This window comes from Bactrocera dorsalis, chromosome 1, assembly GCF_023373825.1.
Source record: "Bactrocera dorsalis isolate Fly_Bdor chromosome 1, ASM2337382v1, whole genome shotgun sequence".
In the NCBI taxonomy this organism is placed as follows: Eukaryota; Metazoa; Arthropoda; class Insecta; order Diptera; family Tephritidae; genus Bactrocera; species Bactrocera dorsalis.
In genome coordinates, this window is record NC_064303.1 from 46161250 (window position 1) to 46305428 (window position 144179).

Genomic DNA, 144179 nt, shown 5'->3' on the forward strand with positions numbered 1-144179 from the left:
CATCGAGCTCGTCAATGGCTGATTCCTCCAGCAGTTCAAGTAAATGTGCTATCCATTTCGATCGCATCTCAAGTCCAGTCATAATCCGGAACGGTGATTTCTTGGTGCTTGTCGACGGAGCGCTGCTGATTATTTGCTGCACACAATCTACGTGCTTGTATTAGTTACTGTGCTATCGGGCCTACTCTCATTTTCCAACTGAGCTATCATCGAAATGATGATCTGGTGCTTTACTTGCCCGTGGCACTCCCGTGGCAATTAATAAATGCTGAATTTCCTCATTCTCGCAGTAGTGTTTAATTAAATTCGATGTAAAGTTGCTCATCTGTCTGTTATCTGGATTTCCGAAAACGGCTGCTCTCTTCTTCAAGTATTCGACAACTGCTTCCGCTCATGTGTTATCAGTTGGATATAGCCAAACGAACTTGGAGAATGCGTCCACCATCACAAGGATGTAATTGTATGCTTTTCGTCTACTCCATCGGTCCAACATGATGTAATGTTCCTAAAGGCTTGTCCTCTTTGTAATTGAGATTTAGGAACCCTTCTTCCTTGCCTGACTTCGTATCATTTGCCATAAACTCTACGCAACTTCTTACAACTACTCAACGCATCGACATGTCGAATTTTTGAACCGTTTCTTCTATCTCGTAGCAGAAATCTTGGAGGAACATTGCCTAACGAGATACTCTTAATGGCTCATCTAGCTTCCGTATCGTTATCGCAAATACATTACAACATTCTATTATCTTAAAACTTATCCCTAACAGATATACTCTCCATTCCTTAAGTGCTTCTATGATCGCTTGTACCTCGAGTTCGGACGAATGGTACTTTTCCTCTGTTGGTTTTGTTTTCTGACTCATGTATTGAACTGGATGGATTTTCCTTCATTTTGAAGTATCCACGCTCCATTCCCGGACATAAATGCGTCTGTATGTACTTCAGTCACAGCTTTTGGATTGTATAGCATGAGAACTGGTGCGCAGATCAATGCTGATTCCAACTTCTGGAATGCATCCAACTGCTTGTCGCGTCACTCGAACTTAGTTAGCCTCTTTTCTGAGTAGATCCGACAGCGGTTTTGACGATTATAGCATATCCATCGACAAATCTTCTAAAGTATGATGTCAATCCCAAGAATCTCTGCAAAAGCCTTCTCGTCATGTGGCAATGGGAAATTCCTAACCGTCTTCTATGACGTATCCTAAAAAGTTTATCTTACTTAGAAGAAACTGATATTTGTCCCACTTCATCAGCAAACCATATTCCTCAACCCTCCGTAGATCTCGTTCTAAACTGTGTACGCCTTCAGTGTAATCCCTGGAGGGAATGACTAAGTCGTCCATGTAAGCTGCCACGGTATCGTCTTGTATAAGATCTCTAAATACTGCTGAAATAAATCTTGAAAAGACTGGTAAAATTCTTGAGCGGATTATACTTATGGTGACTGTCAACAGCAAAAAAGAGTTAGTACCAGCCACTAACCGCCAAAGATGTTAAGAACCCTGAATGGAAAAATCCGTAGAAATCACCAAAATTTGAGCTATGACCAAATAGAACATGTAGATTTTACCTAACCCAACCTTGGTAAATGTGGTGATCTCGCTAGTTCACTGTCCAAAATATATTCAATGAAGCCGATATTTAAAAAAAAATATGTTTGGTACAGATGCAACTCCAGAAATCCTAGTATACCAAGTGTTTGAATGACTAGAAAAGTGGAAACCGGTGCACAAAATAACCGCTAAAAATATAAAAACATAAAGTGTCAAGGTGCAACAGCGTATCGACTAAACGACTAGGACATATGAAAAGAATTTGGCGGCAAGGCAGTCAGCACGGTGCTGCAAGTATTCGGACTATTACTAAATCAAAAGCGTTGCTAACTATCCTCCAAATATCGGTAAACGAAAGTAAGTTTAGTTGGGATTACAGTTCCGCGCTGTACAGTTTTAATCCTTTATAGTATCCAACCCAAGTATACCACCAACTATAATCTAAATAAGGTCGCCGTCCACCTTTGCAGTTTAAAATAAAAAAAACATATTTTTTTACTTTACTTAGCTTACTTGCACCGGCGAAGAGGTGGCTGCACTTCAAGTGCTCTGCCCATCTCGTCCGCTTAAGCTTATCTACCAGTTGTCGAATATCTAAATTAAGACCTCTTATGCGAGCCGTAGCAGTAGAAATCACGTTGTGAAATTGACGTTCGCCAATGATTAGATCCGTAGGATACAGTACTTCGGTGAAGGTATTCGCCGAGATAGTGTGAAAATATTATGCCAAAAAAGATTCTTACAATTAAAAATCTCCAGAGGATTGCGATATTTCTTTTGCACAGAGCTTTCGCGAACCCAATTGTTCATAAAAATTTTTTTTTAATTTTTTTAAAATGCCCACAATATCCATTTATTGTATTTTCTCAACTTTTTAACTCTTAGAAAGTTATCACTTTGAAATTTTATTAATTGATAAGAGACCCATTTCCTGTTACAATATACATTTAAATAACATTCTTGTTATTTCGAATTGTAGTCGATATATTAAATTCGTTTACTATATTTCAAACACTAGCGCAATTTTTGCTACGAGAAAGTAATTGTTAAAAACAGCAATTATTTGGGAAAACTTTTTTGCCTCTAGAATAGTAACTAAAGTAATTACGATTAAACGACACATATACGTAGTATACCATGTATAACTACATACAAATCTATCAACATTTTCCGAGTCAGTTAACATTATAACTCTTTGCTGGCAATAAAATGGTAAATATTAATTTTTAAAACAGGTCAATAATGTCTTATGAGATTGAAAGTATGTACCAAATATAACAAAATGGGTTTTGTTTATTCTACAATTTTATACAATTAGGTACTGTAATAACGAATTTGAACTCGAAATCTAAAAAAAAAAAACAAATAAAAACTATAATAATATCACTGAATAATAAACTGCATTTAAAAGTCATGCAAATGAAGTGATGGTTTCACATGCTAAGTCGCGATCGTTGTTAACTCAAGGTTCAAAACGAGACACAAATTTTAATTTTAAAAAAGTATAGACAAATAATCTTTTCTGACTGGACATGCTGTTATAATAAAGGATGGTACCAATTTTGATGGAATTTGGATAAATTCATTAAAAATATAACTTTTAAAGGTTATCTTTCACAATGACATATTTCGTCAGCTCGATTGAAGTTAAAGCAATTTTTAAACGAAACATCAAAACAATTTAATTCAGTTATTGCTCTCGAAAGTGTGAATAATTATTAAAATTTATACTATAACGATGAAAATATTGGAGACCACAGCTGATGTACTGTACCTACGAACAAGTAAGGAAGGGCTAAGTTCGGGTGTCACCTAACATTTTATACTCTCGCATGATAAAGTGATAATCGAGATTTCATTATCCGTCATTTACATATTTTTTTATTTTGCTGTAAAATTAATTAGAATTAAATTCTGAGAGATTTACCGATATTTTCGGTGAAAAATTAGGTTAGGTTAGGTTAGGTTAGGCACTGAGTTCTTCGTGTTCGATATAAGGGACCTTGAAAAGTTATATATACATATATATATGTGTAAAGTTTTATTCCGCTATCATCATTTGTTCCTAATGTGTATATTATAAAAAGAAGGCATCAAATGGAATTCAAAATAGCGTTATATTGGAAGAAGGCGTGGTTGTGAACCGATTTTACCCATATTTCGTACATGGCATCAGGGTGTTAAGGAAATATTATATACCGAATTTCATTGAAATCGGTGGAGTAGTTCCTGAGATATGGTTTTTGGTCCATAAGTGGGCAACGCCACGCCCATTTTCAATTTTTAAAAAAATCCTGGCTGCAGCTTCCTTCTGCCATTTCTTCCGTAAAATTTTGTGTTTCTGACGTTTTTTGTTAGTCGGTTAACGCACTTTTGGTGATTTTCAACATAACCTTTGTATGGGAGGTGGGCGTGGTTATTATCCGATTTCTTCCATTTTTGAACTGTATATGGAGATGCCTGAAGGAAACGATTCTGTAGAGTTTGGTTGACATAGATATAGTAGTTTCCGAGATATATACAAACAACTTTTTAGGGGGCGGGGCCACGCCCACATTTCCAAAAAAATTACGTCCAAATATGCCCCTCCCTAATGTGATCGTTTGTGCCAAATTTCATTTTAATATCTTTATTTATGGCTTAGTTATGACACTTTATAAGTTTTCGGTTTCCGCCATTTTGTAGGCGTGGCAGGGGGCCGATTTTGCCCATCTTCGAACTTAACCTTCTTTTGGAGCCAAGAAATACGTGTTCTAAGTTTCATCATGATATCTCAATTTTTACTCAAGTTACAGCTTGCACGGACGGACGGACAGACGGACAGACAGACATCCGGATTTCAACTCTACTCGTCACCCTGATCACTTTGGTATATATAACCCTATATCTGACTCTTTTAGTTTTAGGACTTATAAACAACCGTTATGTGAACAAAACTATAATACTCTCTTTAGCAACTTTGTTGCGAGAGTATAAAAAGTCAATTCATTGGAAATATCTAACACCAATTATTATTATTATATTATTGACAATTAAATTAACTTTAAATGTTTGTTGCAGATTCAAAGATATTTTCGTGTAAGTAAGGAATTATTTTATTGTTGACGGTAGTATAAAAAAGCAGTTGAAATGATTGTAATTTTGGTCTGAAGTAACTCACGGTTTTTTATGGTTGTTATGAAAACAGTATTTGCGCGAAGTGGATAAAAAAAAATTAAAGAAAAGGGGCAAAACATTGTCAAATTTCCCGATTTTTCTTCACGAGCTGAAAAATGTTTCACCTCTCCACATATTTATACAAAATAACTGGTGAAAACAGTTTAAAATTGTATAGAAAATAGTTTATTTACCCTTATTCCATTTTTATTAATATTTTTCAAGTAAACGCAGTAATGTTCAACTACAACTGCTTAGTCACTTGTGAAGTTTGACAGCACTTATCTATAATGCCGAAATACAAAATATCAACCACAGTTGAGTTGAAAACTTCTGACTGCAGGTATACATACTTATAAGTGAAGTGCAACGCGAAGAGATGTTTTTGTAAACATAAAGCGACCGTCTAAGTGTGAAATTTTCGAAAAAAAAAAATAGATTTTTTTGTTGCATTATCGGTTGTATACACTGTAATAAACATTCTCTCAAATTTTGAACACGAAATTCAAATTATTCTGGTCACTACAGCGTTTCTTGTAGAAAGAGAACGGAGTATGGAACGCCACAACTCCAACCTTTAAACACGTTTTTCTCAGAATGGTGTTTTTCAAAACGGTTTCCACTCTCAAGGAAACGTTTTGAAGATTTAAAGACATCGTACAGGACCTTTTTCCTTTATGTGTATTTTCCACAATTTATTTAACTATTCTACATCCAATAAATACAACGTAAAAAAACATTTTGTATTTCTCATGATTGTATTTATTAAAAAAAAAAACCCAAGTAGTTAATTTCAACATTAAAAAAAGTCGCGAAAATCAGTGATTTTCGGAGGGTCACACTGAAACGATCCCTTAAATAATAAATGCTAATCCTATTTAGAAAAGGTAACTACATAACAAAATAAATAAATAAAAAAAATATACGCAACTTATATCATCCAAAAACATTCGTAACTTTATTTATTTGGTTCATAGCATACAAATACAGTATGTCAACTATTTGATCACATACATTTCCAAAAACATTATATTTTGTTCTTTTTTATTTAAACAAACTTTTGAATAAAAGGGATAAGTTCACTAAGTAGGCCTATGCAAGAACAGTTAGTAAGTGCGAAATTACCCAAAATGTGCCGTTACTTTTTAGAGAATATTTACAAATGTAGGCAAAGGCATGTGATCAATTAGTAGACTTTGTGAAGTAAATGGGTATTGATCGCCGTAATATTGCTCTGAGATTCAAGAATTTCTTTTGATTCTTTCAATAATAGTTGTGGAATCGTTATATTCTTGTTTCTAGTAAAAGGTGAGTTTTTTTATTGTTTTTCTTTTCATTTTCTTAAGTTTGGCTTGACTATAGATGAAAAAACTGAGTGCAACAAAAATGGACGAAATCAAAAGGCTTATTCATTTAAACACAACGCATAGAGAAATTGCAAGACTCGTTGGTGTTTCTGTAGGCGTGATTTCAAAAATAAGACAATCAATGAGCCCATTATGTGTAAAAAAACACTCCTGGACGAAAGCCAATTTTGAATGCCACCCTGGAAAGACGCATTGTTAGGCAGATAAAGTTTGGTGTGCATGAGAATGCCAGCCAAATCAGACGTGATCTCTCCCATAGGGATGGAGTAAATGTAACAACTGAAGCTATAAGGAAGAAATTGCGGAAAAACGGATTCCACGGACGTGTCAAAGTTAAAAAAAACCACTCTTGACAAAACGACACCGTAAATTGAGACTCCAATTTGCAAAAAAATATAAAACTTACACCCAAAATGACTGGATGCGAGTCATATGGTCCGACGAGACAAAAATAAACCGTCTGGGAAAAGATGGGCGCCAATGGATTTGGAGGAAACCCCGAGAACCTTTGACAAGCCGTATTGTTCAACCAACGGTCAAGTTTGGAGGCGGTAATGTGATGATGTGGGGGTGTATGAGGATGGAGGGGGTAGGAGAGTGCGTAAGAGTTGCCGGACGAATGGATGCCAACCAATATGTCGATATCCTTCAACAAGGTTTGTGCAAGAGTCTGGAAGTGTGGGGCAAGAATGTGTCGGACGTCATCTTCCAGCAAGATAATGATCCGAAACACACTTCTCGTGTAGCTAAAGCTTGGCTCCAAAACAACGGTTTTGAAGTACTCGACTGGCCCCCTCAATCGCCAGACCTCAACCCAATCGAACATGCTTGGGTTGAGGTCAAGCGTGCGATTTCTGATGACCAAAGTGAGTGTCAAAATCTAGACGATTTATGGCAGAAGGCTAAAAATTCCTGGCAAAATATTAGCGGAGATTTTTGTAGAAAGGTGGTCGAGTCCATGCCCAAACGAATTGAGGCAGTAATCAAAGCAAAAGGGGGTCATATTAAGTATTAAGTAAAAAAAATCGTTTATGTCAACCAATTGATCAAATGTGCAGCGGAGACATTTTTTAAAATTCTGTAAAATCTAGCAAGTGTTTGAAAAACAAATGTGTTAATTTTATTTTATTACTTTTAATTGTTTTGTATATAAAATGAAATTGGATTGTCATTATAAATAAAAAAGTTGCAAACAAAAACCTTTTTCTGATACCCAGGTGTGATCAAATAGTTGACATACTGTATGTACATATACATCATATATTCATACTTCATATTCAATAAAGAAAATTTATTTACATATACATACGTAGATTAACAAATTTTATTTTTAAACGGTTTTTAAAAATGGCCTCTTAGTTTATGCTTATAGAATTAATAGAGTTTGTGTCTTATTACATTTAAGTAGAATCATTCTACGTTTAAATAGGATGCAAATATTTGGTATTCATTTAATTTAGATAATTCTATATTTTAAAAATGACAAATTATTTGATGCAACAAAAAATATTTTACAGCAATATTTGTTCTAAATTGCAATATATTAAAATACTTAATAAAAATAATACGTCGAAGGTTAATACCATTTTACGAACTAGTTCAGTTTGCCTTGTTCTAAAAACACAAATTTTATACCAACGAATGCACATAAAATAAATGACGTTGTTTTCATTATTTCATGTAAATAGAGGATTATTTTCAATATGTTGTAAATATATGCAAAATTGTTCTTTAAATTTTTGTAAAATTAGGTTTTATGTTTTGAGTCCTCGCTGATGACGTTTGACACGAGCGTATGGACCTACAGCAGGATCGGTAACAAAATCATAAAGTACTCGTGACCAGCTCGTATGTTGGGGCATTGTATCGTAAAATTCGGGAGCGATGCGTTTTACATCAGGCAGCCTCGAACCTGGAACAGCAGGAAAATCGTGATGTTCGTTATGATATCCCACGTTAAATGTTATCCAATTCAGAGGTCCATAATATGAGTATGTTTCGAAACCTTTTGCGAACATATAGTGCTCCGAAATAAAATGTCCGGCCACAGGATGTAAACCCATTGCCAGTATAGAACCGATCACTAAATAAGCTAGTGCTTTCCATCCGAAGAAATAAACGACAAATGTGTTAAAAATAAGCTGAATAATAGTGTTGATAATTTCAAGTCCGGTGGGTGGTTTTGGATTTATGACTAATGGTCGAAATATGTAGAAAAATGGTTGTAAACAAACCCAAACAAACTTTCCAAAAGTTGTATCAAACAGCTTAGCCTCCAATAAAGTAGGAATATCGGTATCTATACCCTCGTCTCCTTGGTATCTGTAAATAATAAAGATAATTAATTTATAATAAATGAAAGTGTCCTAACACATGTTTTAAAAATTATGTTTTTTGACCAAATATCATTCATTTTAAAAGCAAGATATATTATTGTTGTATAGTATCAACCGTATGAAAATTAATCCCTGGCAAATTACATTAAAGTAGACATGTTTACAGTAAATCAATGAAGACGAGAATGCCAGTCTTGCTTGATTTACTGTAAAAATGCCTACTTTAATGTAAGTTGTCAGGGATTATTTTTCACAGCGCTAAATTCAACGGAAACATTTAATTGATTGAATGACAGATTCAGGCTGTTGAGTAGATTATATCACTTATCTGCTAGATTTCGCATACAAAAATGTCACTTGCTAATGTCGTAACCGATATATTTTTATGCTAATCTACTCGAAAACTCCCTGTGCGACTCTGATTTAGAGCCACATTATGCACATTATCACAATTGATTTAGGCAATAAGACAAAAATGTTAACAAATATATAATGCAAACATAGCAATGCATCTGAATTCACCTAGCCATCGACTTGCAGAGTTAAAATAATTCGGGGTGTATGTGACAGGTGTAAAAAAAAAAATGGCGCATGCTGGTGGCATTGATCCTGACTCTCCTGGTGGTCTGAAAAAAAATCAAAAGAAATTCTTAATCAGTAAGGATGCTGTTATAGTCCCTACCTCAGGGAACACGAAAAATGCCGACTGCCTTTTTTTGAAATTCCTGAATTTTTTTTAAATATTAAAAACAAAGGATTAAGGATTATATAAAGATAAAGGATTATATAAAGAAGGTTCACACAAAATTTTAAGTAAATCGGTTGTATAGAACTTGAGATAATGCCGGTACTGTGTGGAAAAAAGTAGTTTCGAGAAAAACGCGTTTAAAAAAGTGAGTCTATCTACCTACCGGGCTAGGTACTGCGTCACTAAAGTAACTGTAGCTCTTAAAATAATTTTAATTTTTAAAAATCCTTCTTAAGGGTCTAAACTTAAAAAATATGACAAAAACAAATCGAATTTTTAAAAATGCTAGAGTAGAATACCACCTTAATTCTTAGCACAGACAACATCATGAAAATTCAGTTTAGAACTTAGGCTTCTAGTCTTTAAGTCTTTTAAAAACTTTTTTTTGTTTTTTTCTCTTAAACCATGATTTACATAAGGTCATAAAAATTGTTAGTTTAAAGTTGTTTTGTCGCGAGGAAAATTTTTTCAAATAACTTTAAGCATAAATCCACCACCGCTATAGTTATATGAAAATTTAAATGGGTTTTTCTCAAAAGTACTTTTTTCAATTGGCGAGGCAATAACTTTGGCAATTTTTTGTGCTTCTTTTTAGAATTGGATTTTGCATAGAAGTACAGTAGGAAATTTCAATTGATTCAAAATTATTGCCTCAAATATTTATTTTTCTGTTGAAATACCTACAATATTGAAGGAATCAATATTTTCGAATTTCTCCATGCACTTCTATGAGTTTGCTCCAGGACGAAAATTGGGAATGCTAAAACCGACCTAGGAGACATCGTACAATTTGGTAATTATACTCAACAACATTAATCGAAAAAAGGCGTTTTCATCAGTTTCAGGCTCAAACTTGATAAAGGTTTCATGAGTTCTGTGAATCAATGATTATGTCACGTAAAAAATAATAATGAATTTGATCATGATTTTATGTTACTCCTCGTCGTACCAGCCGTTCTTTCGCATTTTCCAAAAACCAAAGGTTTCAGTTGCAGCTGTTCGCTTATACCGAGTTGTTCCCGAGTGCTCTCAGAGAGCAGTAGTGCAGTCTAGTAGAAAATCGTTCGGCTGTCTGTTGTGATTGCAGCTTCTCGACGTCGAACCTTCCCTGTTTGATGTATTTTCTTATGCTGGAATGTAGTACTAGGGATAATCATATTTCGGGCCCCAGCGAAGTCGATCAACCATTTGGGGATGTTTCATTGTGGAGGCTGAATTTACCGACCGTAGTGCCAAAGATACCTTCGTTGGTTTTTTTCTTGTCACATGTTGGCCATAATTGTTTAGTTATGACGGCTTTATAAATTTTTAACCTGGAGAATCTCCTCTATTAGATTCACTTCTCTAATTCGTTTCTATCCATTTATTTTATGTTAAATAGTGCAAAAACTACTTTTATACAATATTGAAAATTTGTTCAATTCTTTTTGTTTATACAGGAGCAGCATTCTAACAAACATATAATCATTCTTACTTTATATACATATTGTATAAAAGAACTCAAAAAAATAAAGAAAACAAGTAATAACCCAATGGCAGAAAATAATTAAAACATTACTAATTTTGTGCGCTTAACGCTGTTCGGACCAATGCGTCTTCAGTTCGACTGGGATTTAGATAGTCTCCCACGATTTCGGAATTAAAATTGCTATGTACGGATAGAGGAGGTTCTGCAGATTAAGAGTATATATATATATATATAGCTGCCGCAGGCTTATTATTATACTCTTGCAACCTGTTGCTACAGAGTATTGGTTGTCAAAAAAGTCTTGCGGTATTTTCGCTAGTTGGCGCTGAAAGCGCTTAGTTCTAGTTTTATTCGTCGCATCGGGTCATGCTATACCTTTTTAGAAAGCTCATTTCACGCGCTAACACGTGTTTGATTGATTGTCGTTTCTTTTAAGTCGTTCGTGAGTTATAGCGTCGCAAACATGGAGTAAAATAAAGAGAAAATATACAAAAATGCATCTCAAGCCGCCAATAAAATTTGTGCAGTTTATGGGCCCGGTACAGTTTCCATTTCCACCGCACAACGATGGTTTCAACGTTTTCGTTCTGGTGTAGAGGTGGTCAAATATGCGCCCCGCTCCGGAAGGCCTGTCGTCGAAAATTGCGATAAAATCGCTGAATTGGTCGAAAGAGACCGGCATAGTAGCAGCCGTAGCATCGGTCAAGAGCTGGGCATGAGTCATCAAAAATTCATTTCAATTTCAATAAAAAAAAAAAATCAATAAAAATACCGCAAGATTTTTTTGACAACATAATATTATAGTTTTGTTTACCTAACGGTTGTATGTAGCACCTAAAACTAAGCTAATCAGATAACTGCCTCGTCATTAACTGATAACCTATAAAGTGCCACAGCTAAGCACTAAATTAGGCACGATTCCAATTTCTTTGACGCTTGATTAAAAAAAAAATAGGTGATAGGTCCATTTCAGCAAGCTATTTCGCAACATTCAACACACTTTATGCACATTTGTCAATTCAATTATGTACTCATATAATTAAACTGTAAACATTTAAACAAATTCACAATTTACATTTTTCGCCGGTTTTATAAGTAAGAAATCTATATTTTAAAAATCACTTTTTACACCCGTATGTTCTAACAATTATGAGAAAATAGAGCCGCTAAAATTTCTCATTATGAAAAATGTCCGAACGCCTCCACCTGGTGGTGGCAATACATATGAAAACCCAGAAACTACGGCAAATAAACTAAATCATTATGAAACAATCATAAAACAACAATCCAAGCTGTTGGAAACAATATAGCAATTATGCGCCGAATTAAAGAAAGAGACGGCGTTTCTCAAAGCCGAAAATCAAAACCTAAAAACAAAGAATTTAACTCCTACAAATATCGAAATAAATGCTGTATTGTATGCAACAGATGAGGAAGAGCTTGAATTTTGAAAAAAAGGCCCGGTAAAAAAAGGAAAGCTGAACTATCTCCTCAGCTTGTGGTTCCAGCGACATCAAATACCATAAGAGAAGTCGAAAGAAATCAAACAGAAACGAAAATCTCACGAGCTCCTCCAGTAATGATATCGGGTGACTGTGAATACCAATAAATATATAAAATTACGAATTATGAGGCAAAAAAAACATTTACTATTAAGCTTCTAAATAATAATACATACAAAATCAATGCATCAGACTCTGATGATTATAGAAAGTTAACCAAAACTCTGCCTACCAAAACTCTGCCTACGTTGCGAAAGAACTGCAAAAGATTCGTGACCAAAGAACTGGTACAAAGGAAAACGTTTGTAAAAGATACCAAAAGCCTCCCAAAAAACGCAATACGCCAACCAAAGGCTGAAAATCAAGTTTCAACAGCAAATGAGCTAACTTATTTGCAAGTTGTAAAAGAGAACACTTGTTCAAATGTTGCTAGCAAAGCAGTACAAAAAAATTAATAAATATGACAAAACTCTTAAAAATTATGCTATGAAACGCAAACGGCCTTACTAAAAACCAAAATGAGCTAGAAACAATACTCACTACTGAAAAAATTTACGTATGCTTAATATCTGACACCCATGTTAGCAAACAAACTTACATTAAATTCATAAACTTCGAAATGTATCATGCAATACATCCGAACAATTGTGCACGCGGAGGAGCTGCTATTATAATAAGAAGCAACATAAAACACCACGAAGAAAACAGCATATCTACAGATGAATTTCAAGCAATAATGGTCACGATAGATAGTGACAACAACTTGTCCCTCACAGCAGTTTACAGTCCCCCACGACATCAAAAAATGCCATAGCTATCTAGAACTGATCAATAGCCATAAAAACCGATTTATAATGGGTGGTGATTATAATGCATACTCACGGGGGCTCGAGGCTTATAACCACAAAGGCCAGAGAGTTATTGAAAGCTCTTCAATTGTCTGGGTGCAGTATCATTTCTACTGGAACACCAACTTATTGGTCAACAGATCCACTTAAAACACTAGATCTTATTGATTTCTTCATTACAAAACATATCTCCTCAAATTATATGTGCTGGAAATACTTTAAGCAAATGCTATCCAATGTTGATAGTCACGTAAAATTAAGTTGTAATTCCGAGTTAGATAACGAAATTATGAATTTGACAAAAGAAAAGAAACGTCACAGCAGGTCATAAGTGTATCAAAGAAATTAAAGAAATGGTAGCAGAAAAACGACGATTACGCCGAAAGTAGCAACAAACAAGATCTCCATATGACAAAAGTTGTCTTAACAAATTGTGTAAAAAACTTACCAATAAGATAAAGGCATTTAAAAATATAACTCTCAGCTATTATCTGAAAAGTTTATCTAACGACCATAGGAATGATTATTCACTTTGATATAATTGAGTACCAAAAAATTTTCTCGACCCGTAACTCAGCATCATTCAATTAGAAAAGCAGCCCAGACATGGCCAGGAGCGATATAGAGAAAGAAATGTTTTTTTTGGCATACCTTGAAGGTGTCTTCAAACCATATGACACATCCAATGCAGCAGAAATGGAACCTCATACTTACGAAAATTATACCGAAATACCTCTGATAACTTACGATGAGGTATGTGCAGAAATAAAAAAATTACCTGGGTTTGACCTTATTACCAGTGAAATACTAAAACAGCTTCATCACAACGTTATATGTAAAATTACTGCTATAATGAATGCTACTATAAATCTTCAATACATACGTATCTATTTATTGGAAAACTGCAGAGGTTATTATGTTCAATAAACCTGGTGGAAGCGCATGAAAATACTTCGTATCGGCCCATATCTCTCCTGCCAATACTCTCAAAACTTTTGGAAAGACTGCTTGCTGTGGGTATTAACATAATTGATAGCTGATACCGGCGCATCAGTTTGGCTTTCGAAAAAATCACTCCACTATTGACCAAATACATAGAATAACTCGAGTCATTGAAAATTTAAAGGAAATATAGGCTGGTGTTCCTCAGGGTAGTGTGTTAGGATCCTTCCTTTACCTACTCTTTACGGGCGATCTACCACATGACGACAATTGTATTACAGCAACGTTTGCAGATGATACTGCGGTTCTGTCTGTCGGCAAAACACAAACTGCATCAATTGCAAGATTGCAGGAACATTTAAACAAAATATTTGAATGGACAGCTAAATGGCGATCTTGAACACGATCTCGGAATTGAATCAGTTGCTGCATCAATTAAAAAATGTGCAAAGTCTCATATGGAAAGACTTTCTGACCATGTGAACACTGAAGCCAGGGCTCTTGTCACTCGAAGTGAATGGAAAGAAAGGCTTAAGCGCAAAAAACCGTATCACCTTATACAGCCTCTGCAATTTATACGCAGAGCACCACTGTTGCACTGGGCACTTTTGTAGAGTGAATAATTCTGAGAAATATGCGTCTAAAGTCAAAGCGATGCCATAAAATACCTCTGATCTGAAGGAATTTAAAGATAAAAACTCACGATTGTAGTGTATTTTCTATGGAAAATTTTTACAGGACTTTGTCCAGTTCTTAATGTTAATATTAAAGGCTAAAATTTTCAGGAAATTTTATTTAGAGTACTTTCAAGGAAATTTCGTGACGGGACTGAAAAAATTAATAGTTCAAACGAAAAAAACACCCTAACATACATATATGGAAAAGTGTTCACAACTCAATTATAGCTTGAAAAATGTTGGAAATAAGTTTTTATTATAGTTAATATACAAAAATCAAAAGAAAAAAACATTGAGAAATACCATGTGTTATTAATATGTACTAATTTTTGAATTTTTAATCAGGAATATATTAAAAAATATAAATTTAGCAATATTATTTTTGCATAATTTTCTCTGGAGAAGCTCCCCTATGCCCAAATACCCCATTTATAAGGAAATTTGTTTTTTTTATCCGATCGCCAAAGTAATCGGAATCGCGCCCTAAATTAAGATATAAAACTGTAATTTGGTACAAGCAATCGCAGTAGCAAAGGAAAAACTTTAGTACACCGTCCAAGGATTTCGGGAATAAAATAGGTATGGTCGGACAGAAAAAGTTCTCCAGATCAAGAATATATATAATTATAAGCACAGGAAACATAGTTTTCGAGATATTTGCGTTTAAATTTGAAAATTACGCCGTATTTTTTCTATTTAAAATTAATTCATTAATTTAAAATTAATTAATTATTAATCTATCTTTTTGTTCAAATCTATTTATTTAACAACAACTAAAGGGTTGCAGTCTGCCAAATAATCAGTGTTACCTTACCGACATCTTTTGTAAATGAACTAAAAGAAATAAAGAAAATAAATTATACCCAAAAAAAAGTGTTTGCAGTAGTCCATCGCACAATATTTTTTATTAATATCAATGGGATGAGTCAAGTTTTTTTTGGGTTGGCGGCCTTCAGCTCCGCCTAAAAAAAGGGCCGTCTTTAGTGTACCATCCCACGATTTCAGGGTTAAAAGTGGTATGGTGGGATAGAGCTGATGCTCCAGACTAAGAGTATATATAATTATAACTTTTAGTTTTCAAGATATTTGCATTCAAATTTGAAAATTTTGCAAATTTTATTATTTTCATTATAGCCCTGATAGATGACCGCGTTAATTTGCAGTAGCGGGCTTAATTTGTATTAACTTGCACATTTGATCCATGTTAAAGCGAATTAATAATGCACAAAAATTTCGTGCATTTAACTGATTTTACCAAATTTGTGTAGGCAATACTGCTTAAAAATGGCTGATTTTTGCTATTGTTTGACAGACAGATGTCGCTCGAAGTCTGCCGCCTCCTTTGTGTTTACAGCTTCGGAGCTAACGGTTTTTATATTGCTAATTAAATTATGTGCAAGTATATTAACAAAAACAAATTTGACAAATTAGATGGCAAAAAAATAAACAACGCACGGTTTGCTGTTCATTTTTTCAATTTCAATTTCATTCTTAATTTTTTCGCACACTTTTTTCGAGTTACAATCAAGTATTGCTTTTAATTGCACTTTATTATATTTTAATGCATTTAATAGGCGTATTTTATTTGACCAGCAAATTAAGCTATTAGCTTATTTTGTATGGAAGACTTAGCCAACATAATTATGTTGGATTGTCATAAGCTATCGTAGCTTGTATATTGATCTAAAGGAATTGCCAGTTAATCGCTTTTTTCATTCACAATAGCAAGGTTTGTCAAAAAAAAAATGTAGTTGGCAAAGCGAGAAATCTCATTTTGACAGATGAAAATGTAAACAAACCAAAATTACAGATTTTTTGGATAAGTCTTCTTCTTCTTAATTGGCGTAGACACCGCTTACGCGATTATAGCCGAGCTAACAACCGCGCACCAGTCGTTTCTTCTTTTCGCAACGTGGCGCCAATTGGATATTCCAAGCGAAGCCAGGTCCTTCTCCACTTGGTCCTTCCAACGGAGTGGAGGTCTTCCTCTTCCTCTGCTTCCCCCGGTGGGTATTGCGTCTAATACTTTCAGAGCTGGAGTGTTTTCGTCCATCCGGACAACATGACCTAGCCAGCGTAGCCGCTGTCTTTTAATTCGCTGAACTGTGTCAATGTCGTCGTATATCTCGTACAGCTCATCGTTCCATCGAATGCGATATTCGCCGTGGCAAACGCAAAGGACCAATAATCTTTCGCAGAACCTTTCTCTCAAAAACTCGTAACGTCGACTCATCGGTTGTTGTCATCGTCCAAGCCTCTGCAGCAGAGACCTGTATTGAGTATGATCAATCCGGTTTGATCAGCCACGCTCAAAACGGTCAAACGCAGCACAGCTGTTCGCTACAAAATTGTTCGATCGAGTTTCATGCTCAAAACGAAGGAGTTCGATCAGTTGATTTGATTGCTCTGTTTACTGATTGAAACTGATTGGTTGGTTCCGGTATGATGATTGGAAATGATTGTACAGAAAAGGACGATCAAGTCCAACGATGCACGAAAACTCAGGCATCGATCAACTATGCGTTTGAATTGATTGTGATTGAACCAATCACATCGAGAATTGCCCTGCGAATATGTATGTATGTATGTGCATAATTTGTATGTACATATTTGTGTGTTTTAACGGAAACAAGTTGCGATGCATAAAATTAACCAAAACATTACTGCATATATGTATTTCTTCAGTTTTAACTAAAATTCAATTAATGCTTAAAATTAATAAACAAAGGTAATGCTTAAAATATTAGGGAACACAAATTTCAAATTTTTATCACTTCTTCATTGAGATCAACAAAAATTTAAAATTAAAAGAAGGTAATAAACTTGGTTTCTTAATCGCTAAAACTTTTAAAAAATGAATTTAAAAACAATAAATTATCAACTGAACATGGTCCGAGCCTATTTCTTTTTTCAGTTATAATATTTCCAGCTAAAGAAAAAGAACGCTCAACGACTGCGCTGCTGGCAGTAACCACCCGGTATGACCAAACGGTATGATTGTGGTCGATCGGAATGCAAGCAGCATTCTCGAACATTCTTTGCTGCTCACACAAGGCGTTCGATCGAGAAAAATCATTACGAAACAAGCAACAGTGATTGAAACTGATTGTTCGCTTTGATCACGCTCGCTTACGATCATTCATTTCTGTTGAAGCAAAGTTTTCCATCACAACAAATCTGAGTCAATGATCGGGTATGATTGAAAAAATTGTGATCGTTGCAGCTCTCTGCTCTGCACCATATAGCAGGACGGGAATTATGAGTGACTTATAGAGTTTGGTTTTGTTTGTCGAGAGAGGACTTTGCTTCTCAATTGCCTACTCAGTCCGAAGTAGCACCTGTTGGCAAGTTATCCTGCGTTGGATTTCTAGGCTGACATTGTTGTTGGTGTTTACGCTGGTTCCATGATAGACGAAATTATCTACAACTTCAAAGTTATGACTGTCAACAGTGACGTGAGTGCCACGTAGCGAGTGCGACGAATGTTTGTTTGATGACAGGAGATATTTCGTCTTGCCCTCGTTCACTGCCAGACCCATTTGTTTTGCTTCCTTGTCCAGTCTGAAGAAAGCAGAACTAACAGCGCGGGTGTTGAGGCCGATAATATCAATATCATCGGCATACGCCAGCAGTTATACACTCTTATAGAAGATGGTACCTTCTCTGTTTAGATCTGCAACTCGAATTATTTTCTCCAGAAGCAGGTTGAAAAAGTCGCACGATAGGGAATCGCCTTGTCAGAAACCTCGTTTGATATCGGAGAGGTCCTTCCCGATTCTGACGGAGCTTTTGGTGTTGCTCAACGGCAGTTTACACAGCCGTATTAGTTTTGTGGGGATACCAAATTCAGACATCGCGGCATAAAGGCAGCTCCTTTTCGTGCTGTCGAAAGCAGCTTTGAAATCGACGAAGAGCTGGTGTGTGTCGATTCTCCTTTCACGGGTCTTTTCCAAGATTTGGCGCATGATGAATATCTGGTCAGTTGTTGATTTGCCAGGTCTAAAGCCACACTGATAAGGTCCCATCAGTTTGTTGACGGTGGGCTTTAATCTTTCACACAATACGCTCGATAGAGTGCAAGCATTGAAAACGATAGCATTATTTTTTTCTCAAGCTTATAAATTTTTTTTTGGAGAATAATTCTGTAAAAAAATTAAATTGAAAATCTATAATTTTGTGAAGAAAATGTTCTTTTCTCAAACGTCGATTTTACAAGTACATATCTTATAGTGATCTCTCGCTCGCAGTTATGGCCGAAGGGCCGCCTCCTGGAGGAGGATATTATGGGATTCTTGATATGGATCCCCCAGCCAAAAAAAAAGAAAAGCTCAATGAAAAAAGACTTAAATTTAAACAACCCGAAGATTTTTCCTACTCTAACCTCAATTACGGAAAATCTCTACATTAATAAAAACATTGACTCTCAAAAATTTGTAACCATTAAAAGTACAAATAATGAAAAGCCGCTAAATACATAAAATATTTTTCTCTTAACAAAAGCGCTAAATGGTATCGTTAGTGAGAATAATAGAAAACTAACGAAATTTACACGTGATGGAAATTTACTCGTTTAAGTTAACAACAAAAAAAACCGCAGACTTTTTAATAAAAACAAAAAATCTCTCAAATATATGCCAAATTACTTGTGAATATCATACAAAACTTAATACGGTGAAAGGTGTGATTTTTTCTCTAGCATTAACAAACCTTTCAGAAAAAGAAATATCAACTGGCCTTACGGGTCAAAATGAAATCGAAGTTAATAAAACTAAAAAAATAACAAATAACGGATATGTAAATACTCCTTTACATATTCTATCATTTGATTTATACCAGCTTCCTAAAGACCTAAAAGTTGGTTTCGAAACTATTCAAATCAAACCTTATATTCCTAAACCCATGCAATGCAAAATATGTTACGTGATCGGTCATACAAAAAACAGGTGTACCAACACTCCTGTTTGTGTCACATGTGCCTTACCAGAGCATTCAGAGGTAATAAAGTGCACTAAAATTAAATGTATTAACTGTAATTCTCAGCATAAATCAACAAAAAAAAATGCCCAACTTATCTTAAAAAGCAGGAAATCCTTAAATATTCTACAATAAACCGAACATTAAAGAAGCAGTAACTTATGTGAATAACAACTTTTCACCAGATTATTTCACAAAAGAAAACCCAATAGAATCACTGGACTTAACCAAAGCAAAACCAACAACGACCAAAAACAATGAAAATTTACAAAACAAAACCAATAATTATACAAAACTTAATGCTGACAACACAACTACAAATCAAAAATCTTATATAAATCAATTAAAATACTCAGATTTTACACTACCAACAACTCATCTCAACAATCAAAATAAAGAAAATCCACCTGATAATAACTTAAGTGTAACTCCTATTGGCTCAATAAGCATACCCACATCATCAAATTGTCAGGAAGAAACCGAATAATCTATAATGCAGGTAAACGAATTTAAATATAATTACATTCCCAACACCAGCAATTTTACCGAAAACAATTATGACTCACAGAATAATATGGATACAAACATCAATGAGATTCTTTCTCAACTTCATTACAATAATCAGGAAAATAAAATAACAGATTCTAATTCTGAATAACTGTACTCATATCTCCGTGCATATTTTATAATGAAAGTTCTTCAGTGGAATATCAAAGGCTATTGGAACAATTACAATAATTTGGAGATATTAATAGCAGAATTCCAACCTCATATTATAGCATTACAAGAAACGCATGTCAATGCGGCTTTGAAAACAACCAAATGCCCAAAAGGGTATAATATTTATCTTCACAATACGAACATGTCAAATAAACAAGGTATTGCATTTCTCATCCGCAAAAATATTCAACATGTCTACGGTGCAAATGGCACTAGTTCGAATTTTCAAATTGCTTCAATCCAAGTGAAAACTAGTATAGAAATTAAAATACAAAATATTTACCTACCACCAAACATAAACATTTCTTTCAATGAGTTGAACAATTCAATTGATACTAATTTTGCGAACATTATTATATTGGGTGATATAAATGGGTGGCATCCACTATGGGGCTCTCACAATATCAACTTCAGAGGAATAAAGTTTTAAAGTTTTATACTACAAAATAATCTGTGTATTCTTAACAACGGCAAATATACTCACTATTCCACTCATCATACTTTCACTGCGATTGACATCTCAGCATGTAGCCCCAATTTATCGAACGAGATAAATTGGGACACGTGGACGATATGTCCGGTAGTGATCATAGTCCAATAATACTCAGTTATAGAGAAAAGTATGCGAATTCTGTCCATAACCCTAGATACAAAACGGCAAATGCAAACTGGCCTCTTTTTTCTAAGAGATTACAAATAGAAGTAGACCGATACCCGTATACTGATAACATTAATAAAGAGGCAGCTAACATAACGAAAGCTATTAGGCGAGCAGCCAATGTAAGTATTCCGCAATCTAAACCATATAAGAAGAGACGTAATATCTGTTGGTGGACAAAAGAGCTGCAAGAACTTAGAAACGAGAAAATGAAGTACTGGCATGCTCTAAAAAAACAACTTAACCTTACAGAATTTGCTCAGTTATAAGAAATGTAATGCTCTTTTTCGCAAAAAAGTAAGAGACAAAAACTAGCTCTTTTGAACAATTTACGGCTCATATCAGCCCAAACACTCCAACACAAAAGGTTTGGCGAACAGTAAGAGCTTTTAAAGACAATCCCACCTCTTGTTACATTCACTCACTTAAATCTTATACTGGAGTTATAACAGATGTACTTCAAATTACAGAAATATTTGCCACTTATTTTGCATCGGCTTCTGCAGATGAACAATTTTCAAATGAATACATTTCTGAAAAAATCGTGTCCTCAAATCGGTATACAAGGTGAATAAAATTTCAAAGTCTGATAGAAGTCTTGAAGAAGAAATTACACTGTTTGAACTGGAAAATAATCTTAAAAATACTAAAGCGAATTGTCCTGGCCCGGACAGAATCACCTACGCAATGATTAAAAATGCTCCTCTGGTACTAAAAATTCGTTTAATTAATTTATATAATTTGATCGTCATGACTGGTGTGTTTCCCCTCTCTTGGAAAAAATCAAACGTCATTTGTATTCCAAAGAATATGAATAAGAAAGATGACTACAAAAATTACCGTCCTATCTCGCTTTTATCATGTTTAAGCAAACTGTTGTAAAAAATAATATCGAAACGTATACAATTTTTTTTTATTTCAAAACAATCTGATAAGTAAAAAAACAAACTGCTTTTAAACCTAGGTCAGGCACGTTAGAGGCAATAATCTACTTAGACCACTTCCTAGCGAGTAATTTGTCAACTCGAAATCACTGCTCTGTTATAAGTGTTGATTTTACAAAAGCCTTTGATCGTATAGGTGTTCACTCTATACTCAATCAACTTGATCAGTGGAAAGTTGGTCCAAAAATCTATAACTATACAAAAGCTTTTTTATCAAATAGAACATTTATGGTCAACGTAAACGGTTATAAATCAAATTAAAAAAAAATATAAAATGGAGTACCACAGGGTTCTCCTCTATCGGTGACGTTATTTCTAATTGCATTTGAAAAAATAAATGCTTTAATGGAAAAAGTTAATAACATATCCCACTATTTATACGCAGATGACCTTTATTTTGTTTCGAGGATTAATGATGTAAACACTTACATTAATGATTTGGAAAAACTAAAACTAGGGGTATGCGAATCCAGTTCGATTCGAGTCGAATCGAATCCTTAGACCTTAAATAGATTATTCTATTGCAGTAATAGAACAAAATTAAAGAAAATAAAACTATTATTTAATTCAAATTGATTTAGACATTTATTAACAACAACATAATAAAAAATAACCAAGGTTTGATTTTTTGAATATGAAACGAGAATGACAGATGTACGTCAGATGCATGAACGAGATTCAGATACTACTGGCGCTAATTAAAAAATCATGCAAATAGTCAAATATTAAAATTATTCAAATAATGCGAATATACGGGTCGAATCTCGGATCGAATAATTCGGTTCGATTCGCGTCGAATAATTCGAAATTTCGAATATTCGCATGCCCCTACTAAAAACTTACAAGGTATTCAGTCCTCCCTGGAAATCTGCAGAATATCTTTTCATCTCCAGTGGCTTTACCAAAAATAGCACGAACCCACTTACTTTAAGGCAACTAAATACAAGCTGAGGAAGTGCGAAAATGGAAGCAAAAGAACTGGCTAATTTGGTATTGTGATGGTTCAAAAAAAGTTGAAAACACTTTTGCTATTACAACAGAATCTAAGGAACTAATCAAAAATGGACTTTTGCCTAGCTACACTGCTATATTCACCTTGGAAAATACAGCAATTGAAGAAGGCTGTAAACTAATAATATGTACCGATAGTCTCTCATCAATAAACGCTTTAAAATCGGCAAAAATTAGCGATATTCTCACACGTAGGGTTAAAGAGACTCTCATACGAGGCAAAAATATAAAAGTTTTATATACGCCAGCGCATTTAATTATAACGGGTAATGAAAATGCCTATCAATCAGCAAAAGACGCACATACTCATCCTACTTTTTTAATAAACAACTACACTGAAAAAGATATTAAAAGGTGCCTCGCAAACTTCATTAAAAATCAACGTGTCTCTAATTATGAAAACAAAATTAATGCTCATTATAAAACCATGCATCAGTTATCTCAACAACATGGCAGCAAATCGAATTTTAAGACAAAACACCAGCAACTTGTTTTGATGAGACTTAAACTCGGCCATACAAAACTAACGCATGGATATTTGCTTTCAAAAGAATCACCACCACTTTGCATGAACTGTAATGATACCCTGACCATGCACCTAATAAACTGTTACAATGACACATCGCAAAATATTGATTTGCATACCGCTATAGCAACACTAGACTATGAAAATATAAGAAAACATCTACCTCTTATACTATTAAAATTAATTTAGAATTGAAATGTTCATATAAGTAAATTTATATGTATCTATACAAAATGGGACGAAGGCCTAAGCAGCCAGTTTCTTTTTTTTTCCTAGTATGCCTGTAAATTTATTTACAAGTCATATTAAAGATAAATAAATAAATCAATAATACGCTCGATAGAACCTTATTCGCGATGTTGAGGAGGCTTATCCCACGGTAGTTGGCGCAGATTGTGGGGTCTCCCTTTTTATGGATTGGGCATAGCACACTTAGATTCCAATCGTTGGGCATGCATTCGTCCGACCAAATTTTACAAAGAAGCTGATGCATGCTCCTTTTCAGCTCTTCGCTGCCGTGTTTTAATAGCTCGGCCGGCAATCCGTCGACCCTTGCCGCTTTGTAGTTCTTCAGGCGGGCAATTGCTATTCGAACTTCTTCATGGTCGGGTAATGGAACGTCTGCTCCATCGTCATCGATTGGGGAATCGGGTTCGCCCTATCCTGGTGTTAAGCGTTCACTGCCATTTAGCAGGCTGGAGAAGTGTTCCCTCCATAATGTAAGTATGCTCTGGGCATCGATAGCTAGATCACCTTTGGGGGTTCTACAGGAGTACACTCAGTCCTTTTTTACGCGATCTCTTTTTACGCTATTTCACTTTAACGCGATTATTTTTGCAGCGCAAATTCCTTTTTTTACGCGAATTTCTCATTTTAACGCGATTGCTTTTTTTCGTTTTTTGCTTGTTTACATATTTTTACGCGTAATAATTTTTGAATATGTCGGCGCACCCTAATAGTGTGTGGATATTGGATATTGACACCGAGGTAGACGAATTTTTCAAAAAGAATTGAGTCTCTGTATGTTAAGATATAAAGAACTACATCGGAACTTATTGGGTCCAAAAAGAAGCATTCAAACAAAATAAACTGAATTTATGGTGCAAACTCAGTCAGAGATGCTAAGTCAATCAGAACATCAATCCATAGTTCTTACTATTGATTCTGATACAAATTCTAGTGATATCAGTGCCGGCCATCAAAGTAAGCGGCAAAGAATAATTTCCACTACGGATAATGACAGTGATTAAACAGCATTCAACGGTGTTTTTCAATAAATGTACCTATTTTCTATTTTCTTCTCTTTTATATATGGTTTTTGTTTTGTGTTTTTTATTTTGTTATGAATGAATAAATTATAAGTATGAAATTTGAAACTTATTGTATTGTTTTTGAATATTTTTTTGCGCGTATATTTTGTTATACGCGATATTTTTTATATTCGGAACCAATTCGTCAGTTAATATTGGAAAACTAACAATTTTTACGCGATTTTTTTTTTACGCGATTAGTGGCAGAACCAATAATCGCGTAAAAAAAGGACTGAGTGTATTCTCCAGTCTTGAAACCTTCTGTAACCCACCGCATTTTTTCGCAGAATTTTCGAGCATTACCCCTGTCGGCCAGCTTATCAAGCTCTTCGTACTCCCTCCTCGCTTCCCTCCTCAACTCTCGGTATCTATCCCATCCCGCACGTGTTGTGGTCGATCGTAACGTTGCGAGGTAGGCAGCCTGTTTTCTCTCCGCTGCGACACGGCACTCCTCATCGTACCCGCTGTTCTTTTGCACTTTCCGAAAACCTATGGTTTCGGTTGCAGCTGTACGTAAGGAATTTGAAATGCCGTTCCACAGTTCCCTTATACCGAGTTGTTGACGAGTGCTCTCAGAGAGCAGGAGTGCAAGCCGAGTAGAAAATCGTTCGGCTGTCTGTTGTGATTGCAGCTTCTCGACGTCGAACCTTCCTTGTGTTTGTTGACGTGCGTTTTTTACTGCACAGAGGCGGGTGCGGGCACGCACATCTAAAACACTGGAGACGTGTCTTCCGTCTATCACAACATGATCGATCTGGTTGGTAGTTTTTCGATCCGGAGACAGCCAGGTAGCTTGAAGAATCTTCTTATGCTGGAATCTAGTACTACAGATAACCATATTTCGGGCCCCAGCGAAGTCGATCAGCCTCAACCCATTTGGGGATGTTTCCTCTTGGAGGCTGAATTTACCGACCGTAGTGCCAAAGATACCTTCTTTGCCCACCCTGGCGTTAAAGTCGCCAAGCACGATTTTGACATCGTGGCGGGGGCATCTCTCATAAGTGCGCTCCAAGCACTCATAAAAGGCATCTTTGGTCACATCGTCCTTCTCTTCCGTCGGGGCATGGGCGCAAATCAGCGATATGTTGAAGAACCTCGCTTTGATGCGGATTGTGGCTAGAAGTTCATTCACCGCAGTGAATGATAGTAGTCGGCGACGGAGTCTCTCTCCCACCACGAATCCCACACCAAACATGCGCTCCTTTATATGGCCACTGTAGTAAATGTCACAAGGACCTACTCGTCTCTGTCCTTGTCCCGCCCATTGCATTTCTTGGACGGCGGTGATGTCAGCCTTTGTTTTCACGAGGACATCAACCAGCTGGGCAGCGGCACCTTCCCAATTAAGGGACCGGACATTCCAGGTGCATGCCCTCAATTCGTAGTCCTTATTTCGTTTGCCATGGTCGTCATCAAAAGGGGGTCTCTCATCCGAGGCTGTTGTCGCTTTTTTATTGGTATGTTTTTTTACCTGGCGGGTCCCAAACCCAGCGCACAACCCTATGCAGGGGATGTTTCGCCTTCTCACTTTAGCTCGACTTCAAATGTATACACATATACCCTTCTCAGACTTATAGTTTACGAGATATTTGTATTTAAAGTTCCACAAAGTCGCACACAGATTTGAAATATAAGTTAAGAAATCAAGTTATTTTATTGTTACGAATTGATTTATTTTTATTTCTATAAGAGAAAACTCAAGAATAAAATGAAACGAAATGTCTTAATTATTGAGTTTTGGAAAAAAATGCGGATATTTAAGGAGGGAGCATGCTTTAGAGGCTTAAAACATCGATTTTTTATGTTTTTTTTTTGGAGGGAAAGAAATAATTGATTAAAGCGAAATTTCTAGGGTTTATAGTTATCACCAAAAAAATGTTACTTTATGTTGTTTAAACATATGTTCAAACTTAACATTTCTTAGTTTGTTTAAGTTTAAATAGAAGATAATTTAATGCCAAAGATATAAACTTTGCCACAATTCTATACGTTTAGTTTTTTTCAATCCTGCCCGCCAATTAAAAAAAATCGTAAAAATGAAAAACCGAGTCAAAGTTTTCGCTTTCTGCTCAAGCGCTCATATTTGTATCTGCCAGACGCTCGGTCAATATTTCCCTTCTAGCTTCGAGAATATTATGAATTCCCACCTATAACTTTAGGGACATATTCTTAGATAATTTTTAAAGAGATGAATTGCTTTTTGAATAATTTTTTGAAGCTTCTAAAGCAGGCTCCCCCCTTAAAGAAGATTTACAAAACGTAATAAACGTAACTTAACACCCAAATGCCTCTTTATTCATACGATAAATATCATCTCTTAAAATCTTTCTTTAATTCGAAACTCATTAAAAACTTTAATAGGATTGCTTCCAAATGTATGCATTTGCAAGCTTTGTCACACTAGTAAACAGCTGGTTCGAATATTGGTTTTCCGTATGTTCGAAAAGACGAAAATCCAATCAGATTCTGTGACACCATTGACAATCAGAATTGGTTTGCAATTCTAACAGCTAAGCAATGCAAATTGAATTTTGTATGATGTTCGATTGGACGGCGAACAGAGCTGAAAAACTTGTAGTACGGAATTCACCATTTTCGCTGCTATTTAGCAGACGTTTTCTGGCGGAAATATATATAAAACGACTGACTTTTTTACAAAATCGGGAAAAATTAGATAAAGAACTTCTTTATTTTTGTATTTTTTATAAATTTATTTATATCTATCAATTAAAAATTATTTCTATATTTCTTTTTTTAACTATTTAAAAATACATACATAGCATATGTATCTCAGATTCATTTTATTTTCAATAAAATTTTTAAAATTTATTTCTTGCGGATAAACCGACAAGCAAAATAAGCAAGTGCTTACACAGGACATACAAATGTACATATACTATTTCTTTGGCACGTTTGTCTGTATGTTTACGAAAGCAAATACGAGCCACATTCATATGAACATATGTAAAGGGTGATTTTTTAAGAGCTTGATAACTTTTAAAAAAAAAAAAACGCATAAAATTTGCAAAATCTCATCGGTTCTTTATTTGAAACGTTAGATTGGTTCATGACATTTACTTTTTGAAGATAATTTCATTTAAATGTTGACCGCGGCTGCGTCTTAGGTGGTCCATTCGGAAAGTCCAATTTTGGGCAACTTTTTCGAGCATTTCGGCCGGAATAGCCCGAATTTCTTCGGAAATGTTGTCTTCCAAAGCTGGAATAGTTGCTGGCTTATTTCTGTAGACTTTAGACTTGACGTAGCCCCACAAAAAATAGTCTAAAGGCGTTAAATCGCATGATCTTGGTGGCCAACTTACGGGTCCATTTCTTGAGATGAATTGTTGTCCGAAGTTTTCCCTCAAAATGGCCATAGAATCGCGAGCTGTGTGGCATGTAGCGCCATCTTGTTGAAACCACATGTCAACCAAGTTCAGTTCTTCCATTTTTGGCAACAAAAAGTTTGTTAGCATCGAACGATAGCGATCGCCATTCACCGTAACGTTGCGTCCAACAGCATCTTTGAAAAAATACGGTCCAATGATTCCACCAGCGTACAAACCACACCAAACAGTGCATTTTTCGGGATGCATGGGCAGTTCTTGAACGGCTTCTGGTTGCTCTTCACCCCAAATGCGGCAATTTTGCTTATTTACGTAGCCATTCAACCAGAAATGAGCCTCATCGCTGAACAAAATTTGTCCGAAAAAAAAAAAAACCGAACACTGATTTTGGTAATAAAATTCAATGATTTGCAAGCGTTGCTCGTTAGTAAGTCTATTCATGATGAAATGTCAAAGCATACTGAGCATCTTTCTCTTTGACACCATGTCTGAAATCCCACGTGATCTGTCAAATACTAATGCATGAAAATCCTAACCTCAAAAAAATCACCCGTTACAAGCATTCATAATAACAAGTGCGGCACGCATCTTTCGCATCTCCGTTGTCATGGGCAACCAATCGCTGAAGCTCTCGTTTTGTCAAGAGTTAATGTGTCGAAGCACTGACGTGACGACAAAGCGTCATAACATAGTGTTGTTGGTAGAAAGTCGGAGCTGTGCCGAAAAACTCAAACGAAGGAACGCCGTTGAAAGTGCGCTTGCGTTTATGAAATTGTTTTTGTTGCAAGATTTACTACAATTGGGCTTCGGCATTATTTGTTTGACAATGTATACAAATATATGTACATATCTATATATATAAAAGAAAGTTGTGTTAGTTACACCATTTATAACTCAAGAACGGCTGAATCGATTTGGCTGAAAATTGGTGGGGAGGTAGCTTAGAACCAGTGTAAGGACATAGGATACTTTTTATCTCGTTAGGTTAAAATTCATAAATAAAAAAATTATATTTCAAATAATAAGTATTTGTTCAAAAATCATGTTTGTAGTAATCATTTGAATATATGCGTACAATTTTAAACAGATTCTAAAAATAATACAATTGCTATGGATGTGGAATAGAAGAAAAGAACTGCAACCAAATACGCAATGAAATAGATTATAACTGGCTCATTAATCAGTCGTTGAGTATGTTATATTCCACATGCATTCAAAAAGCCTGAAGTCATAACTTTTCCAGCCGAGTTTTTCGTCTTTCCCCGCCTGAGAAGCGGTTCATCATGCGCAGTCCACTAGAATGACTGTCGATTAGATTTCAGTGGGAAATGATGGAGCTATGTTTCTATCACCGACGCAAAAATTCGGCTTTATTCCGATTAGAGAGCAGTTAAACACTTCTCAGAATCAGTTATTCGTTGGATTATGAACTTGCGAGGCACCTGCTTTGCTTATTTCGCCTGTTTCCAGCTTAGCAAATATTTTTGAAGTGAAACTTCTTTACGCGCGCTTGGCTTGAGGAGTAAGCTGACGAACGCGTAACGAAAAGTGTGATCAGGCGAGGCGAACGGTAATTGGTGGGGCATATAGGCAAGCGTCAGCAGTGCGCGCGTACATTTTTCTTTCTTTCTCCTACAGCTGGGAAATGAAATATGTGTATACTTCAGTCAGTAGTTCGTTTGCGAGTTTACTAGCGTTACGCGAACGGTGATAGTTTGGTTATTTTATTGTAATTTACTGTAATTTTATTGCGTTTTGAACAATTTTATGAATTAATATTGTTCAATACATTCAATATTTTACGTTTAAAGTGAATAAAATTGTAAATTTATTTTAAAGTTTATGTTATGTGAATTTTCGGGTAAATAATAACAAATTATGGAGAAAAGTGGCACAGACTCCGAGTATCAAAGCGGTGCTTTAGGACCACCAACTAAGAAGAAATTACGTACGGAAATTGTGCATAAAAAGTGTGTGACAACAGATTCAAGACAAGATTTTAAACCTAGTGAGACCCAATCAATTGATAATGAATCACGAAGGTGAGTACGCATCTCAAACCAGTTACTAGCGTCGTAGTGTCATATGCATTGTTGCTTTGTCCTTGACTTTTTTCTCCCTCTACTAATATGCGGCATTCTACTCTCGACATTGGAACGCGTTTGATTCTCTGTCCTTTTCTTGCCTCTATTTCTCTTTTTCTCTCGCTTTTTCCTTGTTACTCTTCCGTATTTTAGCCTCACGTTTCTACAATTTACTTCAGCAAAGTTTTAAAATAGAATAACATAAAATTTAACTAATCCGTAAATTATAAAATACTTATTAATTGTAGAGGTTTACCATTACAAATAATTGGTGACATCGTGATTGAACATGACAATAATTAAATGGAAGTTAATGATGGAAATCTCACTATGGATCATGTACAAAAACCGAGACAAATGATTGAAGTTAGGTACATTAATTTCGATTTTATTTTATGATCATTCATGACTCTAATAATAATTTACTACATTTACACAACTGAAATTATGGAATTATAGGTTAAATAAAGCGCCAAAAACTTCTTCAGAACGTGGTCGAGAATTCAGAGCACGAAAAGCACTGCTTAAACAACAATGTAAGCAACAACAGGAACCAGATGCAATAGTTGAAATTGCTACAGATGATATTCAAAGTGCTGGTCCATCAGAAAACAATCAAGTCCCTGAACCCTCTGAAATAACGACAACAGAAAGGAGAGCAAAGTCTGCAGAGGCAACACGGCGATGGAGAGAAAAAAAAGGCGTTAGTGAGTCATCAAAAAAACAGGCGAAAACTGCAGCTCAACGCATGCGAGAATACCGAGAGAGAAAGAAATTATAAATATTTATTTATATATAAAACTTATGTCATTGAAGGCTCGTATAATTCTTATTTGCATTTCTTTACTTAGAGCAAAGAAAGTACTGTTAGAGCAGCAAAGTAATCCAGATTTAGATGCTATAGTCAGTACATCATCATCACAAGTGAATCAAAGGTCCATCAACAATAAACAGCATATCCGCAGAGCTAACTAAAAGAGGGAATTTACAATCACAGCAACAAATTGAAAGATCAGAACGTACACGAAAATATCGTGAGAGAAGAAATGATAATGTCAACATGGAATCGTAATTATCATTGAAATTATATATGTTGTGTTTTTGATAAAAAAATTTTAGGCTATATTTTATTTTAATATATATCTTTTTCTGTTCATTGCAATAATCCATGGGGAAATAATGAAGAACAATCAGACCTCTGTGATTTAACTTTGAAGTACGACGACATTCTTCTTCTTCTTCTTTACTGGCGTAGACACCGCTTACGCGATTATAGCCGGGTCAACAACAGCGCACCAGTCGTTTCTTCTCTTCGCTACGTGGCGCCAATTGGATATTCCAAGCGAGGCCAGGTCCTTCTCCACTTGGTCCTTCCACCGGAGTGGAGGTCTTCCTCTTCCTCTGCTTCCCGCGGCGGGTACTGCGTCGAATACTTTCAGAGCTGGAGTGTTTTCATCCATCCGGACAACATGACCTAGCCAGCGTAGCCGCTGTCTTTTAATTCGCTGAACTATGACAATGTCGTCGTATATCTCGTACAGCTCATCGTTCCATCGAATGCGATATTCGCCGTGGCCAACGCGCAAAGGACCATAAATCTTTCGCAGAACTTTTCTCTCGAAAACTCGCAACGTCGACTCATCGGTTGTTGTCATTGTCCAAGCCTCTGCACCATATAGCAGGACGGGAATTATGAGCGACTTATAGAGTTTGGTTTTTGTTCGTCGAGAGAGGACTTTGCTTTTCAATTGCCTACTCAGTCCGAAGTAGCACCTGTTGGCAAGAGTAATCCTGCGTTGGATTTCCAGGCTGACATTGTGGTGGTGTTTACGCTTTTTCCAAGATAGACGAAATTATCTACAACTTCAAAGTTATGACTGTCAACAGTGACGTGAGAGCCAAGTCGCGAGTGCGACGACTGTTTGTTTGATGACAGGAGATATTTCGTCTTGCCCTCGTTCACTGCCAGACCCATTTGCGTTGCTTCCTTGTTCAGTCTGGAGAAAGCAGAACTAACGGCGCGGGTGTTGAGACTAAAGAGCTGCAAAAATACATTTGCCACTAACATGCCTGCAAGCACATGTACTAGTATTGTACTCTACTCAAAAGAGAATGCGAACCTTTAACAGCACAAAGCCGCTACTCTCCATTGAGAGTGCAATTACTAATTATACTCTTTCTGTTGAACCAAATGTAGTAAACTACTAGCCACGATCGTGAACAAAAGTTAACCGAAGCTACAGCAACAAGTAGAGAAAATATTTCGTGCTGCTTGTATTACTCCCAAATACTTTTAAATCCGAAATTAGTTTTTGCTTGTTTGTGACTTGGCTGGTATTGCTTGCTCTGAAATTTTGTCATCATTTAATTACGGATATGGAACTTGATAGCGAGTCGTATCCCACGCCGTCTTGTTCTACCGAAAATAGTATATTGTTTACGGATTTTGTACAACCAAGACAAACGCTTAATGTTGAAAATAAAATCGATAAAGAAATGCATAAGTATGAAAACACTGACGTCGATTTTTATGATGATTTCGACATTATTCAGTGGTGGGACGGTCACAAAGAGGATTTTCCAATTTTATATAAACTGAGGTGTCGAATTTTAGCAACTCCAGCATCCTCAGCTCCTTCTGAAAGAGTGTTTTCCGTCGCCCGGAATATTATAACCGAGAAACGCTGCAGCATTAGTTGTAATGAAAGCGCAATAAATAAGATAATGTTCCTGCATTCAAGTATAGACTAAAAGCGTATTTAAAAGTGTATTCTTGTGTCTCTGTCTTTGAAAAAAGTTTTTTTTTTGTTAATTTTGTATTTTCTTTCCTTCCGTGTTTTTTCTGAAAGATTATATCCATCTTTGTTTATCAAATAAACTACATATAAAAATTTATGTTTCATTAACGAGTTTTCATTATCTTAATGCAGCAAAGCAAATTGAGTGTACCAATAATCAACAGCTCCATAGATATCCGCAAGTACTCCAAGCACAGTTCACTACTTTAGCATACTTCTCACTCTATGTAATTGTAGCTTGCAAAGCAAATACAATTTGTATTGCTTATGATCGGCTTTTTACTTACACATACACCAACTGGTTTGTGTTTGCCGGCACTCTACAGGAGAACGGAGAGACAAAGAGTTTCAGTAATTGCGCTGCTGGCAAATGTCTTGTTGGGCGGTTTAAATGTATTCATGCAGCGCTTTAGTTGAGACCGATGATATCAATATCAATATCATCGGCATACGCCAGCAGCTATACACTCTTATAAAAGATTGTACCTGTTCGATTCAGTTCTGCAGCTCTAATAATTTTCTCCAGCAGCAGATTGAAAAAGTCGCACGATAGGGAGTCGCCTTGTCTGAAACCTCGTTTGGTATCGAACGGCTCGGAGAGGTCCTTCCCGATCCTGACGGAGCTTTTCGTGTTGCTCAACGTCAGTTTACACAGCCGTATTAGTTTTGCGGGGATACCAAATTCAAACATCGCGGCATAAAGGCAGCTCCTTTTCGTGCTGTCGAAAGAAGCTTTGAAATCGACGAATAGGTGGTGAGTGTCGATTCTCCTTTCACGGGTCTTTTCCAAGATTTGGCGCATGGTGAATATCTGGTCGTTTGTTGATTTACCAGGTCTGAAGCCACTTTGATAAGGTCCAATCAGTTTATTGACGGTGGGCTTTAATCTTTCACACAATACGCTCGATAGAACCTTGTACGCGATGTTGAGGAGGCTTATCCCACGGTAGTTGGCGCAGATTGTGAAGTCTCCTTTTTTATGGATTGGGCATAGCACACTTAAATTTCAATCGTTGGGCATGCTTTCATCCGACCATATTTTGCAAAGAAGCTGATGCATGCTCCTTATCAGTTCTTCGCCGCCGTGTTTGAATAGTTTGGCCGGCAATCCGTCGGCCCCTGCCACTTTGTTGTTCTTCAGGCGGGCAACTGCTATTCGAATTTCTTCATGGTCGGGTAATGGAACGTCTGCTCCATCGTCATCGATTGCGGAATCGGGTTCGCCTTCTCCTGGTGTTATGTGTTCACTGCCATTCAGCAGGCTGGAGAAGTGTTCCCTCCATAATCTAAGTATGCTCTGGGCATCGGTGGCTAAATCACCTTTGGGGGATCTACAGGAGTATACTCCGGTCTTGAAACCTTCTGCAAGCCGCCGCATTTTTTCGTAGAATTTTCGAGCATTACCCCTGTCGGCCAGCTTATCAAGCTGTTAGTACTCACGCATTTCGGCCTCTTTCTTTTTCTGTCTGCAAATGCGTCTCGCTTCCCTCTTCAACTCTCGGTATCTATCCCATCCCTCACGTGTTGTGGTCGATCGTAACATTGCGAGGTAGGCAGCCTGTTTTCTCTCCGCTGCGACACGGCACTCCTCGTCGTACCAGCTGTTCTTTTGCTCTTTCCGAAAACCAATGGTTTCGGTTGCAGCTGTACGTAAGGAGTTTGAAATGCCGTCCCACAGTTCCCTTATACCCAGTTGTTGACGAGTGCTCTCAGAGAGCAGGAGTGTAGAAAATCGTTCGGCTGTCTGTTCGAGTCGATGTTAGGACCTCGGAGCGCACGCACATCTAAAACACTGGAGACGTGTCTTCCGTCTATCACAACATGATCGATCTGGTTGGTAGTTTTTCGATCCGGAGACAGCCAGGTACCTTGAAGAATCTTCTTATGCTGGAATCTAGTACTACAGATAACCATATTTCGGGCCCCAGCGAAGTCGATCAGCCTCAACCCATTTGGGGATGTTTCCTCGTGGAGGCTGAATTTACCGACCGTAGTGCCAAAGATACCTTCTTTGCCCACCCTGGCGTTAAAGTCGCCAAGCACGATTTTGACATCGTGGCGGGGGCATCTCTCATAAGTGCGCTCCAAGCACTCATAAAAGGCATCTTTGGTCACATCGTCCTTCTCTTCCGTCGGGGCATGGGCGCAAATCAGCGATATGTTGAAGAACCTCGCTTTGATGCGGATTGTGGCTAGAAGTTCATTCACCGCAGTGAATGATAGTAGTCGGCGACGGAGTCTCTCTCCCACCACGAATCCCACACCAAACATGCGCTCCTTTATATGGCCACTGTAGTAAATGTCACAAGGACCTACTCGTCTCTGTCCTTGTCCCGCCCATTGCATTTCTTGGACGGCGGTGATGTCAGCCTTTGTTTTCACGAGGACATCTACCAGCTGGGCAGCGGCACCTTCCCAATTAAGGGACCGGACATTCCAGGTGCATGCCCTCAAATCATAGTCCTTATTTCGTTTGCCATGGTCGTCATCCGAGGCTGTTGGTGTTTTTCATTGGGGGTGTTTTTTACGTGGCGGGTACCAAACCCAGCGCACAACCCTATGCAGGGGGATTTTTCGCCTTCTCACTTTAGCTCGCCTTCAAACTGATGTTCTTAGGCTACCCAGAGGATACTTGGTCAAAGACCGGAAGTCGTAAGCTGCTTGAGTCATATGTAAAAGAATCGTTTCTGGCCACTCCCAAGTGAACGCGACGACATTGCAAAACATAAAAAGGCTCATGAACATTTCGATCGAAAATTTCGGTAAAATCCATTTGGTTTTTCATGTACAGTCTGTGATAGATTATGGTTTAAAAATAACTTAAAATATGCATCTGAGAATTATAAAGATCTATTGAAGAAAATAACGGTAAGAAATATTATTTTGAAATAATATCGAAGTATGCACATACTTGATCACTATGAAGAAATTAACAAATGTGAATTTTATAATTTCCAGAATATCAACAACATTAAAGATGCAATGATTTGTTCGACATGTAAAGTTGCTCTTGACAAGCAAAATATTCCAATATTGTCAACGTACAATGGATTTAAATGTCCAGAAAATCCTGCACATTTACCGAAACTTGACCTAGTTACGGAAAGATTAATTTCTCCTCGTCTCCCACTTATGCAGATACGAAGACTACGGCATGTGCATGCAATTTGGTATATACGGAAAGAAGTTTCACTTCAGTCGTGCGGTCATAAGCACACTCACTTTTTTCATGGGTGGATTTCTATGAGCACAAATTCGGCAATATTTTCCCCCAAAAAGAAACGCTTTATTAACACAAGAAATGCTTTATGATCAATTTTGTTATAAACTAACACAAATTGCTTCACAAAAATGCTGCATCTCATTAAGTAATAGTTATAATCCAACTAATAGAAATCATATAACTAGATGATAGTAGTAGCATTATCTATGTATCAGCCACAGTGAAGAATGGATAGGTCCGCTAGTGAAAGTATAAATATGCAAATCAATGCGCGCACATATCATATCATAATTATTTTTACATGTTAATATGGATTAAAGAATTATGCTGAGAGCAAAACGCAAAAGCATACATACATACTCGTACATATGTATTTGCATACATTACACATACAAGCGATTTCGTTGTTGAAAGCAAAACAATGTTAACATTTCACAGCGTGAATTCCATGGTCGTGAGGTGAATTCCGTGGTTCTAATTTTTCAAATGTTCGATATGGAACTGCACCTTCTCTATGTCTTTACATTCTCTGGTTTGACAACGTTGAAATACCACTTCCTCAAGTGTTTTATTTAGTGTATACGTATGCATCCCACTGGACGCAACGCGAGGTGAAGGAGAACAGTTTTTTCAGGGAGCCAGTTTTAAACTGTTCAAATAGATGAGAGCAAATTTGGAATGAGGAAATATAACAAAGGTAATAATAAATACATTGTTTTTTTACGTAAATAATGTGTGAATTGTACCCACGCACTTACAAGTTAATTACCTTTTGTTTAAATCAAATTCAAGTATTGCGATTTCATATTGTTTTACAATTTAAAAAGTACAAATTTTATTTAATAATGAAAAACATTATTACAAAAAACGAAACGATTGACAATTAATTTTTTTTATAAAAAGGCAAAAAGGTTTAGCAGTTACTTTTGAAAAAAATACACTCCGATTATAGATCAATTCTTCACATGCGCACGGCTACGCCTTTCCTCGTCAAGTCGTCGTCTAGCATTGGCATTTTCTGGTTCGGAGTCTGTTGTTCGAAACTTCTTGCGAAAAACGGTTTCCGTGTTGCTCAAACCCCACATTAATATATGTATATCATTTTTTTTTAGGGCGGAGAGTCGAAGGCCACTGGGTTCTTGGGATGGGAGTGACGACCTTAGGCTGGAAGTATGTCCCGGCAATGCGAGGTCTGCTGAGGTCCTCATATCTTTGGTAGCACGTGGCAAAAGGTACTGTTATATGTACCTATTTTTGGAAACGTACGACTGTCTGTCCAGTCACGTGTATGAGCACCGACGAGTAAATCACAGCGACCCGGATAATCCGTTCGTTGCAGAGGACGGAACCCAAACTCAATGCATAGAGTCCCAGTGGCGGGTAATTAAACGTTTTTTTTTTAACAAAGATAAGTATAATAATAATAAAGATTTTTCAAATTTAATATATGAGTATATTTGGAGAAAGAATATAGCGAATAACCTTTATGATCCCTTTGTAAAACTAATAGATGCAATAAAACATACCTATAAGCCCTAAAACCTTTTTTTATTACAATGGAAGGGAAAACTTTAAAATACCGCCCCAGGATTTCGGATATGAACTGGGTATGGTCCGATAGAGGAGGTTATCTACATGAAAAGTATATATTGTTATAGCCGCAGGAAACCAACTGAAAATATCGAGCAGTACGTTGGTAAGATTCCGACGGTTATGTGTGGGTGTGGGTGTCTGATTTGGATCCGTCGGTGTATATTAATTTCCACTCCGGGTTGTACTTTACTACTGCGTCATTGAATAGGTGGATATATTGCTCTGCATTGGTGGTTGTTTTTTGAAATTCGAATAGCGTACTTATTACAGGCGATTTCAGCGTTAGCCAGTGCGGGTGAGTGTTAACTTTTAAAAGTTGCGGTGTCGAAGTCATATGAAACTGATTGATAATATTCAAGCATTTTATGATCGTAGATGGCTTGTTGGTTTTTGGATTTGTTTTCAGTAGATTAAACAAGATCGAATTTTTACATTACATGCATGAACTTTGGTATGAGCATCATTGTGTCAAATTTTGTTCTATGATGAATGTTTGGAAGACCTGCTTCGGTTAGTATTACTTTGGTTGGTGAGGTGGGGAATGCGCGAATACTTCTTCTTGCCGATAAGCTGTTTCAATGAGAGTGAGGTGCTTTTTTGCACAATGTCCATAAATTGCGAGTCCAAAATCTATTTTTGACAACATCGGTGCTTTTGTGATATTTACAAGTGTTGAGATGTGTATGTGACAGTGTTTTGATGAAAGAAAATAATGTTTAATCTATTGAGTAAGCTTAATCTAACATATTTACAATATTCCTTAAATGTTAGCTTTTTATCAAATAATATACCAAGTATTTTTAAGATATTAGTATGTGGGATTTGAATATTTTCAAGGGAAAGGTTAGGGAAGGTGCAATTTCTTTTTCTGCAGATGTGAAATTTTGAACTTTTGCTTGCAGAAACTTTGGTTCCTGTCGCTTTAGACCATTCCATTATGTCGGTCAGAATATTAGTAAAAATGATTTTGACTTCGTTCAAGTTTTTTAAAGCCGAGAATATTAATACATCATCAGCGTAGATAAGGTGGTCAACGTTGCGGTTTGAGGCTATTAAGTTACTGAGTTGATTAAAGGCTATAATAAATAACGTTGCAGAGAGAGGAGATCCTTGTGTTATGCCGTTATGAAGGGGGAAAATATTGGAGTTGAAGTTGCTAACACTTACCGAAAATTTACGAATTGAAAGAAATGTCTTTATAAAATAATACATTTTGTTGCCAATGTCCCATTTTTGTAGTTCTTGTAGAACTGTATGGGCTCCGATTCTATCAAAAGTTTTTTCAAAGTCTAGGCTGAGGACGGATAAATGGTTTTTCGCAGATATTGTGAAGAGGCGCAATGCTCTAAGTTAAATAGGGCGTCAATGACACCAAGACCACTTTGAAAAGCGAACTGATTGGGGCTTATTAAATTCTTTTGTTTGGCATACCACATTATTCTCTTTGAAATGATTTTTTCCAGAACTTTTGCCATACAAGGAATCAAAGAAATTGGTCTGAAGTCAGCGATTGAGGTATTTGATTTGTTAGGTTTGTGGATATCAATCTGACTTTTAAGGAGTGTGGGAGGTTTTTTAATAGGGGGTAAGCAATTTTGTCTGATCCAGGTGTTTTTCCGGACATTTTACTGATAGTAAAATCAAATTGGGAGATTCTATCAAGGTAGCTTCAACACACGGTGATCAGTTGTAGTAATTTTGTGAAATTACTTCATTTGAAAGAGTAATAAAATTAGAGTGAAAGATTGAACTTTTGGCATTAATTGACCATAATTTGGCAAAATTTTCAGCGATTTTTTGTGGATCATAAATAGGACCTAACGGTGATTGGATAAAGTCGATTTTGTTTTGATAGTATCCACCTGAAAGAGTTTTTATGTCATTTTTTTAGGGCTTGAAGTGGGTTTTATACTAGCTGTTAATTTTTCAAAAGTTTTCCTTTTTGCGGATTTAAGTTCTCTCCTGAAATTGGAATTTGCTTTTTTATATCTAATTAAATTTTCTGTTGTTCTATTTAAATGTAGTCCAAAGTGATTGCTTTGTGCTCCTTAGAGCAGTTAATAGCTTGGACCAATACGGGAGTTTAGTGGTAAATTTTCTTGTGTTTGTTTGAGGAATGGCTAAATGGGCAGCGGAGCGTATAATTGTTTTTATACTCAACGCTTCTGCATTTATATTCTTTGACGTTATTCTAGTGTTTGTAATTGTGTTAATCAGGGAACAGTATTTCAGTCAATCGGCTTTTTCTATAAGAAATTTTGATCGCGGTTTAATCGTATATTGCATCGGCGTAACGAAAGAAGTTATGAGCGGAAAATGGTCGCTATTGTGAAGATCTTCTAAAGTGAAAGAACATGAGTGAACGATTTGTGTGTAGAGAAGTGGGTTGGTGATGTATCGTTAAGAACTACGAGATTTCTTGCTAGTATAACGTCTTCTATTATTTGACCTCTTACGTTAAAGGAAGTGGATCCCCTTAGTGGACTCCAAGCATTGAAATCTCCAATGATTATAGTGGGTGGAGAAACTGCGGTTGTGATGTTTATAAGATCATTTTGATGCGGAGGGATATAACATGAGATTATAGAAAATTTGAAACCGATGTTAACTTCTATCGCAATGACGGAGATGTTTGATAATATTGGGATAATTTTATGTTTGATTTGTTTTTTAATAAATAAGGCAATGCTTTGTTTTGTGGTAAATTATGAAAATGACCGATGATGGGAGGTGAGTTTCCTGTAATGCAATGATTTCTGGTGAGAATTCATTTATGAGTAAATTTAATAGTATACTGTATAGTAGTATACTGTATCTGCCAGAATACCAAAAGGAGACTCCTGACTAACAGAGTCACTAAACTAATATCGGTATTCTGCGTGAGACGATTGTCTGATGTCTCTAATTGTCACAATCTTTGTTGAATATATAATATAAACTCTGGCAACACTCGTATGTTCGAATATTCTAAGTCAGTACTTTTCTATTTTATTGAATACCGAAACTCTGTCTATACAAATCAATTGCTAATAAACTGTCGTTGAATAAACGTCGTTGAACAAACATCGTCGGCTTTCAATTTATTTCGTCAACAGGTTATGGGCCCAGGCCAAACGCAGGCTGGGCAGTAACAACGCGGATAATTGTAAAACGTTACAAATAGTGCCGCGAAATAAATTAAGCAAACCGTGAACAGTTTTTTGCGAAAAATCGTAAGTGTAGTAATGACTGAAAAAATGAATTTCAACATCGAAAAACTAGACGCAAGCAATTATGACACTTGGTGTCTGCAAATGCGTAGTGTTCTTGTGCATCAAGATTTGTGGCCAGTGGTTTCCGAAGAGTTAAAGGAAACAGCGGAGAATAGGGCAGAATGGTTGGTAAAAAACAATAAAGCGATCGCAACTATAATGTTGTGTGTAAAAGCAACCAGCCTTAATCACATAAAAAAGTGTACAACAGCGCCACAAGTGTGGAGAGCGCTAAAAGATTTAAACAAATCAAGTGGTCCCGTACGAAAAGTCTCACTGTTTAAGAGGCTGATTGGTCTACGAATGTCTGAGGGCGAAGATGTGCGCGAGCATATGAATACATTTTCAAAAATTGTCGACGAGTTGGCAGAAGTAACCATCGAATTACAAGAAGAGCTATTGGTAATCATGCTGTTGGCAAGCTTACCTGGAAGTTACGAGAACTTTGTAGTAGCATTGGAAGCAAGGGATAATTTGCCAAAATTGGACGCGTTGAAAATAAAAGTAACGGAAGAAGGCGAGCGTCGCAGAGACAACTGTACAGACGCGAGCCATAACGGTTTCGAAAACACACAAGCATGCGCTGCACGCGCAAATTCAAAGAAATACAACGAAACCAAAACGCTTAGTAACAATCGCAGCGATGGAGAAAGAACGAGTGCGCAAACCGAACACAGTAGGAGCAAAGCGAAGCGCAACTTCAAATGCTTCAACTGCGGTAAGAAGGGGCATTATGCGGCACAGTGCAGAGAAGAGAAGGCAAAGGAGAAATCGTTAGCAATTTTTGCGGAGGCAAAGCGGCAGCAGCAGAATTCTAACGTTTGGTGTATCGACAGTGGCGCGACGTCGCATATGTGTACAGATGAACACTTATTTGTGCGAATGAACGAGCATAGCGAAAGAATAGAATTAGCAGGAAAATACTCCGTTGATGCCAAAGGCATTGGCGACGTTGTTGTAAAAACGTCTGGTTGGAATTTTAAACTGACGAAATGTTTGTATGTACCAGATTTGCAAATGAACTTTATATCAATACCAAAAATTGATGAGAAAGGGTTTAAAGCAACATTCGGAAATGGTTGTGCAGTAGTGCGAGATAAAGAAGACAATTCTATTATATTTAAAGCAAATAAAGAAAATAGTTTGTATGTAATACGAGACAAAATACAGTCGTGTAATTTAACTAGAGCCGAAAATACTGTAATGTGGCATAATAGATATGGGCATATTAATTTTCGAAGCCTAAGTGAACTTTCAAATAAAAACATTGTGAATGGAATAGATTCGATATCAAATGCAAACGATATTGTGTGTGTGTCATGCGTTAAGAGCAAAATATGTTCTCAACCGTTTGTAGCTTCAGAAAATCGTGCAAAAAACATTTTAGACTTGGTGCATTCGGATGTTTGTGGTCCGTTTAGTACGCAATCGCACGGTGGGTCACGATATTTTCTGACCTTTATAGACGATAAATCTAGGTCGGTGTTTGTATATTTTTTGAAAACAAAAGACCAAGTGTTTGAAAACTTTAAATTATTTAAAGCAATGGTCGAGCTACAAACCGGTAACAAAATAAAAACATTACGCACGGATAATGGCCGTGAATATGTTAATAATAATTTTGAAAGATTTTTGGGTGAATGTGGCATAAGGCACCAGCTCACAGTCCCATATACTCCACAGCAGAATGGTGTGGCAGAACGTGCCAACAGAACGCTGGTAGAGATGGCGCGTTGTATGCTGGTACATTCAGGGCTGAGTGAGAGTTACTGGGCAGAGGCAATAAATTGTGCAGTGTACATTCGAAATCGGTCGCCATCTAAAGCGCTGGATGGTGTTACTCCATACGAAATATGGGTTGAACGAAAGCCTGTGGTAAAGCATTTCAAAGTGTTTGGATGTCTTGCGATAGCCTTGAACAAATCGCAGCATAGCAAATTTCAGCAAAAAGGCGACGAGTACATCATGGTAGGGTACGACAGTGCATCGAAAGCATATCGCCTCTTTGATACAAAAACGCGAAAAGTAATTGTTAAACGCGATGTAAAATTCGACGAAACAATTTTGATGGGGAAAAATAAGGGTGAACATTTTTCGCCAATGGAGGTAGCACAGTTTACATTGGAAGGAGCTGATCCGATACAACATGTAGCAGAAGAAGAAGAGCAGTCCGATTATGAAGACGCTGTAGAGAGTAGCAGTTCAATCGATGATGAAATGCACGATTGTCCTGAACATCAGCAGATGCGGCGTGGTAGGCCACGGTTAATTAGAACTGGTTTACCTGGCAGACCAAGAAAACAACAAAGTGCAGTAAACTTAGCATATACTGAAAATGTTAAAGTACCAGTATCAGTTGAAGAAGCAATGAACAGCAAACAGGCGCATGAATAGTGGTGCGCTATGCAGGAGGAGTACAACGCTTTAGTTAACAACGATACATGGGAGAAAGCAGCGGTACCGAAGGGCCATAAAGTTATTGGCTGCAAGCGGGTATTTGCGGTAAAAACAAACGCAAATGGTGACATCGAGCGGTACAAGGCGAGGCTAGTAGCAAAAGGTTGCGGGCAAACGTATGGCGTTAACTACAACGAGATTTTCTCACCTGTCGTGAGATATGCAACTATAAGAATGGTGTTGGCTATAGCGGCCGAATACGAGTTACATGTTCATCAGCTTGACGTGTCGACGGCTTATTTGAATGGCAAGCTAGAAGATGACATTTATATGAAACAGCCAGAGATGTTTCATCAAGACAACGACTGCGTTTTGAAGCTGAAAAAATCATCATTGTACGGCCTTAAGCAGTCAGGCAGAGTTTGGAACTCAAGGCTTGATGAAGTTTTAAAGGAAATGGGGTTTTCTGCATGTAACAGCGAGCCGTGCTTGTATACTAAAAATCAAGGGCGCAAATTAAACATAATTGCAGTATACGTTGACGATCTGATGATTGCTTGTTCAGATCTTGGTGAGTTAAAGCAGATAAAACAACAAATAGTTCAAAGTGGGCAACCGCCGTGTAAACACGTCCCGTGACCTTTTCACGCGTTCTTTTCCTCTTTGCGATCGACTACGATAGTCTAGCTGTTTCATTTACCGCTGCTCCTTAAAGTTGTAGTTGTTAATTTATTAGTGTAAACATACAAAAAAAAAAAAACTCAGTGTAAACATAAAAATAAAAAATCCAGTGCCGTAGTTATCATTCGACACCATGAACGGGGCTGACCCCCCCGAAAGCAATAGGTTTCGGTTACTCGATCCCGATTTGCAACGTCCCAACAAACGACCAAAATTCAGTGACTTTGTACCACTTCCTGTGCCAAAACAAAATGACGACCATATCCCTCGGTTCCTTGTGGCAAGTGCCATCGGTCCAATTGCAGATGACAAAATCCGTCCATTATCATCATATAATGTCTTTCAAATCGAAAGGGGTTTAAAACACATTTGCGGCGATAACACCGTTGTAACGGAACTCAGATCCGGTGACCTCCTCCTAAAAGTCGAAAATGCGAAATCGGCCGAAAAGTACATTAAAGCAACTCACATAGGCATTATACCTGTAAAAATTACCTCTCACAAAGGTCTTAACACCACGCAAGGCAGAATATTTTCCAGAAACCTAATCAACCTCTCCGAAGAAGAATTAGTAGAAGGGCTAGGAAACCAAAAAGTGATCGAAGTCAAAAAAATCATGCGAAAAGAGGGTGACGTACTAATCTCTACCGGTGCTGCAATTGTGACATTCGACCTAATCCGTAGGCCAGAAATCCTTAAATTAGGATGGGAAAGGGTTCGTGTGCAAGAATTTATCCCAAATCCGATGCGGTGCAAATGCTGTCAAAGACTCGGTCATACCAAAAATAGATGTCGAAACATTGAGCTATGTAGCCAGTGTGCAACCTCTCCGCCACATAATCCATGCCCAAGAACATTCTGCATAAACTGCCAAATTGAAACCCATCCATCCAATGACCCTGGCTGTCCCACTTTCCTTAAATACAAGTCAGTAAATAAAATAAAAATAGAGCGCCGATGCACAATTAGAGATGCATGGAAAATTTTCAACAGCGACCCCAACACACATCAAATGCAACCCCCTCTAAAAAAAATAAGGGCGCCGTCCTTCGCACAAATTGTAAAAAACACCAGCAGTATAACGACCGAACCAACAACTGTAAACACAGCACACGACTTGCAAACAACTCCAGCAAACAAACCCCATGTAAAAACTACAAACAATAACCCACAAGCAAATAACGGAGCATCCAAGAAAACATGTCATACTAAATCAATCACACAAACAACTTCAACTATATCCAAACCTCAGCAGAAATACAGCACATCAACATCCCCAGTAAGACAACAAACAGCAATCAACGTCAGCACACCAGAAATAGCAACTACAAGTAGAAATGCAGAAAAAAATTACAGCCCACCCACCCCTACATACCCCAGCCCAATTATCAGTGATACCGAGATGTCACCTTTCAGCCAATTACACGCAAAATTCCCCGATCTTAACGTCCTCATAACACCAAATACATATAAAACAACATTACCGTCACACAAGTCAACCAACATAGATAAGTCGTAAATATAGATATCCTTATACTAACCCCTTAATTCATATACTAACACACATATTATATAACAAATGTTATCATTATTACAGTGGAACATAAACGGGTATCACAATAACTACATTGAACTTGAAATCCTAATAAAGATGTATAAACCCTCCATTATACTCCTAAACGAAACTCACCTTGCCCACAATTCCTCTGCCCCCACCCCCAAATCCTACGTAGGGCACTTCCACAACCTACCTCACATAATCTCAAACAAACAAGGAATAGCTATTCTGGTTAAGAGAAACCTTCCCCACCAGCCCCTTCCTACCCAATCCAATATATCCTCACTATCCATAGAACTTCAAACCCCCATCAGGATCACCATAACTTGCGCCTACTCCCCGCCAAGTCAATTAATAACAACAGCTGACTTTTACAATCTTTTCCCCTCCCTTCCCCAACCCTTCATCCTTGCAGGCGACTTTAACGCTTGGAGTCCGCTCTGGGGATCTGCCTCCTATAATCAGAGAGGACATTGTATAGAAAATGCCATCCTCACCTCCAACTGCATCGTACTAAACGACGGCTCCCCCACCCACTTCTCTACCCACTCAACCTTTACCCATATTGACCTTACGCTTTCCTCTCCCTCCCTTTCCAACAACTCATCATGGCACCTTATAGATGACCTTCACGGCAGCGATCACTTCCCGATCCTCATCAAAATTCTCACATCCCGACCCACCATTCCCTTCTCTCCCAGGATCAAATTTAAAACAGATAGAGCGGATTGGAACAAATTCGAAAGCGCATGCGAGTTTTATTCCAAATCCTTCCCAACATCCTCCAACATCAATCAAGAAACCTCCAATATCCATAAAGCAATCCGCTGTGCATCCAACGTCTCTATCCCTCTTTCCTCAACCAAACCAGTAAAGCCAGCCCCCCTATGGTGGAACAACGAAATTGCGGCCCTTAGGCAAGCCAAACAACAAGCCTGGCACAACTTCAAACGCAACCGGTCCACCACAACTCTCATTCAATTCAAAAAGCTGAACGCGCAATTTCGCCGGAAAATCAAAGATGCTAAGCTCGACTGTTTTCAAAAATTCACTAGCAGCATCAGTGCGTCATCCGACCCTAAAAAAATCTGGGCTGACATAAAAACACTCACCGGTTTACCCTCTAATCCCCAAATCTACTCCCTTAACACCTCTCATGGCAATCTTCTATATCCCCAGGATATAGCTCAAGAATTCGCCAGTCACTTCTCCAACGCCTCGTCAGACCAAACCTTCCCCCCCGAATTTACCGCCTCTAAACGCTCACAAATCCTCCAACACCGTATCACACCAACCACTCTCTCTCATTCAGCCAAACTTTTAGAAGCCGACATATCTCTTTACGAACTCCAACTCGCCCTGTCCGCAGTAAAAGGCCAGACACCCGGCATCGACAAAATATCTTATCCCATAATTAAGCATCTCCCCAGATTACTCCTTCACCGTCTCATTAAGCATTACAACAATATCCTCAACACAGGTCACTACCCACACGCGTGGAAAACCAGCGCTATAATACCCCTCTTAAAACCTGGCAAATCCCCTTGCGAAGTTAACAGCTATCGACCAATTTCCCTTCTTCCCTGTCTAGGTAAACTAATGGAGAAGATAATTGCTACCAGACTAACCTGGTACGCCCACTCAAACCAACTTATCCACCACAACCAAGTAGCCTTCAAGAAGGGACAAGGCACCACAGATGCCCTACTACACCTTGATCATTTCATCTCAAACGCGCTCTCCAGCAAAAACCATGTTTCCCTCCTTTCCCTCGACTTTCAAAAAGCATTTGATCGGATTGGAACTCCGGTAGTACTAAGACAACTCGACAAATGGAAGATCGGCCCCAAAATGTACAATTTTATAAAATCATTTCTCTCAAACCGAAAACTAAGTGTACTTATATCCAACACCCGCTCTTCCATTTTTCCACTCGATAATGGCACCCCGCAGGGCTCCCCCTTATCAGTCATCTTGTTCATTATAGCCTTCAATGAAATTAGCGACATCTTTAACAAGTTCCCAAACATCGAACACCAAATATACGCAGACGACGTTTTGTTGTTTTCCAAATCCAATGATCAAACAGAAGTCATGAGGACCTTTTCCAAAATCCTACGCCTATTATCCACATGGTCCCTCTCCTCAGGCCCCTCAATTTGTCCCAATAAAACCAAAATGCTCCATATATGCAAAAAACGATCCTGCAATTCTCCTTCATTTACCTTCAATTGTGTAAATATTGTATGTACAGATAATCTTAAGTTTCTCGGTATTGTATTCGATCCCAAATATTCCTTTCAACAGCACTGTAAATATGTTAAGGATAGACTTTATGTTAAGCTAAACATTATTAAGTATTTATCAAGCAAACGCTCGCTAATTAGTTCGGCTCTGTTGATTAACGTGACAAACGCTCTCATCTTATCAACCATCAACTACGGCTTAGAAATCTATGGATTACACGCTAAACAAAATTTAAAGATGATCGCTGCTCCCTACCACGCCGCAGTGCGAAGATCCATACGCGCATTTCCAACGTCACCCATAAAAAACATTCTGGCCGAATCGGGTTTGCCGGCTCTTCACGACAACATGGAAGACAAAATATTCAGGCTCTATTCAAAGCTCACTCTGAGCCCCAATCCTCTTATCCACAAAGACTTCCAATCTGCCGCCTCACGGGTATCCACTCCTAAACAACCCTCTTCAATACACACCTGCTTCTTACTCGCGAATCAGGTTGAACTGCCGATCAAGCTGCACATTCCGCGGTACACTCATCACCCCCCCTGGGCGGCCAGCAAAACATCCTTCATTAATGACCTAGCCTCCTTGCGGAAAGATAGCACACCAAACACCGTTTATAAAGCCAAGTTTTCCGAAACAATCGCACATTATAAATCCAACGGCTGGCAATTGATTTTCACGGATGGATCGAAGGCCTCACACACCTCCTATGCTGTGGTAAAGGAAAATCGAGAAGTTGTCGCGTACGGCCTCCTTTTTTCATTCTGCTCTATTTTCACCGCCGAAGCAACCGCTATATTCCACGCTGTTCAATACTCTGCCAAAAACAAGGGTAAACATATAATATGCACCGATAGTATGTCATGTTTCCAAGCTATACAAAACCACAACAAATCAGGCAGTATCATCAAAAATATAAAAAACATACTTATTTCCCTTCCGCGCAAGATCAAAATCATGTGGATACCTGGACACTCCGGCATAAAGGGCAACACACTTGCAGATACCATCGCCAAAGATATTTCCATCACACCAACAATCACATCCGAAGTCATTCTACCTAGCGACATATACCGTCTAATTCATAGTCAGAGGCAAACTAAGTTATTACGTGAATGGGCGGATTATAATCACCATTATTCGGACATTAACCCCAACCGAACAAAACCCGTATACACAACATCGATACCTACCAACCACATCACCCCCTACACACGTCTCCGAATTGGGCACACCATAATTACCAACGCGCACTTATTACATGGCATTAGATCCAACACCTGCCCCTTCTGTCAAGCAACAGTCAGCGTGCAACACCTACTGGCATCCTGCCCAGAACTTGCCTCTCAAAGACTTCATCATTTCGACAACAAGGACCCTCTCCTATTGTTAATGGACGCCACAGAAGAAAATATCAGCAAAATTTACAAATTTCTAAAGGACACAGACCTACTCCGTCGTATCTGACCCAACCAGCCGGCCGAAAGCCTCTGCTGCTAGCGCTGCGTTTGCCGTAGTTTACACAATAATTAATTATTATGTAAGCTTTGTAAAATAAAAATAAAAAATAAAATAAAAAAACAACAAATTTCTAGTATTTTTCAGATTGTTGACAAGGGTCCCATTAACAAATTCTTGGGTATGGAGATCGAGCGAGTTGGTTCAGTTGGGGCGATATCAATTTGCCAAAAACAACAAGTGCAACAACTATTGCATAAATATGACATGGATGTGTGTCGTCCAGTATATACACCACTTGAACCAAGCTTTCAAGTCAATTGTAATGAAAGCAACTGTCGAAAGGTCAACGCAGCTGAGTATCAGAGTCTAATAGGCTCACTAATGTTTATCGCGGTGAACACAAGACCCGACATATTGCACTCGGTGTGCAAATTAGCGCAGCGAAACTCCGATCCACATTGTGAGCATCTTGCAGCGGCAAAGCATGTTTTGCGATACCTGAAAGCGACTATAAATTTGAAGTTGCACTACAGAAAAACTGGCGAGTGGATGAAGGGTTACGTAGATGCCGATTGGGGTGGTGACGCAACAGACCGCAAGTCATATACAGGCTATGCATTTTTCTTTGGTGGCAGCGTTTTTAGTTGGGAGTCTAGAAAGCAACCAACAGTGGCTTTGAGCAGCACGGAAGCCGAGTATATGGCGCTCTCGGCAGCAGCGAAAGAATCTGTTTATTTAAATAAGTTGTGGACAGAAATGAAAATGTACGATAAGGGTGGTTCGATCGTGATCAACGGTGACAATTTGAGCGCGATGAGCTTAGTAAAAAATCCCGTTTATCATGCTCGTAGTAAGCACATAGACATTAAATTTCATCATATAAGAGATGTTTACAATAATAATGAAATTGAATTAAAGTATTGTCCAAGTAGTGCTATGGTAGCTGATGTATTAACGAAAAAAATTAAAAAGGGTTAATCATTGTAAATTTACAGAGATCTTGGGGCTAAAATAGTAATAATAAAGAAATATTTGTGTAAATATGTAAAACATACAATTGTTGAGGAGGAGTGTTGAATATATAATATAAACTCTGGCAACACTCGTATGTTCGAATATTCTAAGTCAGTACTTTTCTATTTTATTGAATACCGAAACTCTGTCTATACAAATCAATTGCTAATAAACTGTCGTTGAATAAACATCGTTGAACAAACATCGTCGGCTTTCAATTTATTTCGTCAACAATCTTAATTTAGTGACTCTATGAGTCAGGAGTCTCATTTTGGTATTCTGGCAGACACAGTATACTACTATGCAGTATACTACTATACTGTATCTGCCAGAATACCAAAATGAGACTCCTGACTAACAGAGTCACTAAATTACTATTGTGACAATTAGAGACATGAGACAATCGTCTCAAGCAGAATACCGATATAAGATTGTGACAATTAGAGACATGAGACAATCGACTCAAGCAGAATACCGATATAAGTCTGGGTAATTGTTGAATAGACCTTTCATATTCCACTGAAGAATTCTCATGATCTATTCTGTGGTGGGATTATTGAACGGAGCGACGGGTGTATTACTGAGTTGGCTGATCAAGTTGGAGATGAGTGAGGTTGTTGTAAAGTAATCAAAGGGAGTTGTGGATGACTCATCGACTACACTTGTTGTTGGGAGAGTGTACGTTGAATTTGAGGCGTTTACTATGGTTGTTTTATTTTCAATATTTGTCTTATTTGTTTTAGAGTTAGAATTTGTTGAGTTTACTGTGGTGGTTTTATTTTCGTTGCTTCGTTGTTAGTGTATTATTTTAGAGTTAGATGGTGAAGCTGAAATAGGGGTAGAAGAAAAGATTTGCGCTCCTCTTTGGGTATTTTGTTTGTTATTAGAGAGATCTACAAGGTCTGTCGCTGTTTTGGTGGCGCCACATATTGGTGGGTATATGAAATAAAAAGTTTGATCTGTTGTTGACATTTCGTAAAAATTGTAAGACAATTGGATAACTACAATCGATGTTATCGATCAAAAAGTGACAGCAGCTTTTGGTCATCGCTCGTAAAATGCATATAAATGCATATAAACACAATGCTGATTTGTTTTTAAGATTCCGAGGGTATTGTACACCGAGAGTTCGTCCCACCTGGCCAAACGATTAATGCTGTGTTTAACCTTGGTGTTATGAATCGTCTTTTGTCACGCATTCGTCGTGCTCGTCCACAATACCGTGAGGCAGGGTCCTGACGCCTGTTGCACGATAATGCGCCGTGTCATCGGTCGACGCTTGTCACTGATTTTTTGACAAAAAAAAGTCCATATTAACCATTAATCACTCACCCTACTCACCTGATCTGGCACCATGTTATATTTACCTATTTGAAAAACTTAATTTGCCCATAAAAGGACATTTCAGCTATCCAAAAGGCGACGACAGATATTCTGAAGAGCATTCCGAAAAATTACCTTAAACACTCATTTGAAATGCTAATTGACCGGGCTAAACGCTGTATCGAAGCAAAAGGAAACTACTTTGAATAAAAAAATATAACTTTTGAAAAAAATTAATTTTTTGTTGTTTTTTTTTAACAGTCTTGTTTCTTTTGCGACAGACCTTGTATGTGCGATTGGGCAGAAAGGGAAAACTTTGATGCGCAATTTCTCGGTTTTTCATTTTTACGATTTTACTGTATTGGCTAGCAAGATAGAAAAAAAACTAAACGTCGGATCGAATTGGGGCAAAACTTATTATCTTTGGCATTAAATTAAAGGGTGATTTTTTAAGAGCTTGATAACTTTTAAAAAAAAAAAAAACGCATAAAATTTGCAAAATCTCATCGGTTCTTTATTTGAAACGTTAGATTGGTTCATGACATTTACTTTTTGAAGATAATTTCATTTAAATGTTGACCGCGGCTGCGTCTTAGGTGGTCCATTCGGAAAGTCCAATTTTGGGCAACTTTTTCGAGCATTTCGGCCGGAATAGCCCGAATTTCTTCGGAAATGTTGTCTTCCAAAGCTGGAATAGTTGCTGGCTTATTTCTGTAGACTTTAGACTTGACGTAGCCCCACAAAAAATAGTCTAAAGGCGTTAAATCGCATGATCTTGGTGGCCAACTTACGGGTCCATTTCTTGAGATGAATTGTTGTCCGAAGTTTTCCCTCAAAATGGCCATAGAATCGCGAGCTGTGTGGCATGTAGCGCCATCTTGTTGAAACCACATGTCAACCAAGTTCAGTTCTTCCATTTTTGGCAACAAAAAGTTTGTTAGCATCGAACGATAGCGATCGCCATTCACCGTAACGTTGCGTCCAACAGCATCTTTGAAAAAATACGGTCCAATGATTCCACCAGCGTACACACCACACCAAACAGTGCATTTTTCGGGATGCATGGGCAGTTCTTGAACGGCTTCTGGTTGCTCTTCACCCCAAATGCGGCAATTTTGCTTATTTACGTAGCCATTCAACCAGAAATGAGCCTCATCGCTGAACAAAATTTGTCGATAAAAAAATTTCGAACCGAACACTGATTTTGGTAATAAAATTCAATGATTTGCAAGCGTTGCTCGTTAGTAAGTCTATTCATGATGAAATGTCAAAGCATACTGAGCATCTTTCTCTTTGACACCATGTCTGAAATCCCACGTGATCTGTCAAATACTAATGCATGAAAATCCTAACCTCAAAAAAATCACCCGTTATCTTCTATTTAAACTAAATAAAACTAAGAAAAGTCATGTTTGAACATATTTTTTAACAAAATAAAATGGAAAATTTTTGGCAAAAGCCCATTTTTTTTTTTTAAGTTTAAAAAAATTGTAGAATTTTGCAATTTTTTTTAATTTAACTAGAAGATATGTTATTAGAAAATATGAATCTATTTAAATTTTTTGTTTCAGATAGAAATTGCGACCAACATCCTGCCCGCCGTCCGGCAAATGCACTTGCCGAGATGCATGGGGTAATTGGGCACAATTCAGATTTCTTTGGCGCCGCGATCTGAAGGTACCGTTGGAAAGAGGAAGTCTTCCTGATTAAAAAAGGGTTATAGGGTCCGCAAACGCTTAGTTTACGAGATATTCGACTTCAAAGTTCAAAAATTGCCAAAATTCGAACATTTCAACAAGCTATTTCCCCATATTAAACACACTTTTCGCACATTTTTTGCTTCAAATTAATTAAATTAAACTATAAACATTTAAATACATCTACATTTTTCACTTTTTGTAGGTTTTTTACCTAAGAAATCGTTATTTTAAAAATTACTTTTTACACTCGTAGTGCGCATCATTTATGTGCTAACAATTATGAGGAAATGGAGCGCTGTCATATGATAATAAGCAAATATGAGCAATTCGCTGAATTTCTCTATTTTGATATACATAATTCCTCTTTCTTTATTTAGCAATCTTAGTTCTAATAAAAACATATTTCAAATTAAAATGAGTATAAAAAATCTTTCCATGCATATGGATTTTCATTCAAATTTAATAAACAATTAGGTAACATATAATAATATTACGTATTAAAATAATAAAATGCTTAGGTTACCCCGGGTATTGGCTCAATCAGGATTATCTTTTTAAAGGAGTACTACGCGAAAGTACTTCAGTCACCCTGGGTATGGGCTCGACCAGGGTAATTTTTTTTTCAAAACGCGGCCGAAGGCCGCCAACGCAGGAGTATTCCACGAAAGTACTTCGGTCACCCCGGGTATTCGCTCGACCAGGGTTACTTTTTAAGAGAGCGGCCGAAGGCCGCCAACGCAGAAAGGAGTTATACGCGAAAGTACTTCGATCACCCCGGGTATTCGCTCGACCAGGGTTATTCTTTTAGAGCGCGGCCGAAGGCCGCCAAGGCAGAAAGGAGTACTACGCGAAAGTACTTCAGTCACCCCGATATGATATAAATTTTACAATGTTATCATAGATTTTTATTTATTTGTCTTTATTGAACATAAATCGCATATTATACATATGTACATATTATGTACATGGAAAAAGTTTTCACAACTCAATATTATAACTTGAGAAATGTTGGAAAGTATTTTTTATTATAATTAATATAGAAAAAAAATCACGCAAAAAAAAAAAGATATCGTTAAGAATCCTACAAATTTGGTGTTTTAAATGTGGCAACGCTCGTTTTCCTCATAATTGTAAATCTAACCTTTGCAGCGATGAGTGTGATAAGTGATTTTTAAATTAATAAATTTAAGTAAAATATTACGAAATAAAAGTGAAATGTGAACTTATTTCAATGTTTAAAGTGTATATTTAAATATACCAAGTGAAAAATGTAAAAAAAAATTAGTGAAACAGAGAAATACCATGTGTTTTTAGTGCAAATTTTTGAATCTTTAATCGTGTATATTTGAAAAATATAAATTATTTTAATATTATTTTTGGATATTCCTCCTCTGGAGAAGCTCCCCTATCCGCACATACCCCATTTATACGGAAATTCGGTTTTTTTACCCCTCCGCTAAAGTAATCGGGGCAATATTACGATTCTTGAGGCGCCGCGATTTGATGGTACGGATGGATAGAAGAGGTCCTCAGGATTAGTTTTCGAGATATTTCATTTTAAAGTTCAAACATTTTTTAAAACAATGCTCGTTATTTCACTATGTTTGACCCACTTTTCACACATTTTTATATTTAATTACATATTATATATTTAATTACACTGTAGACATTCGTATATATTAAAAATTTATATAATTGTATATTTTTTAAGAAAATAAATATACTTTAAAACAATTTTGCACATTCGAAGTTTCAAGCGATTTGTGTGTTTACATTTATGACAAATAGCAGTGTTGCCATACTTTGTGTCCTGAATATATAATCAAAAATTTGTTTTATATATTTATATGATACATATATTTATATATACATATAAGGTGTTCGATCGATGAGGGTTATTTTTTTTGAAGCGTGGCCGAAGGCCGCCAGTGCAGAAAGTAGTTCGACAGAAAAATTTTTATTAGTTTTTTTAAGAAATATGTGGCAACACTGGTATTTGTCAGAACATGTAAAGAAAAACAAAACAAAACAAAATAAGAGTGAATTGCATGTAAAATTGTGGAACTATGAAGTGAAATATCTCGAAAACCATGCGTCTGAGGACGGTATATGTGTATAAATTTTTTAATCCTGAGGACCTCCTCTATCCATCGGTACCTTCAAATCGCGGCGCCCCAAGAATAGTAATCGTGCCGTAATCGGAATCGTGCCGGCAATTGCTTCCCAAAAGCAGAATATAAAAGATTTTGTACTCAAACAAAATTTCCAGCATATTTGTATGGCTCATAATGAATTTTAACACAAACTTTAATTTTTATGGTTGCATTATAAAATTAGAATATCATAGAAGAAATTTTCGTTTTCTGGCGAATCGATTTTTTTGACTTATGCCGGTCTTGCAGCAAATGAGCGATATGTAAAATTTTCAAAAAAGCCGGTTACCGGAGCCGAGTCGCATGAAAGAAGCCATTCATATCATTGACCAACAGGCTAAAACGAGTTGCATTTGTTAACGAGCACATTAATAAGCCGCGTGAGTCCTGGAAACGCGTTATTTTTTCAGATGAAAGCAAGTTTTGTATATTTGGAATAAAAAGACGAAAGCTTATTTGTAGAAAACCCGAAACTGCACTCAATAAAGAAAATCTCGCGGCGACCGTGAAACACGGTGGTGGTGGCATGATGGTGTGGGGGTGTACGTCCAGTAAAAGTGGGGGTAATATTCAGTTTATTGAGTCAACAATGGATAAAAGAGTTTATTTGGACATTCTTAAGGCGAATTTAAAGCAAAGCACAGTTAAATTGGGATTGGAAGACAGGTATTTGTTTCAACAAGACAATAACCCCAAGCATACTGCAGAAATTGTTAAGCTCTGGCTCCGCTACAATGTGCCCAAACAACTACATACGCCCCCTCAATCACCAGATCTCAACCCCATTGAGCACGTATGGGATTTATTAGAGCGTCGAATCCGCCAACACCACTTTATTCGAAGGAAATGCTAAAAAATGTTATCCTTGAGGAATGGAGCAAAATCACATCAGAGGAGACATCAAATCTCGTAAATTCAATGCCAAAACGACTAAGAGAGCTCCTACAACGCAAAGGGTATCCAACTAGTTACTAGAAACTGTCATTTTCTAATAAAATACATTTTTGTAATTTTTTTATTTTTTTGTACACAAACTTTTTCTAAAGTGAATTATGTCTATTTTTGATTTCATTCTTGTTTTTAACTCTAATTTATATCCAACAGTATTAAAATGTTCTGTATACAAAAACTGAATACCAACATGTTAAACAAAAAGGAAAATTTGTTCGATTTTTTTGTTATTTCTGGAAGTTTTTTAATAATTAGGTAGCATATGAGTCTTGTAAGCAAACTTTTTCTGACTAGTGTATAAACCCCAGAAATTTCGTTTCGATCAAGTAACTCTTTCCCTCCTAAAGACATCGTAAAAAAAAATTAATTTTTTGAATTTTAAATGCAAATATCTCAAAAATCATAAGTCAGTTGCAACTATATATATATATATTCTTGATCTGGAGCACCTCCTCTATCCTCACATTCCCATTTTAACCCCGAAATCAGAGGATACTATTCTAAATCGCAGCCATATTAACTATTTAAAGGGAAATTCAATTAAGCACTAGTGATACAAACAGTGACCGGGTTCGAAATATCGATACTCTCGATATTCGAGACTAAACAAGAATTTATAAAAATGAGAGATATATAATAGAAAAAATATTATTAATTGGAAAAATAAAAAGAAATTAAAATATCGATATTCTCAATATTCGAGTCTGAAAGAAAATTGGTAAACATGAGAAATACATAATAGAAAAATAATAATAATTGGAAAAATAAAAATAAATTAAAATATCAATACTCTCAATACACGAGACTGATCGAGAATTAGTAAAAATGAGAAATACACAATAGGAAAATTTATAATTCATTATTATTGCAGAAAGAAGAAGAATTTGGACACAGAAGAATTTTGAACAGCGGGGTTTTGGACCGACCAGGGATATTTTTTTTGCAACGTACGAGAACGCCAAGGATTTTAGACCTATAAGCCTTACCTCATTTATGCTGAAGGTACTAGAAAGGCTAAGATATACACGTAAAAACAATAATGGCGGAGAAGTTATCGAAGTCCCAACATGCGTACATAAAGGGCCGATCAACCGAAACCGCCCTTCACGAGGTGATAAGTGTGATTGAAAAATCACTGCACCACAAACAATACACCATGGCTGCCTTTCTAGACATAGAGGGCGCTTTCAATAACATAGAAGTAAATACGATAATTAATTCTCTGGCGCATGGGGGCATAGATGACACTGTGTGCAGATGGATACTATCGATGCTTGAGAATAGGATGATTATAGCTTCAAACGGCGCTGCAACACAAACAAGTTATGGGAGTAGAGGGACGCCTCAAGGGGGGGTCCTCTCTCCGCTTCTATGGGTTGTAGCGCTGAACGAAATACTCCTCCAATTAAACGGTGGAGGAGTGAAAGCAGTAGCGTATGCAGACGATATAGTGTTGTTGGTATCAGGTATGTTTCCTTCAACAGTCAGCGAGATTATGGAAAGAGCACTTCGTAGGTTAAACCTATGGGCTAAAAGCAATGGTCTAGGAGTTAACCCGAACAAAACAGAACTGATGCTATTCACTAGCAGAACCAAAATACATCAGTTTCAACTTCCGGTACTAAACGGCACAACACTCACTCTATCCCCAACAGCTAGGTATTTGGGGGTGGAGATTAACGCCAAACTGTCCTGGAAAATAAATATAGAAAAAAGAATAAACAAAGCATACATGGCCTACTATACTTGTAAGAAAATTGTCAACAAGAATTGGGGCCTCAAACCAAGTATAATCATGTGGATGTGTAGCTCTGGTATGGTAGCCAGCGCTAAACAAATAATACAACATTAGAAAATTAAATGGAATACAAAGAGAAGTATGCGCGGGTGTTACTGGTGCAATCAGGTCATGTCCGACTGATGCGCTCAATCTACCCATGGACATTTTTATTCACAAAACAGCTGCTATTGCGGCGATAAGAATAAAATAATTGGGTGGTTGGAATCAGCAGAACTACGAACATAGTGTAATCCTAAACAAGTTCACCATTAATAAATCAGACTACGTTCTCCCAAAGCTGGATTTCAATAGACACTTCCAGGTGAGGATACCATCTAGACGAGAATGGAGAAGAGGTTCAATTGCAGAGGAGGGTACCACCTCAGTCTATACCGACGGGTCCAAAATGGACTGCGGAGTGGGCATGGGGGTATTCTCCGCTGATCTGGGCATATCTCTCTCTATACGTCTACCGAACTCGGCCAGCATCTTCCAAGCAGAAGTACTAGGCATAGAAAAAGCCTGCGAAGTTCTATTGGAAACCACGGGAATATACATAAAGCAACTATATTTACGGATAGCCAGGCGGCCCTCCTGGCATTGTCTTCACCCATGACAAATTCCAGTATAGTTCACAACTGCAAGAGAGCGCTAAGCTCAATAAAAGACAAGCTCCAGCTAAACTTGATCTGGGTTCCCGGCCAGAGGAACATTTTCGGTAACGAAAAAGCAGATGAGTTGGCAAAGGCAGGAGCTTTCCTCAATGAATCCGAGGCGGAGCTCATACCGAGCCCGCTAGGATCGATCAAAGGAGAGATCAATAGACAATTTCAACAAATTGCAAACAACAGGTGGAAAAACATTACAAAATGCGTCATAGCTAAACAATTATGGCCAACATACGACAGGAAAAGAACCAACGACCTATTAAATAGGTCAAGGAAAAGTATATACAGAATAACAGCTACCACAACAGGGCACTGGCCATTTGGGGAACATGCGTCCAAAATGGGTATGCTCTACAACGACATCTGCCGTGGCTGCGGAGTAGCAGGGAATAAGGAAACAATCTTCCACTTTCTCTGCGAATGCCCAGCTCTGGCACAGATCCGACACAAAACACTCGGAATCCACCAAGCACCAAACCTTGAATGGATTTCCACCAAAAGCATATCGGACATAAGTAGTTTCATCGAAACCTCAAAATGGTTTGAGAGAGAAGATGGAGGCACAATTCCGATTACTTTGGCGCCGCGATCTGAAGGTACCGTTGGAAAGAGGAAGTCCTCCTGATTAAAAAATATATAGGGTTATAGGGTCCGCAAACGCTTAGTTTACGAGATATTCGACCTTAAAGTCCGAAAAATCGCAAAAATTGGACCATTTCAAGACGCTATTTCACCACATTAAACGCACTTTTTTCACATTTTTCACTTCAAATTAATTAATTTACACTATTAACTTTTAAATAAAACCACATTTTACACATTTAACAGGTTTTTTACCTAAAAAATCTTTGTTTTAAAAATTACATTTTACACTTGTTTGAACCTCATTTGTTTACCAAAAATTACGACGAAATGGAGCGCTGCCATGTGATGATAACGAATATGTATGGCGCGTTATCTAATTTTATGTTATTAATTGGAAAAATAAAAAGAAATTAAAATATCGATATTCTCAATATTCGAGTCAGAAAGAAAATTTGTAAAAATGAGAAATACATATTATAAAAATAATAATAATTGGAAAAATAAAAAGGAATCAAAATATCGATATTCGCAATATACGAGTCTGATCGTGAATTGGCAAAAATGAGAAATACATAATAGGAAAATTTATAATTCATTATTATTGCAGAAAGAAGAAGAATTTGGACACAGAAGAATTTTGAACACCGGGGTTTTGGACCGACCAGGGATATTATTTTTCGAGCGCTCGAACGATGGAACGTAACAGCAGATACAGGAGGTTCCACGAACAGTGTATCAAAATGGCACATCAGTGCTAATTGAGCCCGATAGGGCTGCACTCCTACCTACCTACCTACCTACCTACCTACCTTGTGTGCAAATTCTTCTTCTTTCTGCAATAATATCAAGAATGATAGAATACAAGATTACGACACTAGTTTACCGTTAGTTTTTTTCGGTTTAGCTCTTGACAATTCTTACAAAAACAAATACATTGTGCAACAATTTCGTGACGTCACACTTTTGCGTTGAGAAGAACAAGCATAGAAATGCATACAAATTGTAAACAGAAAAGTAAACACTTTTGGAAATTCCCAAAATAATATTAATTCATTCGTCTTTGCAGGAAAAATTTCAGTGGAATGTTTAGAATATTGTTGCGAGAAAAGATATATGTAAGTAGTTTTAGGCACATCCACAATAAATAGAGTAGCATGTGTGGAAATTGTTCAAATGAAGAAAACCAGTGAGAGTGTATTGTTGTATTTATTTAAATTTCTAAGCATAAATATATTAATTTTTTAAAATGAAATGTGCAGTGGCTTGTTGTAATAATTATTATGCAATTAAAGGATCGAAAACGAGTTTTTTTAGTTTTTCGGGCGATTTAAAAGTTGCCAAAAAATGGGTGTTATTTTGCAAAGGAAATAATATATTTAATACTAAATCCTCTTTAATTAATTAATTTCACAATTCTTTTATCATAATTTCATACATCTGATACATCTGAACTTATAATATATGTATATATTTATATACAACACAAGAAACGTCTTCTCCATTTGAATCACAACTTAATAGAGAATTTTATTATCAATAGGCCGATATATTTCTTTAGAAATGATTCAAATCTTTTTACTCAACAATATTCAATCGCTTCACTAAAACTTTTCATTAAAATCGAAAGAATTAATAATATTTTGCGAATTTACAAAAGTGTTCACTTTTCTGTTTACAATTTGCAAGCCATTTGACAGTTTTTCACTCTTGTTCTTCTCAACACGCAACTATGACGTATCATAATGGCGGTTGTCGTAATCTTGTATTCTATCATTCTTGAATAATATTGAATTATAAATTTTCCTATTATGTATTTCTCATATTTACCAATTCTCGATCAGTCTCGTATATTGAGAGTATCGATAATTCGAAAACGATCATGAATCAATAGTGGCCATTCGAATTTACAACAGCTGTGCCGTAATTTCGAACATAACCTTGCCATTTTCGTTGAAATGAAGTGATTGTGAAGTTTTTCATATTTTTATAAAAATAACATAAAAACCAATGATTAACTAAACATCAATAATTACGTGTATATAACTTATAGAAAGTATAATTTTAACATCTAAAACTGAATTTTTCATTTCGGGAAATACGATGTTTTTTGATAAAAACAAAGAAAATATTGATTTTAAAGGCACGCGCCATACATATTCGTAAAGTAGAATTAAAATTGAGTATTTTAAGACCTTTCCCGTGAAAATTGGTGCACGTTTTCAGAAAAGCCGCTCTCTTGAACCTTTACCTGAATTATTATTTCATTTTGAAATCAATAAATTTTTCAAAATTATGTTTGATTTTATTAATTGACTGATATTCGAATTATATCTTTAAAGCTACAACTTACCTATGGTGCTCCAGGTGATATTTACGAAAAGATATTGACATCGGTAATCCAATGGGAAGGTTGCATATAAAGCCCAAAATGCGGTTATGCATGGGACGGCCATGTCCGAAAGCCAAATTGTGCGAAATTTCATGTACTGCCAGCATAAGCGAATGGTTTAATATACCTCCGAAGCAATAAGCTGCTATTAATAATAAAGGCCAAGAAAAATCCTTTACAAAAAACAATGCCAAGATTTGTAACATTATCATGCTACCGGCAACCCATTTGAATTTTGGATCATACCCAAATAGTTTTTTTATTTGAGGATACTTTTCCAAAATAATTTTTCGACGAGACGCGTGGGGTTCTTCTGTGTACACCCATTCAAAATCAGTTCGTGAAACCTTTTGACCCATATTTACTCATCAAAATGCACATTCCCACTTAATGCATATTATAGAACAACGATACAATGTGAAAATCCACATAAAAATGACTAATTTTTTCTTAACTAAGCTCACTCTAACTGGGCATCTCGACAGGATAAAATCTATGTCTTACTAACTGTATTGCCGTGCCTATATATTGCTTATTGCTTACAATATATGGTAAACTAATTAGTTTGCCATATATTGTCAGCAATAAGCTGTCACTTCAGCAGTTTGACAGCGCAGTTTTCATTTATATTAAAATTTCGAAGAGGCAACATATCCCATTTACACATATGCCGACGGCATTTTCATTTCGGTAATATGAAATTTAGAAGAGCGAGTATTAAGACGTTTGTGTTGTGTTATATTATAAAAATAAAATAAAGTACATTTTCAAAATAACATTTTTCAAAAAAATTAATATTTAGTTTAGTGTTGTTAATTATAAAAATAAAATAAAGTACATTTCCAAAAAAACATTTAAAAAAAAATTGATATTTAGTTTAATATTGATAATTTACAGAATAATTATGCAAATTGAGTTGGGAATGAGCGAAGTCTTAAATTGAATAAATAATACAAGCATAAATCAAAATATCATTTCTCATTTTTAATTTATTATTTTAATTGGTATATAAAATTTATGCCACAATTGTTATATAGTATTCCAAAAATTTGAATTCTTATTTTCCCAGAAATACATTTGTAAAAAAAGGATCTTTATTCCTTGTTATTATTTTATTTTTCCCAGAAATACATTTGTAAACAAAACGATCGTAATCCTTTTTTATTTTCCTCATAAAAGCTTTAAACAATTCAAGAGCTCAAAACATGCGCTACATCAGCTACCTACCCGACGGCATTTCGCAATGTGATAAAATAAGTTTTTCAAGAGCTCAAAGCATGCGCTACATCGGCTCGAACCTACCTACCCCACGCCTTTGCGCAAATAATTATGTTATGATAACAAATGCCCACATACAAATTTGGCAAAGGCAATAGCAATAGATTTGACAATTAGGTTAGGTTAGGTTAGATGGCTGATCAAGAGATCACACATGGACTAATAGAAGTAGTCCTTTGTGAAGCCATTGAAAAACGAACTCCCGTGTTCGGACTCAGATATCGGCAAACCGTTTAGTATCCAATACAAATTTGCAGAGGCGCTTAATTTCTATGCCCGCCAGGTCGGCGGGTAGTCTGAAGCTATGTGCCCCCAAGTGTCTAAGTCTTGACCTCCCAAAAGCAGGGCAGTCAAGAAGGAAGTGCTGGCTAGTTTCTACTGCATCTTCTTCCAAGCAGCTTCTGCATGCGGCGTTCGGTAAGATTCCCAGTCTTACAGCATGTATGCCAATAGGGCAGTGGCCCGTCAGGAGCCCCATCATTAATGAGAGGCTAGCCTTACTGAGGGCAAAGAGATCACTAGATCTTCTGCGATCTATCTTGGGCCAAAAGGCCTTTGCGACCGCGCAGGTACCAATGCTGGACCAGCGCTGACCGAGCAGCCGCGAGGCCCAGCTATCCAGTAGTAGAGAACAGGAGGAAGCAGGAGCACCTACCCGTTCCCATTCTACTGATAGCGATTCTAGGGTGCCTTTCCTTGCCAGCTCATCAGCCTTGCAGTCTTATAATAAAAGCTCCCGCCGCCAGAAACAGTGACGCCAGACATTCTTCGACCAACCTTGAACGCACTGTGAATGCGTTCAAGGCTAGTATCGCCGCTCTGCTATCTGAGTGAATGGTCACTTCTCTGAAGGTAGACACTCTTTCGAGCAGCATATCTGCTGCTACCTTGAAGGCTGCAGCCTCAGCCTGGAAAACGCTGCAATAGTCGGGAAGTCTGAAGCTGGATTTTATGGAGAGCTCCCGACAGTAGACCCCCCACCAACCTTCCCCCCAAGCTTCGACCCATTCGTAAAGAAGCTTACTGCCCCTCTCCTCCAGCGACTTCTTCCCTGCCAAACCTGCCTCGTCGGTACATGTGCAAAGAAGGAGCCACCGGAGTTCGATATGGAGGCTCCAAAATACAGATGATCCGGCATGCAGTCAAAGCTTGTGAGGGTATCCGAGTGTTCAGATGCACGCCCCTTTAGGAACCCAGACTCCGTGAGCCTAATAGCCATCTTTGCGGCCATACACCTTCCGGCAATATCCACCGGCGTTATGTTCAGGATTGCATTAAGTGCGATGGTTGGGGTGGACCTTAATGCACCGCCCATGCTGACGAGTGCAGCTCGTTGAACGCTCTCAAGTTTCTTTGCAACTGTGGTCTTCTGCAAAGCCCTCCACCACATGAAGACTCCATAGAACATTATGGGCTTGACTATGGTGTCATAGAGCCAGAGTACCACCTTCGGTGAGAGGGCCCACCTCTTGCCAATAGCTCCTCTACAGCAATATAAGGCAATCGATGCCTTTTTGGCTCTTTCCTCGATATTCGGCTTCCATGAAAGCTTCTTATCCAGGATGAGCCCTAAATACTTCACTGTATCCGCCGGTTGCAAGCGGATACCTTCCAATAGCGGTAACGGCGCCTCCGGGATCTTGTACCTTCTACTAAATAAAACCATTTCTGTTTTATTTGGATTGATGGCAAGTCCACTTCCGACCGCCCATTTTGTTACAACGCCGAGATATCTCTGCGTCAGCTCGTATAGGGTGCTAAAGAACTTTCCTTTGACCATAAGTGCCACATCGTCTGCATAGGTAATCACCCGGCAGCCCAGATCCTCTAGTTTCTTCAGAAGGTCGTTAACGACTAGGATCCATAGAAGAGGAGAAAGAACCCCCCTTGAGGGGCTCACACTCCACCGCGCGCTCGCGCTGCCCCATTCTGTTTCGACCACTCTGTCGCACAGGAGACTGAAAATGAGGTGCTTGAGGTTCGATTCAACCCCAACACCGTCTAGTGCAGCTACGACTGCCTCTGGCAGGACATTGTTGAAAGCCCCCTCAATATCAAGGAAGGTCCCAACCGCGAAGTTCTTACCCTCAATTGCTTCCTCAAGCCACGACACGATAGTGTGCAAGGCAGTGTCCACTGACCTTTCTTTACGATACGTATGTTGCGCCCCTGATAGATAGTCCCTCGGAATGCGCCTCCTTAGATACCAGTCCATCAGTCTCTCCAAAGATTTTAGTAAAAACGAGGAGAGGCTGATGGGCCTTAAATCCTTGGCCGTGACGTGGGAGCCCCTGCCAGCCTTCGGGATTAACGTAACCCTGACTCCCCCCCGGCCCCCGGGATGTAACCTAATCTGATGCAGTTCGCATAGATCGGTGCCAACCAGCCGCATGATACCTTAACAGCCTGCTGCAGCTGCACTGGTATGATGCCGTCCGGTCCCGGGAACGAATTTATCGCCCAAGTCAAGTGACGCTCATCCAGAAGGTCGACAAAGGCCGTGCGATCAGCATTCAACGCTCCGAGAGATACCTCCGTAGAGGACGTGTTACTAGGGAAGTGAGCATCAAGGAGCATCTGTAGTGTCTCTTCACTGCTCAGCGCCCACTTCCCATTTACATCCTTAAGATACCCCAGGGACACAGGGTTTTTCACGAGGAATCGCCTGAATCTAGAGGACTCGTGAAAGCCCTCCACTTTTTCGCAGAAGCTCTTCCACGAGATCCTCTTAGCCCTTCTTAGCTTGGACTTGTATAACGAAAGTCCTGTTTTACACAGGACCGAAACATCGGGTACCCCACTCCTACGGGCCTTGTTAAATAAGCGTCTACAGGACGCCCTAATTTCCGAGAGCTCCAAAGTCCACTATTGAGGTTTACCTCTGCCCTTCAGTGTTTTCGATGGACAGGAGCTCTCCAGTGCAGTGTTGCACGACGAGCTGAAGGCTTCGACCCACCCATCCACCACATCGGCGGTGGCCAGCGCGCCCACCCCTAGGGTGGGTGAGCTTACCGAAGCCTTCTGCGGTAACTTTCCCAGTCCGTGTTTCGGGATTTCTGAAAGATTTCCTATGAGGACCTTCTCCGTCAAGACTAAACCCGATATATCTATGATCAGAAAAGGAGTGGTCATCGAGAACCCTCCAGTTCGAGACCAGCGGGGCAATCTTGTGTGAGGCTATGGTGAGGTCGAGAACCTCCTCCCTGCCTGCGGTCACAAAAGTAGGAGAATTTCCCCTATTGCAAATGCAAAGATTTTCGCTAATAAAATCGAAATGCGACTCACCTCTAGTGTTGGTATCCGAGCTCCCCCAGATCGAATGTCGCGAGTTGGCGTCCGAGCCGATGATGACATCAGCACCATTCCGGGACGCTTCATCCAAGGTCATCCTTAGTAATGCAGGAGGTGGCTCCACCTCATCGTCGTGAGGCATATACGCATCAGCACTATTCCGGGACGCTTCATCCAAGGTCCTCCTTAGTAATGCGGGAAGTGGCTCCACCTCATCGTCGTGAGGCATATACGCAGCGACCGCACTCTAGCTTTGCTGTAACTACGTCAGCGTTGTTGAAATTAGGTAAAAGAAATACCGTTAGTTCTTTTCTGACCAGCATACAGGCTCTATTTCTACCTGCATCCTTGGCCGCCAGCAGCTTGTGGCTCTTCGTCCTTAGTCCAGATATTCCTTTGCCAGTTAGCCACGGTTCCTGGATAAGGACCACATCGGCTTCGTCTTGCTCCAGACGAAGCAGTAGATTGACGGAGGCCGCCTTTGCGTGATGGAGGTTAATCTGGAGGAATCTCATCCTTCAGACTATCCTCTAGGAGCGCCAGTTCAGCGCTTAAGTCATGATCGACCCTCACCTCCTAAAACGATTGTTCGAGGCTGAAAACGGAGTCGCCGATCGACGATCCGCCTCCAGTACTCGCCACGTCCGAGAGGTTTGGGTCGTTTTCCGTGGTCGCTTGACCATCGCTAACGCCTTCTCCCCCGCATCTGCAGCTTGAGCGCCATCAGCCCTGGCATCCGTTGGGAGTACCTTCAGTACTACCATTTCGAACCCATAGCTGATGGCTCCCTTGGTTTTGCTGAGAGGACCGATGGACTCCGCGTTAGGCATTATCAGCGCTTGCCGATATGGTTCAACGGTTCTCTCCAGCCTTATAACCCCCCAGTCATGCGTGGGGAGTTAGGGGTTGCAGTACCTGAGGATTTCCACTATCTCCTTCGCAGTAGACGGTTCGGCCGGCAACCAGACGCGAGCCCTAGGGCGAAGAGGAAGATCCTCTTTGCCCACGGCCTCCAGTCGGGCCCCCTTCCAAACCTCCCCCACCAGGGAGACTGCCTTCTTGTATAATATGGCCGATCTTTCATCGGCGCATCTAGTCAGCTTGTGCAGCCCATAGTGCCAACCGGCACTAACGCATTTTGGGGGTGGCCCAGGGTTTTCCTTGACCACCCTGAGGAAGACCGAAGAGATAGCCGCTGCTACTCTCTTCCACTCTTCATGGGAGATAGCCCCGTTCTCCCTGCTGCGGTTGAGCACGCCAAGTATCCTTGCACCAGCACCTTTAGCAATCTCCCTGAAGGTTGGCGCCGTCCCCGTTCTCGGTTTTTTGCAAAGGGAGGTTTCTCCCTTGTGCGATCTTTGCCGCTTAACCGCTGGTTCATGTCTATTTGCTTCGAGTCGTGACCCATCGGTCTCGCTCTCGCTTAGCATCCCCACTCAGAGCCGCTATCCGACCCTCGGAGAGGTAGTCGCCTTTTATGGTCCCAAGGTTGTCTCAGTGATGAGGCCAAGGCGAGGCAATACGTTCAGAGCCGGCCAGCGCAAAGAAGGAGTCCTTTCAACTTACACCTACCACGCCAACTTAATGACGACGGGGGGGGGAACGTACTCTGAGGCCTGCCAAGGTTTTAACGGGACGGAGGCAGTTTCTACATTAGCCCGACAGCCATTTCTGATGGGTGTCACCCCATCATACTAAGGTGCCAGAATGCCGCACAGTGGTGCCGCTTCATACAAGCCGCGGCAAAAAATAGAGGGAATCGAGGTAGGGCTTTGAAATTTGGCACACATCTCTCATATTGCCAAATTAGATAAAAAAAAATTTTGTTAAAATCCGCCCACAACCACGCCCACCTCCCATATAACACAAAAATCAAAAATCATCCTACAGTAACAAAATTTTCTACAGTGTAATATTTTGTAAATATAAGCTTGTCCAGAAAAAATAAAGCAAATCCGCCCACAATTACGCCCATCTCCCATATAAATAATATAATCACAAAAGTTGCATTTTCGCTGTTATCAGGTACAGTTGCAGTAGATTAAAATGCTAATTACTCATGAGTTGGCAGCTCATTGCAGCTGATTTTTTTTTCTATCGATTAAGGAGATTTTAAAGTTTATTTTGTGTAAGTGGCTAACCTTCGCGCTCCTGCGCACAATAGTTATATTCTGTTGAAGTTGTGAAATATATGATTTTTTTGTACCATGAAAAAACATCATTTTAAGAAAAATTTTGAAAAAGAAAGTATGCATTTGATGATGTAAATCACATCTATAATATTGGTTTTAATAAATAAAAACTTTACAATTGATATTTTATGGTTAACTTTTGAGTTTTAACCTTTGCAATATTAATCACATTTTTCTGAGTAACTTTGCGTTGATACTTTGTTGGACTTTGAAGCTCTCCCAACAAAAAACCATTGAATATATCAAGCCCAAGTTTTCGGATAATGATATTTGATTAGTTCTTAGCTTAAATTGAAAAGATGGTACAAATTTGGAGTGATGAAAAAAATCCTTTTTTTCCGCTCTGGCACCACTGTGTGCCGCCACCACTAGCCCAGGGTTCTAACAGATCCAGATAAGTTTCCTATTCTAAAAACCAGTTCGATGCCAGAAAAAGTCGCCAAGGGAGATGTAAGGCCGTGAAGGCCGCGGCCCATTTGGCGTTACCCAGGATGCATCAGCGTGGAGGCGACCTGCATTACATCCCGATTTGACAGTTAGAGCCGTTTTCACAGTGATTAGTTAACGAATGGTTGAAGATAACTAATTGGTTTTCATTTCAAAGTGAATTGTCAACCATTAGTTAACTCATCTCCCGGGCATTGGTTGACGATTAGTTAACAAACAGCTGTTCGAATGTCAAACTATTTATTTTTATTAAAAGAAAAATAAAATAAATCTAAAAAACAATTTGGTGGGAAGTAGTGATCACAACAATGGAGTTCAGTGACAGTGACGACGATTACGAAGAGCTGCTAAAAGTGGTAATTTTCCGTCGGAAAAAAGAAATACGGGAGCGATTTAATTTCTTTTAACTTTATGATGAAAAGGACTTTAGAGAGCGTTTCCGCCTATGCAAAGATGCTGCATGGGAAGTATTGCAGCTCATACGTCCAGATATACAGCATGCTACCACATGGTATAGCTTTTTTAACGCTTTGCCTGCCGATTTCTACATAAAATTTTTTCCTAGGAATAATGCGTTGTCGCCGGATCATATGTTGGCCATTACATTGAGGTTTTATGCCACTGGCAGTATTCAGCAATTGATTGGAGATGTGTCAGGAGTGTCTACTAGCACAGTATCAAGAGTTGTTACTCTTGTTTCAGATAAAATAGCAAGGCTGCGAGAACGTTTTATACGATTTCCTACCACAACGGAAGATATACATCAAAAACAGAAAGAGTTTTTTCGAATTGCTAAATTTCCCAGAGTTATTGGTGCCTTAGATTGCACGCACGTAAAAATTCAGTCACCTGGTGAGCTGAAACACCTCAAAACCGTAATGAATATCTATTTTTACATGTTTCCTTCCTTTTCAGGCGGAGACCATGCGGAACTATTTCGTAATAGAAAAAGCATATTTTCTTTTAATGTACAAACGATTTGCGATGCTCGTTTGATGATTTTAGACATAGTTGCTAGGTGGCCAGGATCAACACATGATGCTACCATATTACGAAACTCTTGTATTTTTGCTCGTCTTGAGAACGGAGAGTTCGGAGATGGACTTGTGCTTGCTGATAAAGGGTATGAAAACAATAATCGGATTTTAACACCGCTTCATTCCGTTAACAGTGCAGCTGAAAGACTATATAACGAATCACATATTCGGTCAAGAAATCCAATTGAACGCTCTTATGGTGTTTGGAAGCGAAGGTTTCCAGTATTGTCTTTGGGTATACGAATGAATTGCACCAAAGTCCAATCAATAATTGTCGCCACAGCAGTGTTGCAAAATATATGCTGCTTACATCGCGATACTGAAGCTCCTCCTTTAGATCCTGAGATTGATACGCAAATTTTGTCAGTTTTAAGCATACCGAATAATCGCAGCTCTGATCGGCGTACTGAAAAAAATGTGACGAGGAATAATTTAATAAATGGGTACTTTGCAACCTTATAACTGCAAGTCAAGCATTGTAAGACTATCAATCAGAAGCAAATAATACAACAATGTTATTTAAAACACTTTTATTTTGTATGTGTCAAGTTATTTTGTACTTGTACTGTTTTTTTCCAATTGAAGATTGCGCCATTGAATTTCCTTTAATTGCTCTTCCATAATTCTCATACGCATTTTGTGTTCCACTTCAGATTGCTTTATATGTTGGTCGTACATCTTTACTCGCTTTTCATGTTCAGCTTTTAATATTTCAATCTCTACGCGGCATTTTTCTCCGGTCCATTTTGATTTAACAGCGGCCAGCTTCGACCATGATGTATTTTTCTCTTTGCTTTGCGATCCGTCGATTATAAGTTTTTTACATTTAGGAGCTTTTAAATCTGCAGGCGTGTATGTACTCCAATTTTTCGAAGTAGTAGCTGTGTTGGATGTGTTCTTGATGTCTTCAAATTCCTCGCTCCCATCCTGAGATTGCTTAGCACTGATGTTATTTGCTGCCTTATCTGCAAAACCATTAATACATTTAAATGATGGTATTTGAATAAAATTAAGTAATTTCTTACCAATGCTAACGATAACATCCTCCGTTTTGTTTCGCACAAAAGGATTATCGGAATCGTATACAGATTCCATTCCTTCTAACTGCTCCGAGCCTATTATTGATGTTAACATTACATCAATATCATTGGTGCTAATTTTCAATGGCGGCCCTCCTCCTGTCGCGATGCAACTTCTTTTTTCGGCTGCTACTTTTTTCTTTAATTCCTTTTTCATGTTGTAATATTTGGTACGCAGCATTTTTTCATCGCGAAATGAAGACGAGGTTCTGCTGTTATATTCCTCCTGAATTTTTAACCAAGCTTTATTTTTCACATCTACCGTAAAAGTATCGCTTTTTTTGCTCTCTATCACATTTTTATGTTGTTCTATTATAGCAAGTAATAAATTTACGTCGTTTTCACTGAAATTAATCTTTTTCGTCGCCATTTGAATTGCAATTTTTACCAATCGTGAAATGAAATAAAAACATAAATTGTAAAACTGTAATGTCAAGATCATATGTTTTCTATGGTGCTACCAGACTTTTAGCCAGAAAATTTATTTTTATAACTAAGCACTGTGAAAAACATTGCTTTAGTTAACAAACAGCTGTTGGCTACATTGACTAATAGTCAACCAATCGTTAACTAATCACTGTGAAAACGGCTCTTAGTATGACATAAAATTTATCCTGTTGAGATGCCCCGTAAAGATAAAGTTATTCAACATAGTCTACTATTACACACGACAACTTTTGTTGCAGCAATTCTTGGTTTATAGACGAGGGGGCGACGAGAAAAGGAGAATCGCGCCGAGTTTCCAATGTTCAGCAATACGCTTTGTGTTCTTATTCGTAACAGTTCGCTGCGACGTTTTTCCGGCATTCGTGTTCTTTCTTTCGTAGTACATAGTTGCATTTGCGTATATTTTTTTTTGAAATTAATATTTTGAATATATTTAAAAAAATTTACTTTCATCTTTTGGTAAGTAATTTGCAAATATGTATACAAATATATATAATATAATATAAATAATTTAGAAAATGGAGTATGACGAAAAAATCGAATTAATTAAAGACATTGTGAAATGTATAGAGGAAGCCATACAAATTGATTCAGACGATAGCGAAAAGGGTGATATATGTAAAGGTCTGTTATATAATCTTTGTTTTAATTTTGAATTATAAATAAAATGTATTTCTTAATTGACAGAACTGATTAATATATGTGATAGAGTGGCCCAAATACCTATAAGGAAAAAGAAACGACAATGAGTTAAAGGAAAGAGTAGACAATAGGTTAAGGTAAAGTGAAAGAGAATGAGAAAAAACTCGAATAGAGTTGCTCGTGTGAAGGTAATGGGCGACAGCAAAAGAGAATCGCCCGAGAATTAGCAACAAAAGTTGCCGTGTGTAATAATAGACATATAGAACTTTACCAATTGGTAAATTTTCGTACGGCCGCCAGTCACACTTTCAATGTTTATTGTGATATCGATCGTGTTCCGTACTAATTCATGAGGGATCGCGAGTTCAATATATATCACCTCTGGACTTATTAATTAAACCGATCTGAACCATTATGAAAGGAATCCAATGAGGATGGTTTGTAAAAAATAAATCAGAAAATGTATATTTTTACCCCACTTACGACCGTAAATTAAAAAAAAAAATCATTTCTCACTTATAACCTTAAATGTTATATGTGTTAAATGATAAATTTAGACAGAGAACATATTATTATTACATAACATTTAGCTTAGCTGCAACACACTCATAAGGGCGAGTAAATTCAGAAAGGTGCGAACAAACTGTACAATACCTAGTGAAACGTCTTGTTTTGTTTACATTTTTTGACATCCAGTTCGTACAGATTTGGATTTTCCATTACATTGGTGATAAACGCGCGGATAATGAGATAATTTACGCAAATTTCAATATGACGCGCACTGGAAATACGAATTAAATGTGTCGATTTCACAAAAATGAAGCTCAATAGAGCCCTAAAATGTAGTGAAATGAGGTCGTTTTTGTTCGCACTCGCGACTAAGTAGGCATTTGAAAAGTAAACACTTTTCTCGACGAACAAAAACCAAACTCTATAAGACACTCGTTATTCCCGTCCTGCTATATGATGCAGAGGTACGGACGATGACAACATCCGATGCATCGACGTTACGAGATTTCGAGAGAAAGGTTCTGTGAAAGATTTATGATCATTTTCGCGATGTATGAGATATACGATGATATTGACATGGTTCAACGAATCCAAAGACAGCAGCTACGCTGGCTAGGTCATGTTGTCCGATTGGTTGAATACACTCCAGCTCTGAATGTATTAGAGGAAGAGCTCCAATCCGTTGGAGAAATCAGATGGAGAAGGACCTGGCTTCGCTTGGAATCTTCAATTGGTGCCACGTAGCAAAAGGAAGAAACGACTGGCGCACTGTTGTCAAATTGGCTATAACCGTTCTACGTCAGTAAAGAAGAAGAATTGTAATATTTTTCTGGATGAGTCTCTAGGCCAAAGGCCATAGTTTAAAAATTTTAATAGTGCAGTATACCTTGACATCGAGAATTTTTACGAAATTGAATTTCATTGGTTGTGTTCTAGGGCAATGGTGTCACCCAATAATGATAGTGTCAACGAAATAAACGATCTAATTATTCAAAAAGTTCCCGAAGAAAAAAAATGCATATCGATAGATACCGTGACTAATATCAAAGACGCAGTCCATTATCATCTTTCGCTCTAACTACAAACAAGTCCTAAGGCCAAACTTACGAATTAGTAGAGATGAAAAGAATGTTTTACTCATGGCCAACGGTATTTTGGCCTATCATTTTTCTTCACTTAATTAATTGTTATTGACCCCACGTAAAAACGAGAAAGTATATGTGGGAGAGTGTATACAAAATTATAACTTTTGAAATGATTGTTTAATACCCGTGTGAAGCCGAAGCGAGTACAATTCCGAATTCTTTGGCGCCGCGATTTTAAGGTGCCGTTGCAAAGAGGAAGTCCTCCTGATTAAAAAATATATAGATCGTCATATATCTTATACAGCTCATCGTTCCATCGAATGCGATATTCGCCGTGGCCAACGCGCAAAGGGCCGTAAACTTTTCGCAGAACTTTTCTCTCGAAAACTCGCAACTAGAACTCATCAGCTGTTTTCATCGTCCAAGGCTCTGCACCATATAGCAGGACGGGAATTATGAGTGACTTATAGAGTTTGGTTTTTGTTTGTCGAGAGAGTACTTTGCTTCTCAATTGCCTACTCAGTTCGAAGTAGCACCTGTTGGCAAGAGTTATCCTGCGTTGGATTTCTAGGCTGACATTGTTGGTGGTGTTTACGCTGGTTCCAAGATATACGAAATTATCTACAACTACAAAATTATGAATGTCAACAGTGACGAGAGTGCCAAGTCGCGAGTGCGACAATTGTTTGTTTGATGACAGAAGATATTTCGTCTTGCCCTCGTTCACCACCAGACCCATCTGCTTTGCTTCCTTGTCCAGTCTGTAGAAAGCAGAACTAACGGCGCGGGTATTGAGGCCGATGTTATCAATACAGCGCCAGCAGTTGTACGCTCTTATAAAAGACTGTACCTGTTCGATTAAGTTTCGTGCGGTCGAAAGCAGCTTTGAAATCGACGAAGAGGTGGTGTGTGTCGATTCTCCTTTCACGTGTCTTTTCCAAGATTTGGCGCATGGTGAATATCTGGTCGGTTGTTGATTTACCAAGTCTAAAGCCACACTAATAAGGTCCAATGAGTTTGTTGACGGTGGGCTTTAACCTTTCACATAATACGCTCGACAGAACCTTATATGCGATGTTGAGGAGGCTAATCCCACGGTAGTTGGCGCAGATTGTGGGGTCTCCTTTTTGTGGATTAGGCAGAGCACACTTAAATTCCAATCGTTGGACATGCTATCGTCCGATCATATTCTACAAAGAAGTTGTTTCATGCTCTTTACCAGTTCTTCGCCACCGTGTTTGAATAGCTCGGCCGGTAATCCATCGGCACCCGCTGCGATGTTGTTCTTCAGACGAGTAATTGCTATTCGAACTTCTTCATGATCAGGCAATGGAACGTCTGCCCCATTGTCATCGATTGGGGAATCGGGTTCGCCTTCTCCTGGCGTTGTACTTTCACTGCCATTCAACAGGGTGGAGTAGTGTTCCTCCATAATTTTAGTATGCTTTGGGCGTCGATCACTAGATCACTTTTGGGTGTTCTACAAAAGTATGATCCGGTCTTGAACCTTCTGTAAGCCGCCGCATCTTTTCGTAGAATTTTCGGGCATTACCCCTGTCGGCCAGCTTGTCACGCTCGTCATTTTCACGCATTTCGGCCTCTTTCTTTTTCTGTCTGCAAATGCGTCTCGCTTCCCTCTTCAACTCTCGGTATCTATCCCATCCCGCACGTGTTGTGGTCGATCGTAACGTTGCGAAGTAGGCAGCCTGTTTTCTCTCCGCTGCGACACGGAACTCCACGTCGTACCAGCTGTTCTTTTGCACTTTCCGAAAATTTATGGTTTCGGTTGCAGCTGTACGTAAGGAATTTGAAATGCCGTCCCACAGTTCCCTTATACCGAGTTGTTGACGAGTGCTCTCAGAGAGCAGGAGTGCAAGTCGAGTAGAAAATCGTTCGGCTATCTGTTGTGATTGCAGCTTCTCGACGTCGAACCTTCCTTGTGTTTGTTGGCGTGCGTTTTTTGCTGCACAGAGGCGGGTGCGAGTCTTGGCTGCAACAATATATGTAGTGGTCCGAGTCGATGTTAGGACTTCGGAGCGCCCGCACATCTAAAACACTGAAGACGTGTCTTCCACCTATCACAACAAGATCGATCTGGTTGGTGGTTTTTCGATCCGGAGACAGCCAAGTAATTTGATGAATCTTCTTGTGCTGGAATCTAGTACTACAGATAACCATATTTCGGGCCCCGGCGAAGTCAATCAGGCTCAACCCATTTGGGGATGTTTCCCCGTGGAAGCTGAATTTACCGACCGTTGTGGCAAAGATACCTTCTTTACCCACCCTGGCGTTAAATTCGCCAAGCACGATTTTGACATCGTGGCGGGGCAGCTCTCATAGGTGTGCTCCAAGCGCTGATAGAAGGAATCTTTGATCTCATCGTGCTTCTCTTCCGTATGTTGAAGAACCTCGCTTTGATGCGGATTGTGCCTAGACGTTTATTCACCGGAGTGAATGATAGTAGTCGGCGATAGAGTCTTTCTCCCACCACGAATCCCACACCAAACTTGCGCTCCTTTATATGGCCACTGTAGTAAATGCCACAAGGACCTACTCGTCTCAGTCCTTGTTTCGTCCATCACATTCCTTAGATTCCATGGTCATCATCAAAAGGGGGTCACTCTTCCGAGGCTTATTGTTTCCTTTCATTGGGGGTGTTTGTTTACTTGGCGGGTCCCAAACCCAGCGCACAACCCTATGTAGGGGATGTTTCGCCTTCTCACTTTAGCTTGCCTTCAAACGGATGTTCTTAGGCTACCCATGGGATGCTTGGTCAAAGACCGGAAGTCGTGTGCTGCTTGAGCCAACTAGGTAATATTATATAGTATAATATATTATGTAATAAAGTAATAAAATATTTAGGTTACCCCGGGTATTTGCTCGAGCAGGATTATTTTTTTAAAGGAGTTCTACGCGAAAGTACGTCCGTCACCCCAGGTATTGGCTCGACTAGGGTAATTTTTTTAAAGCTCCAACCTCCAACGCAAAAATGAATACTACGTGAATGACTTCAGGCACGCCGACTTGATATAAATTTTATAATATTATAATAGAGTTTATATATAAATCACATATTATATACATCATATGTATATAGAAAGTGTTAACTCAATTATAGCTTGATAATTTTTGGAAAGTATTTTTTAGTATAGTTAATATAGAAAGAAGAATCGCGCGGAAATACAAACAAAGAAAAATCGTTGAAAATTCCACATATTTGGATGCTAATTTTTATATAAATACAAATATGTAAGTTTTATTAAAAATTTTTTCTAGTCATTTGCAAAAATGTTCTGGTACTTGAGTAGGTGCAACTTCTTTCGAAAATATTTTTTAAACCATAATGTCAAATAATCTTTTTTATGTGTTTACATTTTAACGATGTGATTTGATTTAGAATATATTATTTTGCAGTTATAACTTATGAAACAAATTTTTATTGTCCAGAATGTTCAAAAAGTTTATCAATTATAAGTATAAACAAAGTACAACAGCTGATGTAGACCTTCTAAACAAGAATACTTGTAGGTTTGACAAATTGTTGCTTGGGTAGATAGTACCCAGTAATTATAAATTTAATCACGGCTACATAAGAGATACAAGTTACAATTCTCCTGGGTCCTTAAATTTAGAGCCCTATGACTGATTCTCATATAACTTTTGCTTTGAAAAATGTTTTAAAGAGTGCCTTCCGACAAGGACTGTTTTTGTCACGCATTAACGGCAAGAGCGCAGATTATCAAGCCGAGAAAAAATGATTTGAATAAATTTACAAAAACGACTGGACATTGCTGGCCGTGATGTCACACGATATCCGATTAAGGTTAGTGGTACTTAATACATAAATTAGTATAAAAATAAAGTTAGACAAAAGAAGCTTAGTAAAATTATGAAATTACTTTTTTACAGTTGCAGCTACTTGGTGGTTATACATTTTGACCTACATGTACCACCTATGACATCGAGATGAAACAGTGAGTAGCGTTGAAAACAACTGAGGTTGTTACAAATAGCTTTCAACGAATTTAACAAATTTTACTAAAATAATATTTTTTTCCTTACTACAGTTATCCGACGGTTGTGTGATAAAGATATTAAGGAGCTATTCCAACCGCATTTAATAAACGTTGGAGAACAAGACATCGTTAGATCAGTGTTTTACACCATACAACATATATGATCGGAATTGTACGAGCATACCTTGTGTGTGTGTGGATAAATTTGCGGTAAGTTATTGTAAATGGGAAAAAATGTAACAGAGGAAAACAAAAAATATTCTAATATGCTGAAATTTAAAATTCATCTTGAAGACCCGCTACAACAAAAAGATGTCCTTCTCGTCGACGTTATTTTGGCTGAAATGGCAAAGGACCGGAATGTTTTTGGATGTTTGTAGAAACAAAAAAAATAATAAAAGTATTACAGAAACTTGCAAAGAGTTTAAAGTAGTAGCAAGGGGCATAAGTTATAGAAAGAAATTTAATATCGTTATTGTTTTAAAGTTATACCTGTATCTGCGTTTTGTGTTCTCACTACAAGATCGGAGTAATCAAATTGGTAACTTTTTGTCTTGAAATGGAAAACTCTATTGTAAGAGTATAACATTCATCATAGATAATGTTTGAGTACCTAAGAATGAGACGCATATATTGACAATGAATCCGTTAAAAATTGTCGCCATTCGAAGAAAAATTTTAAGCATCGTAAATGATTTGAAGAGCGCCAGGTAAGTTGCAATCATGTTATTATTTATAATTAGAATCTTTTTAGAGCAAGAAAAATCGAATAAATTGAAGAACTTTGGAAATTTTATGTAGACTCACAACGCTTAAGCTTATAACTTGCACTAGCAGTTATTGTACAATAGGGTGGGTCGATTCTGGACTTTTTTCGATTCGGGATTTCTAATAGTGCGGAAAAGTTGCCTTAGTACTTCCTGATTCCAATGCAACTTTTTGTTTTGAGATCGGATTGCATCTTCAACCCCAACTCCAGCCTTGAAATTTCGGAAATTCGCCTAAAATCGTGAAATTGTCTACCTAGCGCCTGAAATACGCATCTCATGGCAAAATGCATAAAACAAAAGCTATTTGTCACGTCATTTGTTACTGAAATTACCGAGATACGAGCGGAAAGGCGGCGCGCCACAGCGCAAGGTGAAAATTGTTGCAGCTCTCAGCTAACCTGTATTGGTCACCCAGAACCCAACGCGTGGAGGTGGCTGCTCTCCGGGTTCCTCCCAAGCCCAACCCAACCAACCAACCATATGTCAGGCTTGTTTTAGTCTGAATCTGTGTCAAATTTATTGATAAAATCAGATTTTGTACTAAACTCTGGCACTTGTTGCCTAGATTTCAGTGTAGAGCGTATAAAACGATCACGAGATTGGGGGCCAATAACTTTAGAAGATGCCTCTGTCACCAGTTTGACGGTTCTCTCAACTGCCACGGTGTGAGAGGGGAATTCACTAAATTTCCATACATCTGCAGTGTCTCCCGACAGCCCTTTTATGAGTTCTTCATTAGAAACTGAACTAAAAACTGGTGGAACAGTCAGGGTAATAGTCTTCCAGTTAATCATAACGTAATAATTATTAGCTTTGAAATTCAGCTTTGGCACTTTATTACATCTAACCCTTCCATTTACATTGTCAGACTTTGCTTCTCTGGCTGCCAGAACACGGCCTAGGGCCAACTTTCTGACTTCTATCCGTTCGTCAGTCATCATACTAAGGAAAATGTTTTCTGGAAAAGCAAAGAAAGCATTCTGTTGAATGGATGAATCGACAACCTTGCGCAGTTTAGCAGATAAGTATCTCGACCTTTGAATTGCAGCATAGAGATGGCGCGAGCCATCTTTGATTGAACTGTTGAATCTTATTGAGAACCACAAAGGTGAGTAAACTGTAAGTATGTACTTGACCAAAATCTTTATTTCCTTTGTTGGTTTGTCAGTAGAAATGTATAATCTCAAAATTCTATTTGCACAAGTGAGCCAGCGAGATTTGCACATGTTACCTGGATGCATCGACGCTAAATCTGAGGAACATTGCCCGGAAATAACAGCTTCTGATATTTTAAAGAGATAAGCTTGGTCTGTGTTAAGTTGGGTCGGATTAATAACCTCAGAAGGTAATTGGCAGGATGGAAAACTTTCAAATTTGACAGGCACAATCAGGGAGCAGTTTACCTATGTCGCCAGAGAATGTATTTGGACTCTTTGAGACACCATCTATGTGTTCGAAAAGAGCACTAAATGGAAGTTCTTTGAAATTAGAAGACAAACAACCCACTGTAATGGCCTACCTATTCTTTCTTCTAGTTTCCGAATAATTCCACCTTTCCAACCTATGTTCGTGTTGGTGCCATCAGCACCGACAACTTCTAGATGTTCCATATCAACTGAATTGTCTTGTAAATGTTGCCATATAGCTTGCGTCTCATCCTCAGCTGACCCGGAAGGAGAGGTGACGTGGCCAAAGTAATGAAAACCAGGTTCCGCTATAAGAGAAATGTGTTCCTCTTTGACAGTGTCGCGGTAGTACTTTTCACCTTCGCTGACTTGTGTAAGTGTATTGTCTTTGCGGCCGTCACAATACAGCCCATATACAGAGTCAATACTTTCGGTGTTTTGGAGCTTAACTCGAACACTTTTTTTTGCCCGACTAATCTTGCATTTGTCAGTGACAAAGCTAGCCTGATCCTCTGTTATCAAACCTGCTTTTTTGGCATCCAGAAAAGCAGATGTAACAATCAAGGCCGCTGCTCTATCACTTACTCCAAATCTTTGGGCAGCTTAAGCAGTGTGTTCTAATACTAGTGTGTTTTGTTTGGTTTTAGAGGATGGAAGAGAAAATTCATCATCAGCATCGTTTTTGGAAGAATCCATGTGCGACGCACCTACATTGTTGTCGTCTGTATGAGAGTCTGGCTGATCTGAATGGTCACGTGTTCTAGCTGATACTTTTCTGGTAAGTGTTGATGTTGAATGACGTTTTGAAAGCTTTTCTGTAAGTTCATTTTTCTTTGTATTTTTTTTTTCAGGAAGATCAACACTTCCAATGCGACCAATTCTTCTGGTTCTCTGGTCCAAGAGAAATGGTCGTTCATTGATAGGAACTTTCCTTTCCTTTGGACAAGTGCAAGAAGAAAAATAAATGCATTTACAAGCAGCGATGTCAAATAATTTTCCGGCAGAAGAGACAAAGTCGTCTCTTTTAGAGCTCAAACCTATTGGGTTCCTTAAAAACATTTGTTTAAAAGTCAGAAATTTCTTATGGTATGTGGTGAGCATTTTTACAACTCTGGTGTGTGAAACTATCGGAATAGATGACTTTTTGAAAGTATTTTCAACCTTTTTCTCCTATTTCTGTAACCTCTTTACTCCTAGGTTCTTAGTTGTCGCTTCGGAGGCGCCCTATACGAAATCTTTCAAACTGATAACATAAAAGAACATCCTGGTAAGTAGGTAACTGGGACTCAGAGGGATTGAACGGATATATGCCAAACACAGGACATTTCTGTCTAAATTTAAATTTAGATACAGACATTTTGAGTTCTGTGTTCTGTTGAGAGAACATAAGTGATAGCACTCGGCGAAATCAACGACAACAGTGAAGGAACTCGATGAAAAAATATTTATGTGGAGACCAGTCCGAACGTGTCCTTTAGCGTAGGTAAATGAATGTGAGTGATAGCACTCAACGAAATCAACGTCAAGAAGTGTGGCCGCAAGCCGATTTTCACCTAGCGCTGTGGCGCGCCGCATTATCGCTCGTATCTCGAGAACGGTTCGTCCTACGGCCATTGCGGTAGCAAATGACGTGACAAATAACTTTTGTTTTATACATTTTGCCATGAGTTGCGTATTTCAGGCGCTAGGTAGACAATTTCACGATTTTAGGCGAATTTCCGATTTTCAATAAGAAAAGGCTTAAAGATGAATAGCGTTATTAAAAAATCGTGAATCGTGCAAATGATATGTTGTTTCTAAAAATTTATTGAATTGTTTCTAATTGCAGATTGAAATTCTGATGTATGCAGTTATATAAAATGTCGCTTGGCCAATAACAATGCCTTGGTAGTGTCTTTGCCAGAATACGATCCAACAATACCATGGTTGCAACATTATGTTAATTGTCCGTTTAAGAGCCATGTATGTATAAACAAAGAACAGTTTTTTCAGTGACTTGAATCAAGAACAAAAAATGTATCACAAAATGTTGGCTGGACATTCTAAACAACAAATGGACCATATTTTTTTAGAGCATTTACGGATGAGCAATTAGCTGCTGTAATGTAATGTTCCAAAAAATTGCTTAACATATTTTCAAGTATTTGTCTTTAGTTCACCAACGCGGAGGCTTTTAAGACATTAATGGATATGAATGCCACAAATAATCGGGGCATTGCTACGAGTCCGTTGGCGGAATGGGTGCAAAAAGTGAGCTATTTACCAATGCCTGAAAGTGTTCGAACAAAACTTGACGAATATATTGATGATATACAATAAATGGAAGAATGTAAGTTAAAAACAATTAGTTAATATTTAAATTTCGTATTATTTCACAAGTATACATATGTATTCATTAAAGTAGCGGGCGAATTTGTCAACATTGAGGGAGCTGGACTTGATCTACTTCAAAGCAAGATTAACCCAAGTTGTGTACCAAACGCTTATTCGACATATCTTGGATGAGTGTATCTAATATTATAGTATTAGTAATGATAGTATATATTTTTAAAATTTAATGTAGTTTCTATTCATTTTAGATATTTGCAAATTTCTGAGGAAAAATCTCAAGTCGGACCCAGTCACTATTATTATTATATTTATATTACTCAATACTAATGGAGTCATGTGTAGAAGTTCACGCAAGTGAGGAAAGTTCTCTGATCGCCATTCACTTGGGAGTGGCCAGAAACGATTCTTTTACATATGACTCAAGCAGCTCACGACTTCCGGTCTTTGACCAAGTATCCTCTGGGTAGCCTAAGAACATCCGTTTGAAGGCGAGCTAACGTGAGAAGGCGAAACATCCCCTGCATAGGGTTGTGCGCTGGGTTTGGGACCCGCCACGTAAAAAAACACCCCCAATGAAAAAGCAAACACAGCCTCGGATGAGAGACCCCCCTTTTGATGACGACCATGGCAAACGAAATAAGGACTATGATTTGAGGGCATGCACCTGGAATGTCCGGTCCCTTAATTGGGAAGGTGCCGCTGCCCAGCTGGTAGATGTCCTCGTAAAGATAAAGGCTGACATCACCGCCGTCCAAGAAATGCGATGGACGGGACAAGGACAGAGACGAGTAGGTCCTTGTGACATTTACTACAGTGGCCATATAAAGGAGCGCAAGTTTGGTGTTGGATTCGTGGGGGGAGAGAGACTCCGTCGCCGAGTACTATCATTCACTCCGGAGAATGAACGTCTAGCCACAATCCGCATCAAAGCGAGGTTCTTCAACATATCGCTGATTTGCGCCCACGCCCCGACGGAAGAGAAGGACGATGTGACCAAAGATGCTTTTTATGAGTGCTTGGAGCGCACTTATGAGAGATGCCCCCGCCACGATGTCAAAATCGTGCTTGGCGACTTCAACGCCAGGATGGGCAAAGAAGGTATCTTTGGCACTACGGTCGGTAAATTCAGCCTCCACGGGGAAACATCCCCAAATGGGTTGAGGCTGATCGACTTCGCCGGGGCCCGAAATATGGTTATCTGTAGTACTAGTTGCAGTCAAGATTCGCACCCGCCTCTGTGCAGCAAAAAACGCACGCCAACAAACACAAGGAAGGTTCGACGTCGAGAAGCTGCAATCACAACAGACAGCCGAACGATTTTCTACTCGGCTTGCACTCCTGCTCTCTGAGAGCACTCGTCAACAACTCGGTATAAGGGAACTGTGGGACGGCATTTCAAACTCCTTACGTACAGCTGCAACCGAAACCATTGGTTTTCGGAAAGTGCAAAAGAACAGCTGGTACGATGAGGAGTGCCGTGTCGCAGCGAAGAGAAAACAGGCTGCCTACCTCGCAACGTTACGATCGACCACAACACGTGCGGGATGGGATAGATACCGAGAGTTGAAGAGGGAAGCGAGACGCATTTGCAGACAGAAGAAGAAAGAGGCCGAAATGCGTGAGTACGAACAGCTTGATAAGCTGGCCGACAGGGGTAATGCTCGAAAATTCTACGAAAAAATGCGGCGACTTACAGAAGGTTTCAAGACCGGAGCATACTCCTGTAGAACCCCCAAAGGTGATCTAGCCACCGATGCCCAGAGCATACTTAGATTATGGAGGGAACACTTCTCCAGCCTGCTGAATGGCAGTGAACACATAGCACCAGGAGAAGGCGAACCCGATACCCCAATCGATGACGATGGAGCAGACGTTCCATTGCCCGACCATGACGAAGTTCGAATAGCAGTTGCCCGCCTGAAGAACAACAAAGCGGCAGGGGCAGACGGATTGCCGGCCGAGCTATTCAAACACGGCGGCGAAGAACTGATAAGGAGCATGCATCAGCTTCTTTGCAAAATATGGTCGGATGAGAGCATGCCCAACGATTGGAATTTAATTGTGCTATGCCCAATCCATAAAAAAGGAGACCCCACAATCTGCGCCAACTACCGTGGGATTAGCCTCCTCAACATCGCGTACAAGGTTCTATCGAGCGTATTGTGTGAAAGATTAAAGCCCACCGTCAACAAACTGATTGGACCTTATCAGTGTGGCTTCAGACCTGGAAAATCAACAACCGACCAGATATTCACCATGCGCCAAATCTTGGAAAAGACCCGTGAAAGGAGAATCGACACTCACCACCTATTCGTCGATTTCAAAGCTGCTTTCGATAGCACGAAAAGGAGCTGCCTTTATGCCGCAATGTCTGAATTTGGTATCCCCGCAAAACTAATACGGCTGTGTAAACTGACGTTGAGCGGGACCAAAAGCTCCGTCAGGATCGGGAAGGACCTCTCCGAGCCGTTCGATACCAAACGAGGTTTTAGACAAGGCGACTCCTTATCGTGCGACTTTTTCAATCTGCTGCTGGAGAAAATTATTAGAGCTGCAGAACTGAACCGAGCAGGTACAATCTTTTATAAGAGTGTACAGCTGCTGGCGTATGCCGATGATATTGATATCATCGGTCTCAACACCCGCGCCGTTAGTTCTGCTTTCTCCAGACTGAACAAGGAAGTAACGCAAATGGGTCTGGCAGTGAACGAGGGCAAGACGAAATATCTCCTGTCATCAAACAAACAGTCGTCGCACTCGCGACTTGGCACTCACGTCACTGTTGACAGTCATAACTTTGAAGTTGTAGATAATTTCGTCTATTTAGGAACCAGCATTAACACCACCAACAATGTCAGCCTAGAAATCCAACGCAGGATTACTCTTGCCAACAGGTGCTACTTCGGACTGAGTAGGCAATTGAAAAGTAAAGTCCTCTCTCGACGAACAAAAACCAAACTCTATAAGTCGCTCATAATTCCCGTCCTGCTATATGGTGCAGAGGCTTGGACGATGACAACAACCGATGAGTCGACGTTGCGAGTTTTCGAGAGAAAAGTTCTGCGGAAGATTTATGGTCCTTTGCGCGTTGGCCACGGCGAATACCGCATCCGATGGAACGATGAGCTGTACGAGATATACGACGACATCGACATAGTTCAGCGAATTAAAAGACAGCGGCTACGCTGGCTAGGTCATGTTGTCCGGATGGATGAAAACACTCCAGCTCTGAAAGTATTCGACGCAGTACCCGCCGCGGGAAGCAGAGGAAGAGGAAGACCTCCACTCCGGTGGAAGGACCAAGTGGAGAAGGACCTGGCCTCGCTTGGAATATCCAATTGGCGCCACGTAGCGAAGAGAAGAAACGATTGGCGCGCTGTTGTTGACTCGGCTATAATCGCGTAAGCGGTGTCTACGCCAGTAAAGAAGAAGAAGAATTATTTTAAATTAATCAATTTAAAATGTTATTGTTAAATTAGCTTACATATGTACAAATTGTGTGAATATTAGTTCTACTTCTTTATTGGCGTAGACACCGCTTACGCTAATATAGCCGAGTTAAAAACAGCGCGCTAGTCGTTTCTTCTTTTCGCTACGCGGCGCCAATTGGATATTGCCCACGAAGCCAGGTCCTTCTCCACCTGGTCCTTCTAACGGAGGTAAGGTCTTCCTCTTCCTCTGCTTCCCCCGGCGTGTACTGCGTCGAATATTTTCAGAGCTGGAGTGTTTTCGTCCATTCGGACAACATGACCTAGCCAGCGTAGCCGCTGTCTTTTAATTCGCTGAGCTATGTCAATGTCGTCGTATATCTCATACAGCTCATCGTTCTATTGAATGCGATATTCGGCCAACGCGGAAAGGACCATCAATCTTTCGCAGAACCTTTCTCTCAAAACTCGCAACTAGAACTCATCAGTTGTTGTCATCGTCCATGCTTCTGGACCATATAGCTTCTTCTTCTTAATTGGCGTAGACACCGCTTATGCGATTATAGCCGAGTTAACAACCGCACGCTAGTCGTTTCTTCTTTTCGCAACGTGGCGCCAATTGGATATTCCAAGCGAGGCCAGGTCCTTCTCCACTTGGTCCTTCTAACGAAGTGGAGGTCTTCCTCTTCCTCTGCTTCCCGCGGCGGGTACTGCGTCGAATATTTTCAGAGCTGGAGTGTTTTCGTCCATCCGGACAACATGACCTAGCCAGCGTAGCCGCTGTCTTTTAATTCGCTGAACTATGTCAATGTCGTCGTATATCTCGTACAGCTCATCGTTCCATCGAATGCGATATTCGCCGTGGCCAACGCGCAAAGGACCATAAATCTTTCGCAGAACTTTTCTCTCGAAAACTCGCAACGTCGACTCATCGGTTGTTGACATCGTCCAGGCCTCTGCACCATATAGCAGGACTGGAATAATGAATGATTTATAGCGTTTGGTTTTTGTTCGTCGAGAGAGGACTTTCCTTCGCAATTGCCTACTCAGTCCGAAGTAGCATCTGTTGGCAAGAGTTATCCAGCGTTGTATTTCCAGGCTGACATTGTTGGTGGTATTCATACTGGTTCGAAGATAGACGAAATTATCTACGACTTCAAAGTTATGACTGTCAACAGTGACGTGAGAGACGACTGTTTGTTTGATGACAGGAGATATTTCATCTTGCCTTCGTTCACTGCCTTGTCCAATTTGAAGAAAGCAGAACTAACGGCGCGGGTGTTGAGGCCGATAGTATCAATATCAGAGGCATACGTCAGCATATACACTCTTATAAAAGATTGTACCTGCTCCATTAAGTTCTGCAGTTGGAATTATTTTCTCCAGCAGTAGATTGAAGAAGACGCACGATAGAGGGTCTCTGAAACCTCGTTTGGTGTCGGACGGTTCAAAGAGGTCCTTCCCGATCCTGATGGAGCTTTTGGTGTTACTCAACGTCAGTTTACACAACCGTATTAGTTTTGCGGGGATATCAAATTCAGACATCGTGGCATAAAGTCAGCTTTGAACTCAATGAAGAGGGGGTGTGTGTCGATTCTCTATTCACAGGTCCTTTTCAAAATTTAGCGTATGGTAAATATCTGGTCGATTGTTGATTTTCCAGGTCTAAAGCCACACTGATATGGTCCAATCAGTTTGTTGACGGTGGGCTTTAATCTTTCACACAATACGCTCGATAGAAACTTATGCGCGGTGTTGAGGAGGCTTATCCCGGTAGTTGGCGCAGATTGTAGTATCTCCCTTTTTTTATATTGGGCATTGCAGACTTAAATTCCAATACTTGGGCATGCTTTCGTTTTTCTTTAGACGGGGAATTGCTATTCGAACTTCTTCACGGTCGGGCAATGGAACGTCTGCTCCATCATCATCGATTGGGGAATCGGGTTCGTCTTCTCCTGGCGTTGTACTTTCACCGCGATTCATCAGGCTGAAGAAGTGTTGTACAAGATTATGCTCCGGTCTTGAAACCTTCTGTTAGCCGCCGCATTTTTTTGTAGAATTTTCGAGCGTTACACCTGTCGATCAGCTTGTAAAGCTGTGTGAATATTAAGATTTAGTAAATTAATGTATTTAGTATTGTTAATTATACAAAGTATAACAATATGTATAAACCATGTATGTATGTATAAGCTTTTCACCAAAAAAATAAAGTTAATTAAGTAAATGGCATATATAAATGTTACCGAAAAATTGATTGTGAAAGAAAATTTAGTTTGTGGCCACGAAAACCTTACCACTATACTTTCTTAAACTTTTTTCAGACCTTTCGTTCGTATTTATACACTCGTGGCCACGCAAACCTTACTACTATACTTTCTTAAATTTTTATCAGCATAAGTAAACTAAATTATATTACCTAATTATAATTTTAGTTTTTTATTTTTTACGTTTAATGAGTAAAACACAACTTGCCTTTTCTGTGCTCATATAAAAGTGGCTGATTTGATTGTTTTTAAAGTGATACACCTATTAAACTTGGTGTTTCAATTAAATAAAATATTAATTTCAAAAATACTGTAAATGAAATGAAATTAAAGAAAATATAATTTTTTCATTGCATGTCACTCTTTTACATTTCAAGTTCATATTGTAAAGTTCACTATCTTTCAATTGATTTATTTATATTATAGATAAATGTGTTTTGTTTTTAATTTATAATATGTTTGATTAATAACATGTCATTCATTTATTTCTAAATAAATCGCAAAAAGTACCGCTATAAAATGTTGTCAAATATGCACAATACTTGAAAGTTTTGACAGGTAAAATTTGCGTATCCACGAGTGTAAATACCCTGTGAAGAAAGAATCTGGAATTTATAAATAAAATTTATATTTATTTATAAAAAAAATTGTTCAATCATCATCCAAATTTTTTTATCGCCTTCAAAATAATATCCATATGAAGCGATTCACGTGTGCTAACGCTTCTTCCAATCGTCAAAACATTTTTTATAGGCACTTTCCGATAGCTAAATCTCGCGTCGAAGCGTGTTCCCCGAAGTGGATATTTCAGTGTGGAGAATAAGAAAAAGTCACAGGGGACCATATCAGGTGAATACAGTGCTTTCTCAATAATATTTGTTGAGTGTTTGGCCAAAATTTAACACAAATACATAAAATTTTTTCGTAAAATTCGACAAACACTACTGAGGTCGACTGACATAAACAGCTGCTGTAAACACACTGGCTCCCAGATCGCGCTACTTTTTTGGCATCATAATTTAGAATTGTTTCACAAACATAGGAAAAAAATTTACCTGTCTTCATTATAAGCGGGAGATGAGAAGGGAAAATGAAGAATTCCCGAAACTTTCTTGACGGGGTGTATATATATGTATAAATGGAAATATAGGCTGGACCATATAAAATTTTAAATTTCGAAGATAGGGCGTAAAAGATTGAGTGTAGCATTTGCTGTATGGCACGTAGCGCCGTCCTGCTGGAACCAAATATTGTCCAAGAATATTGCTTGAAGAAAAATTGGGTTAACATTGCATATCGCTCACCATTGATGGTTACGGTTCCTTCTTCATTTTCGAAGAAAAATGGGCCGATGATTCCACCAGACCAAACTCCGCACCATACAGTGATTCGTGCTGGGTGCATTGGCTTCTCGACGATTACGTGCGGGTTTTCTGTGCCCCAAATGCGACAATTCTGCTTGTTAACGTAACCATCAAGGTGAAAATGAGCCTCGTCCGAAAGATGATTTTTGGGTATAATTGACCATCCTCGGTCAAACGATCTCTGCCCAATCTGCGAACTGTAGACGGTTTTTTTCTAGTGAATAGCACCCATTTCGTAAATTTTAGACTTTTTACTGAATACCTGTCACTTTCCGAATGGTATTTGACGTTTCCAATGTCGAAATATAGATAATTCAAATTTAAAACGTTAGATGGCCCACTCGTTATTATCACAAGAGTTATTTAAAAGCTAGTCCTGAATAATTACTGGAAATGTGTAAAAATAGAAAGAAAAAGTATAACAAAAATTGAAATAAAAATTTCAATTGTTTTATTTATAAGGAAAAAGTTGACTGATAGGATAGGATGGTGTGACCAAGGAATAACCAAACAAACGGCCCATAGCAAGTGTCGCGATGCCCGTTGTACCAGTTTTCTGTGACCAATGAATAACCAAATAAATGACCCATCGACTAGTTTTCTATAACACATGGGTAAACGAAACAAACTATTTATTTATAAAAATTATATTCACACGCTAACTATACTTTTATAGTATTAGTAATTTTAACAATTAGTTTAAGTAAATATGATTTTACAATTAAATAAAACAAAATTAAATAAAAAATACTGAATTTTATTTAAAAGAATTCAATTTGTTAGAAGTAACAAATTGGTAACAAATATAATAACATATCGAGGTAACAGATATGATTGTTACTGCCAGCACGTTTCTATGTTAAAGGTAACAACCAAATAACCAAAATAATAACACTAACAAAAATAGGGGTAACAAATACTTTTTGTTATGCATAACACATAGGTAAACTATGCGCTAACAAAACTATTTGTTACCCTTAACCGACTGTAAAGAGATTTAATAACGAATGTATTGTTGCGAATTTACTGCTTGCTAGTTTACTTTGTTAGGTTCGTATCTCTGGATTGACAAATAAAATCAACACTGTTTAATTTAATTCAACAACTCTTTATTTCACAACTCGTCTACACTATAGCAGTTTACTCTTAGCACTGATTGATTACGTTGGCGCTGCCACGGCTTATATAGCCACGCACTTCTCGCTGATGCCGACGTGTCCTTCTAGAATATTTCGTCTGGAAATTACCAGAACATAATGCTATACGGCGCCAGACGCAAGCAGACAGTCGCGGCGCCAGACTCAGCAATTGTTTAACTAGACAAGCAGACAGTGCGGCGCCAGATATCTATTGTTTCGACAAGCAGACAGCCGCGGCGCCAGATGTCTACAACAAGACAAATGCTATTCCATATACCTACTATTGTTCATAATAAGGGATGCATATAGCAATACAAATACAACTTAATACTACTTTTGTAACACTGCCCTCCACTAAAGCCTAATCGTCCCGATTAGGCACAAATCCTCTTGAACCAAATGGGGCGAGCCTCTCCAAATGTACTACTTTCATTTTACATCGTGCTTTCCCACTTCTTTGTATGCGGTATACCACGTCATTAAGTCGTTTCATCACCATATAGGGTCCTTCCCAGGCTGTCTGCAGTTTCGGGGACAAGCCTTTCTTTCGAAGTGGATTGTACAACAGGACCAGATGACCTTCTTCAAAACCTTTTGAATTTGCCGCTTGATCGAACTGATCCTTCATCTTATTGCTCATCAGATGCGTATGCTGTCTTACCATTAGATGCAATTCATTCATTTCTTCCTTTAAGGCAGAACAATAATCTCCATCATTTCTTACAGCTATAGGATTCGTTCCAAACTTAAGATCAGCAGGGAGTCGCAGATCAGATCCAAAAACAATCTTTGCTGGCGTGTAACCAGTTGTCTCGTGCTTCGCACTTGTCCCAATTCCGTTGATCTTTATCAACGATTTTCCGCAGATGTTCTTCGAGCGTTCGGTTGAATCTCTCTACCATCCCATCTGATTGTGGGTGTAACGCTGTTGTCCGTGTCTTGTGGATGCCCAATAATGTACAGACTTCTTGAAAAATGGAAGATTCGAAATTCCTGCCTTGATCTGAATGTAATTCGACGGGCACTCCGAACCTTGTTATCCAATTTTCTACAAACGCTTCGGCTACTGTCCTCGCTTCTTTGTTTGGTAAGGCATATACTTCTGGCCATTTACTGAAATCGTCCATGACAACCAGTAGATATTTGTTTCCGGCCGTACTGGTTGGGAACGGACCTGCAACATCCATTGCGACTCGTTCAAATGGTGATCCCACGTTGTACTGTTGTAGCCCACCGCGACTTTTGGCTTTGGGACCTTTAGCTGCCATGCACCCTACGCAATTACTTATCCATTCTGCTATGGAATCTCGACAACTGATCCAGTAGAATCGTTGTTTAATCTTCTCTATAGTTTTTGTAATTCCAAGGTGCCCTCCACTAGGTCCATTGTGATATTCTTTCAACACTTTCGGGATCATGGACTTCGGTACTATGATCAGCAGACGAGACTGTTTACCATCTTCGCTTTCGCAGGTACGATGAAGGTATCCATTAATGAGGTTTATGTTGTTCCATTGGGCCCAATATGCTTTTGCAGTTGGACTCTCACTACTTATTTGTTCCTTTGGTGGTCGTACCCCATTTTCTTTGGCTATTATCAGCTTTGCAAAATCAGGGTCCTCCAGCTGATTGATTCTGATGCGGTGAGGAGTCCAATCATCTTCAGGTTCTATATTCAGTAATCGCACGTCGATTATACCTTCTTTTCCTTCTGATTTGGAGCAATGTTTACATTCCAGTGGACAAGGGCGACGTGATAATGCATCCGCATTTTTGTGGTGAATCCCCTTTCGATGTCCCGTTTCGAAGTCGTAATTCTGTAATCTTTCGATCCATCGTACAATTTGGCCTTCCAGATTCTTAAACTGTAATAACCATTTTAATGCTGCATGATCAGTCCTCAGCAAGAATCGTTGTCCATACAAATACTTGTGGAAATGTTTTACACATTCCACCACAGCTAGTAGTTCTTTTCGCGTCACACAGTAGTTTTTCTCTGGTTTCCCGAGCACTCTGCTGTAATACCCAATTACTCTTTCTTGTCCGTCGATGAGCTGAAACAGGACACCTCCAATTCCATAAGCGCTCGCATCTGTATCCAGGATGAATTTCTTTCCAGGTATTGGATAAGCTAACATCGGCGCCGTACAAAGTAGTTCTTTAAGCTGCTCAAACGCTTTTTCTTGTTCCAACTGCCATACAAACGGGCGATTCTTCTTTGTTAAATCATGTAAACTTCTAGCCACGTTCGCAAATCCAGGTACAAAACGGCGGTAATACGTGCATAAGCCAAGGAAGCTGCGGAGTTCATGTATGTTGGTGGGTCGAGGCCAATCTTTGACTGCTTTTATTTTTCCTTCCTCGGTGTGAATCCCCTCAGTTGACACTTTATGTCCGAGATATGTGACCTGCTTCTTCCATAATGAACACTTTTTGGGATTCAAGCGTAATCCGGCTGATGCTATTCGCTGAAAGACTTCCTCTAAATTTTTCAGATGATCATCAAAACTTTTTCCTATGATGATAATGTCATCAAGATACACCAAACATGTCTTCCAGTTGAGTCCTTTTAACACATGTTTCATCAGTCGCTCAAACGTTGCAGGCGCATTACATAACCCAAATGGCATCACAGAGAATTCCCATAGCCCGTCGCCCATACTGAAAGCGGTCTTTTCACGGTCACGTTCATCAATCTCGACTTGCCAATATCCACTTTGTAGATCTAATGTAGAAAACCATTTCGCTCCAGACAAGGTGTCTAATGTATCGTCGATTCTTGGTAGAGGATAACTGTCTTCCTTTGTGACATCATTCAACTTCCTATAATCTACGCAGAAACGGGTGCTACCATCTTTCTTTTTAACTAAGACGATAGGTGAGTTCCATGGACTTATTGAAGGTTCGATTACACCGTTTTTGTGCATGTCTTCAATAATTTTGTTAGCATCCTCACGTTTTGCTAGTGGAACCCTACGCGGAGCTTGTCGGATTGGTTTAGCGTCTCCAGTATTTATGCGATGTTTGACAATGCCGGTTCTTCCTGTGTTTCCTTCATTTGCAAATATGGATACGTATTTTTCTAATAGTTTTTCTGCTTTTAATTTTTCATTTCCATGCAGTTCGTTCAGCAAATTATTTAGGAGTGTAGGATTTATCTGCTGTGGCTCAATAGTAGGCTTCTGTTGTGACCGTTCGCATCGTGCTATTGCACTTATATTCTGGCACTGTCCAATTACTGCTCCTTTCTTCAGACTTATAAGCGTGTTGAATTCATTCACTACTCTGACCGGAATGGTAGCGTCTTCTCTAGTTTTCTCAAGCGTTCTTCCTACCAATATGGGTGTATCTATTTTTGTTGGTTCCACAATCCACAATTCTTCAGTCCCACATCCTCCATTCACTTTAGCCCATACAATCGCCTCAGATTTTGGTGGAATACTCTGATTATCATCAACAATCACCCTCTTACTTTCAACGTTGGTCACATATCCGGTGTTTATAGGCATCTCCATGTTCTGGCAAAACAGCATTTGCTTGTTTAAATCCAAAGTAACCCCGTGATCAATCATGAAATCTACTCCCATTATAATTTCATCCGTGATTTCTGCTACGATGAAGGTGTGATTAACTTCCAGGGTACCAATCATCACTTCGCAAAACACTTTACCCGCGATAGCTGCTTCCTCCCCGGTGGCCGTTCGAAGCTTGCAACCGACTAATGATTCAACCGTTCCTCTTACCACATCCGGTTGGATAATTGAATGTGTGGCACCAGTATCCAAAGTAAGCGTTGACAGTCGTCCATTTACGATGCCGTTGATAGTAAGATTGTTGTCATGGCGACCTATTTGTGATATCGAGATGGCGGGGCAAATAGTTGTGGGAACCAGCTCACGCCCCTTTGAACTGTTCCGTTTTAGTTTAACGACTTGTGAGATGTGGATACTCTGTCCTCGTTAACTGTTGGTTGTTTCCGTTTTGATGGGTTTACTGTTATATTGCAATTTCGGGCAAAGTGACCCGCTTTTCCACAGTTGAAACATCTTCCTGTTGTATTTACTCGCGGTGCAGCGATTGTCTTCAAAGTCTTCAATATTTCTTCCATCAGCGCCGGTTGTTCCATTTCCACCCTTTGTACTTTGTGTGCTGGTTTACTTAGTAGAGAAGCTGTTTCCTGTGTGAGGGCGTGCGAAACCGTTTCAGCAAACGTTCTTTTTGGCAATGCATATGTGGCGCGTTTGGTGTCCACATCACGAATTCCATTTATGAAGCTTTGAATTTTTACCCTCTCAATGTAATCCACAGGTGCATCTGCATTCGCCAAATGAGCCAGTCGTTCTATTTCAGTTGCGAACTCTTGCAATGACTCGTTCATCTTCTGACCCCTATTTTGCAGTTCGATCTGGTATATTTGTTTCCGGTGCTCACTAGTATATCGTCTTTCTATCGCACTCATCAATGCCTCATAGTTGTCCCGGTCACAGTCTGGAATAGTCTGAAGGATTTCTGCCGCAGGTCCTTTCAATGATACAAACAAGGACGCTACTTTGTCCGCTGCATTCCAGTTATTGGCCATTGCTGTCTTTTCAAACTGAAGTTTGCAAATTTGAAATGGAATACTTCCATCGAATGTGGGTGCCTTCAATCTTGGATTATTTGTTGATGGTGCAGGGCCATGCAGTTGCAGTTCTCGCATCCGATTACTCAACTGAAGAACTTCTGATCTTAAATTTTCTTCGTCATTTTTTAACGTGCTTAATTCGTCTTCCAATTTTGAAAATTTCTGTTGCACTTGTGTATTACTTTCTGTAATCTGTTGTACCAAACGCTTTTCTAACTGCAGTCATTTGTTGTGTAAGGCAAGACTTTAACTGTGATGTATTTTCAGCTATTATTTTCGTTGTTCTTCTACCTTTGTAGAAGTTTCTGGCCCATCAAATTCGAACTCGTCCACATTAATTCCATCCGCTTCCATTGCTTTACGTAATCGTGCCTGCAGATCCGCCTTTTGCCCGCTTATCGGCAAATTACGCTCCTCCAGTTCCTTTTTTAATTGCTGAATTCTCAATTCTCCGAATTTAACCATCTTGAATTTGGATTATTTGACAATCCCACTTCTGACACCAATTGTTACGAATTTACTGCTTGCTAGTTTACTTTGTTAGGTTCGTATCTCTGGATTGACAAATAAAATCAACACTGTTTAATTTAATTCAACAACTCTTTATTTCACAACTCGTCTACACTATAGCAGTTTACTCTTAGCACTGATTGATTACGTTGGCGCTGCCACGGCTTATATAGCCACGCACTTCTCGCTGATGCCGACGTGTCCTTCTATAATATTGCGTCTGGAAATTACTAGAACATAATGCTATACGGCGTCAGACGCAAGCAGACAGTCGCGGCGCTAGACTCAGCAATTGTTTAACTAGACAAGCAGACAGTGCGGCGCCAGATGTCTATTGTTTCGGCAAGCAGACAGCCGTGGCGCCAGATGTCTACAACAAGACAAATGCTATTCCATATACCTACAGCTATTGTTCATAATAATGGATGCATATAGCAATACAAATACAACTTAATACTACTTTTGTAACAGTATGTATGTCATTGAACATCAAATGCGATATGTTACTTTTTTCCAACTCTCTGAAAAAAAGTAGCAAATAGTTTAAAGTTTGCAAAAGTGAACAATAACAAGTCGTTTACACTTTTGCTAACAGATACCCGTCTTGCAGGGTACATAACATATACTAAAAAATGTTCCCGAGTTATATGATTTCCAATTTTCTCATTGGCTTCCATAATGCTCTTTTATATCATCTAGGAGGTCAAATTTAATGTATCTGGGGTATTTAGTTATTGATTTATCGCACTTTTAGTAGCACCCTTAAATGGGGAGTGAGCGGTGGGTTATAGGCGGTTTTATAATATATGCGCTGACCAAATTTGATTGTTTAAATTTTATTAGTTGAGGAGATATGTACAGTAGAATCGCGCAAAAGTTAACTCGCGAGAAAGTTAAACCTTCGACTAAGTTGACCGCGAAGTACATACGTAGTTTGTCATGAACGTTTGAAATTGTGAGATTTTAAGAAAAGTCGATGAAGGCGTTGGATTATAGTGGATCTAAGGCGGCCATCTCAAAAATAAAGAAAAAACGACATGAAATTTTGGAGGCAGTGGCAAACACACATGGAGTGAAAACCTTACATAAATCGGAATATCCCGTTCTGCAAACCTGTATAAATGGTTCTTAAGTTAAAGACAGCGTAATTGTGCAATAAGTGGTCCAATTTTAAAGGCAAGAGCCAAGCTCGAAATTATACCATGTTCAGACCGACACTTAATCACACGATTTCGGCTGTCGAATGGATTATCCCACTAATCTTAAAAATTTATCAAGATTTCGCCATACAAAAATGACAGTTCCAAATCACTTCATTGAAATGATTTGAAACTGATCCACGCTAAATCTCTCTGTGCGACTCTGATTTTGCGCAATCTACTTGTCAGCACTGGAAATCTGTTACATTATCACAGATCATTTAGACACTACAAAGGCGAAAAAATGTAAACAAACAAAGCAGTGAATCTAATTTCACATGAAAATCGACTTAACAAATGAAAAAATGCATCCATTATTTCTATTATTTGGGAAATATTAAAAAAAGACGGCCTTTATTTCAAAATACTATATGAAAATCTTTTCTTTTGATAAATATTAAGCGATGTGAATTCTTGAATGACAATAACAGCTTTTTTTGATCTTTCTAACGGCAGTGAGAACACTGTTGTGTTATGAAATGCTTAAATGTAATCTAATCTTTTAAATTTTCGGCCTGAACATGGTATTACCAAATTGCACCCTGGAAAACAATTTCATGCTTGATGGATGGATGGCTGAAAATTTCAAAAAACGATATGGTATTCGCCACTTAAAAATTTGTGGGGAAGTTCTTTCAAGCGACAAGTCAGAAATAACACCGTCCATTCATAATTTGAAATGGAAATTTCAGACATATAGCTAATTAACGCAGATGACGAAGTGAGTCATGCAAATAAATTAAACGTACTAAATTTATGTTTATTTCCGTGTTTTTTATCAAATTCGAAAACTCTTTGGAAAAGTTAATAATCCCGAAAAGTAAAACACCCTTGGGGGATTTTTGATTAAGTGATTGATTAGGGCGGGGCCACGCCAATTTTTCAAAAATGTTTGCTCATAGGTTCCCCTTGCTACTGCGATCCCCTGTGTAAAATTACAATTTTATATCTTAATTTAGTGCCTTAGTTAAGGCATTTTACAAGTTTTCGGTTAATGGCGATTTGTGGTCCGATTACGCCCATCTTCGAACTAGTATTTTTTTGTTATAAGGAAACCACATACCAAGATTCATTAAGATATCTCAATTATTACTCAAGTTACAGTTTGCACGGACAGACAAACCTGATCATTTATATATGTCGAATCGCTATTAATTTTGTTAAAAAAAAAAAAAAACATGTACCAATTTTGTCATCTCTAATAAAACTGTCATCTCAATTGAAATATTGGCATCTCTGTTAAATAAAATGTGTATACCATTTTTGTCTCATCCTTTTTATCTCCGTCTTCTGTTTATTGTAAGAGCGAGTTCAGCAGAGCTCTCTGTTTCGCGTAGCCTCGGCGTTGTTAGAAAGACGAATTCGATCAGTTGCGTTTCAGACAATGCTTGGATGATGCAATATTGTGAAGTAGTTGAGTAGTTGCTGAGCGTCATAGAAGAGTGGTCACGAAATGTCACAGCCGAGGAAATGCACAACTCGCAGCAATATTTCAGAGGCGGCTTTAATAATGGATAGCCATAACCCCATTCTGACATCAGAAGTGGGATCGCCTCAGCCCCAAGTCAATCCTGATGACCGTTTGTGCGCCTTGCTGGAAATGCAGCACCGCAATCTAATTGAAGTACTTAGTGCCGTGAAAAATGAGCAGGCGGCACCAAGCGCGTCCAAATCAGTTACGTTCCCGAAGTTAAACCCTGATTCCGCTGGTTCCAGTGCATCTACCTGGTGTTCTACGGTGGACCTTATTGTAGGGGAAAATCCTCTGGACGGCAGTGCTTTGCTTATAGCGCTAATCAAATCCTTGGAGGGTGGTGCTTCCAACTGGCTCTCACAAATCAGCTTTGCAGGAATGACATGGATTCAATTTAAAGAAATGTTCCTACAACAGTTTGAAGGCAATGAAACGCCAGCAGCGACGGTATTTAATGTTTTAAACAGCCGCCCAAATGACGGCGAATGCCTGGCGCTGTATGGAAGCCGATTGGTGACTACTCTTATGACAAAATGGAAGACAATGACACCAGAAGAAATTGCAGTGTCGGTAGCCTTATCGCATTCGGCAACCATAGACGCTCGGTTGCAACGCAGGTTGTTTACAACCACTATTAAGACGCGCAACGAGTTGCGCAATGAGCTAAGGGCATTTTCGTTTGCTAAGCGAAAGGAGCATTCCGATCCGGAAAATTTTGTAAGCAAGAAAGTGCGCCTGCAGACACCTGTTAAATGTCATTTCTGCGGAAAAATGGGTCATAAAATAGCCGACTGCCGCTCCAGGAAAAATAACATGAAGCCACAAGGACCAAGTTCGAGTTCTGCACGTTCATCCGAGTCAAAAGCTGGACCAATTACTTGCTACAGATGTGGAAACGAGGGGCATATTGCATCAGCGTGCCCTAAACGACAGCCGATGGGAAGCCAAAGCAAAACGGACGAAAAACGCGTTAACCTATGCCATGTTGCTGAGCCAATTGGAACATTGATTTCATCCGGTGAGTCGTATCCATTTTGCTTCGATTCTGGAGCCGAGTGTTCACTCGTAAAGGAATCTGTGTCTATGAAACTCTCAGGCACACGAGTTAATAACATCGTTACATTAAAGGGTATTGGAAATAATACTTACAAATTTTGTCAAAAGTGATTATAAGTGAATACTGCCTTGAAGTCCTTTTTCACGAAGTACTTAACAGTTGCATTAATTACAATATAATAATTGGTCGAGAAATCTTAGGTCAGGGATTTAGTGCTACGATAACAAATGATGAAATCAAATTATGTAAGACTAAGTCTGTACATACCCTTTCTGCTTTGAAAAATAATGTCAATCTTGCTAATGTAGATACCGAATTGTGTGGTGTAGATAAAGAAAATTTGTTAGATATTTTAAATGAATTTTCAAAATCATTTATAGACGGATTTCCGAAAAGCCGCGTCACAACTGGCGAGTTAGAAATACGTTTAATTGACCCAATTAAAACTGTACACAGACGACCATACAGGCTTAGTATAGAAGAAAAAGAAATAGTGAGAAATAAAATTAAGGAATTGCTATTATCCAATATAATTCGCCCCAGTAGTTCCCCATTTGCCAGTCCTATGCTACTCGTTAAAAAAAAAAATGGATCAGATCGTCTTTGTATAGATTACCGCGAGCTAAATGCAAACACAGTTGCTGAAAAATATCCCTTGCCGCTAATTAGCGATGAAATATCTAGGCTACGTGGAGCAAGATTCTTTAGTTGTTTGGACATGGCCAGCGGGTTCCATCAGATCCCTATTAATCCAAATTCGATTGAGCGTTTGTGACTCCAGAGGGCCAATACGAATTCCTAACTATGCCGTTTGGGTTAAAAAATGCTCCATCTGTATTTCAGCGGGCAATTATAAAAGCGTTAGGTGAGATTGCCTATTCTTACGTAATCGTCTATATGGACGACATCATGATTATTGCACAAACCAAAGAGGAAGTATTAACAAGGCTAAGAACGGTTTTAAAAATGTTATCACGGGCTGAGTTTTCTTTCAATATTTCCAAATGCTCATTCCTTAAATCAAGCATTGAATATCTTGGGTTTCTTGTTAGTGAGGGTGAAATCCGACCAAATCCACGCAAAATACAAGCATTGGTCGCCTTACCCCCCCACAGTCCGTGACCCAAGTAAGACAATTTATTGGCCTTGCCTCTTATTTTCGGCAATTTGTGTCAAAATTTTCAGAAATCATGAAACCATTATACTGTTTGACCTGTAAGAATAAAACATTTGAATGGAAACATGAACACGAGCAAATACGACAAAAAATTATCAAAACATTAATAGATGAACCCGTTCTTATTATATTTGATCCTCAGTATCTCATTGAGCTGCATACTGATGCCAGTATGTATGGCTATGGCGCTATTCTACTCCATAAAATAGATAATAAACCTCGCGTTATCGAGTATTATAGCAAACAAACATCTCCTACGGAGTCGCGATATCATTCATATGAGCTTGATCCATATGGATATTACGAGCAAATTAAGTGGCAAGAAGGATCAGAAGGAGTATATTATCGTACAAATAGACGCATTTACGAAATTTGTTTATTTGCACCACACGGTAAATATTAATAGTGAAAGCTGTATAGACGCTTTAAAATCAGCAATATCTATATTTGGAGTACCAACACGAATCATCGCAGATCAGGGTAGATGCTTTACAGGCTCATGTTTTAGTGATTTCTGTTCCATGCAAAAAATCCAATTACATCTAGTTGCAACAGGAGCTAGTCGAGCAAATGGACAAGTGGAGCGCATTATGAGTGTGCTAAAACGTATGTTAACTGCCATTGAAAGTAGCCAGCGTTCTTGGCAAGATGCCTTAGGAGACATACAATTGTCTATAAATTGTACAACAAATCGAGTAACAAAAGCTAGTCCTCTTGAATTACTAATTGGAAAAGAAGCCAGACCTTGTAACATGTTACCGATATGTGAAGATAATAATAAAGTTGATGTAAATTTTGTAAGAAATATGGCAAAAGAAAATATGAAGAAAAATGCATTGAATGATAAAGCTAGTTTTGATAAGAACAAAGCTAAATTTAAAAATTTTAAGGTTGGCGATTATGTTCTACTCAGAAATGAAGAGAGACACCAAACAAAGTTAGACCAAAAATTTAAAGGTCCATTCCTGGTGACAGAGGTGCTGGAGGAAGATCGGTATGCTCTAAAGTCTTTGGTGAATAAGCGGACATATAAATATGCGCATGAAGCTTTAAGGAGCTTGCCGACAGAAGAGATTCCTAAGGAATTGGATATGTGTGATGTGTCTGAAAACGTTGAAAGAGACGTTAGAGAATCATTGGTGGATTCCAATGAGAGCAAAGACGTTGAAAGATACGTTAGAGATTCATTGGTGGATTCCAATGAGAGCGAAGACGTTGAAAGATACGTCAGAGATTCATTGGTGGATTCCAATGAGTTAGAAGACGTGCAAAGAGACGACACTAATCCGTTTGAAGACTCAGGCGAATAATCTGCGTTGATGGATTTCAATGCGTTAGTTGGGACGCCAAATCCTTAGGTGGGCCGCATGTCGAATTACCAGTGCTAATAGGTACACGAGTTAATGTGTTGACTTATGTGATGTCTGGTGACCGGCATTGCGGTAAGCTGATGGGCTGTCCTGGTACAAAGTTAACATATCTTTGGAATCCGCAGTCAGTCTTCGTAGTATGGGTTTCCTTCTCACTTCTGTCAGTTAGGTTGGTCAGCATATTAATAATAATAATTCTAATGTGGACTATGAAAAGTTACGTTTAACTAATACTTTTGATTTATTTTGGATGGACTCTTTTCAGACGGAGTTACTTTATTTTGAATCTATTTTACACACGACGACGTGTGATGGTCAGGAAGGCCGTGTCGAATCGCTATTAATTTTGTTAAAAAAAAAAAAAAAAAAAAAAAAAAACATGTACCAATTTTGTCATCTCTAATAAAACTGTCATCTCAATTGAAATATTGGTATCTCTGTTAAATAAAATGTGTATACCATTTTTGTCTCATCCTTTTTATCTCCGTCTTCTGTTTATTGTAAGAGCGAGTTCAGCAGAGCTCTCTGTTTCGCGTAGCCTCGGCGTTGTTAGAAAGACGAATTCGATCAGTTGCGTTTCAGACAATGCTTGGATGATGCAATATTGTGAAGTAGTTGAGTAGTTGCTGAGCGTCATAGAAGAGTGGTCACGAAATGTCACAGCCGAGGAAATGCACAACTCGCAGCAATATTTCAGAGGCGGCTTTAATAATGGATAGCCACAACCCCATTCCGACATATACATATATATAACCTTATATCTATGTCGCTAAGTTTTATGTGATACATACAACCGTTAGGGGAACAAAACTATTATACTCTGCTGCAACAGGTTGCAAGGGTATAAAAATAGTTATAGTGTACTTTGAACTAACGTATATCTCTGACTAAGCGAGTGGAACATCTAATAAATAAACAAACATTATAAAAACATCAAAACAATACATGCCACTAACTAAATTTAACACGGACTGACAAAAAAGTCATTGTGAAGGACTATAGTATTTCGATACAAATCTTTATTATTAGTTTCCCAACGAATTCGCTATCAGATAACCAAAAGCTTTCAAAACTGGTATATTTTTTCACTATGGGAAAATATTTATCGTTAACTCGGATCATTCATCAAAGACAAGGATAACATATTATGAAAGATGAGAAGAAGAAATTATTGGTTGCGGGTTCTAGTTTTACACGTGTAGTTTTCAAAGACACAATGCTTTTTTCGGAATTGATCTCTTTAACAGCTGTTATTTGATATATACTCAGTTTTGCCACTTGATAATGAATAGGCTGACTCCGGAACAACGTTCGCAAATTGTGAACATTTATTACCAAAATCATCGCGGCATTGCTCTACTGTAATCGTCCAACAGAGTTAGTAATTCGAGCACGAATCGGTTTCGCTCTAGTGGAGAATACTCATTCTCAGAGATGCCGCACAGTGTGCACCGAAAACGTTATTGCTACTGTGGAGAAGAGTATCAAAAAAGCCCCAAATTAGTCGATCCGTCATCGCGTCAAACAACTAGAAAAGTGCCCATTCGCTTTATGGAAGATTTTGGAGAAGGATTTTGGTTTGTGGGCTTGCAAAATCCAACTCGTGAAGGAACTGAAACCGAACAACCATTTTTAAGTCTTCATAATAAAGCTAATTAGAGCATCAATTTTTATTTTTGTCATCCTTCATAAAACCTCGGATCATGTCTCTATCAGCTTCGATGAATCGAATAACAATAAATACATTCTGTTCTGCGTTTTCATGTTTTCCCATTTAATAATAAAAATTACTTTTATTACGAAAATATATTATTCTAAATATTTTTTTTGCATAATTTTAGCACTTAAATATACTGATCCTTTTACGCGTACCAAATTTACACAATTGATTTTAAGTGAATAACAACCGTGTAATTTCTTGTGAATTTCGTTTGCCGGAACACTCATTTCAATTATTAAGTGAACAGGTTTTCTTTAAAATTATAAAATTATACAAATGACTGAGCCCAAAATATAAACGAAATTGTGGTGTCTAAACCTCATATCCTTAATATAATGAATAATATATAAAGTTTAGTTTCTGGGGATGAGTTTATTTCTCATTTGAGGATGATTTAAGTATACTTAACTTTCGCTGAAGGAAAGCAAAATGTAGTAAAAAATCTATGACCTGCACAATATTTTAATATGGTACCTAATTTGATTTTAATCGATTCCCGATTTCGTCGAACAATGAATCCCTTGGCTAAATGTTTTAATATAGGATGGGCCATATAAAATTTTAATATATATATAAAATTTCGTCAACACCTGATAGTATTTAGCCGGCTTTGATCGTTACAAGGATACCACAGTAAAAACAGTGTAAATCTTTTCGTGGTAGCTTTTTGGTGAATAGTGGCCGTATTGGATTTTATATATTGAGGTAGTAAATATTAGGCAAAAACTATAAATCTTGTTATGTGATATAAATCAAAAATTATATTTATATTTCGCCCTTAAAACATTATTTTACTGATAATGAGATATTTCGTAAGTAGTGAGTTACTATGTATAAAATGTGTCCCTAGTATTAGATTTCTCGGTGGTGACTTTTCTACGGCATACAAAACTAATACGAAAACATAAAAGGTTCTCCTCCTAAGCCAATTTTATTTTTTAACTTCAAATTCGCTTATTTATTTTAAATTATTTGTAAAATTATATTCATGCATCTAAATGCGAATTCTACCTAATTTTCTGTTGTAATGGCTAACCAATTTGTATGCATATGTCAAACGAAAGCTTAAGAAATTCTTGAAACGTGTTTAACACTTGTTAAAAAAAAACAACTTATGTAACAAGTAACATCAGTAAAATTTAAGAAATATGCAAAGTAATTCAAAATAATCACTTTAACGATGTAAAAATTTCCAATATGTAATATCTATTTAAGGGTTCTTCATCAAACTTGGAAATTTTTAATGTTGTTTAAACGCTAAAACAACACCCATAAAAGTAGGGTAAAAAGTGTTACACTCTACGGGTTTCTGGAGTTGAGTTTATACTGTGGTGGTTTTATAATTAGAAACGACTTTGCTGCATATAGTTTTCTTAATTTATTTTAAAAATTTAGATCACCACATTAAAACTATAAATTGGAATCAACAGAGTAACAAATTTTATTTGAGTTTTACTTAAAAAAACAACAACATTAATCCTATTTTCAAGAAAATGAGGTAAACATAAAGAGCACCAAATTCAGTTTGGACATATAATTAGAAACGGCAGTAACAACTTAAAAATATTTATATAAAATTGAAAAAATTGATTAAATATTTTAGTATTTTTTTGGTTACTCCTTATTTTTAACAACTTTATTAAGCCTTCGCGATAAACTTTGGATTAATTGTTGGCATGTTTGCACTGATATGCTGTTTGAATCATTTGAAACAACTCGTCATTATTTCGTGGTTTTTTGTCCTTAAGATCTTGTTTCACAATTGCCCATAAGTTTTCAATTGGATTGAGATCAGAACTATGCAGAGGCCAATCCAAAACATCAATATCTTTATCCGATAGCCAGCTTTTCCCTAACCTTGAAGTGTGTTTTGGGTCATTATCGTGCTGGAAAATGTCATGAACTGGCATATTCTCAAAGAAATATAGTTCCATTACATTCTCCAGAATGTTTTTATATTGATGTTGGTCCATCATCCCTTGAACACGCACAATTAAGCCAACACCACGAGGGAAAAAGGCTCCCCAAACCATAACAGATGCGCCACAGTGTTTTACTGTTTTCACAGTGTACCTGGGCCATGTCGGTAGGACGTCTTACATACGATTTTCCGTCAGACTGGAATAAATTGAACTTAGATTCGTCACTCCAGAGAACTCTATTTCAGTATTGGGGATTTTTCTTCAGCATTTCTTTTGCCAAGCGGTCCACAAAGTCCCGACTCCTGTAAACGCCTTCTCATCGTCCGAGCTTTCTTGTCCAACTTCAGCTTTTATTTCACGCGATGTCATGAAAAGGTTGTTTTTGCTCGTCCTACAAATCATCCGGTCTTCTGCTGGAGTGGTTTTTCGAGGTGTGGTCTTCCTGGTATGGGTTTCAAATTTCTTTGTTTTTTTATACAAATGAATAGCTCCAAATATTATTTTTTTGGAGCAAGCAAACCTTTGTACGTTAACATACATTGACAATTTCTTCTTTTGATAGCACCTTACTATTAACTCTCCCATCTGGGAGCACTTGATTTTTTTTGCCCATTCTAATAATTAAAACGTTTTTAATTGAACGTTTAATTGTTGTATACTCACTTTATCGCTCTATCGATCAAAAAAGTATAAAGCCGGCCGAATATACCGAAAACCGGGCGCGAAGCGTAACATATACATATGTATAAAAATTTTATATCCATGTGAAAAACCATAATAACCGTGAAACAAAAAATTAAAAACAAAAAAAAATCATAATAGTAATAATAAAAATAAAAAACAAAAAGCCAACCAACGAAGGAAAGCCGAGGGAAATTTAAACCTTCGGAACAAGCAACGAAAAAGAAAGGAAACGGAGAGGAAACAAATTGGCAGTGGCATAAGCTACCACCCAAATCTTAATTGTATATAAAGCCCTCAAAGACCCTTGAAGCGGCACAAAGTACACTCACTTCAACTCCATTTATTCTTTTAAAAAACTTTGTACTTATTTGCATATGCATATGTATGCTATCATATAATCGTAAATAGCAAGCATTGGCAAAAGGTTTCACACCTTAAGTTAGCAGACCCCAACTCCAGCGCTCCCGCTCAAATAAAAATTCTATTAGGCAGCGATCTCATACCACAAATTATTCTCGAAGGTGTTGAGAAAATTACAAAAACACTTCTGGCGCAAAATACCATTTTCGGATAGGTCCTAAGCGGACTAGTTGCGGAACCAGTCACAACAATGACAACTCAAGTTGAGGAAATCTCAAACGAGTACCTCAATACACAACTGAAGATATTTTGGGAGTTAAAAGAACTCCCCCTTATATCAATCACACCCCAGAAGATCGATATTGTGAGGATTTTTAAAAATCCACAACTACTCGATTAGATAATGGCCGGTATGTCGTATGACTACTACTAAAGCCAGAATTCCCTCACACACTCGCCTTAGGTCATTCCCGCACCTCTGCTATCCAACAGTTTTTAAGTATGAAAAAAACCTACTTAAAAAAGGCGAGCTAAGACCAGAATACGATAGGGTTTTAGAAGAATACCTCCTTTTAGACCACATGGAAGAAGTCAGCCCTGGCGAAAAAATTATAAAAAGTAAATAGTATTCATTTTACCTGCCACATCATGCAGTAATAAAGCCAGACAAAAAAACCACAAAGGTAAGAGTTGTCTCTAATGCATCAAAATCATCAAGTTCGGGTAAATGACATTTTTTTTACGGGACCCACGCTTCAGCTAGATTTAATGCTCCTCATACTAAACTGGCGTATATACAAATACGTTTTCAATGGGGATGTTGAAAAAAAGTATCGACAAATAGTCGTACATAAAGAGGATCAAGATTTTCAGCGAATTACTTTCCGAAAATCTCCCAATTGTCCACTACGCGACTTTAAATAAAAACAATAACCTTTGGCGATACTGTGCCCCATACCTAGCCATTCGTATACTCCAGGAACTGGCAGAAGACACAAAGTCAAAATTTTCTCTGGCAACACAAGTGTTGAAAACACAAAGTGACTCAAGCGCTCAATACAGCAGGGTTTCCGTTGTAAAAGATAACGGCGAACCACCCTAATATTTTAAAGCACATACCTAAAGAAAATCTATTAGACACTAATTTCCTTAAATTCGAAAAGGAAAGCACAACAAAAACTTTGGGGATACTATAGAATGCGATATCTGACCAGTTTTCATACACTAATGAGTCAATATCCGCACTATCAGCTATCACAAAAAGGCAAATTTTATCCTCGGTGGCAAAACTTTTCGACCCCGCAGGATGGCCACGATGGATAAACTATGCCCCAGAGCACAAAGTCACTCTACATGGCTTATGTGGTGCCTCTGAAAAGGCATATTGTGCCACCATCTATGTGCACACACAATCCGAAATTTTGAAATTGTGATTGAGTACGGTCAACATCCAAGTGTGCTCCGCAATTTCGACAATTTGCAAATAAACTAATCTGTGGTAATTCGTGGATGTGTGCGCCGTGGGAGGCATTGATGTTGTCAACACGTTTCACTTCGATTTCCTTGGATTAGTGGAAGAAATTGGTAAAAATCATTCGAATCAAATAATATTTTTAATCGAAGTTTGTTTTGTTGTTTAAAACAATAACAAATCAAATAAACACTCAAATAATTAATTTTTGCGGGAGAAAAAGTGCTCATCAGCTGTTCCTTTTACACGCTATTTCTGCGTATATGAAATCAGCTGTTTTGTTCTAACAATTTCCCATTGCACTCAGCGCTGCCATACTGGGCAAATAAAAACAAACAAAAAACTTCTTGTTAAACTGCATTATCGACCAAACGGCAGGTTTCTAATACCCAGTAGAGAAATCGTTAGAAAATAAAAATGGCTGAACCTCTTCATGAGGTGACGCCGAGAAACAGTCTCAGCTCATTTAGAGTAAATAAAATAAGAGAATTAGAAAAAACTAACTCACTTATAAATGAGAGGCTTAGAACTTTGGAAGCGATGTGCAATCAGTTACATAAAGATAACATGGAACATGGAACTAAAAAGAGAAAACGAAGAACTAAGATCTAGTAAAAGCAAGCATGTGAATGTTGATGCAAAACCTTCTAGTATGAATGTAGATCAAATATACGAAACTGTTGAAGATGAGCTAGCTAAAGAAACTGAGTGGATACTCAAAAAGAAGCGCTCTTCAAAAAAACGCAAAGCTGATAATTCTCCAACAATTGTCAGCCCTTCGAAAAATAAAAATAAAGAGGAGGCGGCCAACAATGATACTAAAATCCACCGCCCACCTCCTATTATAATTAACGACGTAAAGGATTTTAATAAATTACGTTCTAATATTACAGATCTAATAAAGAACAACTTTTTAATAAAGCTTTTCAGTAATGGCGCCCACAAACTTAATGTCTTCGATGCAAACAATTATCGCACAATAACAAAATACTTATCGAATGAAAATATACCTTGGTGTAGCTACGAGAGTAAACATAATAGGCCAATAAAGGTAATGATAAAAAATTTACACCACTCATGCGATACACAATCCATTTTAAGTGATCTAAAATCTCAAGGTTTTAAGGTCATAAATGCAATTAATAAGCTTAAATGGAAGACTAAAGAACCGCTAGATATGTTTTTAGTAGTATTTGATGTCACCGAAGACATTAAAAAAATTCACCAGATCAAAACCATTCTTAGCACCGTTGTCAAAGTTGAGCCTATTAAAGCATCTAAATTAATTCCACAGTGCAAAAACTGTCAAGCTTTTGGACATACAAAAAACTTCTGTGGAAAGCCATCGAGGTGTGTGAAATGTGGAGGCAAACATCCTACTATTGAATGCCGAAAAGCTGAAAAAGACCCTGCTAAATGTTGCAACTGCGGCGATTTTCATCCTGCAAGCTACCGTGGTTGTGTCGTCGCAAAGGAACTGCAAAAACTTAGAGATAAAAAGAATGGTAATTCAGTTGAGGAGAATGCCAACGCTCTGACGAACAAACCCGTTGTGAACACAGCAGAAGTAAAATCCCTTCCTTCCGGTACTAAAGTTTCATTTGCGCAAATAGCTAAACAAGGCCATACAAATACAATTCAAAAAAGTAGTCCGTTATCCCAAATCTTGGATAAACTAAATGAGCAAGAGAAACTATTTAAGTCCTTTAATCAGCGGCTCAACGCTCTTGAGTACCATCTACAATTTATTGATGAACAGTAACTCTTTGAGAATAATGCTATGGAACGCTAATGGCCTTTCCAAAAGTAAAAATGAATTAGAAGTTATTCTACACGACAGAAATATTGATATACTCGTATGTCTATTATCTGAAACGCATTTTACAAACCAATCATTTTTAAAATTTAAAAATTATGAATTATATCACACTCCACACCCGGCAAACTCAGCACGAGGAGGGAGCGCTATAATTATCAAAAGCCATATTGAACACTGCGAGGCAGATCCAATTAAGATGGATGAAATTCAATCTACAACAATTTCAGTTAAATTGCACAATCACCCATTATATCTTATGGCTCTGTATAGTCCACCTAGACATAATATAAAAATAGAAACGTATATGAATTTATTGGAAAAATATGACGGAAGGTATATCATTGGTGGCGACTTTAACGCAAAACACACACTCGTTTAACTACAACCAAAGGTCGAGAACTTCTCAAAGCTATACAAGCAGTTGGATGCAATTTTGTTTCTACAGGAAAACCCACTTATTGGCCTACAGATAGACAGAAATTGCCAGATCTTCTGGACTTCTTTATAATCAATAAAATACCGAAACTCAATTTATGTATTAAAGATTGCTCAGACCTAAGCTCTGATCATTCTCCAGTGCTACTAACTGAAAAGCCAATTATTTCGGCCGCCAAGCCAACGTTATGTAATAAACACACTAATTGGTATAAATTTAAAAGTATATTGAATAAAGTCGACTCAAAGCTTAAGCACATATCGACTGGTATCGAGTTGGACTGTGAGGTTGAAGATTTCACAAAAATAATTCAAAACGCTGCGTGGAAGGGTACACCAAATACCCGCGTGAATCTAAGTAGTACCAAATACCCAAAACACATCTTAGCAGCAACTATGTAGGTCCTCTGCTCTCAAAACTGAGCTTAACAAATGTACAGCGAAACTAAGGGCACAAATTAAAGAGTTTAAAAAGTTTGCCTTCAAAACTTATCTGGCTAAACTAACAGCTGATAAATCCACCGACTATTCACTCTGGAAAGCTGCAAGAAATATTAATAAACAAATAAAACATGTTGCACCATTAAAACTAAACAAAACTGCATGGGCCAAAACTAATGAACAGAAAGCTGCCGTATTTGCAAATCATTTGAGAAACATATTTACGCCTAACGATGGGTATGAGATAAACTGTGAAAATAGTTGGTTGGATCCACACATCAGCATTTCTCCTGTTACTATTAAAGAAATTAAAAATCTTATCGGGAACACAAGACTCAAAAAAGCACCTGGGTACGATTTAATAACTGAGAAATATTACGCAATTTACCAAAGAATTGTATAAAAAAAACTTGTAAACATTATAAACAGTGCTTTATGCCTAAGATACGTGCCATCGCTTTGGAAAGTATCTGAAGTCATAATGATACCTAAGCCGGGTAAGCCAGTACACGATGTTACATCATATAGACCAATTTCGCTGCTGCCAGCCTTATCTAAAATCTTTGAGAATGTACTCATAAATAGGCTCAAACCAATAATCGCTCAGAAACACCTAATACCAACACATCAATTTGGCTTCCGTGACCACCATTCTACAATTGACTAGGTACACCGAATCGTTAATTTCGTTGAAAATACAATCGATAACAAGTAAGGAAGGGATAAGTTCGGGTGTAACCGAACATTTTATACTCTCGCATGATAAAGTGATAATCGAGATTTCATTATCCGTCATTTACCTATCATCATTGCTTCCTAATGTATATATTTTACAGAGAAGGCATCAGATGGAATTCAAAATAGCGTTATATTGGAATAAGGCGTGGTTGTGAACCGATTTCACCCATATTTCGTGCATGTCATCAGGGTGTTAAGAAAATATTATATACCGAATTTCATTGAAATCGGTTTAGTGAGATTTGGTTTTTGGTTCATAAGTGGGCGACGCCACGCCCATTTTCAATTTTTAAAAAAAGTCTGAGTGCAACTTCCTTCTGCTATTTTTTCCGTAAAATTTAGTGTTTCTGGCGTTTTTTGTTAGTCGGTTAACGCACTTTTAGTGATTTTCAACACAACCTTTGTATGGGAGGTGGGCGTGGTTATTATCCGATTTCTTCCATTTTTGAACTGTATGTATATGGAAATGCCTGAAGGAAACGACTATATAGAGTTTGGTTGACATAGCTATAGTAGTTTCCGAGATATATACAAAAAACTTAGTAGGGGGCGGGGCCACGCCCACTTTTCCAAAAAAATTACGTCCAAATATGCTCCTCCCTAATGCGATCTTTTGTGCTAAATTTCACTTTAATATCTTTATTTATGGCTTAGTTATGACATTTTATAGGTTTTCGGTTTCCGCCATTTTGTGGGCGTGGCAGTGGGCCGATTTTGCCCATCTTCGAACTTAACCTTCTTATAGAGCCAAGAAATACGTGTACCAAGTTTCATCATATCTCAATTTTTACTCAAGTTACAGCTTGCACGGACGGACGGACGGACGGACGGACGGACAGACAGACATCCGAATTTTAAATCTACTCGTCACCCTGATCACTTTGGTATATGTAACCCTATATCTGGCTCATTTAGTTTTAGGACTTACAAACAACCGTTATGTGAACAAAACTATAATCTCTCTTTAGCAACTTTGTTGCGAGAGTATAAAAAGAACGTTTGTACGGCGGCCTTTTTGGACGTGTCTCAAGCTTTTGACAAAGTTTGGCATATGGGTCTACTGCTCAAATTGAAATACATGCTACCCAAACAATTTTGTGAAATAATTGCATCATACTTAAAATACAGATACTTCCGCATTAAACAAGAGGATGCGTATTCAAACTTGCAACCGATAGAAGCCGGTGTTCCCCAGGGAAGCGTGTTGGGGCCAATGCTTTATTTGCTTTTTACCAGTGACCTCCCATCTGATCCTAGTTATATGACAGCGACATTTGCGGATGACACAGCTTTGTTAGCATCCGGAGAGTCAACTTTAGTATCTAGTCGACGAGTGCAGACAGCAGTCAACGCAATTACTAAGTGGGCATCTAAGTGGCGCATCAAATTAAACGACACCAAATCAATTCATGTCGACTTTACCTTGAAAAAGCCGGCATTTTGTCCAATTTATATAAATACCATTCCGATACCACACCATAACAGTGCTAAGTACTTAGGCATCACCTTAGATGCTAAGCTACGCTGGAAAGAACATGTCAAAAAAAAAAAAGGAGCGAGCTTGACATGAAATTTGGCAAATTTTACCACCTAATTGACAGGAAATCCACGCTATCAATTCAAAACAAACTGTTATTATATAATCAAGTTCTAAAACCAGTTTGGGCCTACGGAGCTCAACTCAAGTCAAAGCTGTATTGCCAGCATTCAGCGCTTTCAATGTAAGGTACTAAGGACTTTAGTTAATGCTCTTTGGCTTTGGTACATTAGATCTGCTGACCTGCACCGTGATCTAGGCGTGAATTCAGTGGTAAATGAAATCTCCAAATTAGCAAAGTCTCACGAACTGAGGCTTAGACAGCACGTTAATGAGGAAGCTTCCAGACTCATCGAAACTGCTGGGCGAGAAATCCGGTTGAAACGCAAGAAGCCTTCCGACCTAGTAATACAACAGTAGCAGCAAATGTATTTCTTAACATTTAGCTTTTAAATATCTCTCCTAATTATTTAGACCAGAATTTTTGTTAGTATTTATTTTTTATATACCAGGTACAATGTAAAATAATAAATAAAAAAAAAAAACAATCCGACACAGCGACCACCAGTCACCTACTAGTAGCCAAGGCAAAGGTGGCTCCGCTAAAAACAACTGTGGAACTATGTGGTGCGCTACTACTAGCTAAACTAGTATCCATGGTGCAAACATATCTAAATATGACCAAATGTAAATTATATATCTGGTCTGATTCCGAAATTGTATTAGTCTGGTTAGAAAAACTTCCACATGCACGGAAGACGTATATTTCCAATCGAACGTCTCAAATCCTTGACCTAGTGGGATCAGTCACTTGGCGACACGTAGCCAGTGCTGACAATCCCGCCGATTTAGCTACAAGAGGGTGCAAGTCTCTGCACCTTGCAACCACCACTTTTTGGTAGAATGGTCCTCGATGGTTATCAGAATCTCCCGATTCTTGGCCACGATCGCCGATGCGCAACACATCTTTGAGCGATTTTCATAATACCCCCGAGCGCTCAGAGTAATCGCTCATGTGTTCAATTTCATCAAGCGACTCAAAATTAGAGTGAAGGGAGAACCCACGCTGTACTCCCAAGGCGATACATTGACGCACCTAGACCTAGAAGAGGCAAAGGTCGCTCTTATCACTTATGTATATTCAGTCGTGCCACTTCAGCTGCGAGATGTCACTACTAAGAGAATCGAAGCCGATTGACAAAAAGAGCTCACTCTTAGTACTAAATCCATTTCTGGGTACGAAAGGTCTGCTTGGTTCTAATGGTCGGCTTGCTAAGTCAAGCCTGACATATAACGAACGCCATTCTCTAATAATACCAGAGAAGTCTCGACTTGCAACATTGCTACTCAAGTACATATGTACACATATATGCCCGTTGGTAGGATTTTAGATCCTACGGGATCAGGCATCGCAGCTGAGCTCTAAGCTACCGGAGGGGTCGGCAGGTCGCGGATAGCCGGACGGCCTGTAGTAGCAGGTTAGTTGCGAAATAAGTTAAAACGAATAAGGAACCCCCGACGAGGAGCGGCAGGAGTGGAGGATGCGGTATAAAAGCCAGCCAAGCCGATGAAACTCTTGCGACAGAGGCGAATAGTTGCCGCCTCTCTAATATAGGTGACCGATCAAAATCCAGGCGCGACGGACTCAAAGTGAGCGGCTTCCTGGTCAGCGTCTGTTCATCATGTTAGGTGCGGCTGTAAATAAGACCGGTCCATACCGGGGCGCACTGGGAGTCCCTAGAAGCATCACCAGCTGTTTTCACTGGTGGTGTGGAGAGGGTGATGTGAGTCAGCTCTGCCGAAGTGTCAGCCACGATGTGAATCAGGAACCAGCCCCTTCGGGCCCTGGTCAGGAAGTGTGCATTGGGCGAGCGCCGGTTCGTCCGAGTTTACCGGAACCGGTAAAGCGTAGGACAGGCCTCAGGGAACTGGGGTAGGGGCATAGCCCCCGAGGGTATACCCGTTCCTGTCTATTTCGGCCCGCCCCCCTGCACACGATGCGCTGGTTAAACTGATAAATGGAGATAATAAATGAAAAAACACACAACAACAACAATAGCAGCAACAAGTCTAGCGGTGTCATAAGCCAACTTACGATGACAGGAGTAGATCCCTTTAAAAAAGCCTCGCGTTTGGCTAGATCGCCCGTGAAGGTGCTCTCCGCACAAAGACCAGTGAGGTCGAAATCGTCACCTCCAACGCTTCAGGAGAACACCCCGATATTGGAAGAAGCAGAGTCGCAACGTGATCATATGTGTAAACTTGGAGATATGATAAAAAAGCTAAAGGATATGATGCATCCGCCACAGCGCACTATCAACAATCCCATGAGGGAACTGCTTGGCGAAATAGCGAAGCTCTACACCCGTGCACAAGATGACCATAATAGACAACGGGAAGCCAACTTAGCAAGAAGAGTAGTTATGGAGCAGACTACTGCTGAAGTCACACCGAAGAGACCACGTGACATGCAGATAAAGCGACGAACCCCTCCAAAAAGGACTAAAACGACACATGACGGACCATTTGTGAAAGCAGTAGAAAGAAATCTCGGGGGAGGAGAAAAGGACGCGACAAGGGAAGATACCTGGATCACGATACCAAGTAAATCCCACAAAAATAAAAACAAGAAGAAGGAAAACGCCGTACCACGCCCTCGACCAGAAGCAATTGTTATCGCAAAAACTGGTGATATGTCTTACGCAGACATACTTCGGGGGTTAAGCAGAATGAAAATCTGCAAGTGCTTGGGGAAAATGTCTCACGAATTAAAAAGACAGCTAAAGGTGAGATACTGTTGGAGCTAAGGAAAGCGCAGACAGGAAGTATTAAGGAATATAGAGACGTGATAGTGAAGATACTAGCAGAACAGGCACAAATAAGATCTCTAACGCAGGAAATTACAGTGGAAGTGCGAGACTTGGACGATATCACGACGAAAGAGGATATAGCACAGGCAATTCGTTCAGAATTTGAAGAGCTGCGTCTATTTAGTGTAGAGTGCATTAAAAACATCAGACCAGCATATGCAGGCACGCAAAAAGCTATCATAAGCCTTCGGGCACAGGAAGCAAAGCACTTACTGGCAGCACAAAAGATAAAAATCGGCTGGACAATCTGCAGAATTAGGGAAAAAGCGCAACTGAAGAAATGTTTCAGATGCTTAGAGTATGGACATGTGGCGAAAGCATGCAGCAACCCAGAAGACAGGAGCAAGTGCTGTATTAAATGCGGAGAGGAGGGTCATTTCGCCAAAGATTGTGTTAACAAACCTTCCTGCAAGGCATGTAAACACAGTGGAAGGCCAAACATAGACCATCAGATAGGAAGCCGGAAATGCCCCATATATACAGCAGCGCTCAAAAAACCTAAAAGATGAAAATATTACAAATAAACCTGAACCACTGCGAAGCGGCCCAGGATCTCTTGACGCAAAACATATACGAAAATGAAATAGACGTTGCATTAATCTGTGAACAGTATAAAAATAAAGACTCTGACAAGTGGATTTCCGACACCACAAAAAAGGTTGCAATATGGGCATGCGGAGATAAGATGATGCAAGACATACCACTAATTGACAAGGCATACTATACAAGAGCCAAAATATGGGGAATTTATTTCTACAGCTGCTATATACCGCCAAGTATACCACATGCTGAATATGAAAAAATACTTGACGACTTGGTAAAGGATGCATTAGTGCTTAAAAAAACTCCGAGCTATTTGTTGTACGTCATACAAAGTTATCTGGCCGATAGGATCCTGCTCTATGACACTGACGAAGGACCAAAAAAGTATAGGGTAACGGGTGGTGTGCCGCAAGGATCTGTGCTTGGCCCACTCCTGTGGAATGCACTATATGATGAAATATTGCGCCTCCCTCTGCCGAAAGAAGTGCAAATAATTGGATACGCAGATGATATTGCTGTGACAATAGTAGCTAAGGAGCTCCATCAAATACAAAGTATTTGTAGTGATACTATCCTGAGGATAAAGCAGTGGCTAACGAGTGCAAAACTCGAACTTGCCGGCCACAAAACGGAAGCAGTTCTTATAACTAGCAGAAAAAAACTGGAAACTATTTCGCTTAACATAGACGGGCACAACATTACAACACAATCCGCCGTGAAATACCTTGGTGTAACGATTGATGCCAGGCTCAACTACAAAATGCATGTTGAAAAAGCGTGTGAAAAAGCGGCGCGTGTAAACATGACCTTATCAAGGATAATGACAAACATTGGAGGACCGAAACAGAGCAGGAGAGCTCTTCTGGCCAAGGTGAGCCAATCAATTATAATGTATGCGGCGCCTGTTTGGGGGCCGGCATTAATACATAAGACGTATGCTGGGGTGGCACAATCGGTGTTCCGGTTGAGCGCTATCAGAATAGTCAGAGCGTTTCGCACGGTTTCCAAGGAAGCTGTCGGGGTTCTAGCAGGAATTATGCCTCCAGACATAATGGCTCTCGAACTTAAGCGAATCTATGATAAAAGTAAAAGCGCAGGCCGGAAACTAACTTAGACGAATGGAAAACACGCTGGGATACATCAAAGAAGGGGAGATGGACATACCGCTTAATCGGTAACATACAAGTATGGATGGAACGAAAACACGGGGAGGTAGATCATTACATGACGCAGTTCTTAAGAGGGCATGGATGCTTCAGGGAGTACTTACATAAGTACGGCCACGAGGAAGGAGTAGCTTGCTCGTTCTGTGGTAGCAATAGCGAGAACGCAGAACACATATTTTTCCACTGTCGGAAATATACAAAGGAGCGACTATCTTTGGAAAAGGAAGTATCCAACCGAATAACACCAGATAATATAGTGAACTATATGTTGCAATCGAGGAATGTGTGGGATTTAGTGAAGAAGATGGCAGCCAGGATTCTCCATGACCTGAGAAGAGCAGAACATCAAAGAAGGAGCGAATCTAGAGCAGCGAATGTCGCTGTAACGACGTGAGCCCATAGGCTAAGCTTGCCCTGCGATGAAATGCCTAACGGCGGTCCCACAGGGCCTCAGTAGGAGACGGAGTTAGGGTTTAGTACGTAGGCGTACCGTTTCGCAAGTCCAGAACAGTAGGTAATACTGACTGGGCGTGGTCCCGAATGAGGTGCACCTTTAGCGAGCAGTACGAATCGTGCATACTGCTAGTAAAGTAGCAGTATCTATGTAAGATTCCCCCTCCGGCACAAAAAAAAAAAAAAAAACAAACAAAAAAAAAAACAAGTAAGGAAGGGCTAAGTTCGGGTGTCACCGAACATTTTATACTCTCGCATGATAAAATGATAATCGAGATTTCATTATCCGTCATTTACATATTTTTTTATTTTGCTGTAAAATTAATTAGAATTAAATTCTGAGAGATTTACCGATATTTTCGGTGAAAAATTAAGTTAGGTTAGGTTAGGCACTGAGTTCTTCGTGTTCGATATCAGAGACCTTGAAAAGTTATAGTCCGATCACGACAATTTTTCCACAAGGGATACCTCAGCTCAAATTCCGTATTTGTGTAAACTTTTATTCCGCTGTCATCATTGGTTCCTAATGTATATATTATACAGAGAAGGCATCAGATGGAATTCAAAATAGCGTTATATTGGAAGAAGGCGTGGTTGTGAACCGATTTCACCCATATTTCGTACATGTTATCAGGGTGTTAAGGAAATATTATATACCGAATTTCATTGAAATCGGTCGAGTACTTCCTGAGATATAGTTTTTGGTCCATAAGTGGGCGACGCCACGCCCATTTTCAATTTTTAAAAATAGGCTGGGTGCACCTTCCTTCTGCCATTTCTTACGTAAAATTTAGTGTTTCTGACGTTTTTTGTTAGTCGGTTAACGCACTTTTAGTGATTTTCAACATAACCTTTGTATGGGAGGTGGGCGTGGTTATTATCCGATTTCTTCCATTTTTGAACTGTATATGAAAATGCCTAAAGAAAACAACCCTGTAGAGTTTGGTTGACATAGCTATAGTAGTTTCCGAGATATGTACAAAAAACTTAGTGGGGGGCGGGGCCACGTCCACTTTCCAAAAAAATTTCGTCCAAACATGCCCCTCCCTAATGCGATACTTTGTGCCAAATTTCACTTTAATATCTTTATTTATGGCTTAGTTATGACACTTTATAGGTTTTTGGTTTCCGCCATTTTGTGGGCGTGGCAGTAGGCCGATTTTGCCCATCTTCGAACTTAACCTTCTTATGGAGCCAACAAATACGTGTACCAAGTTTCATCACGATATCTCAATTTTTACTCAAGTTACAGCTTGCACGGACGGACGGACAGACAGACATCCGGATTTCAACTCTACTCGTCACCCTGATCACTTTGGTATATATAACCCTATATCTGACTCTTTTAGTTTTAGGACTTACAAACAACCGTTATGTGAACAAAACTATAATACTCTCTTTAGCAACTTTGTTGCGAGATTATAAAAATACTAATGTTGCACGCGGAACATCGCCTAATGCAACATATAATCCGCCAAGGGTTCTATATTCCCCGACCTAAGCCGCAAATAAAAAAGTGCATTTTCGTGTGCAAGATCTGCACTATGCATAAACAGAAGATGAGGACGCAGATTATGGCAGCACTTCCACCGGAACGCTGCAACTTCACTCTGCCTTTCACCATTACAGGTGTCGATTTTGCTGGGCCTTTTCAGATAAAGGCGTCCATGCTAAGGTCTCCCAAACTAATGAAAGGCTACGTGGCTGTCTTTGTCTGTTTTACGACAAAAGCAGTGCACCTAGAGCTATGTACTAATCTGACAAAAGAGGCTTTCCCGCGGCATTTGCTCGCTTCGTTGGACCACGCGGTTTTCCGTCCAAACTTATGAGCGACAATGGAAAAACCTTCATCGGGGCTCAAAGAGACCCAGAAAAACATTTGTGGACTTTATTAAAAAAAGTCCCCCAAAGCATTAATTGGCAATTCATCAGTCCCGTAGCCAGCTTTTCATTTCGGGGGGGGGCTGAAGTAAAACCATATATAAACTTTAAATTTTCTGTTTATTAAAAAAAAAAACAATATGGTAGTTGTAACTTAAATAAGTAATATTTTTCTTTTCTTCTTGTTTGCCATATCATTAATTACTTCATCTGGATCTATTTTAATATCCCAGTGCACTGCAATAACAGCAAGTGCGCTCAGCCGCTCATTGCCCATCACACTGCGTAGTAAAGTTTTTATTATTTTTAAGGTTGAAAAAGTTCTTTCAAAGGAAGCGGTCGTCACTGGAAGAGTTGCTAAAATTGTAAGCAGGTAGTGAATATTTTTAAAATACGTTGCATCGCAATGTTGCAGTAATTTCAACACTTCTATGGTTGGATCTATTATTGATAAGCTGGCACACCACAATCGATACTCTGATTTTAATGCTGTCATTGATATTTGCTCCTCGAAGTAAATAGTTAAATTTTTTTATTCTTCGGCATTATCAATTGCAGCAAAACCTGGGAGTAGAATTTGAAATGACGAGAGTATATCCTCATTCACTAATAAACGTTCTGTCATGTTTTGAATCAGAGCATCAACGCATGGAATAAATATTGTAACTCTGAAGTGGCTTTCAGGGGTTGGGCAAGGTGGATTAGCACGAGTAGTTTGACGCGAAGTCACTGTAGGCACTACAAGATCTGTGTCAAAAAGATCTTTAGACATTTGTGATGCTGTTTGGAAAATATCGTTGAAAAAACCATCCGTTGTTTCTCTTATCTGGTGCAGAGTTCTTATTAATTCTTTGGCTCGGTTCATTGCTGATACAAAATCCATAGATTTTTCTTGGAGTTGCACAGACAGTGGCAGCGTTAAGCTGAACAATTGCTCACAGACGAATAGACTAAGGAAAAATTCGCTTTTCTCAACCGCTGCTAAGAAGGCTGATGCTTTAGACGAAATGGACCATGTCTTACTCGAAATTATTTCCAAACTTAGTACAATGAATTTGAAAAGCTCCACAAAGCTTATAATGCTTTCATGCCTTTCTATAAACCTTGTTTCACAAAGGCGAACAAGTCGTCTTTTTTTGCTTTCTGGTGCGTGCTTCTGTATAACGTCCTGGAAAGTTGTGTTTGCATTTGAATGGTTTCTAAATAAATTTGCTATTTCACTGACAATACCAAGGCAGTTCCGTATTGAAGGTAATGACATAGTATTAGAAAACGCAAGGTTCAATCGGTGACTAGCGCAATGAACATATCGTGCTTTTGGATACAGTTGTCTTATCCTGGTTTGCACTCTACTTAAATGTCCTGACATGTTTGCTGCTCCGTCATATCCCTGTCCAACCAACTTCGCCATATCAAGATGGAGATCTGTACAACGCTTAAGTATGACTTTTGATAAGTTTTCAGTCACCGTCTAGTGTAGTTGCGTACGACTGTTATAGGTTTGAGCTCAGTGATAAATCTTTTTTATTTGCGATTTATTTAAAAAATTTCCTTATTTCGGGGGGGCTTCAGCCCTCTAGCCCCCCCCTGGCTACATGCCTGCAATTCATCCCCCAAGAGCTCCTCATATGGGTGGTTTATAGGAATCAGCTGTGAAAAGCTTCAAATCCCACTTAAAAAGGTAGCTGGAAACTACAAATTTAATTACGAAGAGTTTACAACACTATTAATTCGCATTGAATCCGTTCTTAATTCACGGCCACTAACAACACATTCGCAAGATCCCTCAGATCTCACAGCCCTAACTCCAGGGCACTTTCCCAAAAGAGCACCCATTCTGGCCACGCCTGAGCCAGACGTGGAATCGCTATCCTTATTAAATCGATGGGAGAGAATTAAAATTCTCCATCATAATTTCATCCGCAGATGGAAAGAAGACTATTTAAAGGACATCCACAAGAGGTATCGATGGAAAATGCGCCAAAGCTTGGAGATTGTGTACTTATTAACGATGATTGTATCCCACCTACCGAGTGGCGACTTGGCCGCATGGAAAAGCTCCATTACGGCTCAGACAGTCACATCCGGGTAGTTGATCTCCGTACTCAAAGCGGAATACTAACCAGACCAGACCACTGGTTAAATTATGCTTTCTACCAACCGCGGATAATAGCGAAAATCCGATAATAAATAATCCGAACATAATGCCGAAATACAAATGAAAATAAAATCAATCAATCAAATAAATAAAACCGCAACCCGCAACAAACCGTTAAAAAGAACAATAAAATTACAAAAAATGGTCGGTCATAACGACGACCCAGTCGTGCCACATTACGTGGCACAATCGCACATTCCATTTATAATCTATATGTATATTCAAATACAATTTTTTACAGAGATCAAGATGGACGTGGACATGCCTACTATCCCAACACCAACTGTTCGGTCGGCAATCAACGTGGCACGTACTGGGCCTACTCCTCCGCCCCGCCCAACCAATGCTACTACATCGACTACCGCTTCTGGTAGTGGCTCACGAGCAGCCCTATCAACGCCATCCGCCCAAGCCGGCGTCCGATGCCCGATATGTCGACGAAAACACCGATTACAGCACTGTGGGCTCGGCCATCGGCCATCTGCCTCAAGCGCGGATAGATCAAGGCAAGCAAGCCTCGTACGACGTCGAACCACTGCAGCCAGGCCTGGGCCCCATCAATGGCGTCCGCACCGCGTTGCACCAACCAGGCGTCGTCCGAAAGGGCCACAGCATCGCCCCGCTACTACTACGTAATGGCAACACTTCAGCAATTACAGATATTGCTAGGCTGAATAGTCGCCTAGGGGGGCCGGGAAGGCTAAATGAGATAAGCCGCCCCCCCCCCCCCTAATGCAATTACACCAATACACATTTCACAGGACCCACACATCAACACCACCCACACGCGAGAGCACATCCCTACACGCAAACACATACCACACTGGTCAAAAGGGTCATCGTCTTAGGCTTCTCTTCAGTCTCGTTTTGATCTGCAATCGACGCTTACGTATCGCCTTTTGATCCTCGCTTTCTCGATCGTCGCCTGCCCTAGTTTATCGTCAGTGTGCTTACCGATTAACATATTTTAAAACGGATATTGTGAATTTTCTTTCTAATCATATACATATACAGAAGTATATCTTGGCAGAAATTGAGCCTATTACCTGTACCATAAGACAAGCATCTGAAATAAAACAACTTTTAGCTTCAATTGAGTATAACCGAAGCCGAGAGTTTTATTTAAAAAAAAAGTTAAAAGAAAGTGGTAAGTGTCTTACGGCTGAAGTGAACTGGGCTGTGATTTTTTCTAGCATATCGTTTCTAATTACAAGGCCAGCACTGTAGGTGTAAGCAAATCGAACTTTCCTAACTTGTTTCAAATTATATTTGGGAAAACCCCATCCTAGGAAAAGTAGACGATATCTACGATTTTTGAATCTACATATATGTATATTCAGGGGGTGTTTTGCTATTTTGCACATACAGTATTGCTTTTCTCAAATTGATAAGTTCGGAAACATTTAGTAATATTTTGATACAATAAATAATATTTACGACCAAAATATATATTAGAAATTGTATTAATCAAAAAATATTTGAATGTGTTATAAAAATATTCTTAAGGTTATAAATTTTATAACAATAAATTAATACTATGTACGGACACGACATCGAAAACATGTTTTGGTGGTAGAAACCGGTTTTCGCCCTAAAAATTGTGTTTTCATCCATTTAAAATCTGTCAAACGAAAACACATTAGGGGTATTCTCTTGCTCTTGCAAAACCCTTGCACGGTGCAAGAAATGCAGATTTTTCCACCTCATGCAACGGCACAGCAACAAACATACGCAAAAAAATATTTGCAAAGGCTTTAAAATATGTCAGACCAAAACCCATGTTTATTTTCGTGCAATGACACGCAAAAATGTAATTGCAACCCTGTTTTAGCTGTCATTTTACTTAAATAAATATTTTGACGTTAAATTGTTGAGGAAGGTGACTTTTAAATAGATTTTATAGCTTCTTTGTAAATTATAAAGATTTTTTAAAGTTTTTTTTGTTAAAAATGAATGCAGAAGGTGCGTCATGCACAATGGTCATTCACAATAAATTGACCGAATCAGCCGTTCATATATCACTAGATTCTGCAATTGGTGCACTCGTGCCCTTGAATATTTCGGTATAGGATTTTTGCAATCTACAATCTTGCAAGAGCAAGGGAATCCCCGTATTGAAAACTAGTTTTTGCTGAAAACTTACATTCCACTCGTTATAATCGGTGTCTGATCTAGTTTAGTCGATACTATTGGAAGACATATTTTGCCAGACAAAGCAAGGCGGCATTACTTTGTCCGCCGTTTATTGTCCCCTCCGTTTCAGGATTACAGAAAAGCAATTCAAAGATTTCTTCAGCTCGCTGGGAGAGTGCTTTCTTGCTGCGGGTGATTATAATGCGAAACACCCTCACTGGGGTTCCCGGTTATGTAATCCTAAAGGCAAGCAATTATATAACGCCCTTATATGTAAAAGAAACAAACTGGACTATGAGTCTTCTGGAAAGCCTACATATTGGCCGGCAGACCCGAAAAAGCTGCCAGATTTAATTGACTTCGCAGTAACTAGGAAAATTCCTCACAGCCTTATTACTGCGGAAACAAGAGCAGATCTCTCATCGGACCACTCACCAGTTCTCTTCATTTTGCGGCATCACATTACAAATAGTTACTTCATATGCTCACGTCAAAAACTACAAACAGGTTAAAGTACAAAAAATACGTCAGCACACACATAGAACTTGAACCAAATTTAGATACACCGGTAGATATTGAAAACACCATCGCAGCATTCGAATCAACCATTAAACAGCTGCCAAAATTTCAACTCCTCAGAAAGGTTATATGGAAAACCAAAAACAGCTTAACTAATAGGGAAATTGAAATACTAGTATCACAAAAACGACGCCTACGCAGGGAGTGGCAGGCTCATAGATCACCAGCCTCAAAACAACTGTTGAAAGTGGCCACACATGCACTGATGAGAGCCCTCAGAAGCGAGGAACAGCGTGCGCAGTACCAGTATATTCAAAAGCTGCCACCGACTAGTACAAAGCACCCGTTGTGGAAAGCACATCAAACTCTAAGTGCGCCAATAGAGTGTGAAATGCCAATACGTGATAATAATGGCAAATGGGCTCGGAGTGATGGAGAAAAGTCGGCAACCTTCGCTGCTCATCTAAAAAATGTCTTCCAGCCAAACCCAGACACTAATGATTTTACACTTCCAACCGTACCCTATTTGATGGAATCTGAGCCAGTGAAATTTGTACCTGTAATTATGGAGAAATTGAAACCAAGAAAAGCTCCTGGGCACGACTTATTTACTCCAAAAATGATTATTGAGCTACCAAATTGTGCTATAATCTGCATCTGTATGTTTTTCAATGCAATCAATAAACAAGCTCACTTTCCTCAACAATGGAAAAAGTCAACTATAGTGATGATACCTAAACCTGGAAAGGACAAAACGCAGCCATCCTCTTATAAACCCATCAGCTTGTTACCCTGCATGTCGAAATTATTTGAAAGACTTCTTATGCTCCGCATTAAGCCACATCTTCAAACCCACAACATACTACCATCTCACCAATTTGGCTTCAGAGAAAAGCATGGAACGATCGAGCAAGTACATAGGATCACATCTGAAATTCGAACAGCTTTTGAAAAACGGGAATATTGCTATGCAATATTTCTTGATGTCGAGTACAAAATAAAAACGCTACTCCCGCAAAACACCCACGAACTGTTTAAGTCCTATCTTTATGAACGAAATTTTGTAGTACGATGTAACACCACTACATCTGAAGCCCAAACGATTGAAGCTGGTGTACCACAAAGCAGTGTTCTTGGCCCAATGTTGTATGTTTTATACACTTCAGATATCCCAGTAAACGACCGCTTGACTATGTGCACTTTTGTCGATGACACTGCAATAATCAGCCGCTCCAAGTGTCCAAATCATGCAAATGCGCTCCTACAAATTCATATTGATGCTGTGGCCAACTGGCTCGCAAACTGGAGAATAAAGGTTAACGAGCAAAAATGTAAGCACGTTACATTTACCCTAAACAAGAGCAGCTGTTCGCCTTTGACACTGAACAACGTGAAAAAACCACAAAGCAATCATGTAACTTACCTAGGGGTCCATCTGGATAGGCGACTCACTTGGCGAAACCACATAGAGGCTAAAAAGACTTACCTTAAGTTAAAGGCAGGTTCTTTGCCCGGCTTATTAACTCTCACTCAGCTCTGAGTCTGGAGCATAAAGTCATTATATACAACACAGTATTAAAACCAATCTGGACCTATGGGTGTGAGCTGTGGGGCAACGCGAGTAGCAGCAACATCGAAATTCTTCGTCGTGCGCAATCAAAAATTCTTCGTACAATCACCGGAGCACCGTGGTATATCCGAAATGAGAACATCCAACGTGACTTAAGAATTTCAGACGTATGAACTGAAATAGAGCAACGAAGCGCGAAATATGTATTGAAACTATCGGTTCACCCAAACCAACTAGCAAGATCGTTATTGCGTGTGAACAGGAGCTCAAGATTAAGTAGAAACGAATGTCAAGAACCGATTCTTAATCGACTTCGACCACTGAAGATCGATTTCGAAAAATCGATTATTTAACGAGAAAACTCGATTCTCGACTAGAATCGGAACCGAGTTTACCATCGCTACGGGAAACCATCGCGTGCACATATAAAACTCCGCACAATAACCACCACAAAAAAAAAAGATTTTTTTTTCCATGTTATTTATATGGAAAACAGAAAATTTGAAATAGGCACCTCTTAATATTAATATTAAGAGCTCATCTTTTGAGTGACTTTTTTTTTACACATTTTCGAAAGTTTTGAGCCTGTTTTTCAGTTGAAAAAAAAAGGTTGCCTCAGAATGACACACCCTAATGTATATTGATTTTCTATACTTTACTTATCATCAACTAATGCCATTGTAATTGTAAAAATTCACAGCTTCCTCAGATGATGGGTAAACGTCAATGTGGCAGTAAACAATTATCGTTGGAAATTGTGTTCCCAAAACTGATTCTTACATTGCTGGAATTAATAATATATAAATGAAAACTTTTGCATCAGTAGAAACCTTAACAAATCTTTGTCTAACAAGAATTAATCGGCGTCCCAAGGTCCTTTATTATATCTAATAGGATTAAATATTTTTTTAAGTCCACTATCTTTTTTGCAAGGGCATGGTGCTGTGTAGTAAAAGCATAACAGTTCTCTTGAAGAATCGTCGTTACACGAAGTATTTATTTGGATTCTCATAGCCCATACTTCCATTATTAATATTTTTTGTCGGAATTCTATAAAACGCGATATTTAGTAATTATAAGCGAATATTAAGGACTCCAAAACTTAACATTCTCGCACTTAACATTCTCGCATTCTCGAAAACACACATTGTCGGTGTGAACGACTTAGATTCCACAATCCATAATTCTGTTTTCAAGATGTTTTCCATGCCGGTCCGAACATCTATGCCAGCCACGGCTAATCACTTTTCTCAAATATTTCAATACAACTATACTTTTTTCCTCTATGCACTAACACCAATGCACGTTCGTATACATGTGATCACACATCTCTGTTGCGCTCATTCAGCAGTGTCATATACATACATCATCGGAGAAAAGGACAACCCCGAAGCGGCATAAGAAATCCTATGGAAAGCTGGAAACCACTACTCTAAGCTTTTACAAAATATATTAATATTATTAAATAAAATATTGTTATTAGAAAGAAAAATGAATTTAATTATTTGATACAAAAAGATATAATAAGAAAAATTTTAAATTACTGTAAGCTTTAAAAAAGTCGGAATATTATTAGAGAAATTGAGTGCTATTACAAAGAAAGCGAAATTTAATTAATTGACGTAAAAAGAAAGAGTTTATTATATTGCCAGACACTGCAGAAGAATTGATCAAACAACTAAATCAGATGAGGTTAGATTATGGGCAAAGCACTCATTGTTTAAACCCTTCCACCCACCCTTTAAACCTTCCCACAACTAGCGACGATACACGAACACGCAGACTATAACTGACTTTACCAAACCAACCCGACCACTGAACGCAAACAATATAAACGAATTAGAAAAAATTTCGGACATGTTTAAATGCCTTAGAGAATTTTTTGGGACGACCAGGAGAATTTAACTCCTGGAGGAAAAGCGACAACAGAGTTTTTAAAGCATACGAAGGGGTTAAGAATACTCCTAAGTACTCCGCGATGCTCCTTACGATCAGGCATAAAATAATCGGCGATGCCGACACCGCATTGGAATCGTACCATATTCCAATTGAATGGAGTCAAATCCGAAAATGCTTTATGATGCATTATCCGGATAAAACGGACATAGGTACCCTCACATACCAGATGACCACACTGGTCCAAAAAGTTGACCAATATTTTTCCCTTATATTAGACAAAATTTCATGTCTCGAGTTAAGCGACGAGTCCGTACGGACTGTGACCAATTCATATAGGGACAAAGCCCTCGACACATTCATTAGAGGGCTAAATGGCGATTTTCTTCGTGTTCTCAGCAAGAGAGCAACTTTGTCCCAAGCTCTACGTTTATGTAAAAACCATTTTAACCACCATGGATTCGGTCGTCAACCATATCGGTATCTCCAACACTCCACTAATTATATGCAAAATAATCAAGGATTCATGCCGAGGTTCAATAACAACGCGAACAACCCCCATATTACTACTCCTTTAACAGCAGACCGAACTTGCCACCTAAGCCCACGACCCCGATGGAAGACAATCAAGACCAATTAATTACCAGAATAGACCCAATACATTCCAAGACAATCCACCTCCGAAATGTCCGATTTCCGCACACCTGACTTACTCTCTAAGTAAAATACGACGCAATTTCTTTACTCACATAGTAGAATTAGACCCGAATGGAATATATGATGACATTTCCCACCATAACAATTAAGATAATGGAAGTCAAAATGAGCTTGATTCCATTTTTTTTTCAATATGATTTTATTTATTGGATCTGCTTTTTTTTAAGCCTAAGAATAAGTTATAAAATCTTGAGTCTATTAGAAAAACTAAACAGGCTCAAGCAAGTGATTGAGCTGTTTTGGTGATACGTTGCTCTTTAATACGCAGGCATATCTCTTCTTTTAAGGCAGGAATGTACCAAAGCATTAGCCAAAGGGTTTGGGTGATCTCAGAGTTTAGATATATTTTTAATTCTGCTATCTTCTACTTCTTTCTTTACCATAGGAATACCAAGTTCTTTATGGACATTTTCGTTAGGCATGTACTAAGGTGAACATGTAATTGTTCTAAGCATTTTCGATTGGAACCTTTGTATTATGTCAATATTAGTTACACAGGTCGTCTCCACAGTTGAATGCCATGCATCCAAATCGGCTTTGTGACCGCATTATATAAAAGCACTTTGTCTATGCTACGTAAGTTTAGAGTTGTTATTTAAAAACCAATTTAAATTTGCAGCTCTAATCTTCATACAAGTTATTTTACTAGAGATGTGTTTTCCCACGTGAGCCTTTTATCTAGGTGAACACCACCTTGGGGTACTAAAATATTGTTTATTTTTACTGCCGGGCACATTTTTGGTCTAAGCGAAAATGTAACATGCATACGCTTCTGTTCATTCACATTTATACGCCAGTTGGCTAGCCATTCTTCGACAGAACTTAAATGCTCCGCTAATATTCTTGATGGTAAAATGTGGCAGTTGTTACGGCTGACTATAGCTGTGTCATCCGTAAAAGTTGAAGTTAATATGTTGTTAGCTGTTGGAAGATCTGCTGTATATATGATGTGTAGAGTTGGGCCTAAAACGCTGCCCTGTGGTACACCAACCCTTATATGTCTTTCATCAAATATGAAATCTCCTACTTTCACAATAAGACTCCAATGTTTTATACAATTCTAAATGTAGAATATTTTTAACCTTATATGAAAGGCCTTTGTGCCACACCTTATCAAACGCCTGAGCTACATCTAGAAATACTGCTGAACAATACTCCCTGTGCTCAAATGCTTTCCTTATTTCGTTAGCAATTCTATTTACTTGATCTATTGTGCCATGTTTCACACGAAATCTGAATTGATGCATTGGATAGTATCCGAAACTAAGAATTGCATTGACAGCAATATTTGGTAACTCAATTAGCATTTTTGGGGAAATATTATCATGTCCCGGCGACTTTTTTGGATTAAGTTCTTTGATGATTCCAATAATTTCAGAAGGTGAAGTCTTAAAAGAATCGAGCGACTCTTTATCTGTGTTGAAATTCCTTTTCTAGGTGATTTGAAAACAATTAGCTTTTTCCTCGTCTTTTCGAGGCCATTTCCACCCGTGTCTCGTATAGGCATGATGGTGAATTGCATTGACAGCAATATTTGGTAACTCAATTAGCATTTTTGGGGAAATATTATCATGTCTCGGCGACTTTTTTGGATTAAGTTCTTTGATGATTCCAATAATTTCAGAAGGTGAAGTCTTAAAAGAATCGAGCGACTCTTTAGCTGTGTTGAAATTCCTTTTCTAGGTGATTTGAAAACAATTAGCCTTTTCGTCGTCTTTTCGAGACCATTTCCACCCGTGTCTCGTATAGGCATGATGATGTTAGTTGGTGGCTTCATGGACTTTTGAGGGGAACGATTTATCTGCTATTCACGTCTTATACGCCTTTTTTCATTTACAAGCTTTTCTATTTCTCTATTAGTGATTTTTCTGGAACCAAGCGGCTTATAGTTTTTGTTTGGTGTTGCTAAGACAGCTGTGCTAGTTATTATATCATTGACTTCTCTTATGCTTTCGTCAATTTTCGTCTTCCTGTATTTATTTTGTACTCAATATTAATGTGGCTACTCACGTATTTTTTACATTTGAGCCAATTCGTTTTATAAGAAGTTAGACCCACTTTTGGATTAACGAATATGGGTTGTTCACATAACTTTATTAGTACCGGAGAGAGATCAGAATATAGATCAGTACATGTATCAGCTGTTAGTGCGATTTATCTATATTTTTGATTACAGCAAAGTCTATTAAATCTGGTATTTTGTTACGATCACTAGGCCAATATGTCGGCTTACCAGGAGATATTATGTCAAGGTTATTGTGCCTATTTATAACAGTTTGATACAGCTGTCGTCCTTTCGGATTAATAAGATGTAAGCCCCAGTACATGTGTTTTGCATTGTAATCTCCACTTGCTAGAAATCTAAGGCCTAGTGTTCAAAAAAATGTTTAAATTGGATGCCTGTAATTTTAAACCGAGGTGGGCAGTATAAGGTCGTCAAGTTTAAGTCCCCGCAGGAATTTTTTTTAGTTACTGTCGTAGCCTGTAATTGCGCTGTGGCATAAGATTTTAATGCGTGTTGATTTAATCGTTTTCTAACCAACACTGTTGTTCTCCCATCTGCGTGGTTTGTAACATATAGTCTAAGTCCCGGTATAATGAAATTGTTTTTGTTCGTAACAATAGCATTACATCAATATTATTTTCATCCAGAAATCTAATAAGTTCCAGTTTATGTTGATTAGCATTTCATAAAAAAGTTTGCAACATTTGGTTTTGTGATTTCAGTATCTCTTGTCATACATTGGGTAAGGTTGAAAATCATAGTTTCAACGCTTCCATTTGGTTGGTTTTGGGGCAATTGCTTTTTTGAAGTATTACCTTTCACTACGTTTGCATAGCTCCCTTGTGTAGCATTGTCTTTAAGATTTACTGGATTTGAAATAGGGGCGGGGATTTCAATATTTTCATTAGGAGGAATATTCGTCATTTGATTACGACGTGCTTGAATACAGGGCAACTCCTGTAGTTAGGAGTGTGATTTCCTCCACAGTTACTACATTTTTTATTTAAATCCTCTTTTTTGAGAATACATTTTGAAGTCTATGACCACACAGACACCGCGTAGAGTGCAATATGCTTTCGTGTGTCTAGGCAGTTTGTACAAGTACATTGTACTGCACCATTTTTCTTATGTGGTTTCTCAACTCCGATTCTGCGATGGAGCAGATATTTCTAATTATATGTATATTGGATGCGTTTCATTTTTTAAGTTGATTTGAATTCGGCAACAATTCAATTTTAAACATTGGCTGTGGTACTTTGTTTCTATTAAATATATTCGCAACTGTTTTAATACCAAAACCGCATTCCTCCAATGCATCTTTGACTTCATTAGAGTCAACGGCGGACTCTATATCCTTAATTACAACAACTAGACCCTTAGAGCTCTTCAGTTGATACTTGCTTTTATTTGACAAAAATTTAACTATTTTCATAAAATTTGTTTCAGTGTAGGACTGAATTTGTGTTTCATCTACATATATTGCCTTTGTTCAAAGGCACTATATGAAAATTGTTAGTACCTACAATTTCACTTAATTCAGCAACAGGAGCATTACTACTACGCTCGCACAAATATATTGGAGGTGTTTTAGCATTCGCTTAGTAAGTCTGTAGTAGTCTGTTGCTTTTTAAAACTTCCGGTTTATTCTTATTTGGTCTACCGCCTTGAAATTTTTTAGGATTGATCGCTGATTTTGAAGGACTTAATTTCCTTTTTATGTTAATGAAGCGGCTATTTTTTTTATTGGCGCCATCTTCACTGTCTTATTACGAACTTAATACAAGGTGCGGAGACATAGTAGATTTTCTGATTGATACAGGTTAGACTCTTTATTATTTATATTCAATGAACTAGGATTAGAACCCAATTTTGAACGAAAAACTCTTTACGGTAAAATCAGTTGCCGGGACAATCGAAATTACCCACCACACCATTGTAGACATTTTTAAACCAGCAGTAGGAGAAATATGATTCTTCATATTACCAACTCTAAGGTCATTCTACGGCATAGTAGACAACGATACACTCAAACAATTGAAAGCATGTCCATTCTGATGAAAATTTAATGACAATTGCCAAAAAATAAATATATCGTTAAACAGCGAATATCACACGAAATTAATAATGTAGCAACCAATCGATATTCCACTTATCCCACAATAACAACAAAACAAAAATAATAATATTATTAATAAGTGCCCAAAACTTTTCGCCGATCCTAAGGAAAAACTCACCTACACCACTCTCGTAAAAGGCGAAATCCTTACAACAACCAAACCCCTGTCTACCCCAAATCATACCCGTATCCTATGACATTAAAATAAGAAGTCGAGCGCCAAATCGAAAAACTTCTTAATAACGGAATAATAAGGAGATCGAAATCTCCATGGAGAAGTGTCTTCAAACGGAACTCGAAGAAAATATAAAATAGCATTCAATAAATTAAAAAACACTTTAATTTCCAAAAATGTAGCCTTAGCACATCCAAATTTCAAGAAAGATTTTGAACTAACGACCGACGACTCAGATTTTGCATTAGGTGCGGTCCTATCGCCAGACGGTAGATCAATCACTTTCATGTCGAGAACTTAAAGCAAAGCCGAAGAGCACTATGCTACCAACAAGAAAGAAATGCTTTCTATAATATATGTAGTCACTTAATTCATTTAGAAATTACCTCTACCTCTATAATAAGGAGATCGAAATCTCCGTGGAGAAGTGTCTTCAAATGGAACTCGAAGAAAATAGAAATAGAATTAGACAACGAGGCCTTACAAGCATTCAATAAATTAAAAAAACTTTAATATCCAAAAATATAGCCTTAGCGCATCCAAATTACAAGAAAGATTTTGAACTAACGACTGACGAATCAGATTTTGCATTAGGTGCGGTCCTATCGCCAGACGGTAGATCAATCACTTTCATGTCGAGAACTTTAAGCAAAGCCCTATGCTACCAACAAGAAATGCTTTCTATAATATAGTCACTTAATTCATTTAGAAATTACCTCTACGCTTAAAAAAACAAAAAACAAAATTATCACCGATCATCAACCTATGCCCTAAGCCGTAAGAATACGAACAGTAAAATGGAGCGATAGAAAGCCATTTTAGAAGAATATAACTACGAACTAACTTACAAACTTGGTAAAATAAATGTAGTTTCAAGAATACCAATACAAATAAATTCACTCACACCAACGATTCATATATAACGATGAAAACTCAAGTATACTATACTTTAGTAATATTAAAAGCCGATATACCCAAAAAATAGTTGAAGATATTAGTAACGATCAAGAACAGGAGAACGTTATACTAAAGGAACATCTAAGAGCACATAGGAATGCGACTGAAAATAGAGCTTTTTTTTCCCCAGTATGTTAAACGAATAATAGCCAATTGTACCGTTTGTAAAGAAAATAAGTACGAGAGACATCCCTACCAACCGAAAATTGCAGAAACTCCTTTACCAACATATCCAGAACACACAGTTAATGTCGATATATGCATTTTTAACAGAAGGAAAAATAGTTATAACAGCTTTAGACAAATTTACGAAAACGCAATAACTAAAAGCCTGAAGCCTCTGCTAGAGCAATAGAAGACGTCAATATTTTTCTTCGGAGTACCAAAATCAATAGTTAGTGATAATGAGCCATCTTTGAACTCAGCCTCTTTAAAATTTAAGATGATATACGGGTTAGGAATAGAAATTTACACTACTCCTCCATACAAAAACCAAGCTAACGAACAATTTCATTCAGTCCATACCACAACACTTAAAAGACCTGTGGACCAATTTTTTCGTACAAATTTTACAATAACCCCCGCGGACATAGAAAGAACTAGACAAAGCAACTTAGAAAAATTAGCTTAGAAACAAAGAAAGAATATCGAATACCATAATAAAAACAAGAAAAAAACGTTAACTTCGGCTGCACCGAAGCTAATATACCCTTCACAGGTGCATTTCTTTTAGTAACTATGTGTTCAGTTAGTATGGCAGCTATATGCTATGGTTAACCGATCTGAACAATTTCTTCGGAGATTACATTTTTGCTTTAGAAAATAATCTATACCAAATTTCATGAATTTATCTTGTCAAATGCAAAAGTTTTCCATACAAATATTTTTTTCCGATCGTTCAGTTTGTATGGCAGCTATATATAGCATATAGCTGCCATCCGAACAATTTTTTCGGAGATTATATTATTACCTTAAGCAGCAATCCATGTCAAATTTTGTGAAGATATCACGTGCGGAAGTTTTCCATACAAGCCCTTGATTCCGATCATTCGGTTTGTATGTAAGCTTTATAGTAAGCCGATCTGAACAATTTCTTCGGAGATTACATAGAAGAAAACTTAGAAAATAATCTATACCAAATGTCGTGAAGATATATTGTCAAATATGAAAGCTTTCCATACAAGAACTTGATTCCGATCGTTCAGTTTGTATGGCAGCTATATGTTATAGTGGTCCGATATCGGCAGTTCCGACAAATAAGCAGCTTCTTGAAGAGAAAATGACGTTTGCAAATTTTCGATATCTTAAAAACTGAGGGACTGGTTCGTATATATACAGACAGACCGACGGGCGGACAGGCAGACAGACGAACATGGCTAAATCGACTCAGCTCAACATACTGATCATTTATATATATACTTTATAGTCTCTCCGACGCTTCCTTCTGGGTTTTACAAACTTCGTGACAAACTTTATACACCCTGTTCAGAGTATAATAAGAAGGAAATAAAAGCATATCTACCAGGCTAAATAATGTTTGTCAAGAAAAATAGGAGAATAGGAACTAAGTTAAGGAAATAGTTAGGGAAGACAGAAATAGTACCGTGTTAACTGAAAAAAAAAACAATAAATTCACAAAGGTAGAATACGTAACTAAATATGTACTGACATTCTTTTCCAAAATACTACTACCGCTATGCATGGCGGAAGTACAGATACTCGATTATTCCAACTCATAACAGTAGAAAAGGGAAGATCTAGACTATAAACAGGAACATTTACAAGTAGGATAATACTCCAAATTGATATAGGAAGATATACGGAGACACTTGATCATATAGAAGCGACCATTGAAACCGAAATAATCCACAAAAACCCTAACTACCCCTTCCCCCCATATTCTATCTAATAACACAAATATGAGCCCAACTGAATAATCTAAAAGTTGAAAAGAAACTAAAAAAAGATCAATAAATTTACTGGGTAGCGCATGGAAATGGATTGCGGGAAGTTCAGACCAGGAAGACTACGTAGTAATTTCAAATAAAATAAATAATGTCTTACAAAATAAGTACTACTACTAAATAAAATAATATAGAAATTTCAATAAATAACGAATCTACATTCTTAAACGGGACATTCATTATTTTGTATATGTATAACCCATTATTATCAACGGGAAGAACGAAGAAAGAACAGCGTCATCCGCACCACTCAACATAGAAGAATTCCTCTCGCGGGAAATGCTGAAATAGATAAACTTCAATAACACAAAAGAGCTTTTTAGGTGGGTTTCCAGCTCTCAAGAAAAGCAAAAACTTCATATAAAAAACTCTTAAGAAATGACCAAGAAGTTTCCTGGTGTTAAATTTTCTTGTGGCAACATCCAGCTCTCAAGAAATTCAGTAAGTTTATTTCTTCTTCTTCTTCTTTACTGACGTAGACACCGCTTACGCGATTATAGCCGAGTCAACAACAGCGCACAAGTCGTTTCTTCTCTTCGCTACGCGGCGCCAATTGGATATTCCAAGCGAAGAAATATATTATATAATATATTTACTACTCTTATTTTATGAATTGTGGATAGGCAATACTGGTTTTGCGAACAAAAATAACAGTTTCTATATATTTCTGACGCAAGTTGAGTGGAAAGAAGAAGTAAGTTGGTGGTTTTATTTGAAATTTTTATGATATTTTGTTTAATCCTTGGAAATGGAAGGTTTAATATCTGTAGCAAAGCGGCAAAAGAGAATTAAAAATTTCACAGCAGGTGAAAAACGACAACTAATTAAGAAGTGGAAGAGTGGCCCCGAATATGGACCATAACAAACGTTATGCATTCGAATAAAAATGCTATGGAGCAGGCCTGGGTCCACAAAAGCAATTCGGTTGGCAAAACTGGTAAGTATATATAAATTGAAGTTTTTTATATATGAATCTCTTAACTTGATTTTATTTTTATTGTTTATTTAGTTAGTGAGTGCAAAGCTGGATGGATTAGCTCACGGGAGAGCTATCGCTCTCACGCCAAATTGGCCCACAAGCACAAAAGTGGTAGCGCTGGTGGAGAAACGCTGGAGGAGCCTTTTTTTCAGACACGATTGGTAGTTTGCTGAAGAAAGGGTATTTTTGCCAAATACAAATATCACACAAAAGAAATATTATTTTAAAATTTCATGAATTTTTCTTGTGCTTTCGCAAAACTTTCATAAGTCCAACATTTGAAGATTTTGAGGTGTTAAGTGTTCCGCAATATGATTATGTAAGTGTATATAATGTGCATGTAAATGGATGTATATAATGTGCATATTATATTTTTTGTTTGTGTATTTTGCAGAAATCAACACCCACCACAAGTAGTCGGTCGTTTAGCGGAAGCCAAAATGACGAGACATGGAATCGGTTATTTTAAAGAAGCAAGAAGATTCGGTAGCAGCAAAGTACAACTCACCATATGCACAAGTCCTTGCTAGTTTTGACTGGTTGTTGAATAAGCTTCCACGGTCAGTTGGTGAGGATATGTGTATGGAGCTCTAGAGTATGCTGTTACAGAAAGTTAATGAAGTTAAATCAAAAAATTAAAATAAATATCTTTTTGTACTCACTTTTCTTCTGATTAGTTATGAAATAAATAAACATAACTATTGAAAAATTCAAAGGAATGTTGCATTATTTTGCCATGGAACAGATCCAGATGTAGAATTTACATAATCCTTTAAGACATTTCATACATATTTTCCATAATCAGATGCTCTTCCCGGTAGGTACCTAAATCCTTTAAAGGGCCTTCTTGTTGTTGTATAGTTTCCCATTCTCCTGATTTCCAGAATCCGCCGATGCCCCCGAATCCAGAGAAGATAGGGGGATTATAAGCTTGTCCACATTTATTGATGAGGAAGTTATGTGGCAGACAGCAACTGAAACAATCGATCGTGCCCTATCCGGATGACAAAATAATACCTTTCTAAGGCAAAGCCATTTTGCACTCAAAATTCCAAACGCGTTTTCAATACACCGCCTGGCTCTACATAAACGGTAAAATTTGTTCCTCTTTGGAAAGGTTTTTGCTGCTGTAGGCTTAATACGTTTACACAGTGGAAATGCGTCGTCTCCTACAATGAAGTATGGTACTTTTTTGTCATCAATAAAGCCGTCGGCCGGAAATTGGCAACTGTCATAAAGTATGCTGATACCAAATCTCGAATTCTTCATAATATTGGAGTCTCATAAATATATCATGATATTTAATAAATTTAAATATACATAATGGGAAACTTACCAATTGCTCTTGCTCAAATAAGTTTTCTGTTTGAATAACGCTTTGCTTTTTTGTATACCAATTACTCTTGCTCAAATTTCTATTCTGTTAGATTAGTTTTTCACCATACCACCTGAACAAATGACAATCTTTGTGAATTATTTCTTACCACTGGTGGGGATAATAAATGATAGTCAAGTCTTGTTCTGTGGGAACTATTTCATTCTACGAGAAGTGTTTCATTCTACGTGAACTATTTTAGTCTGATTTTATTTAGTTTTTCACGTATTTATAAATATATAATTTTAAGAACTAGCTTAATATATGTGTATATGTATATGTTCATATGTATGTAGCATATTGTTTATGCTACATGGTATGGTATTGTTTTCAAGTGCACATGTTGTGTGACCTTGAGTTTGTTTTAATGTGAGTACATTTACAAACAGTTGCTAAAATGTATTCTAAGAATCCATGGGTTATCATATGTAAATATTTTATCCTTAGTAATGTTTGTGTTATCTGTTGAATACTATTGTTTTGCATAACAATGCATTTTAAGTACGAGGTGTGTTCAAAAAGTATTGCGAATTTTGTGTTTTTTCAAAAATTATTTATTTATTCATTAATATCTATTTTGTCCCCATCAAAGTAATCCCCATGGGATATTATACACTTGTGCCAACGGGTTTTCGGTCAAGAGAAGCGTAACGTCGTCCTTTCATGGGCCTCTTCAGTTTAGGGAACAAAAAAAGTCACAGGGGGCCAGATCTAGGGAATACGGTGGCTGCGGCATCATTAGTGTGTTGTTTTTGGCCAAAAATTCGCGCACAAGCAACGATGTGTGAGCAGGAGCGTTATCGTGGTGCAATTTTTTTGATAGGTAAAAATCGAAGACGATCCAAAACACGTGCAAGCAAAGCAGCTGTCAACAATTAAATGAACATTCAAAATGGCCGAGCTTGTCGGCATAAGTGAGAGACATGAGTACCAAAATAACGCCACAAAAAATTCGAAATTTGAATATACGTAACCCGCGAAAATTCTAAATTCGCGATACTTTTTGAACACACCTCGTTTGTGTCTGTTTATGTATTTGCTTTGTACCGCTTCAGCATTGACGAAGATAAGCCTGTTCAATATATTTGAACATATTGCCGAGGGAAAAAGTAATTATTCAATATTAGTGGACTGTATGTGTTTTTAAAATAGTGAGAATTACACAGTTTCATATCTTATCTAATTTAACATTTGTGAAATATATAAAAGGTTTAAATATAATGTTGTTGTCCGTCCTTCGGTAGCAACGAACATGTTCAATTTTGAACATTCTCCCGGGCGACAAAAGTAACTACAGTTTGTCATGTTCGCCAATTAAGTGACGTTCACGATGACTACGCGCCTTTCTATGTTGAACTAGTTTGTTCATCACTATTTCAGCAAATTCGTTACAAAGGTATGGCTGACTTTTCTTCTTTCACATCGGACGACACTGTAACTTTAATGTGTCGCTTCTTTTTTTGTACCTTAGTATTCTTCCTTCAGCGATTCCGTCCTTCGGTGATTGTTGTACTTGTTTTGTCGGTGGACATCCCATCCTTTTCTTCGTCTTGGCTTTGGCTCCATCGTCAACTACTTTAATTATCACGTCTTCATTTGGCTCCTCTAAAACACCTTTGCGCTTTTTCGGTAATTGTGTTGGTTTGTGTAAAACTTGAATTTCCTCTTCCTTCTCATGCGCTTTAGCATCATCTTCCAAAATGTGGTCGAAATCTTCAGCTTCGACCTTACTTTTAATCGATTTATCCTGGACTTCACTTTCCCACATTTCTTCAAAATGTGAGCCTGTCGGAAGAGATAAGTGTCGAGGTACCAATTCAGTTGGTTTTTCCTCAGTTATTGAAGGTTCATATAATTCTTCAAAGAATTCTTCTTCAATTTCAATTTCTTTTTATCTTCCTCTATTATTTCTGTTGTTTTTTCCTCAACAGAAGATAGAGGGAGTGATCGAACTGTTATTCGTTTTTCTTCAGTTTTTGAAGATTTACGAAGTTCTTCAAGTGATTCTTCTTCCACTTCATTTTCCTTTATTACTTCTGCTGTTTTTTCCTCAACAGAAGATAGAGGGAGTAATTGAACTTTTATAAGTTCTTCGTCTTCAATCTTTTTGCATTAGTTAGTTTCGTCGCAGTTGTAGTTAATTTGGGTATGATGAACAGAATTGGCTGATTGTCATACTTTTTCTTAAGTAGACTCCAAGCAGCTTCATAATGTTTCGACGAAATTTGAAAATGCTGTATTACTCGTGCAGCTTCGCTTTTTAAGCATTGACGAAGACGCAGCATTTTTTCTATATTCGGCATCTGCTCGTTCTCATGTACCATAATTTTGAACACGTTGTAAAAATTGGAATTTTTATTATTTTTCTTTCTTCAAAGTTAGGGCGATAAGGAATTTTAGGCTCTTCTTTTTGTAACTTTTCAATTTCTTCATTGAAATCTAATTTGCCTTTTATTTTGGGAATGTCTACGAACAAAAAATCTAAACACTTTAAATGATCGTTGTTGATCATTAATTCCATACTTGGATCTTCCATTTTTCTTCTGAGGTGTTGAATTTTCCTCTTGAATATGAAGAGGCCAAGGTCTAAATCAAATGTAGGTGATTTGTATTTATTTGTCATGATGTTAATATGCGGGAATATACACCCGTCTTATAATTATTTTTGTTTTAATTTGCCTGTATTTTGAACAAGAAAATCCATGGGTTATCATATGTAAACATTTTATCCTTATCCTATCCTATCCTATTGTTTTCCATGTCAATGCATTTTAAGTATGTGTATTTTTATGTATTTGCTTTGTACCGCCTCAGCATTGGCGAAGATAAGCCTGTTCAATATTTTTGAACACCACCTGTAAAATAAATAATAATAACTAATCATGATATTTTTAAATAAATTTAAATATACATATTACCAATTGCTCTTACTCAAATATATTTTCTGTTTGATTTTTTCTTCTTCTTCCACTTTTTAACATTCACGGTGCGATATGAAATGTCAAAATTTCTTGCTACTACTATACTACTATTTCACACAAAAGAAATAATACCAATAATTTCTTGAGAATTTACTTTAGAGGTGGAACCTAACCTTTCAGAAGAAAAATATCAATCCCAATTATCATAACACTGGCCTACAAAAAAAAAATTTTTGTTTGGTGCAGCTCTGGTTGTATCTGTAGTCGGTAAAGTAGGTAGTATTAACTGTATTGCTGCTACTAGATGTCAGCTGACAGCTCTGGTTTACCTACAACTGTTATTTTAACTTTTTTCCGGTTTTATTCAAAGTCTGTCAATCTGATTATCACTTTTATGAGATTAATAATACAAATTTATTATGGAAAGTAAGTCGAGTAGATGCAGTAATGATCCTGACAAGTTTTGTTATATATGCGACGAGTATATAATGAAGAATCAAAGGAAACCGGTTAATGACATTGTAATTCGCTTCTACTCTGCTTACTTTGGTATTGAAATTGGCAATTAAGATAAAGATAAACAAGAACTGATATGAAAAATGTGACTGATATTTTCGTATTAGCTCATAAAATATACATAAAATCAGGTCTAGAACTTTAGGCGCCAAAATTAGTGTAGGCCAGTGTAATAATAGTTATCGCTTTAATCTTCAGGAAAACTCTTTTAAAACAATCCAAGGAGGATGAAGCAAATCAATTATCACAACCGGCAATGTACGCACCAAATCTTCAATACACCTAAAGATTCAAACGAGGGCGAGTGCGACGAGTGCGACACAGTTACATAAGTGTACTTGTAATTAATTGTAATTTTTAGCTCTAAAGCTTAGTACCCAGCTCTCAAGAAATGTAAAAACTTCGTATAAAAAAACGCTTAAGAAATGGTCAAGAAATTTTTCCGCAGGTGCTAGTATTCAGCTCTTAAGATATCTAGTACTAATTTTTAAGGTAGTAGTCTGATAACTTGCGTTCAAAAGATCGAAAAAAATTTTTTTGCTTAATTTGGAAGTACAATGTCTTGAAAATGTACTGTGGAAATTCGAAATATTTTGAAAGTTATAACGAGTTTTCTAGAGCGCCTCGGAGTCCTCTCTCGGAGTTGTTGAACTTTAAACGCGTCTTTCTCAAAACATTGTTTTTCTGGTCGGCCCGAGTCTTAACTTTTTTTTTACTGAACCAATTGCTTTCAAATTTCAATTCAAATTTCAATTAACAGGCTGTTCTACACACTTATAGTTCTCATCGGAACTAACGAGAATTTTTTTCACCCCTAACTTTTTATTCTACAACCCTTTCTTTGCTAAAATAAAAGAACTATTTTTTCCAAAGTCCGCCATTTTGTTATTTACCATTGAAATTTAACTTCAGTAGTTCCGACCAGAATGACAAGTCTATAGATTAGAGAATAAACAAGAATATTTGATTTCAGATAACATCAAGATTGAAAATCACCCGGGCCACCCATGTGCATTTTTTTGAGGTTTCAACTTCGAGTGACAATAGTAATAAAGTATTATCTTTTTTCAAATGCATTTTTTTTTATAATTTCAATATGTAGATAAAAACACTCTAAATATTCAAGATACAGTAGAACTCCAATTATCCGAATTAATGGGGTCCGGGACCCATTCAAATAATCAAATATTCGGATAATCGGATTTTTTTTTTTTTAAATTGCCATTGGAGAGAATAAGAGCTACGTTTTGATATTGCACTATTTTTTTATTGAATTAAATGAAAGAAACATGTTTTCACATGTTTTAAATATAAATAAAATGTACTTATGTACAAGTTTAGAAATAAAAATCATTGTTTTTTAAACATCTCCGTCAATGTAAGCTGTTTGGCGGACTTCAACCGTTTTCGGGCAGCCAGGTCACGTATTCGCTTGATGGTGAGCAGTTGTAAGTGGTCACACTCGGGCTGACGCTCCATCCACTTCAAAGCAGTCTCGAGGCCGGCAAATGCTTCACTAGCTGATGGTCCAGCGTCTACTTCAACATCAGCAGAAAGTTCTTCTTCCACTTCCACTTCAACATCTTCTCTCACACTTACAACAATTTCATCGTCATTGAGAATTTGAAAACCAGGGTCAGACGTGTCACAAGCCATCCACTCTCCTACATCTTCAGCACTTACTTCTGTACAACCAGGAATTTTTACAATCATTTTTCTTATTTCCTCTAGTGACAACCAGTGATGGATTACCGCCTAGGCCCGCGAGGCCTGGGCCTAGGGCGGCACAATTTGGGGGGCGGAAAATTTTTCAGAATGTCAAAATTTTAAATCTGATATAATGCAACGACAATACATTTTAAGGATTTATTCTGATTTTTTTTATATAAATTTACAAATAAATTTCTATGAAATAGAATGTAATTCATTTTCTGATTCACTTTTTTATTCGTGAGTACAATACTGATAAAAAATGTTTTATAACAGAAATAATTGAATATTGATAAGCTTTTTCTGAAGAATTTTCAAAGCTCTGTTGACTTGTTGTATCTT

The 144179-nt window shown here is 38.1% G+C and overlaps 5 protein-coding genes across 5 annotated transcripts in view; 1 reads left to right on the forward strand and 4 right to left on the reverse strand.

The window, feature by feature from the left end:
* Nucleotides 1-5646: 5646 nt before the first annotated feature.
* Nucleotides 5647-62390, reverse strand: LOC105226394 (sphingolipid delta(4)-desaturase DES1). Its single transcript, XM_049446062.1, has 2 exons — nt 61911-62390; nt 5647-8404 (listed from the first exon to the last, which is right to left on the reverse strand). Exons 1-2 carry the CDS (start codon nt 62306-62308, stop codon nt 7837-7839), a joined length of 966 nt encoding a protein of 321 aa, XP_049302019.1. The 5' UTR covers nt 62309-62390; the 3' UTR covers nt 5647-7836.
* LOC125775393 (craniofacial development protein 2-like) lies at nt 8412-35993 on the reverse strand. The gene is made up of 2 exons (XM_049445939.1): nt 34841-35993; nt 8412-25538 (listed from the first exon to the last, which is right to left on the reverse strand). Exons 1-2 carry the CDS (start codon nt 35316-35318, stop codon nt 24910-24912), a joined length of 1107 nt encoding a protein of 368 aa, XP_049301896.1. The 5' UTR covers nt 35319-35993; the 3' UTR covers nt 8412-24909.
* A 5559-nt stretch (nt 62391-67949) lies between the features above and the next one.
* On the forward strand, nt 67950-70656 carry LOC125775457 (putative nuclease HARBI1). The gene is made up of 2 exons (XM_049446102.1): nt 67950-69668; nt 69723-70656. The coding sequence occupies exon 2, from the start codon at nt 69748-69750 to the stop codon at nt 70654-70656; it is 909 nt and encodes a 302-aa protein (XP_049302059.1). The 5' UTR covers nt 67950-69668; nt 69723-69747.
* An 87-nt stretch (nt 70657-70743) lies between these two features.
* LOC125775454 (myb/SANT-like DNA-binding domain-containing protein 3) lies at nt 70744-71874 on the reverse strand. Its single transcript, XM_049446098.1, has 2 exons — nt 71220-71874; nt 70744-71159 (listed from the first exon to the last, which is right to left on the reverse strand). Exons 1-2 carry the CDS (start codon nt 71713-71715, stop codon nt 70744-70746), a joined length of 912 nt encoding a protein of 303 aa, XP_049302055.1. The 5' UTR covers nt 71716-71874.
* Nucleotides 71875-143291: 71417 nt separating this feature from the next.
* LOC125775598 (uncharacterized) overlaps nt 143292-144179 on the reverse strand; it is a 1045-nt gene continuing 157 nt past the window's right edge. The window contains exon 1 of the mRNA XM_049446247.1: nt 143292-144179. This exon is cut by the window's right edge and continues 157 nt beyond it. Within this exon, the coding sequence (XP_049302204.1) occupies nt 143478-143840 (363 nt within the window). The 5' untranslated portion in view covers nt 143841-144179 and the 3' untranslated portion in view covers nt 143292-143477.

Coding starts and splice junctions, on each gene's coding strand:
- LOC125775393 (XM_049445939.1), bottom strand. CDS start 35,318: ATGCAATGGGCGGGACAAGGACAGAGACGAGTAGGTCCTTGTGACATT. Junction 25,539..34,840: donor GCATAAGAAGATTCTTCAAG/GTACCTGGCTGT, acceptor AGATTCTTCAAG/CTACCTGGCTGTCTCCGGAT.
- LOC125775457 (XM_049446102.1), top strand. CDS start 69,748: ATGTTGGCCATTACATTGAGGTTTTATGCCACTGGCAGTATTCAGCAA.
- LOC125775454 (XM_049446098.1), bottom strand. CDS start 71,715: ATGATCTTGACATTACAGTTTTACAATTTATGTTTTTATTTCATTTCA. Junction 71,160..71,219: donor GGATGTTATCGTTAGCATTG/GTAAGAAATTAC, acceptor ATGGTTTTGCAG/ATAAGGCAGCAAATAACATC.
- LOC105226394 (XM_049446062.1), bottom strand. CDS start 62,308: ATGGGTCAAAAGGTTTCACGAACTGATTTTGAATGGGTGTACACAGAA. Junction 8,405..61,910: donor TATCACCTGGAGCACCATAG/GTAAGTTGTAGC, acceptor TATTATTTACAG/ATACCAAGGAGACGAGGGTA.